General features: G+C 48.8%; 2 protein-coding genes across 4 annotated transcripts; one reads left to right on the top strand and one right to left on the bottom strand.

Moving 5' to 3' along the window:
* The first annotated feature begins 19,855 nt into the window (after window positions 1-19,855).
* Brd7 (bromodomain containing 7) lies at window positions 19,856-57,313 on the top strand. Of its 2 annotated transcripts, XM_036188088.1 has the most exons (18): window positions 19,856-20,186; window positions 20,377-20,585; window positions 25,030-25,159; window positions 25,435-25,492; window positions 29,038-29,182; window positions 33,034-33,144; window positions 40,622-40,806; window positions 41,539-41,662; window positions 42,351-42,426; window positions 43,728-43,835; window positions 44,399-44,534; window positions 46,803-46,914; window positions 49,080-49,139; window positions 51,328-51,439; window positions 51,649-51,792; window positions 52,535-52,678; window positions 53,032-53,096; window positions 56,674-57,313. In XM_036188088.1, the coding sequence occupies exons 1-17, from the start codon at window positions 20,138-20,140 to the stop codon at window positions 53,085-53,087; spliced, it is 1,959 nt and encodes a 652-aa protein (XP_036043981.1). In that variant the 5' UTR covers window positions 19,856-20,137; the 3' UTR covers window positions 53,088-53,096; window positions 56,674-57,313. The 2 variants fall into 2 exon arrangements, with proteins under 2 accessions (XP_036043981.1, XP_036043980.1); XM_036188087.1 differs by lacking the exon at window positions 56,674-57,313 and having other exon boundaries at window positions 19,857-20,186; window positions 53,032-53,265.
* A 33-nt stretch (window positions 57,314-57,346) lies between these two features.
* Window positions 57,347-96,896, bottom strand: Adcy7 (adenylate cyclase 7). 2 transcript variants are annotated; one of them, XM_036188086.1, is made up of 26 exons: window positions 96,875-96,896; window positions 80,325-80,732; window positions 78,834-79,037; window positions 77,467-77,634; window positions 76,666-76,815; window positions 76,210-76,358; window positions 74,808-74,919; window positions 72,260-72,387; window positions 70,829-70,987; window positions 70,550-70,682; window positions 68,371-68,562; window positions 68,074-68,108; window positions 67,481-67,561; window positions 67,238-67,310; window positions 66,132-66,229; window positions 64,606-64,690; window positions 64,249-64,374; window positions 63,412-63,510; window positions 62,579-62,754; window positions 61,808-61,976; window positions 61,482-61,637; window positions 60,892-61,038; window positions 60,019-60,123; window positions 59,728-59,842; window positions 58,663-58,787; window positions 57,347-58,332 (listed from the first exon to the last, which is right to left on the bottom strand). In XM_036188086.1, the coding sequence occupies exons 2-26, from the start codon at window positions 80,493-80,495 to the stop codon at window positions 58,186-58,188; spliced, it is 3,303 nt and encodes a 1,100-aa protein (XP_036043979.1). In that variant the 5' UTR covers window positions 80,496-80,732; window positions 96,875-96,896; the 3' UTR covers window positions 57,347-58,185. The 2 variants fall into 2 exon arrangements, with proteins under 2 accessions (XP_036043979.1, XP_036043978.1); XM_036188085.1 differs by lacking the exon at window positions 96,875-96,896 and adding an exon at window positions 91,402-91,461.
* Between the last annotated feature and the right edge of the window lie 23,104 nt (window positions 96,897-120,000).

Here is a 120,000-nt window from a genome sequence, read left to right as displayed (position 1 = left end):
TTTCCAGAAAAAGTATTTATGTCAGAAGTCAGAAAACTTAGACCAGATGTCAGCTCCCCTAGCCATCGGCTGTGACACTTGAGCAGGTCACTTAGCCCTCATGGTTCCCAATTTCCTCACTTGTGAGTAGAGAAAATAAGATTTGTTCTCCTGGGTTGTTTGGGAGACTAAATAAGGTAATATGGGGCAGGGGAAATGGCTCCATGGGCAAAGAGTACTGGCTTCTCTTGCAGAGGACCTAGGTTCAGTTCCCACCCCTCACACTGTGGCTCACAAGTGTCTCTAACTCAAGTTACAGAAGGTTCCACACCCTTTCCTGGCCTCTGTGGGCGCCAGGAACACACATGCAGATAAAACATTTGTACATATCAATTAAATAAGGTAGTGTATGTAAAAGAGCCTGAAATGGTAGCTTACACACAGTGGGAGTCCAAGAATGTGAACTCCACTCCTTCCTTGAGAGAAGGTGAGTATCTTAAAGACAGAACCCAGGTCTTCACTCACTCGGTCACTTCCGTAGTCCATCCAGCCTCCACCCACCCAGCTCTGGGGTCTGAGCTCCCAGCCACAAGCTGGGTTACCCAGCTGGTCACAGTACAGACTGTGTCCCAGTGCCAAGCAATCCCTTAGATGGTTCTTTCTCATGCGGCCTCAGCACCTGCTTTGACTGGCACTGTTGTCCCTATGACCCCAGGACTCCCAAGGGGGTTGGCAAAAGTCAGTCTTCACAATCCCTAGTAGTGCATCTGGCCAGAGCAAAGAAAGACAGGATAGACAAGTCGTCTCCAGGGCCTGTGACCAGGATTTGCTTTGGAAGCAGATGACAATGTCTCTCTGGATCCCACTGAGTGTGCTATCCTTTAGGCATCTTTCTTGTACCTAGTGTCTGAGGATAGGCAGATACTACATTTTTCTGTGTGGGAGCACACAGTAGGTGTTCGGAGCTGAATCCTGGGAGGGTCAGCAAACTTCTCCCTGAGTTAAGCATCTATTTTTTGGTTTGCTTACCTGAGAGAAAGACCTGAGGGGGGGAAATGTTTGTTTTGCTCAGTTTCAGAACTTTCGACTCATGGTTGAATCCATGGATGTTAGGCTAAGTAGACTTACAGTAGCAGAAGGCCATAGCAGCCAACAGCAAACCAGAGGACAGACAGGAGGCAGAGAGCAGGAGAAGGTCCAGGGACAAGACATATCCTTCAGAGCCATGGCCCAGCTCCCCACTTCCTCCACCCAGGCCTCAGCTCCCAGGCTGCTATGAACTATTACATAGATTAGCCATTGAGGATATGAGCATCCTCACAACACCAACATCACTCAGCATCAGCAGCAACTGAGGACCAAGCCTTTAACCATAAGCCTTTGGGGCGAACATTTCATATCCAATCCAAAACAGCATCCTTCGGGAAGCAGAGCCTCATGTGAACACTCTGGAGAAGACAGAGAAGGACCACTATCCACTCTTTGGGAGTTCCCAATCTGCTGGAAACAATGCTCAGTTCATCCCTGGAGAACATGATAGAAGACGCAGGCACATCATTCTCAATCTTGAAACCTGACAGCCCTGGGACTAGGACTGTAGCTCATGAACAGAGTATTTGCCTAGCATGCAGAAGACCCTGGGTTCAATCCCCAGTACAACAATTTTAAGAAAAATGAATCTAAGGCTCTTGCTTTATTTAAACCCAAAGCTGAAATGTTTTTAATAAGAAAGAAAGAAAGAAAGAAAGAAAGAAAGAAAGAAAGAAAGAAAGAAGGGAGGGAGGGAGGGAGGGAGGGAGGGAGGGAGGGAGAGAAGGAAACTGCTGATTTGACGGAAGTGTCGTGTTTTCCAGACTGAAAAAAGTTCCAGTCTGTCAGTAGACAGCAATTCCATCCCTGGCAGTGGTAACTTGTGGCCCGAAGGGGAAGACATACTTTCCGACTCTGGCATAGTCTCTCACTATGTGATAGAATTGCTCCTATCACAGAGGACAGACACCTCCTCTGATGGAAGAGGTAGCCTGTACTCATAGGTAAGCACTTTTAGGAAAGCAATCCATGCCACATCCCTCTGAGAAGCTAGGTGTGCAGCATCTGTGTGAGTTCAGAGAGATGTACCATCCTAAGCCACACACTGGACACAGGTGACCCAGGATCACGCTCCTCTCAGGCTCCCAGCCAAGTCTTCTCACTAGAGAATCAAACCAGAGGAGCTGGCCTGGGGCCTCATCCCTGGCATCTCATGCCAGCATGGCCAGGGGAGGCTTTCTCACGATCAGGGACATCTGGGCTGGCGCAGCTCCCAGAGGCCACTGACATGAAAAGCAAGGGGCTTGGCGGAAACACCATCTGCACATCATAAAGCTGCTGGTAGTTCCCAGGGGCTGCCTCCAGCTGCGCTGGGCTGCCGGGAGAGAGGAGGGGGCAGGGTGAGAACAAGGGTGACCAGAGTGGAGCAGGAGGGAACTCCCCCACCTGGCATCCCAGCACTTTGACAGCCAGCGCACCAGGTTTGTCTCTCTGTGGCCACAGGGACGACACTGGGGGCATTTCCTGTCCCAGAGGGTGATTTGGTCATGGCAGGCAGTGACCAGTAGTGTGGCTTGGCACTCTGTTCTAGACTGCACTTCTTGATTCAAACCCTAGACCATTCCTAGGATGAGTGGATTGATTAATTCAGTGGTCACGTGTGTGCAGATACATCTGAGTGACTGCAGGCTTGGCATGAGGATCAAAAGTAACACAAACATGGAGTGCATGTAACATGGGAGCATTGGTTGTACTCCGGGGAACCTCATTACCAAAGAGGTCACATGGATGTGAAGGGGGTGCTCCATCTCTGTTGGCCCTTACTACATTCCTTGCTGCTGTCTTTCCCCATCCTGAAGCTGCCAGCAAGCTAGCTCACAGAGCACTCGTCTGTGATGGGCAATGGGGATTGGATAAGAAATGTTGAGGCTATCTCACTGGACCTGCCGCCAAACACCTGCCACCACACCAAGGCTACAGCTGATCGGGTAAGAGGTTGGACCTGGCTCAAGGTAAGTTCATCTCTTGGCAGTTGAGCAGAGCCCATCAGGTTCTTTGTGGAGAACCTGAGTGGGGGGTCAGAGCATTTGAACTGATGGTTCTGTGCGGTTCTGAAGATGCAGAGAACAGGGCCAGGAGGAAGAAGAAGCAGCCCCCACTCCTCTTTGGGCTCCCCCGTGAGTTCTCTGTGGGACAAAGCTGTACCTGAGAAATGAGTCTGGCCAAGAAGCATAAACCCAAACACATGTCCCTTACACCCACGGCCAATCATATTTACATATATGAACTCTTTCTCTTCCTTTACATCCCAGCAACTGAACCACAGCTGAACAACTTCCAAAATAGAGAACCCCAAGGGAGACTGACTGGCGAGAGGCTCAGAAGCTCAGAGCATGCTGACTAGCTGTGGACAAAGGGATTTCTGGAGCGGTGGGGGTGGCGGCTGTAAGAGAAGAGGCACAGGTGTGCAGCAATTGAGATTCTATTGAGCATCTGAGCAGAGGTGTGTGGTCCTTAGAGAGCGTCAAAATCTGACCACCTGCCACCTCTGGCTTTGCTCTCCCAGCCTGGCTCTATTCCCCCAAGTGTTTTACTTCTGACAGCTAACGAGAGAGAGGTAGTAACCATATAACCACAGACAACAAAGGAGTCCCATGCTTTGTCAGGGTTCCCCTGAGTCAAGGACTCGAATACAAGCAGTACACCCCTCCCCCAGGGAAATGATGACAGACCATCAGCAAGATGAAGATGTGGGCCAGAGAAGATCTGGTGCCAGCAAGGGGTGTTATAGAGTATGCAGTCTCTGTGGGTGCAAAGTCTAACCCCAGCAAGAATCTGGGAGGTCTAGTGTCTCAGAGGAATTGAGGTGCTCACCACCACCCTTTTTAACTGAGGGGAACCCCAAGGCTTGGACTAAGAATTCCTTAGATTTTCAACCCTAGGCATCCTTACACTCTCTTCAACTCCCCTGGCTACTCCCCTGTCACACACATGGACAGAACAGGCTCCAGTTGCCTGAGGGCACCCTCAGGCAGAGACCAAGGCTGAGCAGCTGGAAATTGAGTCAGCATGAATGCAAATGGAAGGTGTCAGGGGGCTGCAACGGGGCATTATCAGCAGCTGCCACACAGAGCCAAACCTCCTCCTGTCTGTTCAGCCCTGGGCTAACCTCTGAGGCCAGAGGACGTGATATATGTAGACTGAATTGATCATGGAGTGGGATGGGAGAGCGAGATGATGGGAGGCTGTAATGGCCCAGGTGTGCTCCTGCAGTCCACCCTGCAGCAGGGAGGAGGTGGGCAGCTCCAGAAGAAAAAGACATGCAATGACCACTCCTTAGCCACAAGCTTCTCAATTCACTGGCCCGTGAGAGGATTGGGCTTGACTTGACAAAAACCCTTCCAGGGCTAAGTCTGCAACTCAGTGGTGGAGCATTTGTCTAGCATTTGTGAAGTCCTGGGCTGGGCCCCCAGCACTGCAAAAACAAAATCAGATCCCTTCAACCAACCCCTTTAGCCGCCACTGTCCTAATCAGAATTAGAAGGAATTATCAATGGTTCTCAACCTTTCTAACGCTGCAACCCTTTAATGCAGTTCCTTATGTTGTGGTGACATCAACACAAAACTATTTTCCTTGCTACTTCATCATTGTAATTTTGCTACTGTTGTGAATCCTAATGTAAATTTCTGTGGTTTCAACGGTCTTAAGTGATCCCTGTGAAAGGGTCATTTGACCCCAGGGGTCGAGACCTGCAGGTTGGGAACTGCTGGATGAAGTCCTAACATTGTACCAGGATCTGAGGGCACAAAGGAAAAGGTTCCATTTCTGCTCTCTGGAAGTTGACATGGTCATGACAGCCATTTCTATTTTCATTCCACCCAGGCTGTGGGTGAGATGGTGCCGACTGCAGAATGTACCCAGAAAAAACCGGAAAGTAGCTAACGAAATACTGTTACACTGTAGATTACAAAATTCATCCTAATTTGAGTTATGAAATGTAAAAGAAAGATATATTTTAGAATGTATGGATTATAGCTATACTGTTATAGTTTATATATAAAAAAAATTCCGTAGGCATAGTCACATTTGTGACTTTCTGGAAGTTATATTGCACTGCCTGGCATGTCATTCATACAGCTGCATCAATAATCTGCCTGAAGTCACTGAGCTCCTAGGTGGACAGAGGGGAGCTCAACATCACAGAGCCATAACTTTGCTGCACCTCTGCCTAGCTCCTCTTTCTCCTAATCCCTTTTAACCAACTCTTCCACATCTGTCCTTCTCCCAGCTGCAAACAGGAAGCCCAGTGAGCACCCTGCTCACTGCCCCCGCATGCCACGGTGACCACATGAGATATTTCTTGTCCCGAGCAATCTCTTTTTTCTAGGAAAGGCATCTCCTTTTTAACCACAAGAGAGTACAAGTAACTCATTCCCTTCCACCCTCCCTCAAGGCCACAACATAGATTTGAGAGGGTCTAGGCACACAGTCCGGAAAGTACCTTCACTTAGGCCTGTTCGATAATGGTTAATATGATAATCTTCTCACATATATGCCTAACCAATCCCAAGCTGAGAATCCCACCTGTGTGTATGTGTGTATGTGTCTGGTGTGTGTGTGTGTGTGTGTGTGTGTGTGTGTGTGTGTGTGTGTGTGTGTGTACTGAGCTCTCCCTGCACCTCTTTTTACTTTTTCTGTTTTAAAAAAGAGATTTTATCATTTATTTTTTGTTATACAGTGTGTGGGGAGGTATATGCATGTGAGTCCAAGTGCCCACAGAGACCAGATGATTGTGAACCGCCCAACATGGGTGCTGGGGACTGAACTACAATCCTCTGCAAGAGCAGCAAGTGTTCTGGCGGTGGTGGTCTCGTTGGCCAGACCTCAGTCACATGGCTACTCCTGGACCAGTCAGTCATAGGCAGTTTTGCTGCCCTTACTCACTGACTGTGGCAGAGGAAGAGGAGACAGTGCTGGATGTGCAGAACACCAGAGTCAGGTGGGACAGCTGCAGTGGGGAGCAGAAAGGACAAACTGATACAGCTCAAGTGTCTGGAGCAGGGACCAGAAAAACAGACACAGTTCAGGCAGCTAGAGCGGAGACCATACTGCAATGTGCTGTTTAAAAACAAAGCAAAACAGGAGGAGCTGATGATGTAGCCCACTGGTAGATCGCTTGCTTAGCTTATACAAGGCCTGGCTTCCATGCCCAGTGCTGCAATCAATCAATCAATCAATAAGAAAGGAGAAGTAAAGACAGCAGAACAAGGCAAGAGTGTACAATGCTGAGGAGCCAGAGGAGGCCATACTTGAGCCGGCTGCAAGGATGCCTTCCTGAGATAGCAAAAGATGAGAAGGAGACGGAACTGTGGAGTGTGGAAGCAGCAGAGCCCGGGAACTGCATGCATAAAGGCCTGTTGTCAATGTCAAGGCAGGCTTGTTCAAAAGACTAAGATTAGACAAAATAAGTCGAATCATGGATGATGTCAAGCCGATTATGAAATAAGATGCCATCGGGGAGCCAGGCATGTGGCCAGGGCATCCAGAGCTTTTGTGAACTGTGAGAAGAGGTGGAGCTTGGCCTGTAAGATGGGAGATCCTAGAAGGGAGTGACCAGGCAGTGATGTGGTCTTCTCCGATGAATGTTTCCAGGCCACTCTGACTGTGGTGGACAGAATACATGGACAGTGGGAGAGAGTAGACCCCTTATCAATGGTGTAGTGGCTCTTACCAAGCCAACACCAAGGGTAGACAGAGACAGGTATGATTGCGTCCTCATGGAGCATCAGGGACACCTTTGAGGGGGGAAAAGTTGGACTGATGAGCCAGGAGCAGCCATCATTTCCCCCTCAAAGATTTTTCCTCCTGAGAAGTGGGGAGATTTGGTTTTCCCTTCTCTTTTCTTTCTTATTTTTTCCCCTTCTTTGACAATTAATCATGATTGTCATCTTGGCTAGGTTAAGAAACACTTCGAAGATCAGTAGAGCTGAATGTGTCTTGAAGATGTTTCCAGGGAGATCAGATCACAAAGATTTGGACCTAACTGGTGATTGGTCCAGTGATGGATTAAAAATCTGACGGTGTTATTGGGAGATAGTGTAAAAAAGGAGGTGGAACCCAGCTGGAGGAAATGGGTCACTGGGGCCAGTCCTTGCTACTCTGTCTTGCTCTTTCCAGTCTCTCCTTCTCTCTGCTTCCTGCCTTCCATGTAGATGTTCTTCCACCATAGGCTCTTGCCAAGCACACAGGTTCAAGTGACCAGGAAGTGGACCGTCTGAGACTGTGAACTGAAAACCTTGCTTCTCTCAGGTGTTTGCTCACAGAAGCAAACAGCATCTCAGAACAGAACACGAAAGAGCCTCAGAAGCTAGAAGGAAGCCCCACTCATCTGAGCCTTCCCATATGCACATGTGTAGGGCAAAACAATTCTAACAAGCCACCCACAGTTACAAGTGCCAGTAACCCAATGATTTTGCCCAACTTGGCCTAAGTAGACCTACTGAGCCAAAATAGATTGAGTTGACAATGTCAGCAACTCCAATTCTGGCCTTCTGGGGCCTCAAAAAGTCACAGGGGAGAAGGGAGGAAAATGTCTCCCTGCTGCATTCATGATGCCACACTCATGGTACCACACTCACTATACCACCTCTCTATGGCTCTTTACTGGTGACCTATCTCATGAAGAGCACTATTCAATATTCTGTCTCATATGTTCCAGGCTGGCCTCAGACTCATTATATAGTTGAGAATGACCTCGAACTTATGACTGCTGCATCTACCTCTTGCGTTCTGAGATTATAGGTGGGCACTACCTTACCCAGTTTTTGTAGTGCTGGGGATCAAACCCAGGGCTTCATGTATTCTGGGCAGATACTCCATGAACTAAGTTACACCTTAGCCCATGAGTTAACATTCTATGAAGCATGTGGTATTTCTTACATAAACTGGGTCTCTATTTAACAAAGAACTCACATGTCAGACCTTGTTTGAGTAGCACCAGCCAGGTACCCATGGATTCCTCTCCTCTCAGGATAGATGTCCCATTGTTCCCATGAAGATCATCTAAAGATCAGCCCCTTGGGCAGATACAGAACCAAGTTTAGAAACTGTTTGGGTTGTGTTTGTGTTTGGTTGTGCTGTCTACTCAGCATCCATTCTCCAACCTTGAGAGGTCAGCACCCCAGTGTTTCCCTGTGAATCCCATGTAATTTAGGTAGCACTTGCCTCTCCCAGGTTCTGGGACCTGTGATTTAGATCTGCCTTGGACCTGGATAATGTGGGGATCTAACAAGGCAACTCCACATAGCTTATCTGGTAGTTAAAAGGAGGTTTATTTGGGGGTAACTTACCACCAGTAAGGGGTTGGTTATAGGATCCGGGAAAGGTGAGGTGCAGTCCAATGTGGTTCTCTGGAGAACTCTGAAACTCTGGCTTGGTCTGCAATCCAGCATCCAGGATCATGAGGAGCCAAGGGCACCAGCACGTAAGGATCTTGGGTCTTAAGGGCTCCCATCTTGGCCACACCCCAGAGGCAGGTCTTAGGTAGGTGTGGTAGTTACTGGCTGCCTCACTAGGGGCAGTGCTTCAAGGTCAAAGCTGAAACAGCTGCCCACTACACCTGGATTCTATTGCTAGCACTCTGGCCACCCTGCTGACCCCACTATTGCCTCTTAGTGGTGACTGGTTCTAGGAAAGCATATGACCTTAATCAACCCCATGAGACAACCCCAGGACTTTTGATGTCCACTTCGGGAAAGAAACACTTGTTTCTCTGGACTGGGATTCATGAGGAGGTCTTTGGAGTTGGACTGATGCTAGAACAATTGAAGAAGAAGGAGGGTCAACAAGTAGAGAACCTTGTGTTATTAGCTAAGATGCGGGATACAGCCCTGACCAAAGCTCACATCACCAAGGATGAGTTTCTGTCACACGGGGGCCAAGCAATACCAGGACAAGAACCAGATAGGTAGGTAGGTAGGTAGGTAGGTAGGTAGGTAGTTTGGTCGGGCGGTGGTGGCACACGCCTGTAATCCCAGCACTCGGGAAACAGAGGCAGGCGGATCTCTGTGAGTTCAAGGCCAGCTTGGGCTACAGAGTGAGTTCCAGGAAAGGCGCAAAGCTACACAGAGAAACTCTGTCTTAAAAAAAAAAAAAAAAAAAAAGATAGATAGTTGGCTGTTTCAAGAAATGATCCCAAGCCAAAGAGAGAAGTTAGTAGGTAAAGGCATTTACCTGAGTGCAATCCCTGGCATCCAAAGGTAGAGAGAACCAACTTCTGTACATTGTCCTCTGACATCCACACAGCATAAATAAATGTCATTTTGGGTTTTTTTGGGGAGGGGGGCGTTGAGACAGGATTTCTTTGTGTAACAGTCCTGGCTGTCTTGGAACCCACTTTGTAGACTGGGCTGGTCTCGAACTCACTGATATCCTCCTGCCTTTGCCTCTTGAGTGCTGAGATTAAAGACATGTGCCACCACCACCTGCTATAAATGTCATTTTTTAAAAAAGAGAAAGAAAGGACCTCACCATGTAGCCCAGGACAGCTTTGAATTTTTGATTCTCTAGTCTCACGTGCTGGAGTTGTGTGTATGTACCACTGCACCTAGCCATCATCATGTTTTTAATAATCAGAAGTATTTAAAAATAAATGAAAAGGCCTCTTGGCTTCTCTCCATCTTTCCTTGAGCTTGTGAGTAAAAACAAACTCATCTGAGACTGTCTGCCCTTCAGAGTTCCCCTGTGGGTGTCCAGTTGCTCTGACTTAACAGAAAGGCTCTCCTTCCCTTGGTCAAGAAAATAGAGTCTAGGAGTGACCTAATGCTCTAGAATGTTACTTCTCAAACTTTAATACCTATGTGGCATTGCTATGGGATCTTGTTGAAAACTTGACTCCAGGTCCACAGCTCTGAAGTGGGTCCTGCTATTACCCAGTTCTCCGGGCGTGCAGATGGACCTGCCCACAGCTTGAGACCAGTCCATAGAAGCCAGGCTCTAGAATATTCCATAAAGGAGCATTATGGATATATTGCCAAGGTAGGAAGAGGAGACTCACTACTAAATTCTAGTGTGGGAAAACAATTGGAAAGTCTCTGGAATAACATAATCCAAAATATTACAGAAAGTGGTGAGGTTCTGAGCAATTTAAAATTTTTCCCTCTTTCTTGCCTGTATTTTCAAATCTATAAGGAGCGTGTACTGCTAAGGAGGAAGTTTAAATCTGTTCCAGCTCGAATCAGAATGTCCCCAGGTCATATTTTGAATGGATGTTCTTCAGCTGGTAGAACTTTCCTGGGAGGGGTATGGAAATCTTTGGGAGGTGAGGTCTGGCTGGGGAAAGGAGGCCATTGTGGGTGGGACTTTTTTTTTTTTTTTTTTTTTTTTTTTTTTGGTTTTGGTTTTTCTAGACAGGGTTTCTCTGTGTAGTTTTGGTGCCTATCCTGGATCTCGCTCTGTAGACCAGGCTGGCCTTGAACTCACAGAGATCCACCTGCCTCTGCCTCCTGAGTGCTGAGATTAAAGGTGTGTGTCACTGTCACCTGGCATGGAGGTAGGACTTTGAAGGTTCCTGTCTTGAGCGCTCTCTTTCTCTCTCTGTCTCTGTCTCTCTGTCTCTGTCTCTGTCTCTGTCTCTCTCTCTCTCTCTCTCTGTCTGTCTCTCTCATCTTGAGCTCTCTCTCTCAATCTCTCTCTCCCTCTGCCTTGAGATCTGTGTGTGTGTGTGTGTGTGTGTGTGTGTGTGTGTGTGTGTGTCTTGAGCTCCCTGTCTTTCCCTTTGTCTCCCTCTTTCATCTTGAGCTCTCTGCCTTCCTTGTTCTCTCCCTCCCTCCCTCCCTCCTAACTTCCCTCTGTCTTTCTGCCATGCAGTGGACTACCTCCATCACAGGCTCCCCTGAACTACCTCCATCACACGCTCCCCTGAATTACCTCCATCACAGGCTCCCCTGAACTACCTCCATCACATGCTCCCCTGAATTACCTCCATCACAGGCTCCCCTGAGCCACCTCCATCACAGGCTCCCCTGAGCCACCTCCATCACAGGTTCCCCTGAGCCACCTCCATCACAGGCTCCCCTGAACCACCTCCATCACAGGCTCCCACTGCCATGCTTCCCACAATAACGGACTAAACCCCCACGAAACCATGAGCCACAAACTGCCCCCTCAAGCTCTTCTTTCAGATATTATGGTCCAGCAATGTGAACGTCACCAATACAAAATCTAAATAGCTAAATCAAGGAAACAATCTACAATACACACAGTCTTCTCTTCTGAGACTGGGTCACAGCAGTCCAAGCACTCCTCAGTCTTGCTGTGTAGCCAAGGATGAAGTTAAACTCCATACTATTGGAGTTTCCTCACTTTTCACGATGAAGCCCACCCTGTACCCCCACTTCAAAGCCCTCAGACCCTGCCTCTGCTTTTCTTTCCCAGACCTTCACTCACCCAGCCTCCTGCCTCAGTGCCCTGGCATTCATGATTCTGTTTGCTTGGACCAGCCTTGAAGACTGGTCCTGTGCTCTGAGTCCTCTTCCTGCTCCTAGCTGGTCTTCCTCGGCTTCCCAGGATGACACCTTGTCCTTCTCTGACCTGTTAGCCTTGAAGCTCCCTATGGCCCCTTCTCTGGTCACTCTCCTCTCTTCTCCTGCAGTTATTCCCTCCTGAGGGCCTGAATTATCTCCATGCTAGCCTGTCTGCACGGCTGGTCTCTCCTCCAAGCATCACCTCATTCCTTTACCCCACCAAACGCCCCGTCCTTTGTGACTCAGTTATCCCATCAGACCAAGCCAGACTCCCCACCCCCTTCCCTTCAGGACTGCACCAGCAACCTGGGTCCCTCCGCCACGTCTCCAAAGCACTATTTCTTACATTGTGAAGCTGGACATGCATCCCATGCACAACTTTGTTTCCAACAAAATCACATACCTGAGCCATACCTCCCGAGGCTCTGTCCAGCCCAGTCTGGCCTCTTGCACTGACCTCACACTCTTGCTCCAAGCCTGGCCTCCTTCCTGCCTTGAGTGTGTCCACCAAAGAACCCTCTGCTGCGCACTGGGTGGATGTGCCACGTGCCTCTACTTTGCAGAAAGACATAGCCAGTAACCGGGAGTGTTCACTGCTCAAGGGTCCGCAGCCACCACTTTCTCTGGAGGATTGTCCTGGGACAACGGAGTGGACTCTGTTGATGACCCAGGGCAGACCTCACTGTGTGACCAGGGCTATGAGAAACCAGTCCTGTCCCTTGAGGTGAAGTTTATTCTCTGCACCCCAGCACTGTGCCGCCTTGGGGCCAAGCTGAGCCCACCTCACTCTGTGTTAGCCTGCTTCTCTCACTCCCCTTTGACTTTCTCCTGGACCTCATTTCCTCTAGGACACTCCCCTCTAACCCGTGCAACCCTCTTCATGTCAAGAAGGGCTTCCTCGGGAGACCTTGCCGGAACCCCAGGCTGAGACAAAGCCCGATCCTCACTGCTCTGTGTTCTTCGTAAGAGCGTGGACAGCTGCAGCTCACTGGTGATCAATGCCATCACTCACGAGGCACATGTCTCCCTCTCGGGTTTGCCACCTCCATGAAGCCAAAGCCATTCTACTTCTCCCAGCATCCTCCTCGTTCATAGGGGCACCTGGGAGATATGCAGTGAACACTGATGGGTGCACAGGGGAGGCAGAGAAGGGAGTCCTCGTATTGCCTTTCATAGTGGATCCAGGGCTCCACATTCATCTGTCTTGGTGGGGACTGAGGCTGGCTGTGGCCTTCAGGTTGGCAGCAAGGAGCATTTGTGTGCAGACTCGAGGCTCAACCCCACCCCCAAGCAGCCCCCGTAAGACCACACAGTAGAGGTGGCACAGGGTCCCCACATAGACGGCTGCCACCTGCTGCCTTCTCTCTGCGCACTCAGAAGCAGGAGCCTTGGCTGTTCCACCAGTGACTGAAAATCCTGGAAGCTGTAGGGCCAACTGCATGTCACCACACATCACCTCAGACTGGTGCGTGCCCAAAGAGATGCCCATTAACCGGCCTCAGCCCCTAAGCCTCAGGGTCTCTCCCAGCAGAGATGGCAGGCTGGCACCAAGAAGACCCTAACACACCTACCCTGTCAAACTGGGACACAGACTTAGCTATTTCCTGGGCTCCGGAAAATGCTACCTATCTCCCTCTCTGGGAGACAGGACTCCCTAACAAAAGTATGCAGGAAAACCAGGCCTTCCCCACCCATCCTACATCTGGAAAGGGCCAAGAACGCTCACTCCTCTTTTTGCCCCTTCTCATGCTGGTCACGCACAAGTGCGTCACTCACTCCTCAGATGAGCAAACTGAGGGGAGACCAAGGAGAGGAGACACAGCTAGGAACAGGAACTCTAGAGCCCCTCACCTGCCTTCCTGCCACAAGAGCGAGCTTTAAGGAGCAAGGCAGAGGTGAGGGCAGCGGCCACATGGTGTAGAGATTCGGGTCCTGCTGTACAGGAAAACTCAGGAGGGCCCATAGGATCTCCCAGAACCAGGCCAAGGAGTTCAGTCCTAGCTACAGGAGACGGAGGCCATAGTCTATGCCAGGATCAGGTGGCCAGGACAGCAGATGTGGCCTGAAGTGTGCCCTCCATGGGAGCACAACAGCTGAAGCCCTCAGGCCAGCCTCCACACGGCAACTCTCCCCCAAGGGGCAGGGCACAGGGTGGAGGCTGAGCTGGGCGGATTTCCTGGGAATGCCACGCCCCAGTGGCCACCTGCACAGTGTCTCTCCCCTTCACAGGCTCCCTTACTAAGATGCCCAAAGCCTGTTATCCCAGAAGAGACCCCAGGCAAGGAGAGAGGGAGGGGTTCATAATCACAATGTGGGGAAGCTCAATCATTCATTCATTCATTCATTTATTCAACAAAGATGGCCTGTTTTCCACCCAGTTCTGCAGAAGGTACAGGGTCCCTGTCCTGAGGGTCCCCATCCTCAGGGTGTTGAAAGTCCAATGGAGCAGAGACAGTGTGCCAGAAGCAAGTGAGGAGAGGAGGCCAATGTGGAGTGACTGGGGGCGTGGGGTGGGGGCGAGAGGCTGGAGAGACAATGGAGCAGAAGTTAAGTGAGGAGGCCAGTGTGGAGGGGCTGAGAAGATGGGCTGGGGGTTGGGGGTGGAAAGACAATGGAGCAGTTCCAGCCCTACGAGCCCAGATGTGGATCTGCAATTGACTGGGACAGAAATAATGACCCAGCACTGATGCCACCTGAATCACATTTTGAAAGGACCACAAATATGTAAAATGTAATGTCAGCGGTGACATTTCCCAAGCACTCGCTATATATTAGGCATTGCCCTTGGCACAATGGTCTCATTCTCTTTATCCTTACACCCATCACATTGCTGTGGCAAGCCTGACCACTCCACCTTTGTTTGAGGTGACAGAGAAGTCCAGACTCGGGGAGCACCAGATGTGCCCAAGGTCACAGGACTGGTAAGTATGAAGCCTGGACTTGGGCCAGCTCTGTCTCTCCCCAGAGCTACTCCCTGGCCTGAGACTCATTTCTAACTTGTCATCTAAGTAACTGCTGCTCAGTATATTTTTCCAGGGCTGGAGCTGAAACCCAGGCTTTGTGCATACCAGACACTCTACTACTGAGCTACAGCCCCAGCCCTGCTCGCTAATGTTGTCACTGTCACAGCAAGGTATTCTCAACCCTACAGAGAGACCTGTAGGCAGGTCCATCTAGATGGCTTTCAGGAGGTGTGTCCTGACCCACCCTCAGCAAGATGGACATAGACACTGCCCTCCTGTGTGGTGTGACAAACTTTTCCTGGGGAGACATAGCACACATAGACAGACAGGAAACCCATGACAGATCAGTACTGTTACCATAAAAGCTCAACTTGGTACACCGGTAAGCTTTATTGGGATGACTTACAGGAATATGGATGAGGAGTAGAGATGAGCCAAAGATAGCTGCATCACCAAAGCCCACCCCAGCCTGGGTGAGAGCACACAAAGCTGGGAGTCTGGAGCACACTGCACAGCCTACAGGCAGCTCCAAGGGTTGGAGAGCGTCCTTTCCTGGTGACACAGTTGGTCTAAACCTCTTCTAGGCATCTGAGCTGGTTTCTGTTTCCTCCTGGCTGCTGGTCTGGTCTCGGAGTCTGAGAGTCTTCAGGGTTTAGCTTCTCTTCTCTGAGAAGGACTGTCCACTTTGTTTTCTCTGGCAGGGCGGGACCCAGTGAATCTGATCAGTTGCAGGGACTTCCTGAAGCTATCTTGAGATGTTCGCCTTGCTGTTTAAAGAGCTTCCCTGCAAGGTGGGATGATTCAAGTTTGGAGGAAACTGTTATACCATATCCTGGAGCTGCCCCCAAGAAAACGGGGCACAACCTCTGGGCTGACCGTCGGGGCACAGTAGATGCTCTACAGAGTCAAAGCAGTGACTGGGAATCTGGCCAGCTCAGACCACCTGGGTAAAGAAGGCAACCCTCAGCCTCCATGTTGCATCACAGAGGCCAGCCAGCTGCAAAGGAACAGCCAAGGCCAGAGATGGAAGCTGAGGCAGGAGATTAGTGAAAGCCTGGGGCTGGGCGGAGCCTCTCCCAGAACTGTGTCCCCTTGCTCTTCTGTAAAGTAGTACTTGGAAATAGTGAAGTTGCCTTCTCCCTGTCTCCAGAAAGATTCTGTTTCAGGCAAATCAGAATCACGGGTACCATGACATGTCACCAGAACTGACATCCTGCCATCACAGAATTATTCCAGCGAGGAAAACGGTCCCCTTCTCTTAGCACAGGTCTCTTGGTCCATTTTCCTTGACTACAGAGCCCACAAAAATCTGTCGATAGCACTACACCTTGCACCCCTCATGCTGTCTTCCGCTGCCCCTTAGCAGGTGTACACCAGCATATGCATCCTCTTCCCAACCTTGCTTGAGGCTGACTATTGCAGACGTGTAGAACCCCAGCTGACCCTGTCTGCAAAGAGCCATGTGGCATATAGCTTAGAAAGTGGGATTTGCTCGGAAAAAGAAAAAAGAAAAAAAAAACAAAAGAAAGAAAGAAAGAAAGTGGGATTTGGGAGGAAGCAGACACACCTCAAATCTCAAGCAAACAAGTTATGTGACCTGCAATAAGCCGCCTGACTTCTCCAGGCCTCAGTTTCTCCACCTGTTAAATAGAGATGAAATACTCTTCCTCCTGCTAGGTCAGAATACGAGTGGGAGGGGCCCATGTGTACAGCAATTTAGAGCATCTCCCATGTACCGTGACAATGTTCTTTTAATTCATTTTGCAGATCCAGAGCAGGCATGGAGCTTCCCTATTGGGGATATTACTTTAGCTGCCTGCTACAAGTTATCCCTAATTTAGTGGCTTAAGAAAATATGTGTCACCTCCCAGTTTCCTTGCATTGGGAGTCTGGACACAGCTCAGCTGGGTCCTGTGCTTCTGGGTCTGTCCAAGACTATGATTGGGATATTGGCCAGGGCTGAGGTCTTATCTGAATGTTCCAAGTAGGAAAATTCAATTTGACACACAACACAAGTAGTATGTGTCAGGTACAGGGTTTGAGCTAGGAATTCTAAAATGGATGCCTTGGGGTTCTGTCTTGTAGAAATTTTTTTTGTGAGCAGTGATTTCTGCTTTGTGCTCTTATTTTCCCTACTGTGAACTGGGGAGGATCGTTCTCAAAGGAGGAAGCTACTAACCCTGAGGTATAAATGAGGCAAGCAGGTCCTCTTCCACAATTACAAGGGGTAGAAGGGGGAGGGGAAGGGGAGGAGAGAGTCCTCTAAGAAACATTAGGAGGGTGGTGGTTGACTTGCATATGTTCCCAGAGAACAGAGCCAACCCTGCCCTCTGAGAGCATGGAGAGCGCAGAGCAGGCAGGAAAGCCGAATCCAGCCTGGAGGAAGAGGCATGCCAGAAGTGTGTCAGCAGAGACTCATCTTTGAAAAGAAAGAGCTGCACCCAGCAGCTAGGGAGCCTGAGCTCTCTTTAGAGGGTCCTGGGGGCTTGACTTCGCTGTAGCAGCCCCTTGCCCACACAATGCCCAGTTTTCCAACCTGTGACTTCCACCTCACGGATGCCAAAGAAGCTGTGTCTATAAAGTAAGAGAGTCCGATTTGGCTTTTGTGAAAATGCAGCTGTCTTCACTAGACCTAGGAGAGTCACCTTCTCTGGCCCAGCCCCAGACCCTCTTCCTTTTGGCAACAAGACTGGACTTGGTACCTAGGCTGGATCAGTCTCCTGTTCCCTACAAAACCATGTCTCAAGTGAGCCAACCAGAGTCCTTCCCTGGGATTATTTTTCTGGGTGAAGCTAAGATCTCTTCCCCAGCTGTCAGGACACATCAAGATCCTAGAGACAGCTGGTGGCCATGTTTCTAACTCTATGGAGTAGGGGTGAGCAGAAGCTCTCAAAGTGGGGGACAACAGCACCAAATTCTTGTTTACCACCCTCCCCTGTCAGTCGAGTAAATCAATAAATGCTCTTATTGACTTGAAATCACTCCAATTGAGTTTTCTATCACTTGCCAACAGAAGGATCCTAAAATATCAGCCCATCATCTCACCACTGGAATTCCAGACCAAGCTACAGGGCAAGGGGTGTAGCTCGGCATTAGAGTGTTGTTGTTTGTTTTTACTCTTTTGGGGGGCCCGTCACCCAGCTCCCAAATAAATAACACATGGAGGCCTACTCTTAATTATAAATTCTTGGCCTTAGCTTGGCTTATTTCTTGCCAGCTTTCCCTAACTTTAAATTATTCCATCTACCTTTTGCCTCTGGGCTTTTCCCATTTCTTACTTCAGTAAATCTTACTTACTCTTACTCCGTGACTTACTGTGTAGCTGGATGGCTGGCCCCTGATGTCCTCCTTCTTCTCTGGCTACTTTTTTTTCTCCTCCCAGATTTCTCCTTCTATATATTCTCTCTGCCTGCCAGCCCCACCTATCCTTTCTCCTGCCTTGCTATTGGCCATTCAGTTCTTTATTTAGACCATCAAGTGTTTTAGACAGGGACAGTAACACAGCTTCATAGATATGCAACATAAACAAAAATAACACACCTTAAAATAATATCCTACAGCAGTAAAGCATTTACTTAAAATGCACAAAGCTGGGGTCCTACCCCTAACATACCATGCACATAGATAAATATATAGATCTTCCTGGGTTTTTTAAGTTGGGTTTTTTTTTTTTTAATTTATGTGTGTATGACTGCAATGTATGTGTATGCATTGAATACATGGAGGTGTCCAAAGAGCCAGAAGAGAGTATCAGGCCACCTGGAATTGGACTTACAGGCACTGTGAGCTGCTGGATGTGGATACTGGGAATTGAACCCAGGTCTTCTACAAGAGTAGCAAGTGGTCTTAACTCACCACCATCTCTGCAATTCCAGATCCAGCTTCTTACAGTAGAAATGATTGCTTTCAGATTCCTTCTTGAGGAAAAAATGGGAATTATAAGCTTATTTTACAGAACATACAGGGCACTCTAAGGTTAAAAGTACAGTAAAGACATCTTTCACTGTGTGCACTAATAATGAAAAGGATAGTGACTCCATTTCAGGCCTGGATTCAAATCTACATCTGGCCCCTATCACCTCTCTGGGTATCCACTTCCTCATCTATAAAATGGGAATAAAAATACTACTTGCCCTTCATATTTTATAAAGTTGCCACACACACACACACACACACACACACACACACACACACACACACACACACCACTGACACAGCTTTGTTATGCCTGGACATGCGAAAGCAAACACTATTTTAGATTACATCTCACTATGTAGCCCTGGCTAGTTGAGAATTCAGTCTTCCTGCCTCAACCTGAGTGCTGGGATTATAGTCATGCACTATCACACCCAACACAAGGAGATCTTAACATGGCATATCTGGGGAATGCCAGTGGACCAAACTGTCAGTGAGCCACTGCCCAGAAGGGCTGGGCATCCAGAGATAAGCAAACAGGAAGGGCATTGACACTTGAGAAGCAGACAAGGGCTACAGAGTAGCAGTCAATGGGCACCTCCCCAGGGGGTCAACAGCTACCTCATCACCTTTTCCGACTTAAGTGCTAATTTCTACATTTTCATCTTTCTTTCCTTTCCAGCTACTTTAGCATATAAATTGTTTTTTAAACAACAGAGAAAAGCATAAAACTAAAAAAAAAAAAAAAAAAAAAAAAATCCACCCCCATTGGGTTCTGGTCACCCAAGATAGTCAAATTAAGCCATACTGTGCCTTTCCAGCCTTCGACTCCAGATGACACCTTCACCTCAGGTCTCACTTTTAAAAGCACTGCTCCACACTTGGTGGGTTTTCTTTAATTAACACCTTAGAGGATATATTCTATCAGCAATAAGGCTTTGTTTTCCTACCTTCCTTCCTTCCTTCCTTCCTTCCTTCCTTCCTCCCTCCCTCCCTCCCCTTCCCTCTTTCTTTCTTCCTTCCTTCCTTCCTTCCTTCCTTTCTTTCTTTCTTTCTTTCTTTCTTTCTTTCTTCATTTATTTATTTGCATAAGGGATGTGTGTGGATATACACGTACCACAGTACATTAGAGGTGTCAAAGGAAAACTTTTCAGAAGATTCTCCTATCATGTGGGTCCCTGAGATCAAATGACGATCGGTGGGCATGGCAGAATAAATGTTCTTGCGTTTTCCAGATCCTGTACAGATGGAGTTCAATAATATCGTTAAAGAGAAGAAACAAAAGCAAAGGAGAGTGAAAAAGGAGTCAGGAAAGTGGGGAAGAAAGGAGAGGAAGCAGGGATGGAAAAAAAAGAAAGAGAGATAGGCCCCGCCTCCCAGCCCGCCCCCAGACGAGGCCCCGCCCTCGACCGCAGGCTGCAGCGCCGCCTCCGGCCGCCAGGAGCCGCCACGCGCGGCAGCCTGCACCCGGCGCGCTCCGCGGCCCCTCTCTCCCGCCGGTGCGCCGGCCTCTCGCCCTCCCGCCACGGCTCCCGCGCTTCGGCCGCGTCTCGCGCGTGGTCTTCTCGTGAGGGGCCTCGCGCCGCTGGGCGCGTGCCGTCCCCCTGCCTCGCGGCGCGGGGTCTCGCGGGCCCCGCTCCCGCCCTCCGCTCGCCTGGCCCGGACCGGAAGCGGCGCCGCACGGCCTGGGCCTGGCGCGGGGGGCGGGCTCTGGGGCCCGGTCGGACATGGGCAAGAAGCACAAGAAGCACAAGTCGGACCGCCACTTCTACGAGGGTGAGGAGCGACCGGCCTGCCCGCTGAGCCGCGCCGCCCTGCCCGCAAGGCCCCGACCCGCAGACATCCCCCGGCGGGGCGGCGTTCGACCCGGGCCTGCCGGCCCCGGCGGGTGTTCGTGGGGCGCTGGGAGGTGGGGCGCCCGCCCTCGGTCTGCCCCCCGTCAGCCCGCGCCCTGCTGTTGTTTCAGAGTACGTGGAGAAGCCCCTGAAGCTGGTCCTCAAAGTGGGTGGGAGCGAAGTCACTGAGCTCTCCACGGGCAGCTCCGGGCACGACTCGAGCCTCTTCGAAGACAGAAGCGACCATGACAAACACAAGGACAGGAAACGGAAAAAGAGGAAGAAAGGAGAGAAACAGGCTCCGGGGGAAGAGAAGGGGAGGAAACGGAGAAGAGTCAAGGTAAAGGTGGCTTCGTTGCTTAATGCCCCGTCCACAGCTCCCAGCCTCCCCGTCCTCGGTCCAGAGGGGACAGCAGGGCGCCTGGGGATTCTGGCTTTGTGGAGAAGTAAGGCAGGCTAGAACCTGAATCGCCTGGGAGCTCAGCAAGTCTTGTCTTAATGACACTCTTGAGCACGGTGCTGTCGCCACACATCACGCAAGCAGCTGAGCCCCGGTCTTGAGGAGATGCTTCAAAGGATGCTTTTATAATTATTTTGGAAGGATAAGAAGTCATTCCCCGGAAAGCCTTGGAGGTTTGGCTCACCTAGCCGTCTTTCAGAAGTGAATGGGATCCACGGGTGTTCAGAGTTGTTCTGAAATAAGTATTTTAATACCAAATTGAGCTGCGACGATATGGCACGTGCCTGTAATCCTAGCCCTCAGGAGACTGAGGCCTGTGCTGCTTAATGTAACTGTCTCCAAATAATAAAACTTTTTAAAAAAATCAAGTTTGAATCTGTTGAAGGGAATGATTAGAAGCCTGAAATACCTATAAACCAGGAGTAAAAACAAACAACCATTTTCACTTAATAAGAATTAGTAGCTGATGTCTTGATTTACAAAGTAGGCTGAATAGTAAGAACTTCCTTCGCAAAGGTGAGCCCCCCCCCCCCCCAATCTGGAATTGTCCTAGAATGCTACACAAAAAGTTTTAGCTGCCTCTAAGTGGCTAACTAAAATTGATTGGCGTATCTTGAAAGTGATGCTTTCGTGGTTTGGTTCTAGAATTCTTTTGCTGTGTACAGCCAAAGTGCCCTATTCCCTGTCAGTAAACACATTGGTGAGTAACCAAGCCTTAGAGATTGGCTCTTGAAGATGTCTTAGATTATACAGGGGAAGAAAATGCCTAAAATGGATTATCTTTCTGACCAGGTTTTTATTGCCTTTAGGTAGACTATGACAGTAGTCACGGTCTTCAGTCAGACTGACATTTTCTTTTCCTAAATGACAAAAACCACAGAAGCATAGTCTTTTTGTTTTAACTGAGAGCTTTGGAAGTGAACATGTTGTAGATTGTTTTACCTGTGAGCCCAACAAGTCCTGTCTTGACTATATTCTTGGGCACTTGGGCATCAGGCAAGCAGCTGGCCTAGAACTCAGAATAGTGTGATCATTCTGTTTTCATCCTCCCTATTGCTAGGGTTGTGGATGCCTGCCACCACCCCTGGTTAGAAACCTAAGAAGAAGGATGTACAGGTAGAATTTGGTAAGCCTTCCACATTTAGAAATGTTTGCCCTCGGATAGAATTCTCATTCGGATTCAGAGTTTGAGTCAATATAGAAATTTAAATTGAAAAGCATTTTCTCTCAGAATTTTAAAGTGTGTGTGTGTGTGTGTGTGTGTGTGTGTGTGTGTGTGTGGCATGCAGGTACATGTGGAGCCCAGAAGAGGATGTCACACCCCTTGGAGCTGGAGTCCTAGGCCATTGTGAACTGTGCAATACAGGAACCAAACTTGGGTCCTCTGAGGGACGGGGGCTCTTCGTTGTTGAGCACCTTTCCATTCCCCTTCTCTCAGGATCTTAAAAGCATTTTAAATTAAACAGATTTCAGATATTTTCTGGCTGTTGTTCAGAAGTTGGTCTGCTGCATTCTAATTGGTAGTTCTTAGTTTTTGACCAGTATTTGCTTTCGTGGGATTTTTGGGACTGACCCCCTTTGTTGTGATTGTTCTAACATTTCACAATGGATACTTGTACCTTCAATTCTGGGGCATTTGCTAAAGTATTGTGGTCACTTTCTTCCCTCCATTTCCTCTTCCTTTAGAACCTCTGCCTTGTAGATGTTGGACTCCTAGATTGAAACACTCATTTGCCTATTTTTTCTCTTTGGTTTTTTTTTTTTGGTTTTTTTTGAAACAGGGTTTATCTGTGTACTTTTGGTGCCTATCCTAAATCTCACGCTGTAGACCAGGCTGGCCTCGAACTCAGAGATCTGCCCAGCTCTGCCTCCCAAATACTAGGATTAAAGGTGTGTGCCAACCACTGCCTGACTAGTTTTTTGGTGTTCTTTAAGGAAGAACTCAACTTTATCTTCTGAGCCTGAGAATGTGCATATAAAAGTTTCCAGTTTACCTGGGTATTTCTGGTATAGGGGGTCACTGATACAAAGCTTTCTGTCTATTCTCAGGCTCTACTTTGTACCATCAGTAACTCTGGGGACCCTGACTAGCCACCTCTGTTTTAACAAGGCCTTCAGATGATTCTGATATACATGTCAGCTTAAGAACCATAATAGGAAGCCAGGCCTGGGAGCACACACCTTTAATCCCAGCACTTGGGATGCAGAGGAAGGCAGACTCTTGTTCAAGGCCAGCCTGTTCTGCATAGTGAGTTCCATGACAGCCAGAACTACACACAGAAACCCTGTTTTGAAAAACCAAAAAAGAAAACAAAAAAAACGTTTTATGTATTTCTCTATATATCATGTTGTGAAGTTTCTCTAGACTATATATGGAGAGCGGAGTAGCTGAGAATGGGGTGAAAGCTTCTGCAAGCTTCGTAAGGTCATTGTAATCACTCTCCTAATTGTACCTACTCAATTAGCTGGAACACAGTGGTTCTCAACCTGAGGGTCACAACCCCTTTGGGTCAACTGACCTTTTCACAGGTCACTTAAGACCACTGGAAAACAGATATTTGAGTTATGATTCATAATAGTAGCAAAATTACATTATGAAGTAGCATGAAAATAATAGTTATGGGTCACCACACCATGAGACACTGTAATAAAGAGTCACAGAATTAGGAAGGTTGAGAACCAGTGATTGAAAGGTATTAGAGTCTTATTTCTCTACATTTTTATTAAAACTTTTTCAGACATTTAAGTTTTTCCCATCAGAGAGACTATCTTCTAAGTTTTTATTTTATTTTTTAATGTGGGTGAGTGTTTTGTCTGTATATGTCTGTGTACCACGGCATACCTGCTGCCCATTAGAGGTAGAAGGCATTGGATCTCCTGGACCTGGAGTTGTGAGCCACCCTGTGAATCAAAGCCAGGTCCTCTGGAATTAGTCAGTCCTTAACTGCTAAGGTATCTTCCTAGCCCTGTCTTCTAGTTTTTAAGTTTATAATTCCTGAATCTTAGGGAGCCTGAGCTAGTTTTCACATCCCTTCTGTGAATTTCCTGTGGTGTCCTTTTTCTTTTGGTTCTTATTCTCTTTCTATGATTTTGTAAGTGTTTTATATCTATTCTTATTCTCCCTTTTATGATTTTTTTAATGTTTTAAGTACTTCACCCCAGTTTATGGCTAGATGTTTTAGCTTGGATTAATTATTGGCTTTATTGAAGCACTAAAATTTATAAGTTAAATTTCAAATTTAAGAGCACTTGTTCTTCTAAGAGACCTGAGTTCTGTTCCTAGTACCCATATCAGGTAGCTCACAACCACCTGTAACTCCAGTTCCAGAATGTCTGATTCCCTCATCTGCCCTCCATGGGCACTGTATGCATGTGATGTACATATACATATATACCCAGGCATACATGTATACATAAAATAAATAAGTCTTTATGTCAAATTTATCAAATTTGTCCTTTAAGGAATCAATCTTTTTGTGTTTCACTTAAGGAAAAATTTCCCTACTCTTGGGCCTTCAAGAACCATTTATGTGACATTCTGAAGGTTTGCTTTGTACAGTTAAGTCTTTGGAGTTGGCTGTGTAGGTTGTTGTCTGGATTTAGAGTCCATTCTGTTCTGCTTGTCTGTCTCTCTCTGCGTCCACATTTCTTTACAGTCAGGCTGTACAAATGCTTAGTGCTGTGAAGGCTTGCTATCTTTGGTAGCCTTTGTTTCCTTGCTTGTGTGGTTGCTGGTGGTACTGGGAATCGAACCTAACCAAGCCCTCTCAGCTGGTAGGCAAGTGCTTTACCAGGGATCTACATCCTTGGTTCCTCATGATCTTACTATGACCTTTTCAAAACTGTTCTGCTTTCAATCATTCACTCTTTAAGAAAAAGTATATAATTGGTTTGCAGATTTAATGAAAAACTCTGATTTACAGTTTGAGTGGCATTACATTGAATTTGAAGACTTTGAATAGAACTGACTTCATGGACATGGTGTATCTCCTTTAGTCAAGTCTTCTGTTTATTGGGTCACTAATGTTTCATGATTTTTCCCAGAAGGTTATGGGAGTCTTTTAGGTTTGCTCTGACATATTATTACATTGTGTGTGTGAATAGTATTATTTTTCAGTTATTTCTGGCATAGAGAAATGCAGTTCTTTTCTTGATGAACATGTTCTCTTTCTCCAGTAGATGGCAGCAAAATACACTAAGATTTCTTACTTTAGAATTTATTCTTTTCAATAGTACCTTTTTCCCTTCAAAACTAAAATGATATGTACTTGTAAAGATGTTGATTATGAAATATTTCTAAATTTGTTTCCTTTGTTGTCTTTAGGAGGATAAAAAGAAACGAGATCGAGACCGTGTGGAAAGTGAGGCAGAAAAAGATCTCCAGTACCATGCCCCTTTGAGAGTAGACTCTCCTCCCGAGAAGCCTCTCACAAGCTCTCTAGCCAGACAAGAAGGTTGGAGTTACTCTGAGCTGTCTGTCCTGAGTGAGGAGGGAAAGGGGCTGAGCATTACTTCTGAGTCAGAACTAACAGCCTTGTCCAGTTATTCTAAGTCCTCTATGTCTCTTGCTGCATAAGCGCTCCGAGTTAGCCTCAGTGTTGACTTGGTATTCTCAGCCTTTAATACTTTTTGTGAGAAATGGAATTCCTGTGTGAGATGTTTGAAACATAGATAGAAAACCAAAGTGCTAGAGTATGCCTTTTTAACACGCATTTCCTGTTTGCTTTAGAAGTAGAACAGACACCCCTTCAGGAAGCTTTGAATCAACTCATGAGACAATTGCAGAGGTAAATGTTTTCCAGCTTTCTTTAAGATGGTAATTCAAAGGGTAAACAGAGAGATCCAAACCATGTCTTTGTTTTGGTTATCTAAAGTCATTGTATGGCCTAAACCCAAGCTTATTGGATTTTAAAGTAGACAGTAAGTACCCTGTCTGGCAACAGTAGTCCCAAGAGGGTGACACATACTCCACTTGGATTGTTTTAATTGGCAGCTAACTGTAAGGGTGTTTGGAAATGTCTAGTTCTCCTTTCTAAATTAGTTTCTCGTGTTAAAACTTGAAACTAGGAATAACAATACAGATACACCCCCACCCCCACTAGTAGTGCAGGACAGTCTTTTCTGTGTGTGTGTGCGGCACCTAGGCCCCGTGTTCAGCAATTATTAAGTCTGAAAGATAAAATGAAGTACTGTAAGTTCTAGGCCCCTTATTGAGTATGTTGTTTTAGAGACAGGCTGTCAGAATCTGAGGCTAACCTGGAATTCACCATCCTCCTGCCTCAACCTCCTGAATGCTGGGATTGTAGGTGTATGCCACCATGCCTGGCTTTATGTTCCTTTTAAGTGTAGTGATTGTTGTCTAAAATATTCTGCTAGGTAGAATAAACCAATTTAAGTTCATAAAAGAGCTCAGCTGTAACTAAAATTGTTATTTTGATGCGTCGTTTACTCTAAATTTGAATCCCAGCTCAAAGATACTTATATTACTCAAGAAGATTGACAGCTGTGGACTTGCATTCTGATGGGGAACTTCTCTCCTAGCTGTATTACCTGTGACCTGCAGAACACATCCTTTTTTAGCCAAAGTCTGATACAGTCTGTAGTTCCAACATCTGTCTGGCTTGTCAGTGAAAATCAGCAGTCACTACCCTCTTTGGGTTTTTTGAGACAAGTAGCTCTGGCTGTCCTGGAACTTCCTTTGTAGATCAGGTTGGCCTGGAACTCACAGAGATCTGCCTACCTCTGCATCCCAAGTGCTGGGATTAAACGCAAGGGCTACTGTATCAGGCTTTGGCTAGCCTCTTTCTAGGTGTTGGACTAGCTAAGAAAATGCTATCTCTAATCTTTGCATTTGAGTAAGTCATCTGCTTGTCAGTCCAGCAGAGAAGAGTCAAGTATTGCTGTTGTATCCCAGTTGGGTGCTGTGACTATAAAGTGTTTCGCTTTTTGTAACAAAAGAGCAGAATATTTGCCAATAATATCACCCTAGAAAATAAAGTCTACTTCAGGAAATATTTAAAGTCAGAGAAGAAACTGACATTGATCAGAACATTTTGAGGATTAGAACCCAGAACCACATTCTGGGACTAGCCTTAGTTATTGGATGATTCTTCATCCTTAAGGCTCAGAACTAAACCTGATTTTTTAAAAATGTATTTGATCAATTCTGGTGGTGCCATTTTTGGTTAGAAAACAAGGTGGTCTCTGTATTAAAATGATTGATGATAGGGAGTACAGATAATTTGTCCTGAAAGGTAAGAGGTCAGCCATCAGTGAAGCTTGTTATCCATAGTAATCCCATGGACTGTTTGGACTTCTGTGTGAGTTCCACAGTGGGCATTTTTGCTATTTGGCATTATCTTTTAGTTTTGCTGCTTAGCTATTAGAGGCACTCTTAAATAGACTGAATTCAGGTTCCAAATCTTTCATTAGATTTATAGCCCATACATATTATTCTTTTCTCTCTTTGATTTTTCAAGACAAGGTTTCTCTGTGTAACCCAGGCTGTCCTGGAACTCTGCCTGTAGGCCAGGCTGGCCTCGAACTCAGAGATCCTCCTGCCTCTGCTGTGCTGAGATTAAAGGCTTGTGCCACCACTGCCCAGCTACAAATTATTCTTACTCCTTAGTTTCTGTCATCATCTAAGTGTGAAAAACCACCAGTTTGATATGCCAGTTCTGTCAGTGGGCCTGGCAAGATAATAAACAGGTTCTTAAAATTATTACTGTAACTTACTATGTTTTAATCACTTACTATGGCTATTATTTGAAGTTAAAAAAAAATCCGATATGCCAGGTTTGCAGGGTGAGTAATAGTCAATTTAATGACCTAATCTTATAAAGAAGGGCTTAAATTTTTTCCACTTGTAACCTCTTTTCACCCAAGAAATTTTTATGTAGTCTCAAATGTATAGGAACATAAGGTAGGTAAATGGGTCAAACATGCAAGCATAAAAATCCATGGAATTTATTTTTTTATTTTTTTGAGATAGGGTCTTACACAGCCATAACTGTCCTGGAACTCACTATATAGATCAGGCTGGCCTGGAACTCAAAGAAATCCTCCTGCCTCTGCCTCTGCCTTCAACCATGTTGGTCTTGGGGATTGAACTCAGATGTTCAGTATCTAATCAAGAAACAGTACCCCTCCTTCCATTGTATTTATACAGCACTCATAGGCCTTGCTCTGTGAGGAGATGCTCTGGGACAAGAGGCTTTTTAGAGTCCCTGAAGGCACTGTGCGCCCATGTCACTATCACTCTTTTCACTAGGTTAGGATGTCCTCCTCCATTTGCCTCTCATGCTGTGTGCTCTGACCTCTTCGAGCCTGAGCATCTGCAGCTGGATAAAACAGGCAGGCTAGGACCTCTAGGCTATGGCTCCAAGTCACCACAGGCTGACAGCACAGGAGGGTCACACAGAATGCCTCCAGTCCCTTTCTGGAGGGGATGACAGACCAACCAAAGAGATGCTGCAGCAGAGTGAACCCAAGCAGGCTGTCCTCATGCCCAGTCCCAACCTTCCCCATATCCCATCAGTTCCCTCCACAATCCAATAGGAACTTTTTAAAAAGATTTTTATTTATTGTATATATAATGTTCTGCCTGCATGCCAGAAGAGGGCACCAGATCCCATTACAGATGGTTGTGAGTCATGGGGTTGCTGGGAATTGAACTTGGACCTCTGGAAGAGTAGCCAGTGCTCTTAACCTATGAGTCATCTCTCGAGCCCACCAATAGGAACTTTTTAAATGTCTTTTAGAAGGGATGCTCTACGTGTATGTAATAGAAATGTTAATTAGTTGATTGGGAAAGTATTCTTTTATGGAGCAGGAATGCAAACCTATTAGGTACAGAACCAAAAAGAAAGGTTGCGGGTATGTATTCATAGTTAAACCAGGCTGAATCACTGGACAGTTAATCTAGATTACTCATAGAAGCTACTGATAATTAGATGGCTTCTCTAAAAGAGAGGTTCTGTTCCTTAAGAGTACTGTTGTTAGCCAGGTGGTGATGGTACTCACTCTTAATCCCAGTACTTGGGAGGCAGAGGCAGGTAGACCTCTGAGTTCAAGGCTAGCCTGGTCTACAGAGTGAGTTCCAGGACAGCCAGGGCTGCACTGTGAGATTTGGGGTAGGGGGTTGGAGGATGTCACTCTTTAAAGTATTTGACCCTTATTAAGTTAGTTGGCCTTGAAAATCATTTCTTCAGTTTTTAATAAAAAGCATGTATAAATTTTTTCTGTACATGAGAGTTTATTATTCTGACTTTGGTTCTGTAATAGTAGGTTATGGTAGACATAATATAACGTTACCTTTTATGTGTGTACATAGGAAAGACCCAAGTGCTTTCTTTTCGTTTCCTGTGACGGATTTTATTGCTCCTGGCTACTCCATGATAATTAAACACCCAATGGATTTTAGTACAATGAAAGAAAAGATCAAGAATAATGACTACCAATCCATAGAAGAACTAAAGGTAATTGTAATTAGTAATTGCATTTTGTTTTATGATAGGATCTTGTTTAGCCCAGCCTGACCTTGAACTGATCCTCCTGCCTGCACTTACCAAGGACTAGAATTATAAATAGGTGCCACCAGATGTGGTTCATTAGCTATTTATTAGAGAAGTAGACTAAAGTATAATGCATTTGAATGGAGAGTCAAACTCTTGGATCCTGTATAAAATTAGAAAATTGTGTTAAAAATCTGCAAATATGTGTTAGATTCCCAAGATCACCATGATGGAGGAGAGAACATACTCCACAAAGTTATCTACATGTGCTGTAGTGGGTGATGACGTGTGTGTGTGTGTGTGTGTGTGTGTGTGTGTGTGTGTGTGTGTGTGTGTAAATACACGCAAAATAGGTAAATGTGATCTTTTAAAATGTATTTAGTTGCCAGGCATGGTGGTACACCCTTTAATCCCAGTACTAGGGAGGCAGAGGCAAATGGATCTCTGACTTTAAGGCCTGCCTGCCTACATAATGAGTTCCAGGACAGCAGGGCTATGTAGAGACTCTGCCTCAAAAATAAGTATTATTTCGGGGTGGGGGAGAAATGGCTTAGTAATCTTCAAATCTGTGCCACCAAGAAGACTAAGCAGATGAAGACACTTGCTACACAGGCCTGGTGACCTGAAGCCAGTCTCGGGAACACACAGAAAGATAGGAGAGAACTAAGATCATAAACCTGTCTTCTCAACTCCAGTGCACATACACATGGATCATGCAAATACACAATTATTTCAAAATCTGATATTTAGTCTTTTTTGTTTGTTTTTGTTTTCCAAGACAGGTTTCTCTATGTAGCCCTGGCTGTCCTGAAACTCACTCTATAGACCAGACTGACCTTGAACTCAACAGAATCCACTTGCCTCTGCCTCCTGAGTGCTGCCCCATTGCCATCACCCAGCCATCTGATATTTAGCTTCATTTTAAATTAATTTTTAAATTTTTAACTTCATTTTAAAATAATTTTACTTATTTTGAATGTCCAAAGACTGTATTTTTCTACTTTAGAAACTCTTGGGTTGGCAAAGTGGATCAATGGGTACTTGCACACAGATCTTGATTGCTAAGGTCCCATAAGGGATCAGGAGAGGACCTACCCCCTAGAGTTGTCCTGACTGTCAAACATGCACACATAAACACATTATTTTATTAATAAATTAAAATATCCAAGGAAAGTTTAATTGTATTTTCCAGTTTGATGAAAGTAAATTGTTCCCTGAGTTTACTCTGGCTGTTAATAAATTCTCAACTTTTGAAGAGAAGAGGGCTGAGAGTGCATGGCTTAAAAGTAGAGGAGAGCTCTTACCTCGAATACATAAGGCCCTGGATGTGATCCCCAATGTGCAGGAGGAAGAAAGAATAAAAATGACATATAAAGAATCTAGGGAGGTTGGGTAGAAGGTTCAGTGGCTACAACACTTGCTGTACAAGCATGAGGACTTGGACATTAAATCACTAACACCTACATAAAGCAGGTAACTGTTTACCTCAGCACTTTGTGGGAGGGGGCTGTGTGGAAAGGGCTTGTTGGCCAGCTACTCTATTTGAAATATTGAGCTCCCAGTTTAGTGGGAGAGCCTGTCTCAAAAACTAAGGTGAGAGGGAAAGACACTGACATCTACCTAATGACCCCCACACATAGAACCCCCCCCCCAACAATCTAGAAGCCACCAGGACAGTATGTGTGTTTCTTGTTTTAATGTTTTTTCCTCTTCAAATAATCTGAGTATATGTTCATTTCAGAGATGTGCTTTCATGTTAATCGTGTAAATTAACCTTATGTGATTAAAGTTTGCATTAGACCACACACACACTTAACCTGGCTTCAGTTATTTACCTTATTTTTTGTGCAGGGGGTCCCACATAGTAGTGTTCAACCAACAAAAGATGGACACTAATCAATTGCAAAAGGAAATGAAACAGTAAACAGCTTTATTTAGTCCTTTTCTCTTTTAATTCACATGTTAATCAACTAAAATTTATGCAGACTACCAGCATACGATTTTCTTCAGTTTTAGTTTGAACATATAGGTAATAATGGACTTAGTTGGAAAACTTGGATTCACTATCTTACCTAAATAGACATTTTTTTTCTGATATATTTTCTTTTTCCATTTTTTTTTTTCTTAAATAGTGTTCTGCCTGCATGTGTGTCTACAGGTTAGAAGAGGGCGCCAGGTCTCACTACAGATGGTTGTGAGCCACCATGTGGTTGCTGGGAATTGAACTTAGGACCTTTGGAAGTCAGTGTTCTTAATCGCTGAGCCATCTCTCCAAACCCAACATATTTTGATCTACTGAAAATTTGGAAGTTTATTTCAGACTTTATTACTCAGTAGAAAAGAGTTTTACGGTTGTGGGTTGGTTTGTTGTTGGTCTTCCTCTTGTGATCACAGGAGAGAGCAGAAGTTTGTCCCCTTAGTATGTTTTAAGTAAATTTCAAAACTTTTTAGCACTTAAATGGGGCATTTTAGCCTTCTGGAGTTTTCCAGAGGAAGAAAGGTGTGCAAAAAGATTCAGCTTTTTGAGTGGCCAAGTGCCATCACACAAAGTACAGTAATGCCAGCTTACCACATGACAGCTAAAATTTAAGGAATCTGAAAGTTACCTTGGGCTGGAAATGTAGCTGGTTCCTAGTTTTAAGCCCCAACACCACAAAGAAAATAAAAAGTACTTTAACAGACAAGACCTAGAATCAGTAAAGTGATCTGCTGCCAATTCATAAACTCCTCACTCTCTTGTCCAATCAGCCAACTGCTGTTTCCTGAGGGAACATAGAGTCTAATGTCTCACTCACTGCACCCTAGTTCACCTCAGATTCTGGGAGGTCCAGAGTTTAGGAAAGTCCTTGACAAGAACTAAGTATTCACATATACTTGATTCAATTTTAACTTGATAGCAAACTTACTGTGGACTTGGAATCTACTTATAAATTCTTAAAAGAACTTAGTCCATCTGCCTGTTTTTATTTTGTTGAAGTGTTCTAAACTGTCATCACTATAACAGTGGGATCTGAGTGGTTTGGGTTGGGATTTGGAGGTTTGTGGGGCATTTCTTTCCATTTAATAGTAGGGCAGTGGCATGATCATACATGATTACAGGTGTGAAAATGTCTCACCAGGAAAAAGTGCAGGGCTCACGCTTCAGCACACACACATCTTTGAAACGTAATGTAAGCCCCAGGACAGTTCTGATAATTTTAGCTACTCCAGTTACATGTTGTAACTCCTTGAAGTTGTATGGTTTATTTCACATTGACAGGATTTTATAATATCTGGAAATTATGTTTAATTTATGGAAGTGTCTATAAACACTTTTAACGTAGTGTAAATATTTCAACGTTTTTACTCAGTTTATTTGCATTTGATAGAAAAAGTTATAATTTAGCTCTGGTCCCAGTTTTTAATTAAAATTTGAAATGAAATATTTAACTCATAAGTACAAACTTAAAATTTGTCTTAAAAACTGAGGGTAATATTTGTAATTATATGAACTACCCAGCTTGGATTATTAAATTTAAGATAAAAATATTTTCTCCAAAATTTTTGTGTTTTTTTGCCTGTACTGAAAAAACTTTTAAGTTTATATTCTAGATTGAAAGTTAATACACAGATACTAAAATGCTTAAGAATTTATAAACAAATTAACATGTACCTATTTTATTAGTCTTAAATTGTTGTAGTTGTTATTTAATAAATGGTGACAGAAAATGATGTCTTATTTTGTTTTTCAAATTTTTACAGGGCCTATATGATTTTAGATAAAGAATTAAGAGTTTGATTCTAATGCATTTTTCCTCTTGATATTCTCTTTGTAGGATAACTTCAAGCTAATGTGTACTAATGCAATGATTTACAACAAGCCAGAGACCATTTATTATAAAGCTGCAAAGAAGTTATTGCACTCAGGGATGAAAATTCTTAGTCAGGTAAAGAAATTCTCTCACAAATTAATGACTACTATAAAATCTATATCTTTGCTAAATGATACTTTCCTCATTGGCAAATCATATTAAAGTAGTGAGAACTTAGGAGAAAATTTCTATCAAGAAAAGATAGGAACTGTCAAATGTGAATGGACTAGACATTGTTAATGTAATTCTTGACTGTATATATTTTATTTTAAACAAAAAAAGGGGAAATGTGGTTGATATATTGTACACCTCAATAAACTTATCTGGGGTTTAGATAGCCACTATATTAAACATAGGTTTAGGCAGTGAGAACACACACCTTCAATCCTAGCATTCAGGAGGCAGAGATCTGTCAGGATCTCTGTGAGTTCAAAGCCACACTGGAAACAGCCAGGCATGGTGACTCACGCCTTTAATCCCAGAAGTGATGGCAGGAAACAGAAAGGTATATAAGGTGTGAGGACCAGGAACTAGTTTCTTTTTAAGCTTTTAGGCTTTTAGCAGCAGTTCAGCTGAGATCCATTCGGATGAGGACACAGAGGCTTCCGGTTTGAGGAAACAAGATCAGCTGAGGAATTGGCGAGGTGAGGTTAGCTGTGACTTATTCTGCTTTTCTGATCTTTCAGAATTTGCCCCACACACACACACACACACAAAAGAAAAGATAGGAAGATGCTCACATTTCTTTTTATTTTTTTGTTGATTTTGTTTTTTTGAGATAGAGTTTCTCTGTGTGGCCCTGGCTGGGATTAAAGATGTGCGCTACCACCGCCTGGCCAGTCTTTTTTTTTTTTTTTCAAAAGTTATACTGTTAGGTGTGCACACATGTACCTGTTCACCTGCATGCCACAGCATGTATGTGGAAGTCGGAGAACAGCTTGTAGGGAGGCAAAGGGTCCTGAATATTTAAACTCAGATTGTCAAACTTGGTGGCAAGTGTCTAACCTTCTGAGCTATTTCATAAGCCTTTTTGTTTTTAAGACAAGATTTTTCTGTAGCCAAGGCTAGCCCTGAATGGACCATTTAGCCAAGGATGATAGTCCCCTTACCTCCACCTCCTAAGTACTGAAATATAGGCATATGCTACCACTCCCAGTTTTATTCAGTACTGCAACTCAAACCTGGGGCTTTGTGCATGTGTAGGCAAACACTATCAACTGAGCTACTCCACAGCCCTTTCTTGTAATCATTTCCCTAAAGGGCTCTTGATAGACTTTTGCAGTGGGAGAAACAGTGGCCTGAATTTCAGAATAACATTGGATGAAGTATGAGGCCTTTTAGGAGAAAAGTGCTATTTCCTTTAGTGATGGAATCTAGTGTTCCTAATGAAGTACAGAGCTTGTGGTGGTAAGAAACTAAATATACAAATGAGAAAAAACTTGGAATTTTTCAAAGCTGTGCAAGAACAGTCTTTTCCTTGAAGGGTGATTGATAATCAGTGCAAAATAAAGAATGTAAGCCATCATCCAGCTGCAGGAAAGAGCTTAAACTGCTGCACATAGATATTGGCAACCAAGTATGTGAGTCTCACCCGTTAAAAAAGAGGGTCTTAATCTGTGGTCTTCAAAGTGACTTCTTAGCATGATGTTTGTAATTCCAGAGAAGAGCTAAAATAGGGAAAAGACTGGAAAGAATATTCAGCTGTGGTAGGGATATACAAAGAACTGAGTTTAATATGACAGAGACACATGTAGAAGGAGAAAGGAATCAGAGTGAAGAGCTTCAGCTCAGGCTCGGGGCAAGTAAAGGGTGGCGGAAATTAGTCATGTATTAGGTTTTCTGAATTTGTCTGCTGAGCACCTGTATTAAATTTCTACAGTTGAAGACAGCTTTGGTGTGCAGCTGTCTGGGTGTCTGTATGCTTGGCACTGAGAAATTCTTGGATCAACTTACCTAGGAAAAGGAAAACATTTGAATTAGTGGTCATTCTTGCATTCCTAATGTTTAGACATCATTTCCTAAACTCACCTATGTTTAGCAAAATTTGTAAAGGAGAATGTAAAATGTTTGTTTCATTTCTTGCAGAAAGACTCTAGAATAAAGCCATATTCTACATTTAAATATCCACATCTGCTTGTTGTAAAAGTACATTGAGCAAATACAGTCTTCATTCATTCCAAAATAAGTATGACAGTGGAAAAGGGGAGGCAAGTGTGTGTGTTTTGTTGTTTTCTGACAAGGTCTTACTATGTAGTTCTGGCTGTCCTGGAACTTGCTCTGTAGACCAGGATGGCTTTGAATTCACAGAGAGGTCTGCCTGCCTCTGCCTCCTGAGGGCTGGAATTAAAGGTATATGCCACCACCACACCCAGTGTGTAATGGATTTTCAATGAAAAGTCTAGTGATGTTTTCTTTTCTTTTTAATCAATTCTGATTTGCCACTATTTTCTCTAAATACTGTAGTCAGCATAACAAGCAAAATATTTTAATGTCTTGTAAAGTTTACTGGGACAAGTAAACTTTACCCCCTTTACCTGCTCTCTCCTTGTCTTGCTTTTTAAAGATGTCTTGGAGTTGTAACTCTCTTGTCTTTAGCCTCCTTTTTGACTCTAGATGGAAGGGATCCTTACAACGGTGATTTATAAATCTTTAAATTTAAACTTTCTGAGTTAACACTACTTAGTGTACACACCTTTCCATGAATGGTATCTTTTCAGAGGCAGATCTTATGAGATCTTATTGAAAAAATGGTAACAGTTGTCACTTTTTCCATTACACTCAATATTAGTACTTAGTACATGTGTTATTTTTATAAAGAAAGAACTGATGGCTAGGAATGGGGATATCATCTCAACACTTGGGAGATGAAAGGATCTGGAGTTTGGGGACAGTATGGTTACACAGGGATGTTCTTATCTCTTAAAACAGCAAAGAAAGCAAAGGAAAGAAGATCATTATAAATACTTGAGTAGAATGTTACATTCTGGTACACATAGTAGTGCAGTGGCCTTGGAATCAGACTAATGATGTGCCTAGTTCTACTGATGCTTAGCAGCTGGGTGACCTGTAGATAGGGTTGTGGCTTAACTCAAGACTGTCTGGTACAGAGGAAAGCACTCCGTCAAGTGTTGCGACTCTAAGGCAAATGGTGTCTTGACCCCAGGATTTAAGGGAGGGAAGCTATATTAAGCAGCATGTCCCTCCCCCCCTCCCCAGAAAAAGCATTACTTTTATAGTAAAATTAAACCTTTTTCTGTGACATTTCTAAATTTAGAAAATTTTTTAGACTTTAGTATTATGTACACTATTTTTAACAATATCTCTAAATGTTTTTATTGTAGTTTGTGCTTTACAAATGGGATGGAAATTTAGAAATTACTGAGAATTTTGTAATCTGAGCCTGTTTGTCTAGCTGTTTATTAAGTACACTTGGCTACAGTGTCAGCCTATTGTTAGTATATGGATCCACAGATAAATAGACATGACCTAAGTGATGTATACAATGAATAGCCAAATTCACTACTGTTCAGAAGTATGGAGTAAAATAGCACATTTTTTAAAAAGCATACTGAGTGGGGTTGTTTTGTTTTAATAGTAATGTTCAGTTTGGCACTGATGTAGAGAAACTGTCGAACACTAGTGCAGACTGGTTAAATTTTCCCGGGAGAAAGTCTGACAGCAAGTCTCTCTTCACCCTCCCTGCAGGAACTTGCCCTGAAAGGATAGTGGCTCCTAAAGAGATTATTGACAGTGTTCAGTGGAACTTGGAGTCTAAATGTCTAGTCATATGTTTTTAGTTACATAACTGATTAACATTCTAAAGACTACAATGATATGGAGGACAAGTGCTTATAGTTTACTAATAAATAGTTTATTGACTTGTTTACCAAATACTGAGTGTGCAGTTTACTAAGAAAGAGTTGAAATGGTAACTGTTGGCACTGCTGCTCTCTGGAAGATAGGGAACAAGTTTGTACTTGGCCTTTATCCTGTCTTCATTTACTTATAGTCTGGTAAATCATTTCATAGTTTTACAATTATTTTAAAAACTGTCTTAATTAGGGTTTCTGTTGCTATGGAGAGACACCATGATCACAGCAACTCATAAAGGAAAACATTCATTGGGGCTGGCTTACAGTTCAGAGGTTTAGTCCATTGTCATTGTGGTGGGAAGCATGGTGGCATATAAGCAGACACGTGCTGGAGAAGTGCAAGTTCTACATCTGGAACCACAGGCAGCAGGAAGAGACTACTACACTGGGTGTGGCTTGAGCATCAGATCTCAAAGTCCGCCTCCAGTGACATACTTCATCCAACAAGGCCACATCTTCCAATGGTGCAACTCCCTATTTGAGCCTATGGGGGCCATTTTTATTCAAACTACCACATTTCACTTGCTGGTCCCCACAGACTTGTAGCCATAACATAATGCAAAATGCATTTAGTCCAACTTCAAAAGTCCCCATAGTCTATAGCAGTCTTAGACTCGTTTAAAAGTCCAAAGTCTCTTCTGAGATTCGTTCAGTCTTTTAACTACAATTTCCTATAAAATCAAAATTTAAAAAAAAAAATCATGGGGCTGAGGATTTAGCTCAGTGGTAGAGCACTTGCCTACCCAAGCACAAGGCCCTGGATTCAATCCTCGGCACCAAAAAAAAAAGTCACATACTTCCAACATATAGTGGCACAGGATAGACATAACTGTTCTGAAAGGAAGGAAAGAAAACATAATGAGGAACTACTGGACGAAAGTAAAGCTGAAAACCACCTGGACAACTATGCTCTGCACCTCCATGTGTGATGTCAAAGCGCTCTTCAGATCTTCAACTCCTTCCAGCTTTGTAACACATTTCTTTTTCTTGGGCTGGTTCCTCTATTAACAGTTCCCTGTTAGCAGCTCTCCTCAGGAGGTATTCCCCAGCTCTGGCATCTCCAGTATTTTGGGGTCTCCAAGGCAATCCATACTTCACCTTCACAGCTTCACACAGTGGCCTGTAGGTCTCTGTGCGGGATGCGCCTAATACATGCCTGGTTTCATCGAGAGAGATTCCATAACCCTTCTATCCTTGATTCTAAAGCCTGAACCACGTGGCCAAAGCTGCCAAGTTCTGCTACTTGCTGGGACTGAAGCATAGCCCTCCCATCCCCCTTATTCAATTACATTTTCAGCAGCTTTCTGTTTTTGATGGTTTTCTTCACTGCCTAAGCTTAGCTGTCCTGGAACTTTCTTTGTAGACCCAAACTCAGAGATCTCCAGCCTCTGCTTCTGAGTACTTGGTTGGATTAAAGGTGTGCACCACCACCACCACCACCACCACCACCACCACCACCACCACCACCACCACCACCACCCCTAGGCCCTAGGCCCTAAGCTTTTCTTTAATTCCTTTTCACTTGTTGGAGGTTTAGCTGGCTGGGATCCTGCCCTGAGGATCTTACCACTCCCTTTTCCATTTAGCATCGGGATTTTCTTTAATCTGTTTGTCCCCTTGAATACAGTATTCAGGAATACTCCATTCCATTTTCTGGTGCCCCTTTTCTCCTTAAACTGTTCATTTTGTATTTTTCCTTGCTCAGCTTGCTCCTTTTCATTATAAATCTTCATAAGAATGAACACTAATAACTACATAATAGTCAATACTAGGCTGTTTTAAAATTTCCTCTGCCAATGCCATTAATCCAAAACACTTCAATTTAGCCTTAGGCAGACTTTTTGGACAAAGGCAAAAAGCAGCCACATTCTTAGCAAAATGCCACAAAAATAATCTCCAGGCCACATACAAATATTCTCTGAAGCCTCTTGAGCCGCCCTCAGTGCCACCATCTTCCTTGTTCCTATTAGGATGGCCCACTAAGCGTCACACAAACTGCATTGCTATTTGTTTTGTTTTGTTTTGTTTTGTCTTTGTTTTTTCGAGACAAGATTTCTCTGTGTAGCCCTAGTTGTCCTGGGACTCAATTTGAGTCCAGGCTGACCTCAAACTCTCAGAGGGCCTCCCTCTGCCTTCCAAGTGCTGGGATTAAAGGTGTGCCACACCACACCCATCTTTAGCTACTTTTCTAATCCAAAATCCACAAACAATCCTCCAAACAAAAGCATGGTCAGGCCTATTACAACAGTACCCCAGTCCTTAGTACCAACTCCTTAGTTAAGGTTTCTATTGCTATGAAGAGACATCATGACCACAGCAACTCTTGTAAAGGAAAACACTGAATTGGGGCTGGCTTACAGTTTAGAGGTTTAGTCCATTATCACCATGACAGGAAGCATGGCAGCATGAAGGCAGACATGGTGCTGGAGAAGGACCTGAGAGTTCTATATCTGGATCAGCAGGCAGCAGGAAGAGACTGCTACACTGGCCTGGCTTGAGCACCTGAGACCTCAAAGACCTCGCCCACTTCCCTCCCAATGACACACTCCTTCCAACAAGACCACACCTCCCAATAGTGCCACTCCCTATGGGTCTTTGGGGGCCATTTTTATTCAGACTACCACAAAGGCCAAGTAAGGGGCTGAAGACAGCTCAATTGGCTGAGTACTTTACAAAGCATGCATGAAGCCCTAGGTTCAATTTCCAGTACGTACCTCATAAAGGGGAGACAGGAACATCAAGATCTTCAGCTACATGATGAGTTTGGAGCCACCCTGAACTATTTGAGACCCTGTCTCAAAAACACAAAATGTTCAGTAAAAACAGGAGTCATGCTCTTGGGCACTGTTGTCTGCACCCCAATAATGCAATGAGAGGTGGCATTGTTTCCTTGGCCTTAGGGGTCCCTCGTTTCTGTTGTTGTTTTGACTCCTAGTCCTTTCCAATCTGTTATTGCACAAAGCTTTCCATGCTGTTACTGTGCAGTGCTTAGGAAGGTGTGTTTCTGTTTATCTAGCAGGAATTCTTAGAGTTAAAAGGCAGAGTAGTCTGTGGGAACAAATTTGTCCTTTTTATACCCCAAAACCTCAAACCCCAATGGAATTTTTATAGCACATTATTGCAGTGGAAAATTGAGCATATGCTTCACGAAATAGCTAAGTCTTTTCTGTTTAGTAAGGACATCATGCGCTATGAAAAAGAAAGTATTCTAGCAACCACTTATTTCCCCTAACGCATGTTTCACACAGCACAATGCTAGTCATTGGTGATCACCCTAGGATTCTGGAATATGACCAAAAGATCCTTTTGGTGTTCCAGATTTTAAATCTTCAAGTCATTCTTAACCTTCAGGAGATAAGGCTGTCAAAATTCTTAGTCCCGATTCCTAAGTTGTCCATGTTGACTTTCTCCTCTGCTTACATTGGAAACGAAGAGGTCTGAGTTAAGTGGACTCTGTTGTCTTGGTTCCTTTGGTGTACTTCCACTTGCTTTTCTTTCCTCCTTAATAATAAATACAGGCTCTCGGGTTGGGGACTTAGCTCAGTGGTAGAGTGCTTGCCTAGCAAGCGCAAGGCCCTGGGTTCGATCCTTAGCTTTAAAAAAAAAAAAAAAATACAGGCTCTCATGGCAGAAAATGTATTGCTCAGTGACAGCCAAACAATATCTTTTAATACTTTTAGGAGAGAATTCAGAGCCTGAAGCAGAGTATAGACTTCATGGCTGACTTACAGAAAACTCGGAAGCAAAAGGACAGAACAGATGCCTCCCAGAGTGGGGAGGACAGTGGCTGCTGGCAGCGAGAGAGGGAAGACTCTGGAGACGCTGAGACACAAGCCTTCAGAAGCCCCACTAAGGACAATAAAAAGTAATGCATTTTGGAATATGAAGGTTAAACTTTTTCTTTTTTTTAAAGCCAGACAGGACTATTGTTTCAAGTTTGACTTGGGCAAACCAGTCCCCATATGTCAGTGTGGCCTTTCTTGGCATAAAAGTCTGTTTCCATAGTCTGGTTTCCCTCTTGTCATACAGAGCACTGTGAAGAATTAACCAAACAGCTCACAGAACAGTTCCGAATCAACATTTTTATTAGTTGTAAGACAGCAAAGGAAGGAGTTAGAGTGTCAGGGAGTTTGTTTCAGTAGAACTAGTGGATAGCTGGAATATAGTGTATTCTATAACTGCATTCCATAAAGTACATGGGCTGGCACTGAGGTGTGTACATGTCTTCCATTGAAAGCTACTGGTTCTGGTGTCTGGCCACTGATTACCCAGCACCTCACTTCCACCCATATGGAAAGTTAGAATTAATAGTTGGGATTTCTGCTCTCATAATGAATGCAAAGAAAGTTTAAATTGTATACTTCCTCTTCAAAATAATACCTGAATTAAAATTTATTTTCATGACTGTACTAAAAAAAAAATGTGTAATACAAGTAACACTAGGGCCCTTTGCCAGGTTGCTGGGGAGTGATGTTTTAATTGGTGACTGGAGGACAAGTGTCTCTACTTTTATATTCGGCTTTGGGATGCCTTTTAATAGTTTTCATCTTACTTATTTAGATCCTTCTTTATAATTTTGTGTTAATACGTGTCTCAGGAAAGACAAAGATGTGCTTGAAGACAAATGGAGAAGCAGCAACTCGGAGCGGGAGCATGAGCAGATTGAGCGAGTTGTCCAGGAGTCGGGGGGCAAGCTGACAAGGCGGCTGGCAAACAGTCAGGTGAGGCTCTCCTTCTCTCCACTGGCCTGTGTCTCTGAGACAAGTAGCTTTTTGGTTTCTCGTGTACTTTTAATTTTGTGTCTGCCATAGACCATTCCATCCCTACCAGATGCACATAAGGGTCTATAAAGTATGACTATCCTGGTCTCTGTTATTGAGGGTTTTCTTCAGGTGTAGGGGGGAAATCACATACTTTATGTTGTTTTTTGAGATGGGGCATCACTATGTAGCACAGACTGGCCCTGAAGTAATGATCTAATTGTCTTAGTCTCTCAGAATGCTGGAACTGCAGGTGTGCATTACCATGCCTGGCAGCAGACTTAAACATTTTGAACTAACACTATTGATTACATTGGTTTTACAACCAAGTAGAGTTATACATGGCTTTGGGTAAATTTCTTGCCCCCTCCCATACCTCAGCCCCCAGCAGTCATGAGTCTGTGGTATTCTGATAGTTTTTGTTTTATTTTGTTTTTTATAGTTTGGGAGAACTAATGGCCCAGACAGCTTTTCAGAATTAGATTTTCATCTTCATTTATCTAGCACATCAATAACTGTAGACACAGGTGGCTGTGAAAGTCAGTGTTCTGAATTTAATGATAAGCCTATGGTGTTCATTTGATGGCTATGCTCTGTATATATAGACTATGTTAAACTTTACTTCACCTGGTAACTTTGGTTATTTCAGTGTGAATTTGAAAGAAGAAAACCAGATGGAACAACAACATTGGGACTTCTCCATCCTGTTGAGCCTGTTGTAGGAGGTAGGATCATAGTTTCAAGACTCTGTGTGAGCCTGGTACTATTTGCAAAGAACAGTAAACTGCTAGTGTGTTAATCTGACAGTTCACAGGAAAAAGGACTTATTACTGGGTACAGTTTGAGAGGTTTCTGTCCATAGTTCTTGGCTTCATTGATTCTGAGCCTCTACTGAGGTAGAACAGGTGGTAGGAGTGTGCAGTGATAAATCCAACTGTTAGCCACTAAAAACTTGTCTGGGTGCTGTGTTTCATGAAACAACAAGCTTAGCTTCTGCTTCTACTTATGTTCTTTTGTTTAATAAGTAATGCATTTTCATACTGTCATGAGAAACATAGTAGGAAAGTAGAAATGGGTAATAACAGAATTCCTACATTTAGGAAGTAATGTCCACTAGTCATTGTTTGCTGTGGGCACATCCAGTGTCTTTGGAACCCAACATAAGGTGTATGAAGGGAACAAATGAGACAAGTCCCTTACCCCAACACCCTGGAGGTTAGGTAGAAGGAACACATGAAACATCACAGAAAGAGAGGTCTTCCAGAATTGAGTATTCCTTAATTACCTGTCTTCAACTATAAGTGCCCCAGAGGACTAGTTCAACCATAATTGTAGCTAAGGTAAGTGTGGCTACCTAGCATTTGATAAGAAGGGCGGGCTTCCATAAGGAGTTGATGTTTAGGTTGATGCCATAAGTGAGTTAAGTGGTGGGACCCCAGCAAGAATTCCGGAAGCAAAGGAAGAGCTTGATGCATTTAGAGACTAATTGGTGAGCCAACATTCAATGACCAGTAATAGGACTAGCTCAGTTGATAGACTGCTTGCCTGGCATGAGCAAAGCCATGCCCAGCACCGTAGAAATTAAGTGTAGTGGCAAATATCTCTAATCCCAGCACGGGAAATGTGGAGACAGAAAATCAAGAATTTAAAGTCATCCTTGGCTACACAGTAAGTTCAAGGCCAGCCTGGGCTACATGAGATCCTATCTCAAAATGCCTCAGGTTTCTTAAGTGTTGGATTATAGATACATGCCAGTCTGTCATGGGAACTGTTTTAATTAAAAAAAAAAAAAATCTCACTTTTAGATAAAGTGTAACGTGATGATGGAGAATTCCACAAAGCAATGGAGTATACTGAAGAGGACCAGGTTTATAGTCTAAGCCACATACCTTTCTGAGTTCAAATTAGCTTAGCTTAGAAATGGGTAGAGTGAAATCTTCCCAGCCTCCTTCATACTGCATTGATAACATCTCTGTGGATCACTGCCATGTGTACCTCCTTCATTGTGCTGGGTTCTATGTCCTAGAGCCAGGCTACTGCCCTGTAAGACTGGGAATGACAACCGGCCGACTGCAGTCTGGAGTGAACACCCTGCAGGGCTTCAAAGAAGATAAAAGGAACAGAGTAACCCCAGGTGAGTCTCCTACCTATTTAAGGGAGTTGGGAAAGGAAAGTGCAATTATAGTTCATTCACTGGCTTTCTTGATGGTATTTTTGCAATAGCAGTTCATCATCAGATTCGAAAGAAACTGAAAAAAAATGGCTATCAGTAATGCAGAGTTCCTTTTTCCTTTCTTTATGGTAATAACTCATTTGTGTTGATGCTCTGTGGTGCAGGTGGCCCTCTGTATCCAACTCCAACATACTCATACAAACCAATCGAAAATAGGACAGAATAACACAGACTATCCTTATCTCTTAAACAATACAGTGTAACAGTTATTTATATCCCACTGGATTCTTCAAGTTGCCTAGATATGATTTGATGTGTAATGGAGGACATGTGTAAACTCGAGGCAAATATATCTGTGGGGACTACAGTCAGTCTCCAAGTATACTGAGGAATAGCTGTGCCTGTTGGGAGTGTCTCTCAGATTTATGTACAGGTCAGTGAAGTTAGACAATGCAGTCTTTTAATAAAACCAACAAGTATATTAACAATTTTAAATGATACTATAGTATTTAATTTTTTAACAGTATTATACTTGAATTATGGACCCTATAGTTCTTATGCCCCACATTACGACTCTACATTTGCCAATATCAGCAAAGATGATTCTGATTTAATCTATTCGACATATGGGGAAGACTCTGACCTTCCAAACAATTTCAGGTAAGCCGCCAGTTAGTACTCTGAACATGCTTTTTTCTGAAATATTAGTATACAAAGTGTGATTTGTAGATAGACCTATAAAGTTATCCGGATGACAGAAAATGTGTTTGTAGTCTTTTAGAGAGAACATATCTTCTTGATACTGGCCTTTGTAGTATTTTCTAATAGAAATACCTTTTCTTTATAGATTTATTTTATTATTTCTTTTATTAGCACTATTATTATGTGTATGAGTGTTTTGCCTGCGTGTAGGCATGTGCCTGGTGCTGGAGTTGGTCAGAAGAGGGTATTGGATCCCCTGGAACTGGAGTTACAGACAGTTGTTGGCTGCTGAGTGGGTCAAATCCAGGTTCTCTCTCTGTTACAGCAACAAGTGCTCTTATCTACTGGGCCAATTCTCTGATCTCAGAAATACCTTTTGATTTGGTTTGGTTTTTGGTTTTTGAAGACAGGGTTTCTCTGTGTTGCTCTGTTCTTGGAACTCACTCTATAGACCAGGCTGACCTCAAACTCAGATTTCTGCCTGCCTCTGCCTCCTGAGTGCTGAGATTAGAGGTGTGCTCTACCACTGGCCGGCTACAGAAATACCTTTTTAAAGATGTTCCTGATACTCAAGTTTGGGATCTTCTTACATCAGAACCTGCTCTGCTATAACACTTTTGTCAGTTATGTTTCAGACTTGGTCAGTTTAAGAACTCACAAAGCATTTTCCTAAGCCACGAAATGTAGGCCATGATGACTTAATTGCTAAAGCAGCCGGCATACAGGACAGATTGACTGTCGTGTGCCAACCAAACCACTGTGATTGCTCCCAGCCATTCCTTTCATGTCTCAGTGGGTGGGTAACGTCGTAGTCCTCCTCAGGACGCTGAGTACTTTTTATCTAGTCAGCTTAATGAGATACTGTCCTAGTTTACAGGACCATGGCCCAGGGTGGGATATTGAACCTGAATTTTCTCTTCTTGGCATTGGTATCTTGTTAACTTTTATTATGTTCAAGCATTTAATCCAGTAGATTAACCAGTCCCCTGGTTTGGGGGTTTTGTTATTGTTTGGTGTTTTGTTCATTTAAATTTGGGGTGGGGGTGTTTAACTCTGATCACTCATGTTAGTGTGTGTGCTTGTGTTTCTCGACGGGGTCCCTAAATTAAGAAATTGGCTCTGGTTTCAGATTGAGCAGTTCTTATCCTTAGACTGCACAAAACGGGACACATTTGCTCGATTACTCATTGAGGCTGTCCACAAGTTAGCAGTGTGTACCCACTATGTTCCAGACATTCTTCCCAACATCGAGGATTCTATAACAGAACCATGCTCTCCTGTCAGGTAGTGACAGAGCTTTGGAGCAAGACAAAGTTGCCCAAGCAGAGGTAATGCTGGGTTCAGGAATTGACACGAGAGGGACTGGCGGTGCTCCTTTCTGAAAGAAGGGCATCCTGGCTCTCAAGTAGCTGAGCAAGGGCCCAAAACTGAGAGTGTGCCTGACCCAGCCAAGAGTATAATGAAGAGCTATAAGGGGCAGACAGGTGGAGGGGAAAGCAGTGGTCACAAGGGTCACTGTAGGAGATTGCTATGAGGACTTGGTGGTGGTGGTGGATCAGGAGCTGGTTGGTGGCACATAGAGTTGTGACCCAATCTGGCTTGTAATTCAGAAGGGACTACTTGGACAGGTATACAAAGCATGGGCTACAAGGGTTTCTGAACCAGGACATGAGCGGTAGACAGGGAAGGAGCCATTGTGGTGTTGAGGGTTAGTAATTAGTAGGTTTAACTGGATGGTAAGAAGCTGGGATGATACCAGGGTTTTCAGACTTGCAGTCTACTAAAAGGGGGATGATTTTAGAACACCACTTGGGCAAACTAGCTGATAGTTCAGTTTGGATTATGGTAAGCTTGTGATACCTGTTTATGCAAACAAGGGTGTGATTTTTGAGGTTTTGGTACATAGGAGAATCCTGAGTTGAGTAAGATTATTAAGGGGAACTAGCAAGAAGCCCCAAGACTTACTTGAGCCCCATCTTTGACATCTTCATTTTCTTTGGGGATCCTCAGAAACATTTCACTTTTGCTTCATTTTTTTGTGTTCTTTCATCATGGTAAATTAATCACTGGTAAGTATGTAGGTACAGTGTTGTTTGTGAACAGAATGTTTTGTAGTATATATAAACCAAGGGTAACTAATGGGAAGAGTTGGCTGTGGTAGGGGACTAAGCCATGGAGACTACTTCTATAGAAGTGATTTTCCCAACTCTTTTTTTTTTTTCCCAGCATTTCTGAGTTTTTGGCCACATGCCAAGATTACCCGTATGTTATGGCAGATAGTTTACTGGATGTTCTAACAAAAGGAGGACACTCCAGGAGTCTACAGGACTTGGATGTGGTAAGCACACTGCTGAAACAGCGGACTGTTTATAAATGGCTTTGAAGCCCTAGACAGCCAATGTTATGAGACCAGGGATTAACCAGTGTGACAGCTGAACTCCATTCCCCCTGAAAGGACAGCCTGCCGTGGGTGGAAGACAGTGAACGGAAAGGAATAAGTCAGCTGCCAGGATCCGGGAAAGCTAGAACATGGCCATGCCCTACTAATTTTGGTAAGACTCAGAAGTAGGGTTCAGAAGTCAGCAGGTGCCGTGCAGCCTAATGAAATGAAAAGGAGTCTTGCTCCTACGCTGGGAACGAAGCTGGCTGACAGGATGGAAAGTGTGCTTTTCCTTGCGTGCAGTCATAGCACCGCACTAGGAGCCTCAGAAAGGAAAACCTTCCCCACTGACTCTGTTGTGAACAGTTTGTATCTGGAATCATTCAATAGTCCTGACTCAGAGACTAGACCTCAGAAACATTCCTGTTGATGTCTAGAATGTTCTGCTCACCAAATTAGAGGAGTCTCGGAAGTCTTTTTTGTTTGTTTGTTTGTTTTGTTTTTGTTTTTTTCAAGACAGGGTTTCTCTGTGTAGTTTTGGTGGCTGTCCTGGATTTCGCTCTGTAGACCAGGCTGGCCTCTGCCTCCCGAGGGCTAGGATTAAAGACACGTGCCACCGCCACCCAGCAGAAGTCATTTTTTTAATGTTTAGATTTATTTATTTTTATGTATGTGAGCTGCCATGTGGGTGCTGGCTAGCAGACCCAGGCCCTCCTCAAGAACAAGTGCTCTTAGCCCCAGAAGTCATAACTCTTAATGGTGCTATGGCCCCAGTGCCTTATCCTCTGGCTGTAACTGCACAGATGGTGATGGTCCCTTGGATGGCTTAGCAAGTAGAGTCAGTAACTCAGACTCAGTGACTTCTGTTGCAAATTCCTACGCATGAATTACTTTCCTTAGATCCTAAAAGATACCTTTTCATCTGTTCAAAGATTAGATGTACTTAATTAATCCTTCCCCTTAGCTAATTAGAATTAGTAGTTACCTAAAATCGGATTGCTTTGATTTGGTGGCTATAGTAACATATTTAAAATATGGTCTTTCTGCCCTTTGATCTTGCAGCTTCTCTTCTCAGAATTTATCCTACAAAGTAAAGCAAGGGCTACACAGGCAAAGGATATGTGGCTTACAATTTTTAGAAATTGGAAATGGGCTAAATCAGAGGATAAACCTTCAAGAAAAGACAACACTTTTTTTGATGTCCATAATGTATTTTTGTTTGTTTGGGGGTTTTTGTTTGTTTGTTTTTTCAGAGACAGGGTTTCTCTGTGTAACAGCCCTGGCTGCCCTGGAATTCACTCTGTAGATCAGGCTGGTCCCAGACTCACAGAGATCCACCGGCCTCTGCTTCTCTAGTGCTGGGATTAAAGGTGTGCACCACACCCAGCTAGATGTGTTTCTTTTTTTATGTGTGAATTATACTAATGTACATACAGTCATGGTGGATCACCTACATTCTGTGGCATTTGTGTTTTACAGTAAGCCTCTGTTTCTTTAATGCCTATTAGACTCTAAAGCTTTTTCCTGTCTCTCCTTGTCAAAGATTGTATATTTAGATATTTATGTACTATTTACCAAATATATTCTTAAATATATAACGGTGTTCTAGGAAAAAAAAATTTTGAGACAAGGTCTGTGCAGCCCAAGCTAGCCTCAAACTCATTATACTTCTGCTTCAGTATCCAGTTGTTAGTTTATAGGCATGTACCACCACACTTGGCTGTGTATAATCAGACATGGATCTTAGCATCACTAGCAACTCACAAAGACTCAGAATGCTAATAATTATATTTATTAATTTTGGTTTAAAAAATATATTCTTGGGGCTGGAGAGAAGGCTCAGTTAAGAAAACTGGCTACTTTTCTAGAGGACCCAGGTTCAGTTCCCAGCAACCACGTGGCAGCTCACAACTTTCTGTAACTCCAGTTCCAAGTGATTCAACACCTCACACTGACATACATGCAGGCAAAACACCAATGCACATAAAACTAAAATAAATAAATCATTTAAAATATGTATATTTTCATAATCTGCATAATTTTCTTTTGCCACAACGTTTTCTATTGACCTTGCTATTTGCATTTACTGTTTGCATAAATAAGTCTTTTCTTTATTCACACAGTCATCACCTGAGGATGAAGGCGAGCAGACCAGAGCCCTGGACACAGCAAGAGAAGCAGAGGTGCTTACATTCCATTCCTTAAATGGAGAATAAGTTAGGAGACCTAAATGATTGGGCATTGTTTATTTTAAGATGACAGTACTAGTTGGGGCTGGTGAGACGGCTCAGCAGGTAAAGATGCTTGTCACAGGAGCCTGGGGTGGAGTTCAATCCTTGGAGTCTGTACAAAGGGGGAGGAAGAGGAGTGACTCCCCACAGATTCTCCTCTGACTTCCAAAACAGCTGTGTGCCATGTGTACCCCCCACCCACAAACACAAGAATAATTACTTTATAAAAATGTATTAACTGAGTATCATCTGGAATAAAAGAAGTAATTTGGGGAGTTTAGAAGTAGCTCATGTCATAGACAAGCATTTAACGAAGGGAGCCCAAAGACATTTTTCCACAGCGTAACTGCCAGCATGCACCCTCAAGGTTGGGGGACTCATTGCTCTCAGGAGCAAGGACAGGGCTGGAAGATGCATACAGGACACACACTCAGTGAGCTCAGGGGCAGGTAACTCAGGATTCCCAAGAAGAGGAAGACAGGGAGTGAGACTGTGTAGGTGGGAACCCAATGAGGAGTTTCCCGTGCAGTGCTAAAAGGCTGAGATTTTCTCCTAGAAGATAAAAAGTGGGCTACTGTGATAAATTATGAAGAGAGGGACCCAGGGCTACAGGGCTGTGTAGAGAGACCCTGGTTTTTGTTTATTTGTTTGTCTGGTTTTTTTTTAAAAGGCTTGTGAGACTTGTCTTAAGCAAAAATAACTTAGCTTATCAGTATAAAGGAAGAGAATCTGAACTTGGGAAATATACCAGAAGATTCCTCAACTATACAAAAGAGAGACATAATAAAAAATTGACAAGACCTGGTGGGTAAGATAGGAGGATGTGCAGGGAAAAGGACCTTTGAGAGAAAAGGCCCAGAGAGTTTCTGTTTTGATAGGTGTGTTGGGTACACTGCTGGAGGTATGGGCCTGGAAATCCAAAGTCTGGGCTATGGTATGAAACTGATAGGTGTGATTCAAAATTAATTTTATTTCAGCCATACAAGTGAGACTCTTCAGGGAGAACTTGGAAAAGGTTGAAGGATAGAACCTTGGAGAAGTCCACAGTTGAATAATGTATGAATCCCAAGAAAGGAGGGTTAGCAGAAATGGAGCAGGTTCAGCAAGATTGAAAGCTGTAGATAAGCCCAGTGAGGGGCCCTTGCAAGTGTCATTTCATAACCTTGATCAGCACATCTCAGTGAAATAATAAAGGCAAAGGATAGACCTCAGTAGGTCACACAATTTGAGGACACTGATCTATATAGGGTGGTCTAAGATTGGACAGACTCAAGCCAAACATTAACTGAAGGAAAGAAAACTTGTGACATAAAGTCCAGCTAAAGTAGATGGTAATTAGATAGCCATGTCTTCCTCAGTGAAAGCGGATCCAACAAGATCTTGTGTTTAGTGAAAGAACAAGAAAGGAAGTCAGATAAAACAAACGGGTGGGCAGAGTTGTAGGAGTCCAGCTGAAGTGTTGAATCACAGGTACACACTTTTTCTGCACTGCACACTCCTCACCCCTGTGTAGGCAGCCAGGTCTTCAGATGGACTGCACTTGGAGCGCAGTCAGCGCCCGAGTAAAAATGGAACCATGAACTTTTAGTTCTTATTAATTGATGCATTCTTGAAAAGTTGTGTGGAAGTTATGGAAACTCTGAGTCTTAGGATTCCGAAAATAAAACTCTACTCTTACGACATCGTTCTCTCGTGCAGTACTGATGATCTAGCTTTGGGGCTTGAGGAAGACCCAGGGAGCTGCTAAAGCTATAGATCTCTAGAAATGCAAGTGGCAAGTGTGGAATGGCTGGCTGAAACGGACCTTTGAAGGCATTGCCATCGTCACCAAGCACTTCCCAGTTTAGACAGTGACAGGCTCTTAGTACTTTGTCTTCAGAATGGTTAACATATGAATCAAATGGTGCAGATTGCATAAGCTGTCATGTCATTAGAGAGAAGTGTGGGTTTATGCATGCTTTTGGCCAGGATTTGAGAACTATTTTTAAAACAGTTCTTGGAAGGCATGATCAAAATTATGATTGTGAGGTGACTAGGTGGAATAACTGCTTGTAAGCACAAGCTAGCACACTGTTTTTCCTTGGCCCTGTCGTGGTTTAGCAGGTTCCAGTACTTAACTTCTTTTTCGCTGTTGATGCAGACTGCACAGGTGGAGCCGGCAGGGCGTTTGGGGTCCAGCAGTCAGGACAGGCTCACAGCACTGCAAGCAGTGACAAGCTTCGGAGCTCCAGCTGAAGTCTTTGACTCGGAAGGTGGGTGTCCAACACAGGCAGTTCAACTTGCTGCCGTGTCAACACTAATTAACCTAAGGCTTCTACAGGAATATCTTGGCTATCTGGGTTTAGATACTAGTAGAGCGTGTCTGTACTCAGTTGGAGTAGAAGCTAACCATAGCAGACCTGGGACCATAGATCAAACACAGGCTGCCTTTGTTTTCTTCAGTGTTGTCTTCTTACCACAGAGGCTGAAGTGTTCCAGAGGAAGCTTGATGAGACTACAAGATTGCTCAGGGAACTCCAGGAGGCACAGAATGAGCGGCTGAGCACCAGGCCTCCTCCCAATATGATCTGCCTCTTGGGTCCTTCTTACAGAGAAATGTACCTTGGTATGTCTGTCCCAGTAGTGGGGAGTAGAGCAGGGCTGGGTGCATGAAAGAAAGGCTTCCAGCAAGTGGCAGTTCCGGAAAGTAACTGCAGTGAACACCACACCATATAGTATTTCTGCATCTACACATTTACAGTTCTGTAGGCTGCTTTTCTTGAATTACCAGCCGTTAGGTAGATGGCCCAGTCTGCAAAGTATTTGTCATGAACACATAAGGAGGGCCAGAGTTCAGATTCCCAGCATGCACCTCCAGCCTTAGTGGGAGGGTGGAAATAGGCAGACCCTGGAGCTCACTGGCCGGTCTAGCCATGTCAGTGTACTTTAGGTTCAGTGAGAGACCCTGTCTCAAAAAATAAGGTGGACAGTAACTGAAGAAGAGAACTCACATTCATTGACTTTCAGCCTTCACATGCATGCACACATCTAGGTGGCATACACTTAAAATTCCACCCCTTGGGGGGAGGGGCTGAGGCAGGAGGGTTTCTGTGAATCCAAGACCAGCAAGGGCTACATAATAAGACTCTTTTAAAATAAGTCTAAAGGGCCAGGCGCACATCTTTAATCCCAGCATTCAAGACGCAGAAGTGGGTGGATCTCTGAGTTCAAGGCCAGCCTGGTCTATAGAGTGAGTTCCAGGACAGCCAGGGCTACTCAGAAATCCTATCTCAGGAAGTTTGGAGGGGACGGACTGTCTAAATGAACCATTTTGGTACCCTGAGCTTTTTTTGCCCCATTTTTCCTAGCTGAACAAGTGACCAATAACCTTAAAGAGCTCACACAGCAGGTGACCCCAGGGGATGTTGTGAGTGTCCGCGGAGTCCGCAAAGCAATGGGGATCTCTGTCCCTCCCCCCACCGTGGGAAACAGCTTCATAGATTTGACAGAAGGTAGGTGCCCTGTTTCTGTGGATGGGAGACACTTACGAATAAAAGGAAAATTGACCCTTTTTCCCTTAGTATGAGTTAAGAACCTTTGTCTGGTTTGATTTTGTTTCATGTAATTTTTGAGATTAGCATTCTAAGTCATAGGTTTTATCATGGCTTTTTTTTTTAGTTTTCTTCCCATCGTGTTTAAAGATTTGATACATTTATCAGAAAGCTATAGCAATGACTTAATGCTAGGCTTCCCCTTAGCTGTGAATGTGTCATGGAGGGCTGGCAAGCAATGCTTCTACTGAACACTAGCTTCCCATTTATAACCCCATGGGACAAGAATGCTGAGTGCTGTCTTCCTTCTTCAGAGTGTGAAGAACCTAAGGATACTCGTGCTGCTGAGTGTGGGCCTGACGGGAGCTGAAGTTGCCTGGTATTTGATTATACTGTGTACATATTTTTTTCATTCTGAATTTGGAGGTGCTTTTCAGAAGATATTAACTATTTGTAAATTGTGTTTTAATTAAGCTTTGGAACAGTTCCTTTCAGTGTTCCAGAAATTGGACTTGTATTAGGAAATAAAGCTGAACCTGGGACTGTGAGGCTTGCTGATGTATCAGCTAATTGCCCCTTGACTTGGTCTGACTTGGGTCTAAGGATAGCCGCCACCACACACCAGTCTTTTTCATGATCATCTTTCAAAACAACAGGTCTTCAAAATAAATTCATTCCCCATTTTTCACATTTTCCACACTCATTAGAGAAATTACAAGCAGGTAGTTGTAAGATCTGCCTTACCAGAGCTCATCTGAATAACAATCTGAAAATAGTCTTGTGAGCAGGCCATCCTAGTGGCCTTTCAGACTGCCACTAGTGCTGTTTGATTTAATTGACAAAATCCAGCTTTATTATTATGGTTGTTGTTGTTGTTGTTGTTGTTATTATTGGGTGTATGTTATGTATACATTGGGTGCATGCATGCATGCCCTGGTGGTGGTATTATTATTATTATTATTATTATTATTATTATTATTATTATTGGATGTATGTTATGTATACATTGGGTGCATGCATGCATGCCCTGGTACCTGTGTAGAGGTCAAAGGACAACCCTTGGGAGTTGAGTTTCTGCTTCTGTTGTGGACACCATGGATTAAACTTAAGTCACTAGACTTGTCAGAAAAGGCCCTTTTACTCACAGAACCCTCTCACTGGCCCAGGACCTGGATTTTTTGTTGTTGGTGTTGGTTTTTGTTGTTGTTTTCGAGACAGGGTTTCTCTATATAGCTTTGTGCCTTGGAACTCGCTTTGTAGACCAGGCTGTCCTGGATTTTTAAGCATAGTCCTGTCCAGTGAGATTTTTGTAGCATCACACCATGAAAGTGAACACACTCAAGATAATGTTAAAGTTTCCTGGTGTGGTTCTGTCCTCTGTGTACCTGATGGGAATGGTGTCCTCATTTATGGTTATTAGGTGCTACATCTAACCCCAACATACAAAAAGAAACAAAAAAAGTGGGCTAGGAGATTCATGGCGATAAAACATGTCTAGTGAGTTTTTATTGTGGGTTGGGGTTTTTGTTTGTTTGTTTGTTTTTTAGTTATTTGGAGCCATAGCAAAAGGACACACAAATATGACCAAATGATCCTTAGACACATAAGAGTCTAGAGCTTAAAGGAGAGCTTGCCTCTGCTCAGTTTTTCCAAGGCCACCTGTTTCATGCGTGCCCCTGAATCATTTCCCTTTATCTGAAATATAAAGGTCAAGTGACCAAGCAGATTAAGTAGGAGACCATCAGATATTTTCCCCTTCTATCTCTCATCACTGGGCTGAGATGAGTGATGATTTTTCTAAATCTGGATCAAGATCTAATGTGTTTGAAAAGCAAGCTGGGTATAGTAGCTCACACTTAAGAGTCCCAGTACTTGGGAGGCTGAGATAAGAGGATTGCCATGAATTTGAGTCCAGCTAGGTTATATAATGAGACCCTGCCCCCCCCAAAAAAGGTGGGGATAGGAGCACTGGAGAGATGGCCCAGCAGTTAAGAACACGTACTGCTCTTGCAGAGGACTAGTCAAGTTCTTGGCATCCTCATTGGGTAGCTCAAAGACACCTGTAACTTTAACTCCAGGGAATCTCATGCCTTTGGCCCGCTCAGCAAGCACTGGCACATGCATACACATATACACATGGTTTTAAGATAAATAAAATTTCAATGTTGATATACCCTAGTTTAGTGAACAGATGTAACACCCTTTTACAGAGCCTGTCTGCAAAATATTTAGACCAGAAGGCATACCTATTTTTTCTTAATTTGAAATCATTATTAAGCCAGAACAAGGAAAGTAAAGAAAAGTTGATTCTCCCAAGAAATTATAGAAGCTGGGCATGGTGGTGCATACCTTTAATCCCAGCACTCAGGAGGCAGAGGCAAGTAGATCTCTGTGAGATCAAGGCCAGCCTGGTGTGCCAACCAAGTTCCAGGGCAGCCAGAGCTACACAGAGAAACTGTCTCAAAAAACCAGCAAAAGAAATTATAGTATGACCCTTTTTTGTTTTCTTTTCTTTTTTTTTTTTTTTTAAAAAGATTTATTTATTATGTATCAGCATGTATGACTGCAGGCCAGAAGAGGGCGCCAGATCTCATTACAGATGGTTGTGAGCCACCATGTGGTTGCTGGGAATTGAACTCAGGACCTCTGGAAGAGCAGTCAGTGCTCTTAACCTCTGAGCCATCTCTCCAGCCCCATGTATGACCCTTTTGTAGATTATTAAGCTAATAGAATTAAAAAGTCAATTCAAGTGTGTTTATATCAAGTCTTTTAGATCTTGATTTTAGTTTTTAAAATAGAGTTTAAGGGCTGAAGGGTATAGGTCTGTTGGTTGACTGCTTGAGGGCTAGCATTTGTGAGGCCTGGAGTATGCGCTCCAGCAGCACATTAGTTGGCCACAATAAGCAGCAAGTGGAGGGTGCCTCGGTGGTTAGTGCTTATGCAAGCTTCACAGCCTGAGTTTGGATCCCTAGAACCCAGGTGAAAAGCTGGATGCAGTGGTGTGCATGTCTGCAATCTGCACTCCTATAGGAAGATGGAAGGCAGAGACCAAAGAACCCTGGACATAGGGTAGGCCTGCACATACAGGAACATGCATACACACACAGAAAGTGACTGGCTGTGGTGGCACATGCCTGTAATGCTAGCACTCTAGTAGATACTGGAAGATCAGGAGTTGAAGGCTTAAGGACAGCCAGAGTTAAAGGAAACCTTGCCTCAAATATTTAGGCAATAACCCATAATTCACCAATAGATCTACTTGCCACAAGTCAGTTCCTGAAGACCCAGAAATACTTTAATTCAAAACCCCTTAGGACATTCAGGTTTTTAATTGTCGGTAACACATAAAAGAGCCAGGCACTGGTTTCTGAAAATGAAACAAAACACTGAGATAGATGTTACAAAGCTATAAATATTAAACATACAGAACAAACCATAGTTATTTGCTTGCACCTGCTCAAGGCATTGACCTGTTATCCATGAAGTACACAGTAATGATCATCTTTTGTCGGGAAGTGTCCTTAAGTAAGCCAGAAGACTTGGGGTATTACTTCTGTAGTCGGTGAGGGCCACCTTAGTGGAGATCCTGAAATGAATCCTTGACCCACAGAAGGGGTTTTTTTTTGTTTGTTTTTTTAAAGTTCCTATGATAAAACAAGACACTTGTGAAGAAATCACTTGGAAATTAAAAAACAAGTATGTGCATAACTCCCAAGTGATTTTTTTTTTTGTCAGTTACACTCTTAAGACCTGAACAATAACTTAAAAATACTCCTAGCACAGTGCTTCAATTGAAAATAAAGAACAATGTGTGAACAGTAGCCAATTATTTTTCAAGCTAGGATTTCAAGCTAGGATGTCTGTTGCTGGAGGGGAAAAGTAACTTGGATGTTGGAAGAGTAGAAGTGTGTCGGCCTCTGGGAGGCTCATTCCTGCTCTGCTCCTGCTCCTGCTAGGCGTGAACTGCATCCGTGGACTTGGCAGGAACCTTCCAAGTGGGAAGCCCTGACCACTGCTAGATTCCTTTGTGCAAACTAGAACCAGCCCCTCTTCCCTGGGCTCCATAGGACACAGTGCTGGCAGATAGGTCCTGTCTCCTCCCATCTGCATCCCTGACTACACATCCTTGGACAAAGTCCCAGGTAAACCTCTTGGTCAGGCACCCTGGCTACACCACTTATATCTTTGCAGACTCCTGTGTGCATGATTTTCTGTACTGTATGTAGTAGGCTCTTGGCGACTTCTAAGAATACCATGATGTAGTGAAGTTCTGTGGCAGTAAAGTCACTTCCAAAAAGGAGTGGGATGTTTGGTCATCTCTCAGTTTGAATGGTCTGGAGCTAAAGCACAGTAAGAGACCATCACATAAAGATGGCTTTTGCCTTGACTCGTTTGAGTGAGAATAACTTGGCATTTGTTGAGGGGCTCAACTCACAGGCCAGGGACCTCAACATATGTTCCTACCAAGTAGATTGTAGTTGCAGCTCTGCCATCAGCTCAAAAGATTGGAGAAAGGGCAAGAGGTACATAGATTATCCAAGACCTCTATACCATGGAAAAAAAGCTGGCCATGGTAGTGCACATCTGTATTCGAAGCATTCAGGAAACTGAAGCAGGAAAGTTGAAAGTTTGAGGCCAGCCTAGGCTGCCTTGTTTCCAAAAAAATAAATAAAGTGCAGACAGAAGAACTGAAACATTAGACCTCATTTGTATACTTTCAGCTTCCTGAACCTTGTCCCAAATGACTTACATCAAAAAATGCTTGATGCAGCTCCAAGGCTTCTGCTCCTTGCATGTTGCTGTGAGCCCCATTCCTCAGAACTCTGTTCCTACAGCCAAGCTGATCCTGTTAACTGACACTGAACAGCAGTCCTGTTTACATGTGGTCAGTGGTTAAGACGAGAAAATAGACTAGAAAGCAGATTGTTGTCTGGCATCTAAGAGTCCGTACATAGTAAAGATAAAACTCCCATTAATAACATATCCATTTCAAACATAAACCAGAGTTGATAAAAAGTGACATGTCAATTAGGAATTTTTCTCTACTGTTTGAGACTACCTGCCAATATGCACACTGTTTTCAACTCCATTTACCAGATGCCTACAAGAGAGATTACTATCCCATGGTGGGACTGATGGGAAGAGGGAGGCTTCAACCTATGCAAGACAGCCTGGCTGAGCCTCCTGGAACCAGGAGAGGGTTTGTCACCCTGTATGTGCTGTTCACTGGCCCCCAGGTGGGTGTTAGTCTTGGTCATGCACTAAGGTCTCTTCCCCAACACCCTGGGAACTGTAGAGGCTGAAGCGCAGAGGTTCTGTGGACAACTCAGTGGCTGCTTCAAACAGATCTGATGCATGTGTCAAAGCCATCCTGTAGTGCAAGTCCAAAGAAGCCACACAGCCAACTGCAACTGGCATGGGGCTGCATTCTTGGCTCCTTCAGGGAAGGAGACTGACTACCAGACACCTCAGTTCAGTCCCAGCCCTTGAAACTTGGCAGTGTCTGTACAAACAAAGTAAGTCCGCAGCTCTCCTTTGCCTTTAACGTTGATCAGCCCTCGGCACTCACAAGAATATCCTAGTCCCTGGAGGATGGTGCATGTCTCTTCTGTAACCTGACATGAAAAAGAGCAATGTGGGCTGGGTGGTGGTGGTGGCGGCGGTGGCGCACGCCTGTAATCCCAGCACTCGGGAGGCAGAGGCAGGTGGATCTCTGTGAGTTCAAGGCCAGCCTGGTCTACAGAGCTAGTCCAGGACAGGTTCCAAAGCTACAGAGAAACCCTGTCTCAAAAAAAAAAAAAAAAAAAAGAGCAGTGTGTCTGTTGTCTATTCCTAACAGTGATGGCCAAAGCCACACAGCCAATTGAGAGAAGGGCCAGGTCCTAAAAGGATACCTCCTCGGGGTATGTCTTTTCCCCAAGTGGATGCTTCCCAGTGGACTTTACCTGGATTTTCCCAAGCTCTCCAGTGCTCTCCATTCGGCTGGCAACATTGACTGTGTTTCCCCAGATGTCATACTGAGGCTTGCGTGCTCCAATCACTCCAGCAATCACAGGCCCATGGTTTATGCCTTAAGATGGTTTACAGTTAGCCATTTATAGTAACACTGAGGGAGCCCATAGAGGGCTAACAGGGCAATGAGGGTACAAGTTCCCTTGGAACTGTTCTCCTCTGCAAGTTGGGCCCCTGAGGTGTGAAAGGCCGCAGCTGTCTCTTGTCCCTGCTCCTGGACTCATTAGCTCTTCCCTAGTATCTGCTAATTTCCTTTTTTAAACCACAATAAATAGGTGTTAAGTGCCTACTTGTAAAGCTGACTATAACTGGTTAGTTTAATAAATCTGTTTTCTCTGTATTTTAAGATTATTTACGTGTAGCCATGATTCTGGCCCACATTTATATAGTTATATATTCTTAAATTTTTCAAAGGTAAGAGTTGGTGGCTGGCAAGATGGCTTATCGGGTAAAGATAAGTCTGGTGATCTGAGTTGAATTCCCAGAACCCACACAATGGAAAGAGAACCAGCTCCTATTAGTTGTTCTCTGACCTCCACACATGCACTGTGGTAGGTCACACACCAAATAAATGTAATTTTAAATTTACTAATAAAAAGGGGTTGAAGAGATAGCTTCACACACACATGGGGACCTCAGTTGGATCCCCAGCACCCCATGTAAAAAGTGTGATAAGACCTGCAGTCCTAGTATTGGGGATGTGGACACAGGGAGATCTCTTGTGCTCACTGACCAGCCAGCCTAACCTTATTAGCAAGCCCCAGGTCCCAGGGAGAAGTCAAGAAATAAGATAGTCAGCTCCCGAGGTTGCCCTGGCCTCCATGCATACATGCTCCCTCAGACACATGCACATTTTCCCCCAAAAGTAACTTACTACATGAGTGTATGCAAGGGAGGTCAGTGTTCATGATAATATCAGAGCCTGTGCACTCTCTTAGTTGCTACGAGATTTCAGCAGCTAAGAGAGCACACAGGCTGAGCTGCCCATGTGACCTCACCAACTCGGAGGCGGAAGGAATTGAAGGAGTGTCTGTTGATTCCATCCAGCTTGCTCATCAGGGCCATGCTGAACTCCACCAAGACACCAATATGCACATGCTGCCGCTCCAGGTCCTGCAGGACATGCATTGCATATCTACTCTATGCAGCCTTGACTGAGGGCACACACATCCCGTGGGGACAGGGTTCCTGTTCCTACCAGGAGTCTCCAGGCTGCCCCCCAAAAAGCCTCTGCACCCTGACACAGAACCTTTAATGTAAGAGTTAGGACTAGGGATGGCCTGGCGCACCTGGTTCTCATGTCCTGAGGGGACACTGAGCCCTGCTGCGGCCATGTAGGTGCTGCCAATGGTTTTGATCTTCTCCACACCACTGAACTTGGGCTTTAGCAGCAGCTGCAAAACCAGAAGAAGCCACTATAGCCTTGAGAAAAGGAAGAGAGGGCCCGCCTTCCCCTGATGGACAGTGCAGACACATCTCATGCATAGCCTTGTCCATCTGAGCTCATGCCTGCAGATGGGGACTCCCGTCATCTCATCCCTTCCCTTCTGTGCACTCTGATGCCTTTTCCTATTTGTTTGTTTTTTGTTTGTTTGTTTTTGAGACAGGGTTTCTCCATGTAGTTTTGGAGTCTGCCCTGGATCTCGTTCTGTAGACCAGGCTGGCCTTGAACTCAGATCTGCCTGGCTCTGCCTCCCTAGTGCTGGGATTAAAGATGTGCGCCACCACTGCCGCCGCCGCCATCACCCTGTGCACTTTTAAGAGCAACCTATCTAGCATTATTTACTTAAAGGTAGGTCAGTGTTTGTGGGAACCAGCTCAAACTGACTTTCTGAAATGGTTGACAGCATGGGCTCAGCCTGAGTCAAAGTTGTTCTGGAAGGGCTTAAATCTACCTGTTGTCACCTGTCCAGTAGAGAGTTAATAAAAGTTCACTTACTCAATTAAAAAAAAAAACGAAAGAAAAGCTGCCTGTGTCTTGGTGTTTTATGTAACGGTTCCTAGCCTGCTGGGCTCGTGTTTCTGTTTTACAGGACTAAGGATCGAGCCAGTCTCACATGCAGCTAGGCTTGCATTCTGCCATTGAGCCTCGCCTGCCCTCCCTGCCACCAAAGGTGACCAGCGGCTGTACACCCCTGTGCAGGCTGGCCAGGCGTACGTACCTCGTCAAAGTCAGCGATGATCTCATTCAGCAGACGCAGGCACTCCAGCCCTTCCTTGTTGACATCGCACTCAGTGTAGAACACTTTGAAGTCCGGGACAGACGCAAACATGACGCACACACAGTCATAGGACTGATGGTACCAGTCCTGCGGCAGGGCAGGGGAGAAACGGGACCCCAGACCACTAACCCAGGGCTGCAGGTGCCGGCGGAGGGCCACTGCAGGCCGGTTAGCTGTGTGAGCGTGACAGTGTGAATGCGGCTGAGGTGGGAGGAGTCCAGTCAGGGTTACACTGAGCTGTCTGTCACTGGGCCTGTTGGCCATGTCAGAATGGCTCTGCTGTGTGCACCTTATAGGAGTCCAGGAGTCTTCTCCATATAGAACATCCGGATGACAGACACCTCCGCGGTGTCATGATCCGTTTTCCAGGGTAGAAGTCAAGGCCAGGGAGGCATCTCGCCCACAGCCCCTAGTGGACATAGTCCTGACTCGACTGTTAGCCTGCCCCTGCATCTAGCATACCCTGGGGTACTGTGCTAGCACTGGGCAGCTCTGCCCATAGACTCCTAGAGTACCCCGTCTTCACATACCTCAGCTGCCTTGTCACCAATGAAGTGGGCAGCCACGTGCGCTGGCAACACGTTTTCTAGGAGGAGGCGGTTCACGTTCTCCATTGTTTCGAACTCCTCGTGCTCCTTCTTGAACTTTTTCTTCCACAGACAGTCCAGGCGGCAGTAGTAGTCGATCTGCAGACCAGGGAGCCAGTGTCTCAGCTGTCACGGCTGACACCAGCCAGGGCTGGAGCCAGCCCACCTGCAGTGCTGCCCACCCTGCCCAGCCCTGTGCAGAACATCTCAGACCCCAGCCCTCCGCACCGATGTCTGCTCAGCACAGGCTGGACAAGGAGCCTACCCACCTGTCTAGACAGCAAGATGAGGGTGGCATAGAACAGGACCAGGTAGAAGTTGATCATAGTCTTCAGGTCTCTCTCTAAACATCTGCTGGGGAAAGGAGCAGTCGCCTGGGCCCCTAGAGCAGGGGTGTGGCTGTGCGTGCCTTGTGCAGCAGGCAGAAGTGGAGGTATCCTAAGGGGTAGGAAGTAAACAGTTGCAGCCGTGCAGGGTAAAAGAGGGGACTGAGGTGGTAGCCTCAGTGAAGGGATTTCTGGGTCACTCCAAAAGGCCCGTTTGCTGAGTGAGGAGCCACAACTCTGACTGTAGATTAGCATAAGGACCTGGCCAGAGGAAGGCGGACAATTTTTTTTCTAGGTCCTCGAAGTTTCTAACTACATGGGCTGGAAGAGATCCAAGTCCTTGAGGGCTACAGGCCCCTTTTCAGCCCAGTGTCCACCTGCCCAGGAGGCAACAGGCATCTACGCTTCTGACACTCGTGATCCAGGCCATAGGTCAGACTTAGTTGGCTCAAGGCTTCCTTCTCAAGGGGTCTTCACCCCTTGACGGGCTCGGAAAGAGAAGGAGCCTGATTACTAGGACCTCCCCAAAAACCCATCAGTAAGCCATACACCCAACTCTCAGGGCTGGAGACCTGGAGCCTGGACCAGTCCCTGTGGCTCTGTAAAGCAGAACTCCATTTGTCCACAGTGCCTGGTTCCGTGCTCTAGCCAGGCCAGGTCAAAACAAGCCAGCCTGCAGTAGTGGACCACAGAGACACCAGCAGGTAGGCCCACCTATGTGTACTGTTGGTTTCAGTGCTGTTGCCTGGGACGTGCCAGCATGGGGAGAGGTTGAAGAGCAGCAGGTAAGCCACCAAGGCCACCGTCAGGAGCATGGCCTTCAGTTCCAGACTCATCCGCAGGAAGACGGAGCACGAAATGAAGCCCAGGATGCAGCTGCAGGTGTAATACTGCAGGTGGGGACAATGTCCTGTGTCAGTCACCAGGAAGCATGCCCGGAGCAAGCTAGCATTACCAGTCTACTGCCAGCTCCCTCCTGCTGAAGGGCTCCAAGGCCAGGTGTCTGTACCGTCCTCTGCCCACTGCCTCCCTTTCCAGCAGAGATCAGCAGGGGGACTGTGAGGCACTGGGGTGAGGGTCAGCCCTTAGCCTCACCACTTCTCGTAGCCCCTGTTCTCGACTTGGGCCTCTCCAGGCACAGACCTTGGTTTATGTCAGCTGCCCTGGGCCCAGCCCTTCATTCCTTTAAGGCCTCAGCCTCTGAGTGCAGAGAATCTGACTGCACAGGGTAAGTGACCCACAGACACACTCTAGTGCAACAGATGCTGGTCTGCAGGCCCTGTCTACCCCCAAGGCTTAGAGCTAGCAGCAAAGACCCAGTGTCCTGTTTCCCTGGCATTGGGGCAGGCAAGGAACAAGCTTGGCTGCCTGGCCCTCCTGGCCTTCTCCACTTAAGTTGGGAGACATCGGACTCATTCTTCCTCTCCAAGGCCTCAAGATTCAGACCTTCGAAGAATGTGTTGTACACTCTGGCCAGAGAGGCCCAGCAGCACCAGAGGACTGGCCAGGGGCTGGGTAGTGCTAGAAACCAGGATGAGCATACTCACCGGGAGGAGCTCACACGGGGTCCCAAATCCATTCCTGGCAGCCAGTGGGCTTGTCTCATTGCCTCCGGGCTGCTCCGGGCCTGGGTTAAGCATCAGTGGCTAAGGAGAGACAGGTTGCCATTAGAGTAGAACCATGGATCTGCCAGGCCCAAGGCAGGTGACCCAAGACATCTGTGAGCACCAAAGGTGCCCTAAGGCTGGGTGCTAGGCTCTCAGCTGGGCCCAGCAAGTGGCTGTGTCCACAGCAACCACCAGGTGTAGAGTACCTGGGCTGGGGAGAGAACAGAAATGCTGAGACAACAGCGGCCCAAGGCAGGCATGAGAGAAGACGAGGATCGGCCCTCTCAAGAGCCCCCTTCTCCTGGACCCTGAGAGAAGGGCATGAGGGTACACGCCCAAAACTAAAGCCTACAGTGTCAGGGACAGTGTGGAGGAGACCTGCTCTAAAGGAAGGTGCTAGCATAAGGCAGGGTTGGGAGTTCCTGCAGGCTGCTCGGCAACTACCTACATGTGGCTTGGACCAGAGGGCAAGTCTCACCCCCTACTGAGGAAAATGAGTTCCAAAGAGTGTGGGAAGGGGGAACTGGCAGCCAGCACGTATCTGCAGAGTTGCTGGGCACCTCAAGCCCTCCGTTGAAGGGATGAAGAGCTCCAAGCCTGCGCTGGGAACCCCACAGACCACTGCAGTTATGGAAGGGTCCCACCAGATGGAACTGTTCAGGCAACAAGCTGCAATTCTAGAATCTGGCTTCCCCAGGTCTAAGATGGTTCCTTTCCCCAGGAGATAGACCCTTGGCGCAGCCTGCTAGGGCTTGCTGTCCTGACCCCATAACTCACCATGTTGATAATGGCAACAGTCAGCAGGCTGCCAACGGTCAGCACAACCAGGGGCAGCCTGAGCAGGGGCTGCGTCTCCACACTCTCCGAGATGGCCTGGAGTGTACCTCGGGCTGGAAAGCACCTCTATGGAGAGGGACAAGTCATGCAAAACCGCAACGGGGACGAAGAATAGCCTTCTGCAGGAGGATGGAAGGCACTAACCAGCCTGGGGGCGGAGGACTTGGGAGCAGTCTATAGAGACTCAGTTGTCCTGGAGGTAATACAGACCCCCAACTGCTGCCCAGAGCAAGACTACCGGTGAGGGAGAGGCCATAGGGATGAGAAGGGGTGCGCTGAATTCAGGAGTCCACTCACCGAGAACTCAGTAGCAAAGCAGAAACTTAGCACCAGCACCAGCAGGCAGGCCACCAGTCCAAAGGACACACCCAGAGTGGCCATCCTGGAAAGGAGGGAAAACTTGAGTCCACGTCCCCCCACTCCAGTCCCCATCCTCCAGTTCATGGCCACCTGTCCCTCCCCAGCGGATTTTCTGCATCCAGCAAAGGAGACTGAAAAAGGACTCCCAATGTCCCACAAAGAGCAATCATAAAGATCAAGGTTGTCATCAAGTACCCCTAGAGGCCAAGTTTATAAGAAGTGAGTCATCATGAGCTGGAACCATGTCTGGCATGTAAAACACAAAAGCATCCGTACAGGGGGCTGGAAAGATGGCTCAGGGGTGAGGAGCACATGTTGTTCTTGCAAAAGGGTCCCAGTTCGATTCCCAGCACCCACATGGTGGTTCCCAACCACCTATAACTCCAGTTCCAGGAGATCAGCCTCTAACAGCCTCTGGCACCAAGCACACATGTGGTACAAATACATATATGTAAGCAAAACACAAGTACAATAAAAAATTTTAAGCATCTATGTATAATTTTTATTTGGTTTTGTTTTTGGTTGGTTTGGGTCTTGTTTTGGTTTTTAAGACAGGGTTTCTCTGTGTAGCCCTAGAACTCATTCTGTAGGCCAGGCTGACCTTGAACTCACAGAGATCTGCCTGCCTCTGCCTCCCGGGTGCTGGGATTAAAGGCATGCACCACCACCGCCCGGCTTTAGTTTGGTTTTGATACAGGGTCTTACAGCTCTGACTGACCTGGAACTTACTATGGGGACCAGTGTGCGTTCATGTGCGTGCACGTGCACATGTGTGTGTGTGTGTGTGTGTGTGTGTGTGTGAATGTAGGCACCTACATGCCATAACATGCATGTGGAGGTTAGAGACTAAGCCTGGAGTCAGTTCTCTCCTTAACTGTGTGGGTGGCAGGGATCGAACCCGAGCTCTCAGGCTTGTTGGCTTTGGACTTGTTGGCCTTTAGCTGCTGAGCCATCTCACTAGCGCTATGTACTCTATTAAGCATACCCGCCGGCACAGCCATGCGTTGTTTGAACTGCCTTCTGGAAGCTATCTGTGTCTAAGCTTTGTTTCTTCTGGCCCCTTGTCCCTGTCCACAGCAGCAGGACCCCAGAACCTGAAGTAGGGATTGCAAGGTTCTTGGGTCCAGGCTGGGTGCCACTGTCCCTGTAAGTCTCATTGTCCCCACGTGAAAGGAAGAAATGGCAGCACCCACTGTTTCCAGAGGCTAAGACCACACAGATAACAGGACTGGGCAGCAGACAGGGGAGCCTGGGACAGTTTCACACTCAGTCACGAGGGGCCAGTAACTCCAGCTCTGGGGCTGTAACCCCTGCTCCAGTAGTGGGGGATCCAGAGCTGAAGTCACTGGTCCCTTCCAGCTAGCCATGAAGCACCTTGCCAGTTTCTGCTGGGTCCTGCCAAGGTCACCACCCCTCCAGCTGGACCCCAGTGGGCTTGCTCATCCTCCCCACCACAGGCTGACCTGGGCATCACTAGAAGGTGGACAAGCAGGATGCAGACGAAGACAAGGCTGGCACAGGCGAAGTCGTAGCGAGCCCGGGGGATGGGCACCAGGCGGTACTGGGTGAGGGGACATGACCGTGAGAGACAACTACCAGCAAGGCCCCTTTAATGCCCACCCCAAGTTCATAATCCTAAAATAAAATGCCTGGCACCACTCCTGGAGTTCGAGGTAGTGCTACATACACGCAGTCACTCACCTGCCAACATTATACAGTTCCTCTCTGCATGGGCAACGCTTGGTGCCCAGCAATGTTCTTGTTCTCACTTCTCAGGCCCCATGACGGGAGCCAAGATTGAGCTCCTGGGGCTGTCAGGAGGCATGACCTCAGCCCTTACAAGGAGTATTATCTGGGCCTGGGGCCCTGGACAAACAGGTAGCCAGGACAAAGGCCATCCCTGGGGTTACCCCTCCACATGGCACCACTTTGTTACCACAGCATCATGTTCTGATGGTAGAGGAGCACCCAAGACTCAGGCCATGTGACCCACAGCCAAGGGAAGCCCCTTCCACTCTCTTCCCAGTAACTGCTCGGAGATCCCCAGGGAGAAGCTTCCTCCCTTCAGTACTGGACACCAGGCCATGAAGGCCAGTACCCTCCTCAGATGGCCACAGCCTAAAGCTAAGGACAACCAGCTTCAGCACCTGTGGGCTGCTATCTAAACAAGCCTGGCAGCTTGGGGAAAAGGTAGATCTGATCCTGATGTGAATCCAAGACCTGCAGGGAGCCATGGGTTGCTCTAAACCTATACAGTCATTAGTGTGTCACAGCAGCCAGGCAGGAGGTCCCACAGTTATACAACCAGGAGCTGGGGTCTGGGGTATCTTCCTCCTGGAAGTCTGCAGCACTCACTCGCCCCAAACCTCAGGGACAAATCTTTAGGTTAGTGTCAGGTAAAGGGGTGAGGACAACAGAAAGAGCCACTGCACAGGTCCCTTCCACCCCAACAGCCAGTTCAGAGAGCCCCACGGGCCTCCCCAGCCTGCGGGATCTGCTGCACCCAGCAGATCATGCCCCGCCCACCAGGCCTAGACCTGCTCCTCTGCGGTAGCCGTCCCAACCTCACCTCACGCTCGAAGCCCTTCTCCAGGAAGATGGGACCAAAGGTGTGGAAGTCATCAGACTTGGAGCAGCAGGGCCTGGGGAAGATGGCAGCACCATGTGCCCACAGAGCAGGAGAGGGCCACACCCTTGGAAGCAGCCCCAGGGGAAGGGAGAGCTACAGACCACAGCCAGGGCTCAGTATCCAGCAGGAGGGGACCGGCTCTGTTGGGAGGTGCAGGGCGGGGGAAGAGATCACAGGTCTCACCTGGTGGAGCTGAGCCCCTCAATGGCTGACAGCATCTCATCATCACAGTCATCATCTAGGCGTCCCTTGGGGGATGCACTCCTGGAATTAGAGCCCCCAACTACATCACCCTGGAGTACTACTTGGCCAGAGGCTAGGTTATGGATGTTGGGATTTACCAGTGGGATTACTAGTATCAGGTGGGGTCCCCAAGTTCATGAAAGGGGGTGGGGTTAAGTAAGTGAAGGGCCAGCAGCCCAGCAAGAAGCAGAGGACACATCCCTAACCTACAGACCAAGGCCACCTCAGCTAGGGACAGGCCCAGCACAGAAGCCAGAGGAACAGCTTTCCTCAGCACCGACAGACACACAGCAACCCGCCATCCCAGCCCTAGGGTAGCATGCAGCAGGCATCCCATCCCAGCCATTCAAAGAGCCTGGGACCTGGGAGTCCTGCACCCAGAGAAGACAAACCTGAGCCCTGGCAAACCCAGGGAGGCTTGGGCTGGGCCTGGAGGGGCTGTCCCAGACAGAGACTGGTCAGAGCACCCGCCTGCAGGAGGAGACTGGCACGTGCCAGCAGTGAGCAGTGTGCTGGGAGGTCAGTGCACCTACCTGTCAAGGGCACGGTGTCGGCGCAGAGAAGTGGCCTGCCAGGGTGAGAAGGGGAAAATGACCACCCCCTGCACACTGACCCCCATTCACCACGGGCCTGGCTTTCTTTCCTCAGACTGGAAAAGGACCAGGAGATTCTAGGACATTCCAGACCCCACTGGAGCATTCCCCAAATATTCCAGAAGCGGGGTTTGGCAGAGACTACCCACAACGCAGCTAGAGGAGAAGGGTGGGACAGAGCCTTTTGCTCCCTGTCCCTTCTCAGAGAGGGCCTGACCCAGATGGGAGGGAACCTACCTTTGGCCTCCGTCCATTGGGAATGGGGGTCTCACTACTGCTCACACTCTCCCGGTGGTTGAGGTGTGCAAAGGGCCGGGCTGCCCCCCAGGACTCGAGATAGCGGGTAACACGAACAGAAGCCCGCATCTTCAGGGCGGCATCCCCCTTGGGCTTGGGGAGGTGCTGGCTGGGTGGGGGCGGCTGCTGGCTCTGCAAACACGTAGACACGGCCCATTCCACATGTTCCCCTCTTGTGCATGCATGTGAGCACGCCTGGAGCACTAGCTGCTCTGGTTAAGGGGAAAGTGGTAGGTTTCTGAGCCTCTCCTTGTGGCACGGGGTGCCCTGGGGACTGGCTGAAGCCCTCAGTTATCATCCCTGCCCAGGTCAGGAAGACACTGGTGGCCACTCAAGCTCAGGCCTCCTCGAGAAAGGGGTAAGTAGGAGCCCTGCCTACCCACATGTGGCTCACACATGCTCCTTCTGGTGAGAGCAAGATGTGTGCTGGCCTGAAGCCAGAGCCCCACCCACTCCAGGACAGTCTTTGCACGAGTGCCACACCCAGCCTAGAGTTCAGCTCCAGGCACCATGCTGGCATCTCAGGGGCTTGGCCAGACCCCGAGTGAGGGTCCAGCTCTGCCCCCAGTCCAAGCGCCATTGAGCCCCAAGACCCCTTTAGCCCATGCCTGGGTCTTCTCCAGTCAGGGTGTCCAGGTATGGCTGGAAGCAAGAGAGGAGAAGAGAGAGCCCCAAGGTCATCAGACACACAATCATCAGCTACCTTGTGTCTGCTGAGGCTCTTGTCCCCTCACCCCCAGCACCTCAGACACTCCCTCCAGAACCCACCTCCTCAGACTTGCCAACACCAAGGCAGCAGCCCACCTACAGGCCCCAGACCTGGCCAAAGAACAGTGGCAAATTTACTGGAAACTTCCAGTGTCTCTGGGCATAGAAACCTCTTCAAACCCTCACTGCCCGCCATCTACTCAGCCTAGGACCAGGATGTGGAGTGGCCTCCCCTGAACCCCCCCCCCCACAAAGTTCCATGCAGAGGAGAGCCAAGCCACGCAGTGAGCCAGAGCTGCCCGGTCTGGAGGCGCGGACCTTCCTCTGAGACTCCCCTACTGCTGGTAACCCTGGCCACACGCTGGCTGGAGACGAGAATGAAGAGGAACTCCTCAGGCCCCTCTAAACTGCCAGCGACATGAATGAATGGAGGAGCAGAGCTGGAGAGAGGGGACAGGCGGAAGCACAGTTCCACACTGCCAGTGGCACACACATGCTGCTGCTTCTCTGGAGCTTGGCTGGAGTCTGGCCAGCATCCTGCAATTCTGCTGGCTCAAGCTGGCAGCTCTGGGGGTGAGCTTTGGAACCATGCCTGCAGATGCCTTGGAGGCTGGGGCTTCATCCATTTCAAAGCCACTAAGTGCATGCTTAGAGCGGAGCTGGGCGATCTGCAGGCTGGAGGGCCAGTGGTCTTTGGCAGCGTGAATGACAATAGACAAGGAAAAAGATAAATAAACAGGCCCACACCGGGACAGTAAGGCCAGGAGCAGGCATTTTCCCCGTATGTGGTAGCTGCCCTGCAGACGTTAGCAAGATAAGGGGGACACGGTGAAGCCAAGCAGGCAGCGGAGCCTCGGTGGCCTTGCAGGCTGCCCCGAAGCAGAGCCAAGGGCCAGGACCAAGGGAGCTGGAAAACGCTCCTGCCAGCATTCTTGAGAAAACTCCAAGCATGGTTCAGGAGGTTAAGGCCACAGACAGCAAAAAGCAACGGACTGCCAGCTTGGAGCAGTCAGTAGACAAAACCAGCTGCCTCTCCTGTTGGGCCACCAGGGCAAGCTGGGCTCCAGGAGAGGAAGCAACTTGAGTCACCTGCGAGCCCCAGACCTGCAAGCTCCAGGAGCAGGCTGCCTGGCCATTCCCTGCATCTTCACAGGGGTGAAGAGACCTTCCTGCAATAAGCTTCATAGGACTGCACTAACACCGCGCTCTGTGCCTGGAGTTGCTGACACAGCCCTTGCTCCCCACCTTACAGAAACACAACACGTTGCTCCGTGGTGCCTAGAATGTGCCCAGTTCAAGGAAGTGCCCTCCTAGTCTCTGCTACCTCACCACAGTCCTGAGGGTCAGTTGCTAGTAGTTGGGACCCTGTTCCCAGGCTGCCCAATCCCCACCCACCCCCAAGCCCTTGTACCCGAGGGTCGATCACCAGGTAGGTTCGGATGTTCATCTCTTTCAGGTAAGGGTCGCGCTGTTGCCCGTTCCCATCCTCCACCTCATATGCCTTGTCCAGGTGGTTCAGCGTCGCCTCTGTGATGTGCACCCGGCTGGGGAGATCCAAGTCAGATAAAGCAGCATGGCCCAGGCACCCACTTAGGGGTGCGCAGCAGGTGGGGCTGGCTCCATCCCCTGCCTCCACACCTGGCCCCACCCTGATCATCCTGGCTTCTGCCCCTGCCCTGCTGAAACTCACCCAGGGACTCCAGCCGCCTCCATCCTGTTGGCCAGGGACACATCATGGGACCACACATCATACTGCCACTTGCGGAGCCCGATGACCCCACACAGCACATTCCCAGAGTGGATACCCACACGCATGCTGATGTCCACTCCTGTGGCCTCACGCACCTGCCTGGGGCAGAGCAGTCTGTCACCTACAGCAGCTCAGAGCCACACCAGAGGTCTTGGGCATGGCAGGGCTTCTTCTTCAGAGAGGCCAAGAACCCATCCCTGGGAGTGTGCAAGCTCACACCCAGCTCAATGGTGTGTAGAAATAGAAAGGGACTTAGGATGCCATTTATGCTGATGGGCCACATTCTGTCCCTGGTATCTCTTGCCCAGCGCCCTGGTTGGCTCTGATAAGGCTTCCAGGGTATTGAGGATGCTAAGCCCTACCTAACACCCAGCATAGACAAGGACCCTGGGGGCTTCTCTACTCCAGCTGCAGGAAGTGAGGGCCCTACTCAGTACAAGGAGCCTCGAAGGTGGAGCCTCCCAGGATGTGGCACCTACCCCCATTGCCCAGGCCTGAGCAGAGCTCTACACTCCTCAGGCAAGCTGGTGGTTAGGGACACAGGAGACACCAGCACCTGTGTCCACCACTAGACCTGGGGGTGAGCTGGTCACCAAGGATACAGCCATCAGGAGCAAAAGCTGCCTCTACACAATGCAGAATGGGGACTTGCTGGGTCCCGTGGCAGGCATCTTGGGAGTTCTGCACTGTGGACTACCTTACCACCTCGGGGAGTTCTGGAGGCACAGCAAAGTGGTACCGGATGGAGTACCTTCTCTACTGCCTAGACAGACCACCTCCACACCACCTCATGATTCTTCCTGCACACGCCTGAGCACCTCACCAACAGACTGATGCTAGCAGAAGGACCCAGAAGATCCAGGCTCCCTGTCACTAGAGAGTGAGTCCTCTGGCACCAGGAGCTTCCCAGAGGACTGGAAAGCTGATGGAGTCCTGGAGCTGGACCTTGCCTCTGGAAGGCCTTCCTGCTATCTGCCCCAAGCTCCTCCTACAATCTCAGTCCTTGGAAAGGTGGAGCCCAGCTGCCCAAGCTCAGTTTTTTAGTTATTTTGTTTTGTTTTTTGAGACAGGGTCTCTCTATATAGTTCTGGAACTCACTTCGTAAACCAGGCTGGCCTTGAACTTGCACAGACCCACCTGCCTCTGCCTCCTCAGTACTGGGATTAAAGGCATGCACCACCATGCCTGGCATAACACTTTTTAGATGCTTCTAGGACCTGGAGCCACAGGTGGCCCAGAGGAAGGGAGGCCAACAGGAGTTTGCATCCTCCATGTGGTGTGCTGAGAATTGGGCAAGCCTCACACCCCACCCACCTCAGTCGTAGTTTGGCAGGGGGACATGCTCCTGTGCCCTGGCCCACCTGCACCTACTTAATGGCCTCACATATGTCCAGACCCATCTTCACGCAGTTGCGGGCGTGGGTGGGCAGCGACACAGGCAGGCCTGACACACAGTAGTAGCAGTCACCCAGGATCTTGATCCGCATGCACTCGTTGGCCTGCAGGGTAAGCAAGCAAGGGGTGTGCTCAGGGCAGGTCTGGGGGCAGCTGGGCTCCTTCCCTGCCAGGAACGGCCTTCAGTGCCAGCTCAGCAGCTGCTGTAGAGCCTGGCAAGAGGACCAGAGAGACTCAGCCAGGAATCCGGATGAAAGCAAGGCTTAGTAAGAGCTACGCAAGAGAGACTGTCTTTTATATTTGTCTGTGTAATGTTGGAGCACCTACTGTATACCTGGCCAGGTAACAGGACACAGCAGTAAACTATGATATAAATCTCGCAGCTGTGGATTGAGCATGTGAGTAGAGGGTTGGAACCAAATCAATATAGTGACTAAGAGATATACCCAGAAGAGGATGAGGCCCTGGAGAAAGGAAGGGCTGAGGAGACCAGAGCCATCACAGCCCTCAAAGAAGAGCATTCTAGGGGCTGGAGAGATGGCTCAGTGGTTAAGCGCACTGGCTGCTCTTCCAGAGGTCCCAGGTTCAATTCCCAGCACCCACATGGCAGCTCACAACTGTCTGTAACTCCAGTTCCAGGAGATCTGACACCCTCATAGAGACAAAAATGTACACATATAATAAAAATAAGTAAATAACAATTATTATTATTAATTTTGTTTGTTTGTTTTTGTTTTTTGAGACAGGGTTTCTCTGTGTAGCTTTGTGCTTTTCCTAGAACTCACTCTGTAGCCCAGGCTGGCCTTGAACTCACAGAGATTTGCCTGCCTCTGCCTCCTGAGTGCTGGGACTAAGCCCAGCAATAAAGTTTTTTTTTAAAAAAAAAAAAAAAAAAAAAAGAAGAGCATTCCAACATGTGCAAAGGCCCTGAGGCCAGGAAGCTACTTGAAATAAAACTGGGGCAGTCGGTGTAGCTGAAGCAGAGTAAGTCAGGCAGGGGTTGAGGCAGGCATCCTGAGCAGAGACCAGCAGCAGTTAAGCCCAGAGATGCTAAGCTGCTAGATGGGGGGCGAAAGGGAGGGCAGGAGGGAGCCAACGAGGGTGAGACTGGGTCCCCACAGGAAATGCTCGGGGAAGGAGGGTCCTGGATGGGAGTCTGCAGTCCCACCAGACTGCTGAGGCCACCTGTAGGGGTGTGAACAGCTGCCTTTGCAGCTTCTCGAACCCTGCTCATCACCCCCACCCCAGGTGCCCACAGGCAGTTGTTCTCTGGCTCTCAAGGGGAGGAGCGCAGGGCTGGAACAAGGACATCTAAGTAACTGTGCCCAGGCCAGCCCTGCCCTGAGTCCAGCCAGTGCTCAACTGGCCCTGACCCCCTGCGCCTCTCTTGAATGCCCGGAACTCTTGGGTCATGAGTGCCCCCCCCCCCCACCCCACCCCTGTCACACAGCTCAGCACCAAGGCTCAGGAGCCATGGGGAGATTTGGTAAAAGATGAAAATCTGTTCCTGGGGGCTAGAGAGATGGCACAGAGGTTAAGAACACTAGCTACTCTTCCAGAGGACCCAAGTTCAAGTCCCAGCAACCACATGGCAGCTCACACTTGTCTGTAACTCCAGTTCCAGGAGATCCAGCCCACACCCCCCAACACAGACACACATATAGGCAAAACACCAAAGCACATAAAATAAAAATAAATTAATTATTGAGAGAGAGGGGGGAGGGAGGGAGGGAAGAAAGGAAGGAAGGGAGGAAGGGAGGGAAGGAGGGAGGGAGAGAGGGAGGAAGGAAGGAAGGAAGGAAGGAAGGAAGGAAGGAAGGAAGGAAGGAAGGAAACCTGTTTGGAACTAGCCAGGCTTCTCAGTGCCAGAAGGACAAACTACACTCTTTGCCTAGGTCACTATGTCCTTATCTGTCTCCCTGATACTCTGCTCCACACACACCTAGCTGTCTTTATGTCACATCTGTGTCTGCTCCCCTGCCCCACAGGCTTCTCTTCCCTCCCTGGGTCTGGGTCTGAGTCTGTGTCCCCCCTCCTCCTCCAACACACACTGCTGGCCTCAAAATCACAGAGATCAGCCAGCTCTGCCTCCCAAGTGTTGGGTTAAAGGCATGCGCCATCACACTGGCCATGGGTTTCTTTGGAAGGCTTCTCAAGCTTTCTTATATGCATAGTTCACCTGGGAATTTGTCAAGCTGAGTGTGGCTGGACCTTCTGGGTGTTCCCAGATTCCCCAGGTAAGGCAAGGCTGCCAGATTGGAAGCCACGTGCAGGTTGCAAGTCTAAGCCCCCATCTGAGCTGGACCCATAAACACCCTGGGCATGCACTCATAACTTTGTTTTCCTCCTGCTGAGGTGGGAGCCAGCTTCTTCCCCTTGGAATCCCACTCACATGGAGCACGCAGAAAGCACCTACTACCCAGACACTAGCACTGAGCTCCAGCCTCCCATCCACTCCCAGCTCATGCAGCACGGGTTGCCCCCTGTGACGGCAGCAGCCGGCTGACAGCATGCCCAGGCTCACCTTGGCAATCTGGTCAAACTTCCCGAACAGTTCATTCAGCACCACCACCAGCTCCTTCGGGGAGCAGTCGCTGGCCAGCCTTGTGAAGCCCACGATGTCTGCGTACAAGATGCTAGTCCAGGTAGACAGAGCTTGGATCAGATCCCTGGGAGGTGGCCCTGCCTTGCCCCCATCAGCCCCAAAGGCCAGAAGAGATGCTCCCAGCCAGCTTGACCCATCTTAGTTCCAAAGGCCTCTCACTACAGCAGGGCAGAGCACACTACCCATACTCAGCCTGTCACTACTCAGCTCCCAGAACCCTCCCCCTCCTGCACCTGCACCCAGAGAGTCAAGAGACCTGAACTGCCAGAACACAACTCCCCTCCTTTCAGTCCTCCCCAGGCCCTGAAAGAACCGCAGGTGAGCAAGCTGAGGTCCCAGGAGGCAGGTGGCAATGCCCTCAGGTCTCGCTGTGTGCAATGGCCTGTAAGACCCCAGGCCGATAGACGGAACCCTGATTTGTAGTAATAGATGTCTGCTGGTACATAATGCTAGCCCTCAGAAAGACACCAGGTGGAGCTGAAAATGACCACACTACACCTCACAAGAGATACTGCACCCTGTCACATCACTAAGGCCAGGTAAGGACAGGGGGCACCTGGTCATCTCCTTTGGGGAGAATCATTGGAAAAACCCTTTCCCCCCACTGGAGTGTCTGGCTAGTTCACATGGACTGCTTTGATTATGGAGGGGCACTGAGTCTTCTTCCCCTAATACCACCCTAGCCCTTTAAGAATCTTGATCTTATTCACCCCATGAAGAAACAGGAGAGGCATTGGGGATTTAGCTCAGTGGTAGAGCACTTGCCTAGCAAGTGCAAGGCCCTGGGTTCAGTTCTCAGCTCCAGAAAAGAAGAGAAACTGATGTAGATATCACTCTGTGTAAATAAAGTGCTGATTGGCCAGTAGCCAGGCAGGAAGGATAGGGTAGGCGGGACAAGGAGGAGGAGAAGGCTGGGAACAGGAAGGCTGGGAGGAGACACTGCCAGCCACTGCCATGAGAAGCAACATGTAAAGACACCGGTAAGCCACAAGCCATGTGGCAAAGTATAGACTAACAGAAATGGGCTAAATATAAGAGTAAGAGCTAGACAAAGGTAGGCCTGAGCTAATGACCAAGCAGTTTAAATAATATAAGTGTCTGTATGATTATTTTATACGTGGGTTGTGGGACCACGGGGCCTTGGTGGAACCTGGAGAGAAGCTCTCCAACTACAAGAAACTGAGGCCCAAAGAAGGGCCTGGCTGCCAATCCCTGTATGGACCGAGGCTCCCAACAGAGCACTCTCCGCCCAGGACCCGGGGAGTGGTGGCTGAATTCTCAAAGGATGCCATGCACCATGCATTTCCCGAGCCCTGCCCACCTGACATTCTGGTGCCGCTTGACATAGAGGCTGTGGAAGTTGTTGTCAGGCATGTGCCGGCTGTCACCGCCCTCTTTGAGGCGCTCAATGATGGCCAGCTTCATGCCCATGGATATGTGGGCTGGGAGCACCGAAAGCAGCAGGTTCTCCTGGGTACAGGAGGGCAGAGCAGTGGGAGAACCGGTGGAGACAGGCAGAGTATCAGCAGGCCCTAGACTAGCCACCTGGACATCATTCTTCCCACTGATTCTGCCCATGATGCCATTGTTCCCTGCTGGGTTATATGTACACAGCATCGCCCTGGTGGAGCACCTCCACCCTGTCACCCAAGCTCCCAGGAGGCCTGCAAGGGACCAGCCACATGGGCCACATGTGCAGCACTTGGCCCAGGGAAGGGGGTACAAGGTGGGGTACATGGCAGTCGGGGAGAAAGGAAGAGGGGATGTAGATCCCTACCTGCTGGCGCTTCTCCACACGCAGCTTCCGGCGGATCTGGATGCATTTGACGGTGTAGGTGAAGAGGTCCCGGGAAGCATCCTGCAGTTGGTGCTTGTGAAAGGCCCCCGTGAAGTTCCCACCCAGGAAGATAATGGCGTTGGCCAGAAGCTGAGGGTAGCCAAAGGTAAGCAAGGCTCAGCATGGGCCAGCCAGCACTTGCTCAATAATCTTCAAGTTGTCGTTTTCCTGGGTTAGGCAGAAAACTGAGGCCCAGATGGCAGGTGACTCCCTAATGAATTGCTATGACCACAGGGCCAGGACTTGGGCCTTCTTTGCCCTCCCTGACACATGCCCTGTCTGTGAAGGCCAGGGTACCAGAGTCCAGGGATGCCAAGTACTTCCAAGGAGATGGTGGCTACCTCACTGAGCCCCAAACCCAGCCACAGAAGGTGCAGCACCCAGCTGGCTGCCCAGACCTCTGACCTCTCCCCCAGAAGTGGACATCTAGGCCAGACAGAAGGAAGACACATCCCTGCACCCCAGTGATGTGACTTGGGGGCACACTCACTCAACAGAGTCACACACACCAGTACTGGGGTGCTATCAAACTAGGTCAGGACCCTGGGGAGCAATGCTCAGGGCAGGACCTTACCACAGCAGGGCCCTGAGCACAGCGAGGGCCCGAGTCCACAGAGTATCCTAGACCAGCATTAAGACAGGACAGGGTCCTGCCTGCTGCCACAGGTCTGCAAACACAGTCCCCAAGCTCAACCTCCACCAGGCCAGAGCCTGCCCCCACCCAGTCTCTGTGACCCTCACCTGCAGCCCCAGCTGTGCGCCAGACATGGACATCTTGAAGGCTCCGGTCACAGCTCCAAACACCAGGAGGTGGGAGACAGTGGAGACCATCCCCACTGTGATGGCTGCCCGCGTGCTGAGGGGCAGCAGTGCGTAAACCACAAAGACGATGAACAGGAAGAAAGGCACCTGGGGACAGTGCACCCAGAGATGCAGCATGGCCCAGGACCGAGTAGAAGGAGAGGTCCTCAGCCTGTTGTCACCTGGGACATCCCAACCCTGAGACTGCTCATCTCTCCCCTACATGGTGAGGCCCAGGGACAGACACATAGCAGGACAGGAAGACCTAAAGCACTTGCTCATCATTGAATACTGAGTTTCTGTCTGTTCCAGAGCTCTTGGCTGTTGGCCTGGTAACCACTGGAAGGCTGGGATGGGGCCAGATCACTTGTTGCCTCCGACAGGCAATGCAGACCCATTTTCCCTGTCTGCCCTTCAGTCTATATAGTTTCATGAGCCTGACCACCCTACTGCAGCCCAAGCCCACCCTACGGCAGCCCGAGCTTACCCAATCACAGCCCGAGCCCACCCAAGCCTACCCAATCACAGCCCGAGCCCACCCAAGCCTACCCAATCACAGCCCAAGCCCACCCAAGCCCACCCTACCGCAGCCCAAGCCCACCCTACCGCAGCCAAAGTCCACCCAAGCCCACCCCACCACTGCCTGAGTCCACCCAAGCCCACCCTACCACAGCCCAAGTCCACCCTAACGCAGCCTGAGCTCAACCTACCGCAGCCCAAGACCACCCTACCATAGCCCGAGACCACCTGGGCCCACCCTACCGCAGCCTGAGCCCACCCAATCACAGAAAAAGGCACATCGGCTGTGATCGGTGTATGCCACTTCCTGGCAACTGTGACTAACCAGGCCAGGCCAGTGCAATCCAACCAAGGTCTCCAAGCGTCACCTGGGATGGCTAGCCTTGTGAGTGAGCAGCCATTGCAGGCTCCACCTGGGGACAGGCTGCTGAGGGACAAAATAACACAGACGAGAGCAGAGTCCAGAGTGGCCAGGCTGCAGAAGCGAGGGCCAGCCCTACTCAGTTCCCGGCACTCGAGCCCATTGGCGCCTTTTTGCCTCCTTGAGTTGGAATTCTGCCATCTCTAACCAAACAGGTTCTATCCAAAATGCCAGATACCCAAGGGGACACTCTGAGAGTCAGCTTGGGACCATCTAAAATCCAGTGTCATAGCCTGCAGGGAGGCCACAGCACAGGCCAGCGCTGGCCCACTCCCATAAGCACCAAGGCCATAAATGGGCAGAAGCTGCCAATTGCATATTCCAACTGCTCACACCCAAGCCCAGTGCCATCGGTTCCCGCCATTACCTGCTCCCACGCACAGGCTTCGTTCTTCCAGGAGTCCCACACCAGCACGGAGCCTAGCATCATGAGGCAGGCCCAGGTGAGGAGAGCCAAGGCACGCAACCATCGCCGCACCAGGCACTCAACATAGACCAGCGCATAGAGAGCCAAAAACAGCGTCAGCATGAAGAATGCGGTGCCCAGGAGAGCCTGGTGTCTGGGGGGATCCTGGGTAGAGCAAACAGAGTACCCTGACTTTCCTCTGTGGAGCACCCATTCCTCCAGGAAGTCTACCCAGAATCACTTCAAGCATCTTCCACACATCAGTGTTGGGCTCCCCATAATCTCAGACCTGGGGTTATTGCCATCTCTGCTAGCACTGTATGTCTCAGTCTTTGCAGCAGCTTGAGCACCCCCACCCTGCCCTAAGAGAGCATTGCTCTCCTGTGGGGGGTAGGGGGGACCACTGGAGCCAGAACAGGGCTTTTCTCTGGCAAAGCCTTGCTTAAGTCCTGGAGGAGAGGAATTTGCGCCTAAGAACCAGCTTTGGAGGGACACAAAGAGCAGGCACCCCACACAGAGGTGTCTTGGAGTAGAGGAGCAGGTGAGGAGAAGAGTCCTGAAGACAGATGTACCCAGAGGATCCTGGGTCCCCCACAGACGCTAAACGTCACAAGGGCTGAAGCACCGGCCACCTTGGGACAATGACAGAAAGTGGTGCCCGTGTTGTAGCTGCAAGGTCTAGCTGTCCCTTTTCACTCCTACAGGGCCCTGGCTACCGACACAGAACCCCTGCACCCTCTGATATGACTTTGGGAACTTCTGGTGGTGTTTACAACAGTCAGCAAGAAAATGAAGAACACAAAGCTCTCAGCTACATGCTGAGTGACTGACAGCTGCACACGGCCAATGGCTGCTGCAAAGCAAGGACACAAGTCAGGAGCGATGCTGGCGATGTCTGCCCCAACAGTGGTAAGGATTCTGCACCAGCACTTAGGCTGTGAATTCAAGGCCAGCCTGGGCTACTTAATGAGACCCTCTCTCAAAAAAAAAAAAAATTAAAATAAAGAAAAGAAAAAGGAGGAAGAGGATGACAAGGAGGAGGAAAAGGGGGAAGGAAAGAGGAAAAGGAGAAGGAAAAGTGAGGGAAGGAGAAAGAAGATGAGGAGAAAAAAATCTGAGATCACAGCCAGATTCAGAAAGGAATACAGGGATCGATTGGTGATGTCTGCCATGGTCTGACAAGGGAAGGAAGTGATATACAAGCCTTGACTCAGATCTTTAATAGACTGAATTTCATGGTGAAAAAAAAAAAAAAAACTGAGGGTGATTTCATACGATTAATATAATAGCTAAAATCAACCAGACTTCAAGATCAAATTCAAATTGACTTGTTTTCCACCTGCCTAGCAGTTCACAAAGGAAGAAAACGAAGCTTCAGGCAGGCAGGCACCACTGTGCTAAAGCTTTCCCATCAGAACAGGAAGGCCAAAGTGCCCTAGCCCAGGGTCTTACCTCATGGCTGAAGGTGATGCTGATGAGTGCAATGCAGGTGACCACAGCCACCAGGAGGAGCAAGAGCAGCAGTGGCCCATGCTGGCTGGTGAGGCGGTACTTCTCATAGAGCGCTGCCTGGTTGGGGCCTTCATCACCCTCATTTAGGAAGTAGCGCCCCTTGGCTGGCATCTTCTTCCCTGGTGGCCTGCTCAGGAGCCCCACAGCCCTAGATGCATCTGTCTGCTGACACTCTTGTATGTTGCCTAGGCCTCTGGCTTCTCTGAGGCTAGCAGTCAGGACTGGACAGAGGCACCCAGAGCCTGTGGCTCCACGGGCACATGGCACCAGCTCCAGCCACTGGATTTTGGTCACTGGTGTCTTCACGGTGTCTAGGATGGGCTGACAGGACCTTTCAGGTCCTCAGATCTGTGGAAACAAAGCAGACCAAAAACATTTGATATCCACGGGCCAAATTAGGGAAGGGCAGGTGTGAGGGAAGGTGGGGCAAGTTCCATATAGTACCTGGGCATGTGTGAATTCAAAGTCATTAGAAATGGAATTATGGAAGCTGAGGCAGGAGGACTGTGGGTTTGAGGACACCCTGGACCCTGTCTAAGTAAATTCCCAGCCCCCTCAGTCACACTAGTCACTTTCTAAGGGCCACAGGTGCACATAACTTGTGGGCCTGCAGAGGATGACACAGACCCACAGCACCTTTATTACCCTGGAGACTGGCACAGCACACTGCCACTCAAAGCCTGCCTAAGCCACTTCCTGTTTGGTGACTGACTTCCCAGCATCATCTGTATGATGTGAGGCAAGGCCACAAACATTTCTTTTTCTAAGTGGATCCCTAGTGATCTCCAAAGAGCTCATAGCTCAACCTCCCTTTGTTCCCTGAGCTTCAACAGAGCCACCTGCCAGATCAGATGAGCATGGTGTAAGATCTGGTCTAACCTGTGCTCTATTCCCAGGGTCCCTGTGTGAACAACACACTCTCTGGATGCCTGGAGCTCAGTCTGTGTCTTCAGGTCTACAGGGTCCCAAACAGAGATCCTGGCAGCCCTGGATTTAAGACAGTCTCAGGATCCAGGTGGTTTGGAGGCCAAGGGGCCACAGGCTCAGCTTCCACACTGCTAGCTTCAACAGGGACAACCCCCTATACCTGGGCTATGCTAAGTATCCACGTGAGACCGTGTTTTCTTTTTTTGATTTTTATTTATTTAGTAGTTGGGGTGTTTGTTTGTTTGTTTTGACACAGGGTTTCCCTGTGTAGCCCTGGCTGTCCTGAAACTTGCTCTGTAGACCAGGCTGGCCTCAAACTCAAGTATCTGCCTGTCTCTGCCTCCTGAGTGCTGCAATTAAAGTCATGCGCCACCACTGCCCAACTTATTTTTATTTTTAATTATGTGTATGTGAGTGTGCAAATGCCACATGTATGCAGTTGCCCACAGAGGCCAGAAGAAGGCATCAGATGCCCTGGAGCTGGAGTTACAGGCAGTTGTGAGCCACCCACCGTGGGCTATGGGAACTGGACTTGGGTCCTCTGTAAGAGCCCCAAGTACTCTCAACCACTAGCCATCTCTCCAGTCCCAGATGTGTTTTTCTTGTAGGTTTGTTGTTTGTTTGTTTCTGTTTGAGACAGGGTCTCACTATGTAGCCCTAGCTGGCCTGGAACTTAGAGATCCACCTGCCTCTGTCTCTCCAGTGCTAGGATTAAACACCACACCTGGCTTGAGATGTGTTTTCTTAAAGGGACCCACAGACACATGAGTTTCTTCTGATACCAGGAGTTGAACCTGGAACCTCACATATCCTAGGCAAACACTCTTTTGTGGAACTGTAGCTCCAGCCCTCTCTTTTCATTTTGAGACAGGAGCTCACTAAGACACCCAGGCTGACCTTGAACCCATTCTGTAACCCAAGTGGGCCTTGAACCTGCCATCCTTCTGCCTCAGCCTCCTATACAGCTGGGATTACAGGTATGTGCCAGCATGCCTGTCCCACTGACACAGATTTATGAAGTTTGCAAGCCCTACTCACAGGACAGAAAGCAGAGCGGGGGAAGGACAGGACAGCCTTCACTACGAAGCTACAGGAGGACTCCAGGCTGGCCGTGCTCACCACAACCCCTCTACGCTTGACATCGTCCATCCATCAACACAACTGTGTATTCCCAAGGGGCTTCTCAGCCATACTTCTGATGTGCCAGCTCAAAACACATGTGGCTCAGGCTATAAGGATATTCCTGCTTGTCAACTTGATGACATCTGCACTCAACTAAACCCCAAGCGCCTGGGCACACCTGTGAGGGATTTGTCTTAATTAAATCATTTGAAGTGGGAAGACCCTCCTTTAGTCTGGATCCCATATATATAATATATAGTCTAATACATTTTATATTTCTATACATGCTAATAAATCCCATATATATTATTTTTTTCAATCAGTAAGTTCTTTTCCTCTAGAGCAGTGGTTCTCAACCTTCCTAATTCTATGACCCTTTAATACAGTCCCTCAATGTTGTAGTGACCCCAACCATAAAATTATTTCCATTGCTACCTCATAACTATAATTTTACTACTGTTGCGAATAGAAATGTAAATATCTGATATGCAGAGTATCTGATATGTGACCCCTGTGAAAGGGTCATTTGACCCTAAGGGGTCATGACCTACAGGTTGAGAACCACTGTTCTAGAGACTCCTGACTAGTACACAGGCTGACCTTCCCAACCTCCAAGAGGAGAAATACAAACCGAGCGACCACTCACAGACTCCACCTGGAGGTAGCTGCCCTATTGCAATAGAAGCCTCATATAGAAGAGCCATCTTGCACCAGGAACTGGTGACCCCCTTTAGATATGCCTCACTTTGGGGTGACAGGGCAGAGAGTACAGGGTGGGCAGACTGCTGGACTTAGGAAGACTCAAAGAGGTCACAAAGGGCAAACAGCATTTAGGAGGGAACAGAGCCCTCAGTGGCTGATGCGCAGGGTCCCAGGGAGCCCACTCAGTGTCCACTGCTATGACATCCCTGGGTACTCCTCCAGCTCTGCCTCCCTCTGCCCTGAGCACAGACCCAGAAACAGAAGGAAAAGCCTAGGGACTTGGGACCACACGCAAGCAGCTGTCCACAACACTACTATCCAGGGGTCCTGGACATGAGCCCAGGCTTCCCAAAGCCTGCAGCAGTAGGCATATTACCAATTGCTATCTAGGAGAAACTGCCTCCTCCAGGCCGGCAGTCCTGTTAGCATGAAGCTCCCTCCCCTACATCTAGGCAGGCCATTCTCAAATCCATGGGAAGCGCTGATTAAGCATCGGCTATCTGTGCCCAGCCCTATACTGTGTGCTGCAGAACAGGACCAGGTCTATCCCTGAGCAGTGCCCAGCCAGGGCAGCCTGAAGAAGCTCCTCAGCTCCCGCACACACATTCAACCACTTCCTAACAGATGCAGAGCTGAGCCCAGAGAAGCTCAGTAGCTCGCCTCAGATCACACAGCTGGAGGTGCTTTGCCAGAAGCGCTGAGATTCAAACCACAGCTCCCAGGCCCAGGCTTCTCCACTGCCAGCTCAGGGGACAAAACCAAATGCCACAAGCACCCAAACAGCAGTCCTGCCTGGCCCTCTGGTTCACTGCCAAACACCAGCGGGCTAGGACTGCCGGGCCGAGAAACCCCAGACACCAATGGTTGAGACAGCTCTCCAGGGACACTCCTCTAGGCAAAGCCAGGCTGTGAGCCACCAGGACACACGTGTGTGGTGTGAGGGCACACACTGCACACTCCAACACATGCTCATGCCTCCTCTGGTCCCAGGCATGACCTATCTCCCCAAGCCAGGCTGAGGATCTGCTGCAAGAGCCTCCACCCCACCCCCAAGCCAGTGGGGAACTTTTTTACTTGTGGACTGATTAAGCCACTTCCGGGGCAACAGTGGCCGGGGATGGAAGTGGACAATGGGATGCAGCAGGCATAAGGATTCAGCCCACCCAGGGCTCTCATTCGGCCCCTGGTGTAGCTAAGCAGAGGAATGCAAGGCTGCAGCTGGAAGCAAAGTTCCTGCAGCTGGACCGAGGAGATGGTTCAGTGGGTAAGAGCATGCGCTGTCAAGCATGGGGACCTGAGTTTCAATGTAAAAAGCTGGGCCTGGTCTCGCACGCTCCTGGGAGCTGTGCAGAGATGGGTGGATCTCTGGGGTTCTGTGATCACCAGCCCTGTCCAAAAAAAAAAAAAAAAAAAAAACAACAACAACAACAAAGTACTCCAGGCCCAGTGAGCGGCCCATCCTTAAGTCTGCACACCTGCCTGTAGGTCTGCTGTCCCTATTTTCCGCACGTGGAAAATGAGTTACAGAGAGGCTCAATCATTGCCCACACAGCTAATGAGACACAAGACTGTTATTTGAACTCAGGCCATGCACAGCCCACTCCTCACCCTGCCTCTCACCCTCACAGAAGTAACAACCAGAAAGCCCCTAACACCTCAAAAAGCCAACCTGACCCCTTTCCTGTTCCTATCCCATGAGGCCAAGACAACATGATAGTGAAAAAGGGTAGGCGCTAAGTGGAGGCCATCACACACTTCTCTCTGCCCTACAGGGGCAAGGCCAAGCAACAGGATCCAGGAGGGGTGCCTCATCCAGGAAGCCCTCTGTGCTATGCACTTATTCCTTTCCGGTATCCCAGGCAGGGCTGGGACCTCCTCACCTATCCTGACCAGTGGAGTCCATGTTCCTGAGTAAGACAGGGACAGGAGGCAGGCAGCGGAGACATAGTAGAACTGGCACATGGTTGGGCCTTCGGGCTGCCTGGGAGACCCACCCCCGGGGGAGCCAGCAGCTGTATGTTCTAAACCACCCATACTCTACCCACTTCCTTACCCAGACAGAGCTCACAGGAACCCCAGTCCACCTTCCTCAGCAAGCATGGAGCTGCAGAAGCCTTGGGGCCCTAGTGTCCTCAGAAAAGGGAAGTGGGGCCTTGAGGCATGAGGCCTCTGTAGGTCTGTGAGGAAGAGAGGCCCCACCAGGCCCTGGCCCCACCCCAGCCTGGCAATCTACTGCTCCTGACACACCCACAACAGACCCTGTTCCCGGGCCTCAGTGGGGACCACTAGACAGTGTCACCACCGCCAACAGGCTCATTTGCTGAGAAGGTCTCATGCCTAAGCCATCTCTTTCAGAAGCCCCTGAGCTTCATGCACATTCTTCTAGAAGTGTCAGGAGCACCCAGGAAACCCCAGGACCACATGATCCCACCCTATGACCTCTCTCCTTGTGCCTCCCTCCCCAGCTTGGTCCTGGCCCCAGAGCCCTGAGGACCATGGCTTCCATGCTTCCTTCCAGCTCAGTATGTGCTGGTCAGACCCCAGTACCAGCCTCCTCCCAGACAGGATTCCTTTTTCTATCTGTCCTACAGCCGGTCCCAGCTAGTCTTTGAGAAGTAAGCCTGCAACAACACAGGATGGGGATGGGGAGCCTGTGAATGACCAGGGAAAACAGAGAAAGCAGCCATCAGCTGGAAGGCAAGAACACAAGGGTCTTCCCTTAGTAAAGCAGAGGAGCCTGCGGCCTGCTGCACTATATGGTTCCCGGGTGTGGGCCGTCAGCCAGCTCTGTACTGGCTGGTGGAGGGGCAGAGTTGCTCATACTCTGTAAGGGCCCTAGCTTCCTCAGGATGGACAAGGGGGTCTACAAAGTTACAAGCCTGCTGGGCCGAGCTTGCAAGATCAAAAGGACATGTGAGTCCCTAGATAAGGGCCAACCTAGACCAAGGAAGTACTTCAGCACCAAAACTGAGCAGTGAGGCCGGGCATGGAGGGGTAAGTGTGACAGGACCAACGTGGAGGGGTAAGTGTGGCAGGACCAACGTGGAGGGGTAAGTGTGGCAGGACCAACATGGAGGGGTAAGTGTGGCAGGACCAACGTGGAGGGGTAAGTGTGGCAGGACCAACGTGGAGGGGTAAGTGTGGCAGGACCAACGTGGAGGGGTGTGGCAGGACCAACGTGGAGGGGTAAGTGTGGCAGGACCTGGCCCCAATGTCTTCCACCTCTCCACGTCTCCGGAGGACAGCCTGCCAAACCCCAGGCAGAGCAATCATTAGACACTCTCAGGACAGTTAGCTGCAGACTCCGTTTCTTCCAGGATGGCTTCACCTGGTCCCGGAGCCACAGCCATGGAACAAACTGTCAACCAGTCACCATCTTCAGGCCCTGGCCTGAGCTGGGCCTCAGTTTCCCCTTTTTCAAAAATTCAGTATGCCAGATCTCTGAGGGCTCAGCTCTGACCTGGGCTCTGCTGGGCCTTGGGTGGAAACTTTCTCACCCAGTGAAGTATATGAAGGCTGAGGACAAACCAAGGCCAGGCTGGTACCACACCTGGGCTGAGGGAGAGCGTGGTCCTGGGCAATGCGATCCTCCCTTCTCCTACGACTAAGCAGGAAGGCAGCCTCCTCAGCCTCTCCCATACCCTGGTAGCTTTTTTCTGTGTGTATGGGGTAGGGTTTGGGGTGCCTGTGGAGGCCAGAAGAAAGCCTCAGATCTCTTTGCAGCTGGAGTTACAGGTGGCTGTGAACAACCGGATGCAGGGGCTGGGAAATGAACTCCAGTCCTCTGGAAGAGCAGCAGAGGGCCCCTAACCACTGAGCCATCTCTCCAGCCCCTCATTGTTTGTGACAAGGTCTTAACTATGTTGCTCACACTGATTCAAACTCCAGATCCTCCTGCCTCAGACTCAGAAGTGCTCAGTGCTGAGATCACAGGAGTGGGCGGCACAGCTTCTCTGTTAAGATGCAAATACAAGAGATGTGTCCACCAATCTGGTGAGGGCTGGGGGACCTGCCCCGGAAGAGCTGGTCATTTATTCCTTCCTTCACCCACCCCTCAGCATGCATTCCAAATACAGTAACAACGCCTATACGCCAGGCACCCGGCCAGGGCCAGCAGAAGCTGCCCAGGACAGGGCCTCCATACCATGTCTGGGGACTCTGCACACATGGGAGCCAGGCAATGTGCTAACTGACACATGGTCAGCCACCCAAGGAACATCAGCTTTGTCCCCTTCTCTTCTTTAACTTTAAAAAAAGATTTATTTATTTATGGATAGGCGTGCTCTATCTGCATGTATGCTGGCATGACAGAAGAGGGCATCAGATCCTGCTATAGGTGGTTGTGAGCCACCATGTGGGTGCTGGGAATTGAACTCAGGACCTCTGGAAGAACAGCCAGTGCTCTTAACCGCCATCTCTCCGGCCCCTTCTCTACCTTTTTCACACTTATTTACTTTGTGGGTGGGTATACATGTTCTAGGTCAGAGGACAACTTGGGGGAGCATTTCTCATCTTTTGCCACATGGACCCTAGGATTAAACCTAAATCATCAGGCTTGGTGACAAGTGTCTTTACCAGCTGAGCCATCTCACTGGCCCTGGCCCCGCCTCATGCTCCAATTCCACTAATTATGATTCACTCTTTTAAAGGCTGCCTCTAGCTCTTCCCACCCTTTAGAATGGAAACACTTTCACACCCACGCTGAACAGAGTTCTGATCCCCTTTCCCTTGATAAGGAAGAACAGAAAAGGGAAGTCTAGTCAGCCTGGGGACCTCACTGGTGCCAGGCCCGGCCCACATGGTGGTTCAGGAGGCTGCCTGTTGGCTTCTCGCTGCACAGGCCTCACCCAGACACCGAGTCGCTGTGATGAAGAGAAGCTAGGAGAAAGCTGTTTCCCCAATAATCTCGAGAAGAGCAAAACTGAGCTTGTGAGTCTTTAATGAGGCTGGGCACAGTCCCAACCAACACACGACGGGTTCTGAAGCAGGCAGGAGACTGAGCAAGCAAAACATGTCAACACTCACGGAGCTAAGGCTTTTCTGTTTGGTTTGGTTTTTGTTTTTTTCCAAGACAGGGTTTCTCTGTGTAGTCTTGGCTATCCTGGAACTCACTCTATAGACCAGGCTCAAACTCAGAGATCCACCTGCCTCTGCCCCTTTGGGAGTGCTGGGACTAAAGGTGGACACCACCGCCAGGCTGGCTAAGGCCTTCCTAACCTAGTTCAAACTCAAGAGCCATAAAGAGAAGACCACAAACTCAAGCATTTAAAATAACAAAATTTACTACCTGATCTGAAAAAAAATCTTACCAAAAGAATAATCAACCGAAGAACTACACATGAGCCATATTACAACCACATCACTGGGAGCTAATCTCCCTCATATGTGAAGAACACCTACAAATTAAAAAGACCAAGAGTGAGAGAAGATCATAAACAGAAAGGCCAGAGAAAAGTCAACACAAATAGCTTTTAAACATTTGGAAACAAGATGACATCACCTATACTAGATTTAGGAAATGCAAAGTAAAACTACATGAAAAACTATGTTACCTGTCTGACTGGTAAAGATGAAGACGCACCATAAAGTCTGAGATGTGGGCACTCACGTTCACTCTTGGCAGGAACACGTGTCAGCTACCCACACACAGAGACCCCCTTTGACTTAAAGATCTACTGCAGTAACTGACTGTGTGCATACTCTTACATGTGTGCAGGGATACATACACGAGCCCATTGCTGGTGCAGCAGATGACCAAGTGTGGTTACCACGCTGGGCAGGCACAACACATCTTTGTAGTAGAACAAGTGCAGCTGTTCATGGTGTGCCCAGCTTCCTGTGAAAACTCCACAGAGTCAATGTCAATGGTAGATGCACACAAAACAGGAACATGCCGCCCCCAAATATCCACCCTGGTCCTAATGGCTAAGTCTCAGTTTTCACTCTTACTGTCTTGTTCTGTTGCCTACTACCTGTGCAATTATAAAAAGTCTTAATAGACTCTATCAGACACAGCTGCCTGACTGCTCTATGCCTCAGTTTCCTCTTTTGGAAATGGAGAAGAGCAGCCTGACCACAAGGTTTAGAGAGGGCTCCATGGGGTCACGCAGGCAAGGTGCTGAGCCAGCATCAGGCTCAGAGTGAGGCCATCCACGTGGCTCTATTGCCACAGCAGCAGAAAGCATCGGGCATGTGCAAAGGAGTGAGCTGGGAAGAACCATCCTGTCTGAAACCCACAGCACTGGCTTCTGGGGAGGACAGTCCAGAAGTCACCTCCTCAAGCTGCCTTTTGGGGTCCCAGGCAGCAGCAGAGCTGATCCCTTGGGTCAAGTCCAGCTGGACCTTGAGGAAGTAGCCATACAGTGACTGCAGAAGGGGCGGAGGGTGCTGATATGGGCAGGGGGAGCTGGCAAGTGGCATCCCAGGAAGTGCTGGGCCCTGTCCTAAGCCTCCCATTGCTGACAGACTGGAAGTGCTCTGCAGCCTCTGGACATGGCCATGAAAGAAGTGGTCTGCTTTCCTCAGAGCCTCGAGCTCTCCAGGAGCTACTGCTAGTCTTGGCATGCACCTCTGGGATCCTAGCCCACAATCAGAAGCTCACCACCTGGGACAGCCGAGATTTGAACTCAGGCCTGCCTCATTCCAAGGTCTAGGCTCATTCTCTCTCTCTCTCTCTCTCTCTCTCTCTCTCTCTCTCTAAAATTCAATTTATTGGTTTTTTAAAATAATTTAACTTTGATATGTATGGGTGTTTTGCCTTCATGTGTTATCTGCACCATAAGTATGCCTGATTTGAGGAGATCAGAAAAGGGCACCTGATCCCCTGGTACTGGAGTTACAGGTGGTTGTGAGCCACCATGTGGGTGCTGGAAATCAAATGCAAGTCCTCTGTAAGAGCAACAAGTGCTCTTAACTGCTGAGCTATCTCCAGCCCCCAGGCCCATTCTTAACTTTTCACCTGATTTCCTGGACGTACACTGTGCCAAGCAAGATGGCCACAGAAAGCTATACACACATCCGCAGTGGTCACAGGTAGTGCTGGGTTCGGCTCTTCCTCGACCCTTTAAAGCTATGCATGTGAGCAAGTCAGTGCCCTACAGGGAAGCGGCTAGTTGAGGAGCCTCTCTCTGCCCTGCTCTATGAACTTCCTTTAGGAAACGCTAGCTTTAGGGTCTCCCAGACCCAACTTGGAGCTCTTCTCCCAGAAAGTCTCCCCAGGCCATGGGGGCAGCTCCCTTTCGGGCAATGAGGAGCTCCTCAAGGCTAGGGTCCCCACTTCTACCTGTTCTACCTAAGCCTGGATCAGACAAAATGGGGGAGACCTTCCAGGGACCAACCTGACTTTGCCCTCCTTGGTGGAGATAAGGGAGAAAAGAAGTCAAGGACATAGGCCTGGGTTCTGTGGCTCTCATGGGTTCAGAGTTGTCCCCACGAAGTTTCCAGGTAGGAACACCTTCTTCCCTGGGGAAAGGAAGAAGATGGCTCCCAGTGCCCATGTGCCTCAGTTTCCAGGCCAGATTAGGCAGAGAACAAAACGCAAACACACACACACACACACACACACACACACACACACACACACACACACACACATACAAAAAAAAATTTCATCTTCAAATTCTCCTACCCAGCTCTATGACCCAGTCCATTCTTAACCCTTTCAGGTCTGGTCACTCCAGGGTTCCTGAGCCTCTGACTTGCTGTTCCAGCAGAGGGCTCATAGGTAAGAGTAAGCAGCCTGCCCCACCAGAACCCAGCAGGCCTCCTAGAGAGCCCAGCAAGGCCTCTGTCCCAACAGCAGCCTGAGGCCACCACCTGTCTCGTCTTGCAAGCACCAGCTGTGGAAAGGCTTCCCTAGCCCCAGGTCCTGAAAGCCTCACTTCCCAGGCTTCCTGAGAACCCTATCAAAGCCAAAAGGACCTGTCCATCATGGGGGAGGGGCAAGCTTGAGAGCCGGAAGAGCTAGTCTTCAGGGAAAGCAACCCCGGTATCCCCTAAACCACAGCCTGACTTCCGGAGCCACACCTACCCACGGGCTCAAGGCCCTTTCCATAGCTACCTAAAGCCTGGGCACCCTCCTCTGGTCCCTCAGTCCTTCCCCAAACCCCAGCCTTCCAGAGCTAGGCTCTGGGCTGCAGGCTAAAGACTCACGCGCAGGCTCTGTCTCAGCAGGCCCGGCTCCCCAAACCCGGGCCTCCCCTGACCACAATCTTACAGGGTCCCTGGTCAGAACACAAAGAATACCAAGCCCGTCCCCCTTGCTTACCCGAGCCCCAAACTCAGCAACTTCTTGGGCCTTCCTGGCAGCTGTGGAGTTTGACTGATTTTGCTTCCCCAAATAAGCCCCACCCTTTGAGTGTCGGGTCTGGGTGGCCTGAAAACGCCGCCCATCACCCACCTCCCAGCACATCCACCTGGCCATCTCCTGCCCTGCTGAGCCAGCTCCCCTAGGAAGACCACCCAGTCCCTCCCACATGGCTTCAATGCCCATGTTGGCTTCCCGGGTGCTGCCCTGCCCATGCTACCTCCTCAATGGCTGAACCACTGGGCTCTACACTGCTCAGCATCATGCAGAGCAGGTGTGCAGACCCTACTCCACACTGCATCTGAGGCGGCATGCCCGCGGGGCAGTGGAGGCAGGCCCAAGCGTAAGGTCCCGCTTGACCTCCAGAGAGCCACCTCATCAATCTACACATGCTGAAAGAAGGAGCGGGTCCACCCTGCCGTCCCCAACTACTCTCTGGACCCCTGCCCTACACCAGGCCCAGCCAGGGAAAGGTGCTGAACCACAAGAGGCCAAACAGCACAGGGTTCCTGTGCAGCAGCACATGTGGGGAGAGGGAAGCCATGTGATGAACTTACTAAATGGGGAGAGGAAATGGGAGGTGGACAAGGTGCAGCTTGTACCCACAGTGGAAAACAACAGAGCCTAGAGGTTGAGAGAGCAAGTTCTGAGCTCCAAGTCAGGGTGTGGATCCCACCCCACCCAGAGGGTGCTGTGTGGCCCTAGACATGTTTACTAACCCCTCTGGGCTTTAGTCTCCTGAGGCAAAGAATGAACTGGTAATGGTACCTAACCATTAGTGGCTTCATATAAAGAGAGAACACAGTCAGCACCGTGACCTCGCAGGGTCACGCCAGCCTACTCTAAACATGAGGTTGACAGCCTAAGAAACCTTGACGTAGAAGGACCAGGAATATCTTCCCAGGGGTTTCCATGTCGCTGCCTGACAGCCCCTGCCCTCCCCCAAGCAGCTCTTCTCCCTAATTCCCCGATGTACTGCTCCCCAAGCATCACCATGCATCTCCCCAAGGGCTGAGTGATGGTTCCAGGGAGTCTGGGTATTTCAAAAGAGGCTGCCTCCCATCAGTCAGGGCCCCATTAGAGCAGCGCCTCCAGCCCACTTCAACGTGCACCTCCTTCCCAGCCAGATGGGGTCCTGAAGACAGATGTGGGAAGCAGAGCCAGGCTGTCTGTCCCAGAAATGGATGGACTGAGGCCCAGAGGAGGAGACCATTCCTCTAGAATGGAGACAAGAATAGACACACAACAGATGGATCCCAAGTCCATATTCTTCTGAGCAAGAGACTGGGAGACAGGCCCATGGACAGAGCTGCGCCCTCCACGGTACTCGCCAAGGAAATTCACACTAGCCTGGTGCTGCAGAGCCCAGTGGCCCTCAGCTGTCCCACCTGTGTTCTGGAACCCTGTGCTTCTCCCTACTGAGCCAGTGAGAAGCACTGATGTAAGTCACCTGAGCCTGCGACGTGAGACTAAGCCACTGCCAAGGTGGACAGCTGGGTTGGGGCCCTGGAAGACGGGGGGCCTCAAATAGGGCACTGTGGACCAGGTGACCATCCAGGACCAGGGCTCTAGAAGCACCATTGGCACCTCTTCCCTCCTTCAAGGAGTATCGTGGTCCCCAGATCCCAGCCTGCCATGATGCAAAAGGGACATGAGCACCTTCCAGGAGCCAGGCCTCTGTCCCAGGGCCACAGCCACTCTGTTAGGGCCAGCTGGGTGCTGATGCCCAGGGAGGGTGCAAAGAAGGTGGCCCTGGAGGTCCAGAAAGCACTGTCAAGAAATGGGGTACAGTAGCAGAGATTTCAAAGAGGCCTCAGTTGCAGGGAATTCCTTCTAGTGGCCAGCCGTGGTGGGGATGAGGGACAGGGACGGGGCATAAGGAGAGGACATAAAAAGGAAGATGTCCAGTGACCATAGGAGCCTGCAACAGGGGGTTGACCAGAGCCAAGGGGAGGAGGCAACTGCCACATGGATGGACCTAGGGCAAACACACTGAGATGCCTCCTTGGTGAGCCCCAGAACCCCTGAAAGGGGTCCTCGCAAAGGAACATCAGCCAAGTAAATGCAAGCATGCAGTGTGGAGGCTGTGCTGGCGGGCAGGGGGACTGCACACAACACAGGAGAGAGCCAGTGTTGTGAGCAAGTCAGGGGGCAGGCCGACAGTGGACAGGGGATCAGGGATAGTGCCGAACTGAGAGAACGGGATAGACATAATTCAGTTTTATTTTGTGTGGATTGGTCTTTTCCCTCCGTGTATATATATGTCTGTATGAGGTATTGGATCCTGGAATTACAAACAGTTGTGAGCTGTCATGTGGGTGCTGGGAATTGAACACGGGTCCTCTGGAAGAGCAGTCAGTGCTCTTAAGCCCTGAGCCATCTCTCCAGCCCCTAGAGAAGAGGCTTTAATGGGAGGCCTGGGAGGCTGACAGAGCTCACAACTGACTTCTACAGAGAAGAAACTGGCCTTACACTATTAGAGGTCGCAACACAGTGGACTTCCTACTGGGTCCAGGCTGGCCACCCCTCATCCTGTGCTGACCACTGGGTTCACTCAGTTCTACCGAGCCAGCACCCAGACCACACTATGTACAGCCTGCAAGGACAGCTGACGGTACAGGAAAGCCCTGTTCTAGGTGTCCCTGGAGAAGGCCAGTTAGGGAAATGGAGCGCAGGGCCAGGCTGCTTCCCATTCCACCCACCACCTAGCAGAAGAATTGAGGGACAACAGTCCTTTCAGCCAGGATGGGTCTGAACCAACATTGGCAAAACTCAGCCATGATGCAATGCTGAAACACCGTGTAGCAGCAGGTCAAGCCGGATGCCTGTGGCTAGCTGGAGGTGCCACCCTCCATCAGAGCACAGAAGGCCAATGCACAAGAGAAGAGGCCATGAACTATCCCTCCCCCAAGCGGCCAAGGATGCAGAGGCTCCACAAGCCACCACTGGTGCATGCATCTGACCCTCCTATGTACCTGCCTGGCACCCTCAGCCCCACCTTACAAACGAGAAATCAAGAACACAGAGAAAATGTGGCTACCACAAGGGACAGCGGCTATCCTAGAGCTGACCCTGACCCTGTCTGCCCTCGCTGCCTACCACCTAAGGCAGGGGCGAGCAAGCAATTTCACAGCAGAAACAGGCTCCTTGAGGGTCCCATACAGTAGGGTTCTGCTGGAATGGGGGGGTGTGGGGCCTGATGACCCCTTCCTCTGGCCACTGATCAGATGGGGCTGACTTGCAAATCAGACTCACTGCCCCATCTAGTTCTGCACAGGCATGTCCAGTTCAGTGAGCGCTTCCCCCTTGAGGCCTAAAAGGCTTGAGCAGGGATGGCTGTGGCATGGGCCTGCTCAGTGACCCCTTTGCCTGCTCCCAGGAAAACCAAGACCATTCTCCAGCTGTGCTAAGCATCACCTTGTGCCCAGCAAAGGGGCAGGGGGGCGGGTTATCTGCTTAGTATGAAGGACCCCACAGTTTTGTCTTCCAGGGCAGAAGGAATGAGAGGCCGCACCAAGGGACAGACCACCTTGTCACTCAGCAAGATGCCACCAAGCAACAGTAGAGTGGCAAGGATGCACTACCCTAGCACACCTCTCGGCTGAAGCTGGACACGATTACACATCCCAGAAGGCTCAGCCCAGCTAAGGCCTCAGGTGGTCAGGCAGATAGAAAGTCCATGCCATCCGGCCATCTCACTGCTCCAAAGACAGCAGTCACGCTGCACGAGGACCGCTCTTTGAGAAAGCTGACTCTCCAGGTGGCAGGGAGGCCACCACCATTAGTCCCCCCAACTAGTCCACAGCCAAGCCCCTGTTCTCTGCTTTGACCCTGGACCTCCCCAGAAAGGAATCGGTCTCCTGACCCGCTTCTCACCCTCCAGCATGGTGGCCACTACCCGTGTAGTGCACAGGTTGGGGCTGGGGGAGACTCGACCCAGGACCACAGACCACGGCCTCTGATACGTTTTGTAAACTGGGTAGTGAATGACTTCGACCATACAGGGTCAAAGAAATAGTCCCAAACTGTAAGGGTGCCACATGCCCTTCAGACAGTGTCATGGACCTGTCTTCCTTCCAAGAGGTAACTCCTGCTTTGCCCCTTACCATGTCCACCTCCATCCCTGAGAGCCCCAGGGCCAAGTCCTAGCACAGAGGCCTTTCAAAGCCGCTTCCAAGCCTGGGAGTCAGTCGCTTGAACACAAGCACTTCTTCCACACAGTGGGGCCTTTCCTCCTGCCACCCCTCCCCCACAGACACCTGGAACAGGGAGCCCCAGAACGCTAGGAGAGACCTCAAGCCTGAACTTCCTGCAGCGTGCCTGGCTTCAGACTTCCTATGAAGCCCAACCCTCGTCCCGTGGTCTCTCCACTCTCCCAGACAGTAAAGCATTCCATGGCAGACCCAGTATCTTTCTACATGGCGTCTTGTTTTGTTTTAACACAACTCACTCAAACATTCCATACTTAAAATTTAAAGGTGTTCACTCACACACAGGCTGAGACCTGAGCAATAACAAATGATTCATGCTGTGGGACCCATGGGTCCAGCCCGCCCCTCACATCACAGCCCAGAGCTGGCGATCCCTCGGCACACAGAGCCTTCTAGGCAGAGGCAGCCCATATTGTGGCCTCCAGTCCAAGCCTCTGCAGTCTGTCTTGGCCCCACATCCAGACACCATGCCACCAGAGAATGATCCCTGTGCTGGCCCCTGGATGGTGAAGAGACACCTGTTCCAACCAGTGCCGTGTGCATGGCACCCCTCCAAATGCCCACCTTAATCCTGGGGCCTCGAAACAGAGGGAAAGAAGGAAAGGAATTGTTCCCGTTTCCTTAGACATTTCTGGTTTTAAATGTCTCTTAAGTGTGTATCACTTTCAGAATATTGTTTTAATTTTTTTTCTCTCTTATTATTGGTGCTGTGGATGCAACCCAGTACCTCAGGCATGCTAAGCCTGCCACTGAGCTACACCCTAGCCCCACATTCAGAATTACTTTTGGTTGCTTTGTTTAGTAAAAGCTTCTTTGATAATTTTTATTTTCTATAAGAAAAAATGAGATGTCCTTGTGAATATAAAATCACAATCTTGAAAGAAACACGGGCATTTCAGAATATGCAGTTCCCAGAATTCCAGGTAGCAGGGCCAAGTGAACAGCATCACTGCCTAAGACCCGGCAGAAGCAGCACCGTTTTGCCAGACCGGGAAAAGCCCGGCCCAAACTGTCTGGCTCTCACAGTGAAGAGCCGCCCTCCAGGCTCTCTGCCCAGGAGACTGAGCAGCCCCCACTCCCCACCAGCCTGCCCAGCCCACCAGCAGCCAGGCCTGGGCTCACCTCCCTCCCACAGGCCTGGAACTCAAGGCCTGTCTTGTTGTCCCTTAGGCCCGAGCCAAAGAACAGACGCCAAGCCATCCCATGCCCAAATCACACTTTACCTGGTGCTTCCGAGGCACTGAAGCCGCCCAGCCACGCTCTGTGCCTGCAGGGAGGTGGCAGGGCCCTCAATAGCCAGCTCCAAAGGCATCCACTCACACATGGGAAGGCTCCCTCCACGGGCTACCTAATGAGAGTGAGTCACATCTGGGACCCACCACTTCCTGCTCTGCAGTAGTATCGGCAAAGGGCTAACTAAGGCTGGGCCTTCAGCTCAGCTCCGGCTGTGGTGGGGGTGTGAGGAGGGCCCCTCTCACAGCCAGCGAGCCTGCCACAGGAGTGGGGAGCTGCTAGGCCAGGCTCCCAGCTCCAATGACTTCATGGAAATTTGAAGCTTGAAGCTGGAACATTTTTTTTTTTTAAATTATAAAACAAGAAGTGAAAATCTCCATTAGAAGCCCCAAGACGACTGCTCCAACCAGAGAGCAGACGCATCCTTACTGAGCAATTAAGCTGACAGCCTGACCCGAGCTTCCAGCTCAGCCACTTCCAGACAGGCCCCTTCCCTCCCTGGACTCATTCCACTGTAGTGATGTGGTGGCCTGGGGTGCCCACCTGAGAGGTCACAAATCTTTCTGCCCTCCACATCTGTCCCGTCAGGCCTAGGGCAGGAGTAAGGTCTAGCCTTAGGATTCTGATTCTAAACCAGCCGAGGCCCTGCCTGAAGCCCCTCGGCAGCCATGGTCATCATGAGCCCAGGATTCAAATCTGGCTTCCCTCCTACCGTGCCAGGCCTCACTTCCCCCTGGGGTCATGGGGAGCCCAGTAGTAACACAGCTCACTGCAAAGGGCTGGGAGGCAATGAGCAGGAGCCTCCTGACAGAGAGAGAACACCCACCTGGTCCTCAGGCAGCCTTCCCTGCATGTAACCTAGAGTACTGAACTTTTTTTTATACCTTTTCTCTAGATCCCCCAACTCCATGTGAGCTCCTCAAAGTGAGGCATGTCTCCCGCCCCCCCCCCACCCACAGTGTGGGACATTCCTGGTATAGCCCCTAGCCTCTATCCTTTTCCCCCTGGGGCTGTATTCCCACAGGCTACATCCTTTTTTGCCCAGCATCCAGAAAACACTGGCCAAGTACCAGAACACAGATGGGATTTCAGAGTCAGTCCCTGTGCTGGGGGGTACAAGGTGGCCTACAGGTCTGTGTCGAGCCACATGGAACTCTGGACTGTCACGGAAGCTACAGGAGGGCAGAGAGAACCTCACAGAGAAGCCAGACATCGGTACACCCTTCTCTCCCAGGCCTGGGTGTGCTGAAGGAAAGACGAAACGGGTGTCACCGAGGAAGAGAAAGGCCAAGACCTCTGCTACACACACAATTGGAAATGACTCCTGAAGAATACACAGGGATCACCCAGACAGCCAGCAAGATGGCTCAGCAGGCAAGGAGCCTGCCACCAAGCCTGGCAATCTGAGTCAAGCCTGGCAACCCACATGGTAGAAAGAGAACCAACTCCCACAGGCTGACCTCTGACCTCCACATGTGCATGCTGATATATGCATGTGAACACACACACACTAAATAAAAATGCAATAAAACATTTAAAAACTAGATTACCCTAGGGGTTGAGGATTTAGCTCAGTGGTAGAGTGCTTGTCAGCAAGTACAAGGCCCTGGGTTCAGCTCCGGGGGGGGGAAAAAAAAAAAAAAAAAAAAAAAGATTACGCACAAATCAGTAACAAAAGGACAATCAGCCTGACAATGCTCGCACTTGAGAGGCAGGGGCAGGAGGATCTTTGTGAGTTCAAAGCCAGCCTAGTCTACAGAATGAGCTCTAAACCAGTCAGGACTATATTGTGAGACCCTGTCACAAAAAAAAAAAAAGACAAAATAATAATAATAGTAACAAAGACATTGGTCCAATTAAAAGACAGGCACCAGCCAAGCATGATGGGACACACTTTTAGTCCTAGCTACTCAGGGGACTGAAGCAGGAGGATTGCTTCAGCTCAGAAGTTTCAAGTCTGCCTGAACACCACAGTGAGACACTGCCACATGCAAACAATAATAATTTTTAAAAGTACACGGGGTTGGGGATTTAGCTCAGTGGTAGAGCGCTTGCCTAGCAAGCGCAAGGCCCTGGGTTAGGTCCTCAGCTCCGGAAAAAGAAAATAATAATAATAATAAATAAATAAATAATAGACAAAAGAGTAAACAGGTGTTTCAACAAAGATACTCCTTAAATAATCAATAAGTGCCTAAAAGGGTACTTAGTACCAAGAACCAGCAGAAAATGAAAGCCGCTCAGATTGTGCTGTACCACGAGGTCAGTTAACATGTTGATAAGAATGTGGGACAACGCCAGTTCTCGGTCCTGCGGACAGGAACAGGAACACTGGAAAGCCGCTGCGTATACAGACTCAAGGTAACCAGCCAGGTGTTCCACATTAAAGGTGCAGAGTTAACCATGATCTGCAGACTGAAACAGCCTGCCTGCCCTGCAACCGTGACGCAAGCCTTCATGAACCTGTACGGCACAAGCTACTCCACAGTAAGAAGGTGGATCGCAGGTAGAGGTAACCACACAATGAACCGGGATAGACAGAGTGAGAACCTTAGTGCTCCCTGGGCAGTGCCCCTAGGGAACCTGCTGGTTAGAGGACACAAAGGACCTTCTGGGATCTCCCTCGGGTGTTAGCCACCTTGGTGTGCAGAAGTAGCTCTTTCCTGCCCCTTCACACCAGTGTCCTTGACTGAATTACACATCTTTCTCTCATGGTCACTGATTAACCCCTGGGCGTCCATTTATTCAGGAGGCTTGGTGCTGGGCACTATTAAGACTCACAGGTCTGGCTTACACCAGAGGACAAGACTCAGTGGGGGAGGGGGGGAGAAGGATGCTGAGGTGGACCCAGACTCTGACTGGAGGTTATGGGGGGGTTGGAGCTTCTAGCAGGGAAGGCCCACGGGCCTGGGAGTTCTCAGGCTAATGGAGGAGAAGCCCTCTGCCCCATTGCTAACTCTGAAAGGTGACCCAGAAGCACTGGGGAAAGCCTGGTCATTGGAGAGGATGCTAGCTGTGGGAGGAAGGAGAGACACCAGGCTGGACCACCCAGAGACAGCGGGAGATAAGTGGTAACAAATCCAGCAATGCCTCCTGCTCTCCCCTGGCCTCCCGCCTGTCCTTGAAAAACATGGCACCCCCCAGGCACACTTGACTCCTCTCACCCCACACCTCAGCCTCCTGAGGTCCTGTCAGCACTGAGGTGGGTGGCCCCTGTGGTCACATCTGACACTTTACTGTGTTCTGGGCAGCATGCTGACTTCACAGGCACAGCTCATTAATTCCCCCACCGTCCAACCCCACTGCCCTCCTCAGAGGAGGATGTAGGCTAGGAGGACGCAGCACTTGCCAGTATACACAGCTTTGAGAAGCTGTACCTCAGCTACTCCCTGGGAGTAAAGCAGGACCTGCTTAGGACAGATGGGTCCTCAGGACCTCCAAACCCTAACCCACAGGACTCCTTCTTCCCTTCTCCTTCAAGCCTTCTTTGGGGATCCTCCATCTTCCCCCAGCTCCCCTATCTTCCTGCGACTCCCCCAGAACCTGATGTCCTAAGGCCCGGGAAGCAAAGACAGGCAGACTGGTTCCTGCAGGTTCCACGCTAAGCCTTTCTGTCAGGACTCCACCCAGTCTCCTCTCCGGGGTTAAAGACACAAACTGATTTAGAGTGCCCAGGCCAGGAAGAGGTGGGACGGAGAAAAAGCTCTGCTCTGAGATCAAGGTCCCAAACTCAGGAAAAATAATCTCACCCATGCCAGGAAATGCTTGCTCCCTACAGAAAGGGGTCCCAAGGTGAGGCTGGTACCACATGCTGGGTAGACAGGGACAAACCAGGCACAATTTGTCAGTCAGCCAACCGACAAATAGTAATACTGAGTGCTGAGCAAACAGCGTGACCCAGTTGACAAGCCCAGATGTGGAGTCCTGCCCCCATGGAGAAACCCCATAGCACCCCAGTGCCTTTCAGACTCTGGGCAGTTTCTGTAGGGGCAGGAAAGATGTGAGGAGAGAAACCGCCCTGACTCTGTCTGTTAGCCTCCCAGCCACGGTCTTCCTCCTCTGCCTTGGGGGGCTCAGGACCCACGTTGGGCTGACCTCAGTCTGAGCAAGCGGCTGGACACTCACACCAGCTCAGTTCTTGACCTGGGGCGATGAAGCCCCACAGACAGAGCTTCCGTGTGTGACCTCACCCAAGCCACAGCATTCCAGCAAGCAGCGGTAAAGTCTAGGCAATGCTGCGTGACTGGCTGAGCATCTGTGAGGGCTTAGGTTCACAGTCAGTTAAAGAGACAGGCAGGGTGCTGGCTGGGGTTCTCCTCACAGTTCCAGTCCCGGGAGTCTGACTCTACTTCCTGCCTACTCTCTTCACAGACTTTACATGACTAACCTGTGCCTCAGAACGAGTCTCCTCTCTCAGCCCGTCAGGCCCCAACACTCAGGCCCATTCCTTTTTCCACCCTGTCTCCCTTATGCCACCACCCAAGGGCCTCACTCTTCCAGGCCCCTGCTCAGACCTTTTACTCCCGGGTCATGTCAAAATACTAAGGATCCTGTCAAGTCAGGTGCAGCAAGCCTTCCTCTGGGCCCCAGGCCCCACCACAGAGAACACGTGGTGCTAACCTGTGCAGCTCCCCAGACTTGAGGTTAAGCAGCCCTAGGTGTACTTGTGACTGAGAGCCAAGGAAGGGGCAGGCTTGGGACTTTTAGTTGGACTGTTGTGACCTATATGGGAGCAGGGCTCTGTTGTCGCAAGGCTGTTGGCACGTGAGCCTCCAAGGATCCTGCTTTCTGGGGTTCACACCTGACATAGCCTGGACTCCCTGTGTGACCAATGGGGAAGGGGAAAAAAAAAAAACTACTGAAAGTAGTGACCTCTGAAGTCAGGAAAGACCCCGGGACTTCTCTCTTGGACTAGCCCCTCCGGAGGAAGCCATCTTGGGAGCAGATCCCAATCTTTATCAGGCTTCCAGCTGACTTGGAGTCAGCTCCACAGGCAGTCTGGCTACAACCTCAGCTGACCCCAAGTCAGAGCCACCAGTCTTGAAGATCAGACCACTGCCACCGAGGGAAAGCTGGAGTAATCAATCATTTCACGGCAACAGACAAGGGAACGAGCGAGCACTGTGCCTGAGAAGTGTCTCAAAATAAAAGAATTGGAGAGCTGGACAGAGCAATCTTCGTGGCCATTGGAACCCTGGGTCCAGCCACACATGGCTTGTACCAGAGTTCCCCCGGCTTTGAGTCCAAGCCTTCTTTCCTTCCTTTCCTTGGGCTGGAGCAGTGTCTAGCACACATCCCCAAGCTGCTCTTTCCCCTCTTAGGTGGCAGCCCTGCCTGTTCAGAAGGGCCCAAAGCACCTCTCATCTCTCGCCTCAGAGCCCCTGCAGAAGGTTTTCCTGCAACAACAGGGATTTCAGGACCTCATGGTGTCCCTGCCAGACTGAACTATAGCACGTCCCTCCTAGACAGCACAGAACAGGCGCACAGAACCCACCCTGCCGCCAGCAGCAGGAGCACTGTGGGGGCTCACCTCCTCCAGAGGCAGAGCAGGCTGGTCTCAGGTCCCCCCAACCCTCTGCAGCTCTTCCATGCTCTGGCCAGTCAGGGGTGCCTTGCCAGCCTTGTCCTGTCACTCAGCATCCCTGTAGATGGATTTTCCCTGAAGTTAGGGTGCATTCCAATGCTCAGACTCAGCTCCTCCCAGCCTGGGCTCAAGAATATACAGGGATCTCTTCCTGTCCAGGCTGGGCACACAGACAATGTCCTGGTCACACCTTCATTCCATAGGCAGACTGCAGGGTTTCCAGAAGAAAGGGACTTTGTAGGGCCATGCAAGCCATGACAAACTAAGGGAAAGCGAGGGTCTCATGGAGTCACTGGTGGCCATCAAAGCTGCTCCAAATGCCCATCTCACTGAGCAACACACCTTCCCCCAGCAGCCCCCACCGCCCCTGCCTGTGCAGAAACGCCAACCTGCTGCTTGGCCTAGTCTCATGAGAGGCCAGAAGAGGCCCACCCCCGTGAGTGCTGCAGCCTGCCCAGAGGCAGGAGCTGGCTCTGTGGCTGCCAGATGCTGGCCAGGCCTGGGAGATGGGGCTTTTGCAGAAGGGAGAGGGCAGCCCAGGCCACAGTATGTTGAGTAACAGCAGAGAATCCTAAAAGAACAGATGTGAAAGCAGTGGTCCTGCCAGCCAAATGCATGATTTCCTTTGAAAGACTTGGCAGCAGGGCCGCACCAAGTGCCTGTCCTTTCCTGTCTCCAGCCTGGAATGGCCTTGGGAGGGTAGGGAGGAAGACCACATCCCTTCCAGCAGCCTGGGGAACAGCTCAAGCAAGGAACACAGCGTGGTATACACCCGGCCCTGGTTTCACACCCAGAATCACATAGGAAAACAAAAATTAGGAAGAAGATATTCCAGGCCTTAAAAGTTACTATCATATGACGGCACGTTCATTCTGTCTTTTAAGAAAGGGTCTCTTGCCCAGACTGGACATGCCATACTGCCAAGTGTGGCCTGTGGCACTCCCCACCACACCCTGTTTATGCTGTATATAGGTAGAATCCAGGACCCCCCGGAAACCAGGCAAGCATTCTACCAACTGAGCTGCATCCCAGGCCCTAGCACATTTTGATTACCTTTTTATTTATGTCTCCGGTTTTAGCTAATGAGAGAAGGCTAGGGCTTGGTAACAGAGCACCTGCCTTGGTGTTCTGGAAGGAAGAAAGGATAAGGAAGGGGGGAAGAGGAAAGGAAGGAAATATCAGGGGGAAAGCCGTGTGAGTAAACTGTGAAGGAAAGAGGGAACTAGAGAGATGCACTGATGTGGCTGCTCCCAGACCCCGCCACACACAGCAGCTGGAACCTGGTTAAAAACGAAGGTCTGTCATCACGGGAAGCCTTGGAGTGGGGCCCACTCAGGATATCTTCCAGAGGCTGCACAGCCAACTTCTCCACACTGTATATGGAGCACAGTCAAGCTGAATTGGATAAGCCCGTGGGTACAACCAACTGACAAGAATCAGGGGACCAGGAACACAGTGGGAGACTAGTGTCATGGAAAAAGCTGCATGGGAGATGGGCAAGAAATGAGTATCAACCACACATATGCAACAAATGAAAAATATAACAGGAACCTCCCAAGACCCATTTGGATCTAGATTTTTGTTGTTTTGTTTTAGATAAGGTCTTACTATGTAGCTCTGGCTGTATTGGAACTCACTCTGTAGACCAGGCTAGCCTCAAACTCAGTGATCTGCCTGCCTCTACCTCTGCATCCTGAGTGCTGGGATGTGCCATCACACCTGGCTTGCATCTGGATTTTTTTTTTTTTAATGTTTTTTTTCTAGACAGGGTTTCTCTGTGTAACAGCTCTGGCTGTGTTGGAACTCACTTTGTAGAACAGGCTGACCTCAAACTCACAGAGATCTGCCTGCCTCTGCCTCCCAAGTGCTGGGATTAAAGGCGTGCGCCGCCACCACCGCCGCCGCCGCCACCCAGCTGGATCTGAATTTTTTAAATACTGAAAAATAGCTATTTTGTTATTTGAGACAGGTGGTCCAAGCTGGACCTCCTGATCCTGCCTTGGCTTCCTCAGTGCTGGTGCATGTACACCACAATCCATTCAATATTTGTTGTTTTTCCTGGTAGAGAACTTGAAAATGACCATAAGTTGGACATATGCATTATGAACAACAGTCACCATACCGGGCCACTGCGCTCCTGGTAAAATGCTCCATCTAATCAGAGCTTGTCCCTTTGGCTTGCCTCTTCCCCCCGCGTCCCCTTTCTGCATTTGATTACCTTATATCTCACACGGGAGTGAGAGCAAGCAGGATTTGTGCTTTTTTTCCCCTGTTCATCTGCATTGTTGTAATAGAATGTCCTCCTTTTAGAGGCTCCACGGCACTTCACTGTGTAACTTGCCACATTTTCTCCACCATGTATCTGCTATTGGGACCCAAGGATGCCTCTCTACACTGCTATGGTGGATGGAGTTGCCACCAGCATGGGAGTACTGGCAGTGTCTCTCTAGCAAACCAATGTCGAGAGTTTGGGCTGTGTACCTAGTGCTGGAGCATGTTAGCCCTGTTCCTAGTGTCTTGAGAAGCCTCCTCTCCGTTTTCAGTAACGGCTGCACCAGCCTCATTCCCACCAGCACTGTGCCAGGGTTCCACATCTCCACATGCCGCCAACAGCCATCTCTCATCGTTCTGCTAATAGCCATGCTGACAGGTGTGGCGTAGGCTCGCCTTGTGGTTTTGCGTGTGCTTCCCTGATGACTAGCAAGCATGTATGTCCGTTGCTCACCTGTAGGACTCATGTCCATGCTTGCTCTGTGCCCATTTCAAACAAGGCTCTTTAGACTCCCGCTATAATTTTACTATCTCACATGTTTGGGATATTAATCCCTTATCAGATGTTCACCTTGCAAATATTTCCCCTAGTTCACACACACCCTCTTTCCACGCTGCCTCCTTCCCCATGAAGAAACTTTACTCTGATGTGATCCCATAACCTTAGATTTTAGAATAAAATCCAGATTATTTTCCAGAGCAGTACCACAGGGGTCTGTCTCTGTCTCTCTTCAAGAAGTTTTATAGTATCAGATTACATTTAGTCCTCTTGGGCTGGAGTGTGCATGTGTGTATAAAATCTGTGAGATAGGGGTTGGGGATTTAGCTCAGTGGTAGAGCGCTTGCCTAGCAAGCACAAGGCCTTGGGTTCGATCCTCAGCTCTGGAAAAAAAAAAAAAAAGACAAAACTCTGTGAGATAGGAGCCTAATTTCATGTTCTTGTAGGTGGGTCCCTTCTTTTCACTATCCTTTTCCCTTTGTGTATTTTTGGCATCTGGTTGGAAATCAGTCATCAATGCACAGGTGAGCTGGGCTCTCCCTACCCTGTTCCATTTTTATGCCAGTACCATACTGTTTTAATTTCATAAGCTTTGTAGCATAGTTTGGGACCAAGATGTATAGTATCTTCAGCCGGAGTCTTTTCGCTTAAGGTAGCTTTGGCTATTTGGAGTCACTTGTGGTTTTGCATGAATTTTACAGTTATTGTTTCTTCTACTTTTGTGGAAATTGTCATTGGAATTTTTAGAGGCTATACTCAATCTGTAGATCAACTGGGTGATTTGGACATTTCAACAATACTAATCCTTCAAAACCATGAATATGGAATGCATTTCCATTTATTTTTGTTCAGTTTCTTCCATCAGTACTTGATAAATTTCAGTCTGCAATTTTTCATCTCCTTTGGTCAAATGTATTGCTAAGGTCTCTTCTGGGCTATAGTGCCCAGAAGAAATGGGATTTATTTCTTCTCTGGCTAGTTCCCTGCAAGTGTGTAGAAACATGGCTGATTTGCCCTATATATGGATTCTGCCCATGAACTCCACTGCATTCCATTATCAGCTCTAATAGCTCTAATAGATTTTTAGTGTGGCGTGTGGTCCAGAATTATTATCTGTTTGTGAAACAGAACAGACTCCAACTTATATGGATGAAGCAATCTGTTGTCTGGAGGGGGAAGTGTGTGGGCAGCAATGACTCGAGGCTAGCCAGGATGTGGAGGCTGAGGGTGAGTCTATGGTGTAACCATACTATTCTGCACACGTTCAATTTTCCACAATGAAACGCTAAAGCACATCCCTGTCGGAGCTCTGACACCTCTTGTCACATCCCAGTGACGTTTAGCCCCTTCTACAGTGAGGTCCTCAGAGAGAAGGTGGCTCACTAGGGCCTCAGCCAGTGTGCCTTACTCCCAGCTGGTGGAAAGGCAGGCTGAAATAGCCTTCCCCTAGTCTACAAGACTCTCTTGCTGGAAGTCCAGCAGGCGGCAGGACTCTGCCTCCCCACACCTGTCAGCCAGAGCACACTGCCCTCCTGCCCTGTGTATCTGCACCTCACCCACTGGACTCAGACCCCAGGCTCCAGCCCAGACAGCCTCCCATGCCTGTCCTGGCAGAGCCCTCTCTAGAGAGCTGCCCCTTGTCTCATCCCCAACCACAAAGGAGCTTACCGGGTAGCAGAAATCACTCAGAGCTGCACTGTCCATACCCCAGACACAGCTTAGCACAAGCCTGTGTTTGTCTGCGGCCACCACTGTGTCAAGGAATGGACCCATGTTAGCTTAGCCAAAAATGGTTTTCCCACTGCGTGCAAGGATCTGGCTGCTGCTGGTTGTTTGAGTGGAGACAAAACTACACAAATCCTGAAACGGGGTCTGGAGAGATGCCTTAGCATTTACGAGTGCAGGCTGCTCTTGCAGAGGACCTGCGTTTGGTCTCAGCACACTCGTCAGCAGCTCACAACCACCTGTAAGTCCAGCTCCAGGGATCAGATGCCTCTTCTGCAGGCACCTGCAGTCACATGCTCAATGGTCCCTCCTCCCCACCACCACTACATATACATAACCATAATTAAAAATCATTTTTTAAAAATTAAATATTGAAAAATACTGAGAACACGCTTAATGTCCAGGTACAGGGGTCAGGGAAAATCAGTGAACTCCCCTGGTTGAATGCTGCTCTGTCTGAAAGGCCTTAGTCTCCAGTCCCCAGCTCCACAAAGAGCAGGGTCACACGACAGTTTTCTTTGAGGGCAGTCAAGAAAGCTCTGATTCTCTTTTCCCTTTTCTGTAGTAGAGACTGAACCCAGGGCCTCGTGTGTGCTAGGCAAGAGCTCTGCCACTAAACTACATGCCCAACCCTGGTTTAGATTATTTTGTTTGATTCGTGTATGTGTTTACACATGCTCACCTGGGGAGTGCACATGTGCTAGCCGAGTTTAAGTTAATGTTATTTCATGTATGCACATGTGTCCACCTATATGAGGCTGAAGGTTGACACTGAGATGTCTTCCACAGCCACTTTCCCCACCTTATTTTTTTGAGACAGGGTCTCTCACTGAACATGGAGCCCACTAATGTGGCTGGATTGGCTGGCCAGCATGCCCTGAGATCCTCTTGTCTCCACCATCTCCCAAGTGCTGGCATCACAAGTGTGTACACTGGCCTGGCTTTTTATGTGGGTCGAGAGATCAAGTCTCACCCTCATGTTCGCGTAGCCAGCACTTGGCTGACCTTTATCTCTAGGCTCGCTTCCAATTTTGATTTGAGACAGGGTTGCACTAAGTTACGCAGACTGCCCTAGAACCCACTGGCTAGCCCAGGCTGCCCTTGAACTTGTGGTCCTCCTGCCTCAGTCTTGTGGGCAGCCAGGACAGGGTTTGTGTGTGTGTGTGTGTGTGTGTGTGTGTGTGTGTGCATGTACAAATGCCAAAGTTAAGAAAAAATGGTTTGGGGGGCTGGAGAGATGGCTCAGAGGTTAAGAGCACTGACTGCTCTTCCAGAGGTCCTGAGTTCAATTCCCTGCAACCACGTGGTGGCTCACAATCATCTGTGACAAGATCTGGTGCCCTCTTCTGGCCTGCAGTCATACATGCTATATCCATAATAAATTAAAAAAATAAAATAAAATAAAAAAGATTTATTTTTAAAAAATGGTTTGAAAGGACATACCCCTTCCTGTATCCAAATTATACTTTAAAGAGTAAAGACCCAATCAAGGTGTGGTGGCACACACCTGTAAGCCCAGTGCTTGGGAAGACTGAGGCAGGAGGAACAAGAGTTCAAGGCTAACCTGTCTCAAAAAATCACCCCAAAAGGAGTAGAGCAGAAGGTGGCTGTGAGGTTTGTTCCCACATTATCACTGTAGCTTCCGATTCTGAGTTCAATAAGCAATTGGGATGTTTCTTGAATTTAGTAATGAAAGCCAGCCTAAGAGAAGGACCAAGACACAAGCCTTGCAGGCAGCAGCAGCTCTGCCATCCACTCACCACTGTGGCCTGGCTGAAGACCTCCAAGGGTCCTATCACACATGAAACCTCAGTTTCCCTATCTGTCACACCCCACACCCACCAAGTTAAAGCCCCCTGCCATCTTCACAGAACCTGGTCCCTCCTCTGAGGTAGAAACTGTAATGCACACCCAGAGGGTCACATATACCTACCATGCCTGTGGCCACTACCTCTCCCATAAGCCCCTTTCCTGCCTATTTCCAGGCTGTTCTGACCAGCCATGCCCAGAGCCAGTCCATCCTCATTTGAAGAATGGTCCTTGATGGAGGCACCAGATGTATGTGTCCGCATTTTACAGAGAATAACCCAGAAGCTTGGAAAATAGATGGCTACTTCCTTTGTAAGCAAAGGTAGGGCAAAAACCCCAGCCTGGACCCTCTGCGAGCCCCACCCCCACCCACGGTGAGGGACCAGGGACCAGCAACCTTGCATGCCTCTAGGGAGACAAGCATACAGTGCAGGGCAGGAGAACTGGGAACGCACTGCAACATAAAGGCAGGAGCCCCCACCTGCCCTGCAGTCCCCAGCACCCATCCCAGTCACAGCAGGTGAGGGAGGACAGCCCCTGGACTGCCCCCAGGCCGGCAAGCCCAGAGTCCCTAGAGGCCACCATACACTGACCAGTAAGACAGGCCAGCCAGGAGGGGACTCTGGCAAGCTAAAGCCTGGTTGTAAAGGACTACCACTGAGCTACAATGACTGCCATGTCCCAACGCGGCCAGTGACACTGACTTGGGCTGGCGAAAGAAACTAGAGATTGGTGGTTTCGTGTAAAGTTGTGCAGCAGTCACCCAAAGGAACCGCTAAGCACTCCTGTGCGCGTCCTGTGGATGCCCTGCTGTGTGGATCTGAGTGAACCATGTGACCTCTCTGTAACAGCTGCGGTCTGCAACACAGAACTGAGACCTGTCCCTCCGATATTTTGACAATGAGACAAGACACACTTAGCCAGGACTAGTGATAACAAAACAACACTACCCGCTAGTGTTTCCTGCGTTCAAATGAGGGTTATTTCATTCAGACCACAGTCCTGTACGACAGGCAATACTTTAAAGTGTATACTGAAATGCTGTTGCACGTCTGTAGTCCCAGCATTCAGCCAGTGAAGCAAAAAGATCATGAATTCAACAACAAACCTTGGTGTTTTAAAATTAAGGAAGAAAAAAAAAAAAAAAACCTTCGGAAAAGTCTTAAAACAAGGAATTCGGAGGCTGGAGAGATGGCTCAGAGGTTAAGAGCACCGACTGCTCTTCCAGAGGTCCTGAGTTCTATTCCCAGCAACCATCTGTAATGAGATCTGGTGCCCTCTTCTGTATACATAATAAATAAATAAATCTTAAAAAATAAATAAACAAGGAATTCGACGGGGGGGGGGGGGGGGGGCGGGCAGCGCACGCCTTTAATCCCAGCACTCAGGAGGCAGAGGCAGGCAGATCTCTGTGAGTTCGAGGCCAGCCTGGTCGACAGAGCTAGTCCAGGACAGGCTCCAAAGCTACAGAGAAACCCTGTCTCAAAAAAAAAAAAATTCTATATTCTTTCTCTGGATTTGTGTAGTCACCCTATTTTGCTCCATTTTCTTTATTGTCTGTCTGTATAGATCTCTTTACTAGTCATGTATGTGTGTGTGTCTGTCTGTCTGTCTGTGTGCCTGTGTGTGTGTGTGTGTCTGTCTGTCTGTGTATGTGTGTGTGTCTGTGTGTGTGTGTGTGTGTGTGTGTGTGTCTGTGCCTGTGTGTGTGTCTGTGTGTGTGTCTGTGTGTGTGTCTGTGTGTCTGTGTGTCTGTTTGCCGTGCTGGGATGGAACCCAGGGCCTGGCACAGACTAGACAGTGCTCCATCACAGTGCTCTTATCTAGAACATCGTACGTACCTCACTTTCGGCAACACTGCTCCCATAGCCCTCCAGCTTTCTCAGTCCTGGGCTCCCACCTGCAGCTCAGCTCTGGGGTCTCCTGCGTATCCTTCAACCCAGAGCTGGTCCTTAGCCTTGAATTCTTATTGTCTTCACTTTAGAGATGAGAAACAAGGCTCAGAGCGGCTGAAGTCCCTATGCAGTGTCACCCTCCAGGGAAAGGTGGGGGGGGGGGTAAGCTCAAGAAGGGTCCCCTCCAGGCTGTGCACTGGCTCCAGGCCTCAATGCCAACAGCGGCCTCACTGGCCACAGGTGGGGGCTGGGCTCCCTCTGCAGCAGGTGGGGGCTTCGCACAGACACCTCGTTCAGCTGGTGATTAGCAAGCACCTTTCTGTGCACACTACCTGGGGTCCTGCTCAGCTCCCACATGTGGCTATGGCCCTGTTGGTGTGCCACCCCTCATTCTGTGGCCCCAGTTAGCCACTGGAAGATAAACAGTGGGCTTGGGCAGAGAATACTCCCCGCCTCTGTGTAAACAGGGGACAAAGGGGACTGGGGATGGATGGGGCCAGCAGTACCTGCTTTTCTTGTTTGTGTGTGTGTATACGTACATATGTGCACATGTAAAGGCCAGAAGTCAACTCTGTGTGTCCATTTCTCAGATCCACCTTGTTGTTTTCAACAGATTTCCCACTGGCCTGGACCTCAGCTGTAAGGCTACACCAAATGGCCAGCAAACCTCGGGGACCTGCCTGTCTCTGCCTCCCTTGTGCTGACACACCGCTCAACCAATTCACACTTTCTGTCTGCCTGTTTTGTTTTGTTGGGTTTTGAGACAGGGTCTCTCAGCTGAGCAATGGTGGCACACGCCTTTAGTCCTAGCACTCTGGAGGCAGAGGCAGGTGGATTTCTGAGTTCAAGGCCAGCCTGGGCTACATAGCATGTTCCAGCAGAGAAATCCTGTCTTGAGAAACTGAGTGTGGCGGGTGGGGGGGTTTCTCAGCACAGCCCTGGCTGTCCTGGAACTCCTGTGTAGACCAGGCTAGCCCAGAACACAGAGATCCACCACCTCTGCCACCCAAGTGTGCCAGCACACCTGGTCCACCCAACTTTTTTTGATCTGAGTCCTGGGGATTAAACTCAGGCCATTATGCTCAGGAGCATCGCTGCCTGGGCTGTCTCCCCAGTCCCTGCCTTTTCTCTTCTTACAACAGCGGTCTAGGCCACTATGTTCAAAAGGCAAAAGAGACAGCCTAAAGCCCCAAGAGCCCCAGGGCCATTTCCCTGACCACAGACTAACCAGGCTGAAGGGAATGCTGAGACCAGCGCTGTAGCCAGGGCCTGAACACTCTCCAAAGCAGCCCCCAGCTGCCCAGCGGGAGAGAAGAAGCAGGGAAAGCAAAGGCTAGGAGGTGGGCACAGAGGATACTGCAGACGGCATCAGAGGTTCAGCCTGCAGTATCTGGGAAGAAAGAGGGAGTCTGGGGGCTGAGTCCTCACACTCGGCCTCCTCAGAGAGGGACTGTGGGCCAACGCCGTCCTAGGACAGAAGAGTCATCTCGGAACTTCAGCCAGACGCCCCCACCCACCATTTTGAGGACCAGGAAACACAGGCTCCCAAATGAAAGCTGTCACTGACCTTGTCACCTCCATCCTCGGCCTACTGTCCCCATCCCCCATCTCCCCATCCTCCCATCTCCCCTTTGTCCAGCCTCCTCCCAGCAGGGAACACAGCACACATCTCAGATTCAGCAGGAGACCCTCCGGGGATACCTTCTGCCTGTGTTCCAGGCCTCTCTGCTGAGACACCTCATGACCTGAGACCTCACCATGGGAGGTCATGGGAGATGTAGCAGATACAGCAGCTTCATGCAAAGCTAGTGTCATGTCCCCAGGACAGCTGTTGAAAACTCACCAGAATGAACATAGAAGGAAACAGATCGGCCTCTCCTCCCCACTGACATTTTGAAAAACACCACGTAAACAAATAAATGACATCAACAAACTCCTCCAAAGATTCCTCCATAAAGACCGCCCTCCACAGATGAGCCACTCGGCAGGACGAACACTTGGGGGCAAGGACAAGACACCCTGTTTTCCTGCCATCCAGTGGCCTTCCGAGGGCAGGGCCACTGGAGACTGACTTAACCCACCTGTCTGCCCTGGCCAGACACTGGCAGGCCCACCAAAAGGCTCCCCCACTGGGTCGTCAGGGGCCAACACAGGCCACTGCTACTGAAGAGAGATGACGTACACAGGAAGAAGGGAGAGGTGGGCAGGCACTGGGCAAGCAAGGCGGCCTCGCTCTCCACAGGTGATCTTAGGCCCACTGGAGACTCTGCCTTTGGGCATAGGAGGCTCTGTTCACGGGCAGGTCTGACACGTCAGAACCGCGTCAGAACTGGATGAGAAGGCCAGAAGATTAGGCCTAACTCCTGGCCTAACTTACCTTGAATGACCTCGGCTTTCCCAACTGTCAGTGAGGCTGCTGATTCCAACCTTGCCTAACTCATGGTAAACTGGTACACGGCATGTTCCGGACCCTTTGGAATTGGAGAACTCGACCTCCCTCAGACCTCCTTTGTAGAAGGCCCCAGAAGAGCATCCACCCCCAGAACCCCAAGGCCATGGAACACCAAGATAACCTGGTGCCTGAGGTGCCGAACTCAGCACCACAGGAAGTGGTCCACACAGATAATGACCCCAACTCATCTAGAGGAAGCTGTTCGTCAGTCTGCATAGGCCCAACATCCACTCCCAAGCAGGCCTGTCTCCTCACAGATGTGAGGGCTGACCTTTCTTGTCAAGCAAACCCCAAGTCACCCACCAGTGTACAAGCTGCCCTACCCTGTGAGGCCCCTGCCACTTGTAAATGCAGCCCCTGCTCCAGCGGTCCCCTTGCCTGAGAGCCTGGGGCCGGCTGTGCAGCCAGTGCCCAGGGCCACACGGCAGGCCAGGCAGCCACACTGGTTGGATCCTCCGTCCAGCATCAGCACTCTGTTCCTCCTCTCCTCTCCAGCTTCAGCTCTGGCCTGGGCCTCTTGACTCTAGGGGAGCAGCTACCCTGAGAGGAAGGCATCCAGGCAGCTAGCCAGGTCCTTGGCACCCTGCCGCTTCCTTCCTGTGGAAGGCATGTGGGGGCTTGTGGGGGTCCCCGCTCGGCTCATTCCAAAGCCCAGCCCCTTAGCACGGTCCAGCTGCATGGTGGCTCTCAATGAGCTCTGTCCCTCAGTCCCTCTAAAGCAGACCATCTAGACCCCTGGCTAGCCCCCAGGCCCAGAGCAGACCCTCGCCGTCACCAAGGGCCCAGAGCTCTCCAAGGGAGGGATGCGCGGGAACCAGGGCGGTGGTCCAGAGCCTCGTGCCTCCCACGTCTCCCCCCAGGCCGGGAAGGAAGCTTCGGAGGGGAAACGCGGGGCGGAGGCGGCCGGCCTGGATCCCGCGCCCCGGCCGGCCGGACAAGGGCGGGCCGAGGCGCCCGTGGCCACCTCGTGCATTCTGTCCCGCGGGAACCGGGGCGAGGACCCCACAGCCACACCCGTCGCCCGAGCCCCAGGACGTCCCGGCCCGCGTTCGCGCTCACCTGCTGCCGCCGCCGCCGCCGCCGCCGAGGGCCCGGGCGCACTGGAGTTCCCGCCCGCGGCTCTGAGAGCCCGGGCGCCCCCAGCTGGCCGTCCTGACCGTGCGGGGCGCCGGCCCGGGACCTCGGGGCGCAGGCCCGGAGCGTCCCCACCCGGTCCCCGCGGAGCCGCCTCCGGCTCCGTTACCAGCAGCGCTCGGTCATCTCTCCTGTCCCTGTGTCTGCAGGAGGGAGCCACGCCCGCAGCCTTAGGTCACCAGACAGACCGCAGCTCCGGGGTTCCCAAAGTACCTCTCTCCCACGTGGTCCCCGGCGCCCGGCCCATTCCCACCTCCGAGGAGACCAGGCGGTGTTGTCTCAGCCGCCTCCCTCCAGATCTCTGCTGCCCTCCGGCCACGCCCCTGTTTCTGGAAGCCTCCAGGCTGCAACTAAAGCTCTCCTGCCAAATGTGGATGTCCCAATCCTTTGTCACCTAGACCCTGACAAAGTAGGACAGTCTGAGGTGAGAGCTACCCATCCATCTGCCTTACAGGCATAACCCTATTCACCTGGAGGGCAAAGCCAGCCTAAGAAAGTAGGTGTGTAACCTCGTGGTAACCCCTATAATCTGGGGTGGGGGGCCAGAGTTGGAAAAAAAAAAAAAAACTACCCTTTAATTAAAGTACACCTTTAACCCCAGCACTCATGAGGCAGAGGCAGGAGGATCTCTAAATTCAAGGGCATCCTGGTCTACAGAGTGAGTTCCAGAACAGCCATGGCTACACAGAGAAACCCTGTCTCAACACCCCACCACCACCACCACCAATCTACTCTTGTTTCTGAGGCTGGGCAAGAAGGTGCTACCCTGAGTCACCAGGAAGCCCACCCTGCAGGGCATTCCGCTAGGACCTCCCCAGTCCTTCTGTCCTGCATCCTGTATCTATGAATGACTTTCCACATTGCTGGAAGTGTCGGGGGCATCTGCTGTGCACATGTTTTCAGGGCCAACTCAAAGCCTTGGTGGGATCTGCTCAGGGATGGCCTGAGCATCTGGTTTTCTGGGACAAGCAAAGGGTCTGGTCTAGTGGGATCCCGGGACCAGCTACCCTTCTTCCAGGAGAGAGAGGAGACTCTGATGAGTCATGGCTCGGCTCCCCACAGAAACCCTGGGTTCCAACCCAGAGATCATCCTGTTACAATCATCTGGAAGGTAGTAACTGACTTCCTCTCCAAGTGGCCAGTCAGGGCTTGTACCCCCGTCTTCAGCCAGAATGCCCAGCCTTCCTGAGGTTGGCCAGGCATTACTTCTGGCATGCCACAGTGGTGGTCAAGGTGATACTTGCTGTCTAGACTGAAGCCTATTGGCTTCCCGCTCTAAGAGCCTTGGCTTCAGTTCCCAAGAGATGAGCCCCCTGGCAGTGGTCAGATGGTAGCCCTCATCAGAACCCCAGCATCCCCACTCCATCAACAGAAGCCAGGACACAGGCAGGCAGCCTGTCTAATTGGAACACAAAATGGGGGGCAGAGAAGTGACTTGGTGCAGAGGTAGCATATCTCCTGGCCTTTCCAAAAGAAAAAGAAAGCTTCAAGGAGCCTCACTCTTTGGGTGTGGGTAGGATGGGAATGATACAATGACTTTGGTCTCTGTCGTTTTTTGTCATCGGCACAAGACCTGTGACCAGTCTACCAGCAGACAGGAAAACAGAGCTGAAGAAAGGGAGCGGAACAGGATGCTTGCCTCAGCACAGGCTGCCAACCCACAAGACGCCTTGACAACCCTCGTCTTGTCTCTGCTGTGGACACTCCTGCGGTAGCCTGATGGGACACTCTGACGTTCAAGCTGTGACCAGCACTAGGATCTCCCCCAAAGACACAGTGGAAGCACTCCCTGGGTGGGGTGGGCCTGTACCCCAGCACAGTGGGGCTAGGGTACTTACTTGGCTTTCTAACTTTTTGTTTTTTGTTTTTAAGATTTTTTGGGGGGGTTTGGTTTGGTTTGGGTTTTGATTTTCGAGACAGGGTTTCTCTGTGTAACAGCCCTCGCTGTCCTGGATCTTGCTCTGTAGACCAGGCTGACTTCAAACTCACAGAGATCCGCTTGCCTCTGCCTCCCTAGTGCTGGGATTAAAGGCATGCGCCGCCACCGCCCTGCATTTGCAATTGTGGAGTTACAATTGTGAGTTGCCATGTGGGTGCTGGAAACAAAACTCAGGTCCTCTGTAAGAGCAGCAAGTGCTTTTGATTGAGTCCCATGCCATCACTCTAAACCCTCTACAGTATTATTATTATTATTATTATTATTATTATTATTATTATTATTATTTTGAGAAAGGGACTCTCAGCCAAGTGGTGGTGGCACACACATTTAATTCCAGAACTTGGGAGGCAGAGGCAGGCAGATCTCTGAGTTCAAATCCAGCCTGGTCTACAAAGTGAGTTCAGGACAATCAGGGCTTCATAGAGAAACCCTGTCCAAAAAAAAGAAAGAAAGAAAAGAAGAAAAAAAGGAAAAATTAAAGAAAAGAAAAGGGGTCTCTCCCTGAATCTGGAGTTGTTTGGCTAGATTAGCTGGCCAATGAGCAACAAGGACTTATCTGTATCCATCACCTTCCCCTCCAGTGCCGAACTTACAGGGTGCACAGACCTAGCTATTCCACAACCTGGTTGTGTGTGCTCTGGGAAGTGCTGTTAGGAGGTGGAAGGCTAACTGAGTTGGAGAACTCCATCTATGCAGTTTTTAGATTATCCCCTGTGTTGTTTGAGGTGGGGGTGGGTCACCCACACTCTTATAAGTAATCCTGTGGTTCACCAAGCTGTGCCAGATGGAATTGTTCCTTTGGTCTGTTGTTGGCAACCTGTCTGGGACACGCAGAATTCGTTCATCTCTGGAGCTGGAGAGATGGCTCAGTGGGTAGGAGAACTGGCTGCTCTTGCTAAGGACCCAGGTTCAGTTCCCAGCACCTACATGGAGGCTCACAAACCATCTGAAATTCCAGTTCCAGGGGATCTGACACCCTCTTCTGACCTCTGCAGGTGCCTACTCATATGGTGCACACACACACATGCAGGCAAAAAAAAAAAGGAAAAAGGAAAAACATTAAATAATTTGTTATATCTTCCCAGGGAAAGTTAACCCATCAATTCCACAGCTCATGTTTGGGGCACTGTTTTCAGAATCTGTGGAGCATTTAGGAGGCCTGGCAGAAGTGAGGTCCTGGAGATGCACTTTTGATTGTTATAGCCACTTCTGGTTCTAGCCTGGCCGGAGTATTTTGCTTCCTGGCCCAGCAGGACCTGGGTGAGCTGCCATGTTGCTTCTGTTCCCCAGCTCCCACCACAGACTGAGACGTTTCCTCTGCCTTGCCTTCTTCACTATGATGAACTGGAATGCAGAGCCGAAACCCTCTCCCATGAAGTAGCTTCTGTTTGGTCAAAGCACTAAGAAAACAGCCTGGTGCAGGAAGTCAGGACTCAGAGGCGGGGCTGTTGGTGTTATAACTGGACCGTGGGTTTCATCTGCCTTCAGGATTGCTTCATGGAAGAGTTGGGAGCTGAAGGATCAAGCTGAGCTTAATGGTCCTTCTGGTGGGAGCACAGAAGACCAGAATGCCAAGAGAAACATGGGAGAACATACCCAAACCCTCTAAAACAGACAGTAAACCCTACAGCCCGTGTGAGCTCCAGCTGCCTTAGGATCCCTGGATCTGCAGGCCTGCCTCCTCAGGCACACATGGGCCGTCTCTAGGACCGAACTACCAACTGCCCACAACTTCCTGGTGTCGACATTTCCACAGCAACTTTGGCTTTCCCTTCATGGCTATCTGCATACACAGATGTACACACTTGGGCATGGAGGTCAGAAGACAGCTTTCGGGAGTCGGTTCTCTCCACTCTGGAGATCAAGCTCAGGTTGACAGGTTTGCAGGTAAGTGCTGTTATCTACTGAGCCACCTCGCCGCCCAGGCCCGGTTTTTCCTGGCTGTCTTCCCATTCCCTTTTGGAATTAAAATGTTTACCTGGTGATACTGAATATTACAAGTTTGTAACTTTGCCGGGTGTAGTAGCACATGCCTTGATCTCAACACTCTAGAGGCAGAGGCAGGCAGATCTCTGTGAGTTCAAAGCCAACCTGGTCTACAGAGGGAGATCCAGGACAGCCAGGGCAACATAGTGAGACCCTGTCTCAACCCCCTCCTCATCCATAGAAAAGGAAGTTTGTAACTTTCTGATTATTATAAGAGCTCACACTGAGTTCTTCCTGAATCTCAGAAGATACTTTGGACTTTTGAAGAGTGTTGGGATTCAAAACTGTGGGGACTTTTGATATTGTACTGAATTTTATGTATATTATGAGATGTCCGTGAGCATACAGGTAATCAGGAGCAGAATGTATAATCTGAAATGTTACCACAGGCTCATGTCTCCAGCTAGTGGCACTGTTTTGGAAAGCTGTGGAACACTTAAGGCATGGAGGGGTGGGGTGGCAGGAGCAGGGAACTGGGGGCTTTGGAGGGGGTACTCAGTTCTGCTCCCTGCTTCCCAGCTCAGAGACGTGAGGACTTCCACTGCCGGGCGTCCCCACGTGACGAGCTGAAACTGGATTGACCCAAACTGCCTTCCTAAAGTGTTTGCCGCAGTGATGAGAAAGATGACATACCATGAAACAATACGGATCCTTTGATATTTGAGCTAGGGCCTTCCTGTGTAGTCCTGTTTTTTCTGGAACTTCCTCTGTAGACCAGGCTGCCCTTGTACTCAGAGATCCTCCTGCCTCTGCCTCCTGAGTACTGGTGGATACTTTTTTCTTTTCTTTTTTAATTAAGTTATTTATTTTCCAATCCAACTGCTGTTTCCCTGCCTTCCTCTTCTCCCAGCCGTCTGCCATCCCCCATCCACTCCTCCTTTGTTTCTGTCCAGGGCAGGCCTCCCATGGATATCTACCAAACATGGTGTATCAAGTTGAAGGCTGGACGAGGCAACCCAGTATGAAGATAAGGGTTCCAAAAGCCAGGGAAAGAGTTAGAGACAGCCCCTGCTCCCACTGTTAGGACCCACAAGAAGACCAAGCTACATAATTGTAACATATATGCAGAGGGCCCAGGTCAGTCCCGTGCAGGCTCCCTGGTTGTTGGTTCAGTCTCTGAACCCAGGTTAGTTTATTCTATGGGTTTTCTTGTGACCCTCTGACTCCTGCGATCCTCTGACAGCAACCCTCTTCTGCAGGACTCCCCAAGCCCAGCCTAATGTTTGGCTGAGGGTCTCTGCATCTGTTCCCACCAGTTGCTGGGTTGTGCCTCTCTGACGACAATTGGGCTAGACAATAAACTATGAGTATAGCAGAATATCATTAGGCATCATTCCATTGATCTTTAAAATTTTTTATTTTTATTATTTATTTATTTATTTATTTATTTATTTATTTATTTATTTATGAGCTGAGGATCGAACCCAGGGCCTTGTGCTTGCTAGGCAAGCACTCTACCCCTGAGCTAAATCCAACCCCAAGTTTTCTTTTTCTAACAAAAAGTTTTATTTATTTATGTATATGAGTGCTCTGTCTGCATGTACACTTTTATGCCAGAAGAAGACATCAGATCCTACTATAGAAGGTTGGGAGCCTCCATGTGGTTGCTGGGACTTGAACTCAGGACCTCTGGAAGCACAGGCAGTGCTCTCTTAACTGCTAAGCCATCTCTCCAGCCCCTCGGACATGTTTTCTTAACAAGAAACATCTGGGGACAAAAAGAAAAGACTTAAGGAGGAAAAACATGAAAGCAGAAATGAAAACCTCCTAGGAGGGTTAGAGATACAGAACAAAAAGCCAGAGATGGAAAGGATGGAAGAAAAAC

The sequence above is a fragment of the Onychomys torridus genome, chromosome 5 (genome assembly GCF_903995425.1).
Source record: "Onychomys torridus chromosome 5, mOncTor1.1, whole genome shotgun sequence".
NCBI lineage: Eukaryota > Metazoa > Chordata > Mammalia > Rodentia > Cricetidae > Onychomys > Onychomys torridus.
This window is presented reverse-complemented; position numbering and strand designations above follow the sequence as displayed.

What these genes read in the sequence shown, in the direction of transcription:
- Brd7 (XM_036188088.1), top strand. Translation starts at nt 20,138, where the DNA reads ATGGGCAAGAAGCACAAGAAGCACAAGTCGGACCGCCACTTCTACGAG. An exon ending in CTCATGAGACAATTGCAGAG is followed by an intron (nt 25,493 to 29,037) that starts GTAAATGTTTTC and finishes GTGTGTACATAG; the next exon opens with GAAAGACCCAAGTGCTTTCT. An exon ending in ACACAGCAAGAGAAGCAGAG is followed by an intron (nt 49,140 to 51,327) that starts GTGCTTACATTC and finishes CTGTTGATGCAG; the next exon opens with ACTGCACAGGTGGAGCCGGC.
- Adcy7 (XM_036188086.1), bottom strand. Translation starts at nt 80,495, where the DNA reads ATGCCAGCCAAGGGGCGCTACTTCCTAAATGAGGGTGATGAAGGCCCC. An exon ending in GAGGCGGCTGGAGTCCCTGG is followed by an intron (nt 70,683 to 70,828) that starts GTGAGTTTCAGC and finishes GGATCTCCCCAG; the next exon opens with CCGGGTGCACATCACAGAGG. An exon ending in GCTTTGCTACTGAGTTCTCG is followed by an intron (nt 64,375 to 64,605) that starts GTGAGTGGACTC and finishes CCCTCTCCATAG; the next exon opens with AGGTGCTTTCCAGCCCGAGG.